This window comes from Camelus ferus, chromosome 6 (assembly GCF_009834535.1).
Source record: "Camelus ferus isolate YT-003-E chromosome 6, BCGSAC_Cfer_1.0, whole genome shotgun sequence".
Taxonomy (NCBI): Eukaryota; Metazoa; Chordata; class Mammalia; order Artiodactyla; family Camelidae; genus Camelus; species Camelus ferus.
In genome coordinates this window covers 31,009,042-31,130,870 of record NC_045701.1, presented here as the reverse complement: position 1 = coordinate 31,130,870, position 121,829 = coordinate 31,009,042, and the positions used below count along the sequence as shown (strand labels likewise).

The 121,829-nt window shown below is 40.5% G+C and overlaps 1 protein-coding gene and 15 gene segments (V, D, J or C); all 16 read right to left on the bottom strand.

Moving 5' to 3' along the window:
* Positions 1-1,186: 1,186 nt before the first annotated feature.
* LOC102507598 lies at positions 1,187-2,063 on the bottom strand. The segment is given in 2 exon segments: positions 1,187-1,650; positions 1,855-2,063. Coding segments are annotated over 2 exon segments (513 nt in total).
* A 7,633-nt stretch (positions 2,064-9,696) lies between these two features.
* On the bottom strand, positions 9,697-10,590 carry LOC102517569. The segment is given in 2 exon segments: positions 9,697-10,119; positions 10,302-10,590. Coding segments are annotated over 2 exon segments (525 nt in total).
* A 3,368-nt stretch (positions 10,591-13,958) lies between these two features.
* Positions 13,959-15,739, bottom strand: LOC102503649. The segment is given in 2 exon segments: positions 13,959-15,128; positions 15,244-15,739. Coding segments are annotated over 2 exon segments (375 nt in total).
* Positions 15,740-21,252: 5,513 nt separating this feature from the next.
* On the bottom strand, positions 21,253-22,250 carry LOC102524592. The segment is given in 2 exon segments: positions 21,253-21,689; positions 22,150-22,250. Coding segments are annotated over 2 exon segments (417 nt in total).
* A 1,140-nt stretch (positions 22,251-23,390) lies between these two features.
* Positions 23,391-30,314, bottom strand: LOC102524071. The segment is given in 3 exon segments: positions 23,391-23,423; positions 29,599-29,943; positions 30,076-30,314. Coding segments are annotated over 3 exon segments (405 nt in total).
* Positions 30,315-34,452: 4,138 nt separating this feature from the next.
* Positions 34,453-35,816, bottom strand: LOC102523813. The segment is given in 3 exon segments: positions 34,453-34,590; positions 35,249-35,547; positions 35,680-35,816. Coding segments are annotated over 3 exon segments (483 nt in total).
* Positions 35,817-51,083: 15,267 nt separating this feature from the next.
* On the bottom strand, positions 51,084-55,142 carry LOC102523307. The segment is given in 3 exon segments: positions 51,084-51,741; positions 51,870-52,040; positions 55,001-55,142. Coding segments are annotated over 3 exon segments (663 nt in total).
* A 1,050-nt stretch (positions 55,143-56,192) lies between these two features.
* Positions 56,193-56,802, bottom strand: LOC102523057. The segment is given in 2 exon segments: positions 56,193-56,552; positions 56,751-56,802. Coding segments are annotated over 2 exon segments (411 nt in total).
* An 8,223-nt stretch (positions 56,803-65,025) lies between these two features.
* LOC102521551 lies at positions 65,026-66,760 on the bottom strand. The segment is given in 2 exon segments: positions 65,026-66,537; positions 66,660-66,760. Coding segments are annotated over 2 exon segments (381 nt in total).
* Positions 66,761-70,367: 3,607 nt separating this feature from the next.
* Positions 70,368-71,190, bottom strand: LOC102522540. The segment is given in 2 exon segments: positions 70,368-70,848; positions 71,020-71,190. Coding segments are annotated over 2 exon segments (514 nt in total).
* Positions 71,191-75,887: 4,697 nt separating this feature from the next.
* Positions 75,888-78,806, bottom strand: LOC102522285. The segment is given in 2 exon segments: positions 75,888-76,650; positions 76,799-78,806. Coding segments are annotated over 2 exon segments (503 nt in total).
* Positions 78,807-87,506: 8,700 nt separating this feature from the next.
* LOC102521791 lies at positions 87,507-89,222 on the bottom strand. The segment is given in 2 exon segments: positions 87,507-89,018; positions 89,141-89,222. Coding segments are annotated over 2 exon segments (381 nt in total).
* A 4,360-nt stretch (positions 89,223-93,582) lies between these two features.
* On the bottom strand, positions 93,583-94,574 carry LOC116664179. The segment is given in 2 exon segments: positions 93,583-94,175; positions 94,337-94,574. Coding segments are annotated over 2 exon segments (552 nt in total).
* A 9,291-nt stretch (positions 94,575-103,865) lies between these two features.
* Positions 103,866-105,215, bottom strand: LOC116664434 (mothers against decapentaplegic homolog 9-like). The gene is made up of 2 exons (XM_032482884.1): positions 105,125-105,215; positions 103,866-104,271 (listed from the first exon to the last, which is right to left on the bottom strand). Exons 1-2 carry the CDS (start codon positions 105,213-105,215, stop codon positions 103,880-103,882), a joined length of 483 nt encoding a protein of 160 aa, XP_032338775.1. The 3' UTR covers positions 103,866-103,879.
* A 738-nt stretch (positions 105,216-105,953) lies between these two features.
* On the bottom strand, positions 105,954-113,090 carry LOC102515622. The segment is given in 3 exon segments: positions 105,954-106,288; positions 112,438-112,748; positions 112,920-113,090. Coding segments are annotated over 3 exon segments (695 nt in total).
* Positions 113,091-116,428: 3,338 nt separating this feature from the next.
* On the bottom strand, positions 116,429-117,904 carry LOC102515375. The segment is given in 2 exon segments: positions 116,429-117,464; positions 117,633-117,904. Coding segments are annotated over 2 exon segments (441 nt in total).
* Between the last annotated feature and the right edge of the window lie 3,925 nt (positions 117,905-121,829).

The window sequence follows — 121,829 nt, the reverse complement described above, 5'->3', positions numbered from 1 at the left end:
GTATTTATGTACACATTAACCACTATAAACTCTCATCTCCCATTTGTCTGCGTGTAATAAGATGTGCTAACATACATCAGGCTTTTATCTCATTACATCTCAGGAGTTAAGAAAAAGCTTTCCATGGGAGAGTGTGACCTCTTTGCAGGAGATGGTTAGCTTGTTTTTAGTTGAATGAGGAATACGTGCATCATATTAGCAGGAAGCATAGTTGTGCTGCTGTCTTTATTTGAAAGTAGTGCTGTTAAAAAAAGGTACAGAATGATGCCCGGTTAACAAGGAGGCTACTGTAGTAGCTTTGTTCTATCTCAATGTAACTATCTGGAAATATATTTCCCAGAATTTGCTTCCCTGTATTGTCCTGGGTTAGGACTTGGCCATGAAAGAGGCTTGTGCAAGATTTAGAAGGTACTTGTCGTGAAGCAGCCATATTTTCATGTCTTGCTGGCTGGGGCAGGGCGCCAGGCACTGTGGTAGCTCACACATGTTGCTGCTGGTGGGTTAGCCCAGCTTGTTGACTCACAACTCCTCCACCTCCCACCAAATCTCCTCCTCATCTTCTCTTTCTCTTGGGACCAAGTGTGCGTGTAGCATGATGGCAAATGACACCCACTGCTCCTGAGGGACACCCACTGCTGTGAGACGAAAGGAGGTGAGAGACAGACAGCTTTAGCGTTCCACTTGTCTTCACTGGTCCTCGTGCGTCCTTACAAGTCACAGCTTGTCCATGCGTTTGTCCCCATCCAACTTTCCTTCACAGATGTCACTCCAGTTAACTTACAGTGAATTCAGGCTCAACACCAGATGCAAAGATAACAGCTTTATGTGGACTCCTCCACCTGCTCTAGCAACTGCCTGGGTTCTTAATTCTTATAGCGAATCCTTCATTCTATGTGGTTCCACTTCTCTACTTGTGCCCTCACTAACACAAAGCTTAAGAGGAAGGGATTAAGGAAGTGACTTTCATGATGATTCTAGTTTACCACACCCAGGGTTGTGATAGGAACATCTTTAAGTGAAGTTGCTGCTTTAAATTATTATGAGGCAAGTTTTTTAACTTTAGACAACTTTACACATACGCTACATGATTGCTTTGAAATCGAACATTCAAGACTGAGAATGTATTAGTAGAAAGTCCCTCTGGACACCTGTTCTCAAGTGACGTAAAAGGAGCTTTTATTTAGAATTAAGTCTTCTGATCCGGACCCCAGACCACACACTCACAGGGCTGCCGTGTCTTGTCTGGGGGCTGCAGGTGTGCATCTCGGCTTGGCTCCTGCAGCAGGGAGCTCTCTCTTACTGCGCTCTGGGGTTTTTGTTCAGCTTGTCCTATTACTTCAAGCACTGTGCTTCCATTGAAAGCACAGAAGTACTTTGCAGAATCTTCCAGCTGTAAGTTTGAGATGGTGAGGCTGAGGGCTTTTTCTGCTTTCCTGAAGTTTACAGAGTAGCGGCCACTCTTTGCATTCCCGCGATTATACTCTTGACGAATAAGGAAAGTCATCTCTCCACTGGGAGGCTGCTTGTACCAAAAAATATAGTATTCGCTATAATAACTTGTTTCATACCGACAGTTCAGGGTGGCTGTTTCCCCTACGTGAGAGGATACTGCTGGCTGGTCTTGAGTAACTGTCTGGGCCACTGTTGATCCTGTGGGAAAAATCGGAAAACAGAGCTGAAGTAGTGAGTAGAATAATGTAGGAATGAGACTAATTTAGGTCCCAAAGAAAAGCCAAATTGAATCATAATATGCTTGCTTTTCTCCAATCTTCCTTTGCTCCCCAAGTCCCTGTGAGGTACCACGTGAAATCCTTTCACCCTGAACATTCCCACCGATGTTTGGACCATCCTTACCCGAGAAGATGAGGGCCAGGAAGACCCCAAGCAGGCTGGAGAGCGGCATGAGGCATGGGCTCCGCTGCACAGATGTGTTTAGTTCTGCCTGAGCCGAGATTTCTGTGTCTTTGACTCCCTGTCAGCACATGTACATAGTACCTGGGGTACGATGTGACTCCCCCGAACAGGAAGGAGGGTGTGTGCTGTTCATAGACCACGTGGTCTGTGCGCACAGATGGGAATAACGTGGCTCACCACAAACCTTCGTTTGTCTACTGGTCTTTCCCTGGTCATTAAGTTCGGCAGTACCTGAAAAGGGGCATGGGAAAAGCAGTTTGTATTAAAGGTTCGAGCTGAGGGGAACTGAAGATTAAACAAGTTGACGTACATGGATCATTTTTCAGCAGAATAATTTTCCCAGCCTGTTTGAAGTAGAATTTAGTCTAGCCTCTGAACTCTTCTTGTAAACTACTTCCTGGCCATTTATTTAGCTTACACTTACTTTTCTCCATCCAGAATCTAATGACTCTTTTTAAAAACTCACAGACCTTTGCCATCGTGGTGAAAGGCATCTTATCCCCAATAATTAACATATCTCTTCCTTCCTTTCTTGGTTCTAGTGCTCTACTTAGGTTTTTCAATAAATAAAGTTTCTTTAACATCAAGTGACAAAAAAATGGTCCTTCTGACTTTCAGAATCTATTCAGTTGCTTGGGTTTTGTAAAGTTATAAGAAGAATAAAATTGTGTTTCTTTTGAAATCTGACACTGAGTCTTATTTATCAGATTTTGAAGCATGTCAGGCTTTTAAGTCCTGTTCTCCTCCACAAGCAGAGCTTTACTTACTAGATCATGTGTCCAAGAATTATCCTAAAGTCACATTTTTCTATCCCATTGCTGTAAAGTGTTCAGTCTCACTTGTTAGTGACTGGTAAGTTTTCTCTTTGTGAAATAAAGTCAAGAAGCATGTCAGATCTTTCTGTGACCCAGTGCTATAACACACTCCTGCAGAATGTGGTATCTACAGTCTGCAAACACTTAGTGTGTGTGAACACCCCAGAGCTGGTGACTAAATTTTTTATGTTACATGTCATGTAGAATGTAGCTGTCAATCTTCCAGGTGGTTTCATTGTTTCAATGGATAGATTAATATAAAGGACCAAAGGCAAACAAACAACTAGAAGAGAAAGTACAGACAGAGTGTCTAAAAAACTGCCTGTTCTTTGCTTTTAAGGTCAAAATAAATCGTGAATGTTGGAAGAGAGTTTGTATTTAGTTGAGACGTCTCCTCTTCTGGCCCATTTCATCTCTGAGTCCTGACATGCAGCTGATGCCCTGGTGTGAAATTATTTGTAACCAAGCAGAGGAGACCAGGAATGCCCTCAACAGCCTGGGGAGCAGCGTGATGTTCTATGTGTAACACATATATTTATAGGTAATAATTATACATGTATTATATATATATATGTGCTGGAAAATTGATATTGATAAAATATTATTAAAATAATCCTGCTCTGATGTGTCACTTTTTATATACACTCTTTTTGATTTATAGTTTTATGAAATTTTATCACATGTATGGGTTCTGGTAACCACCATTAATATGATACAGAACTGTTCCATCATCCTAAAGAACCTCCCTTTTCACACACTCCCCACCCCTGCAACCCCTGCAAACTCCTGGAAACAACTGATTGCTTTCTTGCCTCCACATTTTTTCCTTTTGAGAATGTTGTATGGGTAACATCATACATTATGTATGGAATCATAATAATACAATGAATGTAATCACACTCTATGTAGCCTCCTGAGTGTGACTTTTTCACTCAGCACAACACCCTTGGGATCCACCTAGTTTATTGCACGTGGCAATAGTCTGTTCCTTTTAGTCACTACAGACTTGTGATTCTTCAACTTATGATTATGGTCAGAAAGCCATATGCATTCTGTAGACAGCATACTTTGATTCTGAATTTTGATCTTTTCCAAGCTAGCGACATGCAGTGTGATATTCTCTGCTGGTGCTGGGCAGGGACACCAAGCTGAATGCCCAGCCAGCCCCGGGATTGCCAGGGTAAAACAATCCATGGTACACTTAGAACCATTCTGTACCCACTCAACCTTTCTGTTCTTCACTTTCAGTACAGTGCCCAATAAATTACACGAGATTTTCAACACTTTAGTATAAAATAGACCTTATGTTAGTTGATTTTTCTCAGTAGGATAATGTAAATGTTACGCACAGTTAAAGGAGGCCAGGCTAGGCTAAACTGTGATGTTGCCTAAGTTTGTGTATAAAATGCATTTTTGACTTACGATATTTTCAACTTACAATGGTTTATTGGGATCTAACTCCATCATAAGTTGAGGAAGATCTACAAGTAATATGTCATTGTATGGATGCTCTAAATTATATTTATCTGTTTATCTAATGCAAAATATTTGGGTGGCTTCCAGTCTGGGGCCATCACAAATATAGCTACCATGAATACTCATGTACAGATCTCTGTGTGATCAGAAGTTTTTCATTCTTCTCATATAAATGCCCAGAAGTGTAATTGCTGGGCCGTAAGGTAAGTGAATGTTTAACTTAATGTGAAACTGTTGAACTGTTTTCCAGAATGACTGGACCACTCACCCACCAGCAATGTATGAGTGATTCAATTTCCTGCATCCTTGCCAGAACTTGGCATTGTCAGTATGTTTTATTTTAGCCATTCTGATAGATGTGGAGTGGCTGGCTGTGGCTTTGATTTGCATTCCTTTAATGGGTAATGATGTTGAAATCTTGTTTATACAACTTAGTTATAGGCTTATTTCCCTATCACATATCTTCTTTGGTGAAGAGTCTGTGTGAGTCTTCTGTTCATTTTATACCTGGCTTGTTTGTTTCTTCCTGCTGAGTTTAGAGAATTCATTGTATTCTGAATACCAGACCTTTGATAAACATGTTTTACAAATATTTCCTGCCAATCTGTAGTTTGTCTTTTTCACTCTCTTAATAATGTCTTTCACAGGGCAAACATTTTTAATTTTGATGAAATCTAATTTATTTATTTTTTTAATGGAGTATGCGTTTGGTACCATGTCAAAAGCCATTTTGTCTAGCACTAAGTCTTAAAATTTTTCTTAGGCTTTTTCCTAAAAGATTTATAGTTTTACATTTTATACTTGGATGCATGATCCATTTTGAGACTGTCCTCAAATTTTCTAACAAGTGTTAGATTTAGGTCAAATTTCAGTTATTTGCGTATGAATATCCACTTGTTGCAGCATCATTTGCTGATCTGACTACCTTTCCTTCATTGAATTGTCTTTCCACCTTGTCAAAAAATCAGTTTTCCTCACTTGTGTGGGTCTGCTTCTGTATTCCTATTCAGTGGAATAAAATTGTTAATAATATTCTTTCATTATCCTTTTAGCATTACAGCATTGGTATGTGGTTTTCTTTTTCATTCCTCCTATTTCTATTTTGTAATTCCTCTCTTTTTTTCCATTGATAACTCCGTTGATAATTCTAGCCAGGAGTATATCAATGTTATTCATCATTTTAAAACAATTAACTCTGTATTTCATGATTATCTCTACAGTATGCTTTAGGGTTCACCAATTTGAATTTTTAATTTTTTTCTTTCTTTTAGATTATGTTGGGTTTAATTTGCCCTTCTTTTTCTATCTTCTTTTGTTGAAAGATTAGATAATTTTTGTGCAACCTTTTTTCTTTGATAATAATATAAGTATTTAAAAGATAAAGTTGCTTTTATCTACTATTTTAGCTGTGTCTCGTTTATACTTATTTGTGTGTGTTTTCACTATATCTTCTTTCTAAATATTTTCTAATAGCTGTAATCGCTTCTTTAATTAATGGATTATTTTAAAACTTCGTGTCTAAATTCCAAGTATTTGGGAGTTTCTAGAGAGACTATTTTGAAATTGATTTTCTAAATCAATTTCACTTATGGTCAAGGTAGAAATTCCACATAACTTTAGTTTTTTAAAGTGTACTAAGACTGTTTTATGGACTAACAGAGTGTGTGTGTGTGTGTGTGTGTGTGTGTGTGTGTGTGTGTGTGTGTGAATATTTCATCTACACATCAGGATGTGGCTGAAGCCCCGGCTACAGGTTTGGGTACAGGCTGCAGGGGCCTGGGGAGCTCTGTGCACTTGCTGCACAGAAGTTGGTGGCTGAGTCTCTGGGCTGGGAGTCCTTGATGTGCAATGAGAAGTGTTTAGCACTTTTATTGGAGGAAACTGTGAATCTTGCATCTTCCTTTTTATTCCCAGCTGAAGTTTTGGCTATCAAGGATTCAGGGCCTTGACCAGGGTACTGCCGGTACCATGGGAAGTAGTCAAATGCATCATTCTCATAAGTACAGTTCAGAATTGAAACTGCTCCTTCGTGGACTGCCACGGGCTGAGGGCTCTGTTTCACCTGCTGTTGCTCACTTTTTCCATTCTGTTGTCCACTCACTCCTGAATAAAAAGAAAAAAGTCATTAGGTCCACAAATTCATATTTCTGTCTTAAAGTTTCTACCTGCATGAATTTGTCCACACGCCCATTTTCTCATTCCTGCAAATTTATGACATAGCCTAGAGTTTCTCTTCCATAACTCACAGCTTACTTGAAGCCACAGAATTAAAAATAATGCTCCCAGAAGCTTGTCCATTTTTCCTGGCACCAAAGCCCAGTGACAGCGCAGATGGACCTCTGGTCCTCTCAGCCAGCGAGGAAGCTGACTTTAACTTCATACGTTTTAATTTTTTTCAACGGGCTTCACCCTCTCACAAGTGCTTTCACTTAGAACTATTTGTCTCAAAGCAAGCATTTCCTTATTTTGCTCTTACTTAGAAATGTTGAAAATTACATTCATTGGGAATCAGAAATCCCATCCTTACACATGGATAAAGATCAGTTTCAAATTTCCCTCCTCCATTCCTCAGCTTCTGTTCCTATACATCTCTTAGAATATTAAAATAATATAGCAGAACAGCTTGAAGTCTTCATAGGAGTAACACTATTTTACAACGGGGTAAAAACAGAATCCCACAAAGTCACAAGATCAGCATGCAGAGGGGCCTTTCTCTTTTATTATAAATGCTAATTACAGTTCACTGAGGACACACAAGGAGCACAATATACCATTATAAGCTAAGGCCATGGATCAGAAAAGAGAGAATATATAGTTCTCTTCCCTCAGGAACTTAAATTTTATTGCAGTCTTTCAGATGTGTCCAGATTTTATTCCACCCTAAGAAATGACAAAATATAATTAAATCACTTTCAATTTCTTTATACTTTTTTCTAAAATATATATACCAAGCAAAGGAAATATTTCTAATAATATACATGGAGAAAAGAAATTAAGAAGTACTAGAATTATCTGTTCTGGAAGAGTTTTTATATTCAACTGGATAGGAGAAGATTGAAAAATTCTGCTGACTTCAGAAGATATGGGGCCATGAAGAAATTCAAGAATACAACATTTTTGGTAGATCTTAGGAACACATTCAGGAATATAACATTTTGGTAGTTCTTATTCTGAGTTTGAACAAACATTTAACATTTTCTTCACACTTCATCCTCACAGGCAAGATACAAAACTGTGAGGAATCAGTTTGGCTTTTGATGTTAACACAACAGAATATGGAGGTAGAAATTGAGGATAACTCCAAAGCAGCCCTACAAATAGCATTGATGTGCATTATAAAGAATAGAAGTTTAAAGAAATACGGAGCTCATTTTCTCTCCTATGTACAGAGAGAACTTGCTGTTTCTGTATTTGATGTCATCTCAAATCCTACTAAAGTAAAACATCATCATGTTCCAACAGGAGACACTGGTCAGAGCGCCCACTCCTCAGACTACATGATTGATAGATGTAAATTGAAGCAAAATAGGAGATAGTAATTTGTTAGATTTTCGAAGAATAACCTCTGGCTACTTGCTCAATATTTTACATCTGTGTGTGGGACAAACAGTCTTCTCCGAAGCGGCATTGCCCCTTGGTGGCCATAGAGAGAAGTTCCATTGAAACATCATACACAGCTTCTTAAAACTTCATGTTCATCACCATGCGTGAATCAGAGCAAAGGAATAAGTGACTGAGTCTTCTTGCACCAATCATTTCCTTAGACAGAAGATTAGCCCTTGTTGAGAAATTGGCCCCCAGGCAGAATCACTGCACAGGGCCATCTTTCTTCCCGTAACATCAACATCAGCTCAAAAGAGCCCTTCACACTGAAGAGAACATGAATCTAAACAGTTACTAAATTAGACAGTTTTTGTCCCTTTCTGTCAACAATTGAAATAGTTATCTTTTTATTTTTAGCCAACATGATGGGTCATAGTGATCTCATTGTGGTAGTAATTTGAATTTCCCTGATGGCTAATGATGTAGAACAGGGGCTTGCAAACTTTTACCATAATGGGTAGAACAGTAAATATTTTTGGCTTTGCAGGCCATTCAGTCTGTGTTGTGACTACTAGACTCTGCCGTTTGCAGCATGAAAGAAGCCATTGATAATACATTTTAAAAATGGGAATTGCTATGTTCCAACAAAATTTTATTTACAGAAATAGGTTCCTGGATGGATTTGGCTCATGGGACATATTTTGCTGATTCTTGATGTAGAGTATATATCTTTTATAAAGATTCTGATTAAGTATTTTGCTCATTTTTAAACTGGGTAACATGTCTTTTACTGAGACTTTTAAAATGATGTGTTCTTGATGCAATGAGCATTCTCATTGCCATGTGCACAAAATCACCCTAAAATAATTCATAACTAGCTTGAAAAAGCTGACTTTGAAACCCGTGACTTAGAGGAGTACCGAGCAGTAACATCACTGTTCTGACAGGAATGAGCTGCAAAGTGAAATTCATTTTCCAATCATCATAAAGGATGATGTAATAAGCTGTGATATCATGTCAACTACTTTTGCTGATGTTAAGTTTCAAATAAAAACAGACGTCCTTGATGCTAGGTGTGTTCTGAGTGTAGAAGAAAAACAATTTTTTTTAAATGTTATCCATCTCTTGGCTGTTGTACATAGTATTGTTATCAACAGTGGGTGCATGTATGTTTTGAATTAGTTTTCTCTGGATATATGCCCAGGAGTGGGATTGCTGGATCATATGGGAACTCTTCAGTTTTTTTAAGGAATCCATACTGTTTTCCATATTGGCTATTTATAGTATGCAAGATATGGAAGCAACCCAAATGTCCATCAACAGATGACTGGGTAAAGAATCAGTGGTATATTTATACAATGGAATATTACTCTGCCATAAAAAAGACTAAAATAATGCCAATTTCAGCAACATGGATGGACTTGGAGATTGTCATTCTAAGTGAAGTCAGCCAGGAAAAGAAAGAAAAATACCATATGATATCACTCACATGCAGTATCTAAAAAAAAAAGAAAGAAGGGACACTATGAACTCATGTATCAAATAGAAACAGACTTGCAGACTTAGTAAACAATCTTATGGTTACCAGGAAAAGGGAGTGGGAGGGGATAAATTTGGGAGTTTGAGATTTACAAATGTTAACCACTACATATAAACATAGATTTTAAAAAAGTTTCTGTCAGTACATGTATATAAACTAAAAAAAGTGCAGTATATTGTATATATGCATGTACATGTAATATAATGTATATGTGCAGTCAAACGTTAATAACTGTACCTAATAAAACTGAAAAAGGACAATAGTTTCTTTTGTATAGCACAGGGAACTATGTTCAACATCTTGTAACAACCTTTAATGGAAGATAATATGAAAAAAAATATGTGTGTATGTGCATGACTGGGATACTGTGCTGTACACCACAGATAGACACACTGTAACTGACTGGACTTCAACAACAAAAAAAACTCTGTCAATATAGGTGAGGACTAACAAGCCCTACAAATGAGTGTGGGGCCTCACAGTGACACTGGCTGGAGGGGGCTGAGCCCGCTGAGGGTTTGTGTTCAGGCTGCAGGTGCCCGGGGAGCACTGTGCTCACAGCACAGAAGTAAGTCGCCGAGTCTGTGGTCTGGGAAGAGGAAATGTTCAAGGAGCTGCGGCGTTCTTTAGCGACTGTTGTGGCACTGAATCTTCCATCGTGCTTCGTCCCTGAAGCAACGGAAAACAGGTGGATGAGGCGGCCCCCAGGGTTCTGACGATACCAGTGCAGACTGGACACAGTGGTGGAAAACTTGCACCACAGCGTGGAGGTGGCTCCCTCCTGGAGACTCAGCACTGGAGGACTCTGCTCCACATCCTCCCCTGTCACACCTGATGAGAAACAGAGAAACAGTCACACGTGAGGGTTACTAACTCCTACAAAATCCTCAAAGTGCCCCCAGGGATGATATGTCTAGAAGGTCTGCAAGACTTGTCAGCTCCCATCCCTGCCCCCTCAACTATACTGCAGCTGCTCAATCCTGCAGATTCCCTGTGGGGCAGCCCCAACTCACAGCAAACCTGGGCAAACAGAAGCCCCAGCACAGCGCCCACCAGCCTCTTCATGACACCTCGCCTTCTTGCTGGGATGTTTTCAGCATATGATACATATCTCCACTCCTGGGTGGTGAGTGTCATGACTTGTTCTGGAACTGTTCCTGCTCCTGCAACCAGTCAGCTCACCCAGTGAAGCCTGCTCAGGGGACACTCTGTGACAGGAAGCCCCACCCTCTCAAGTCAAGTGAACTGAGAAAGGGCTGGAAAGGGGTAGATAGAGAGTGAGGGGGAAAGGGTGACTTTCAATGGTTTGGACACAATGTTGAACCTGGGAAATGAAATTTCAGATTTGCCCTTGAGATAAAAAAAAAGATTTGATAATAAAAGTGAAAAAATCAGCGAAGTCTAATATCTAGTCTTTGAAATTTTCCTTCTTTTGTTTTGTTTATATGAGTCTCTGTTTGATCCAGGAGTCTCGTCTGACAGATACTTATAAAAATAATGACATAGACACAGATAAAAACAATGACAATAAAGATATATCCTTTACAATCATAAAATTCTAGTGCTTGAATCAGAGAATAAAACAGAGCTATGAATTAAAAAGAGTATTCAGCAGGAAGCAGATGTCTTCTTATGTGCTGGTAAGGACTTAGTTTTTCCTCACACACAATTATTCTCCCCTCTTTACTATTACTAGCTCTCAATTGTGCTTCAAAATTTCTAAGCCTTTTGTTGAAAAGCAAAATTCAACTGAGTAAATATGAAGATGTAACTGATTTATTAGGCAATTGATTAATCGGGCAGCTTCCCATCCCATCCAGCAGCTAAAAGGGTGCTCTGAGGGGCTACAAGGTGGAAGGTTTTTACAGGAAGGATGCTGAAAGGGATCTGTTAGAAAAAGAAAAGAAAGGATTGTTTTTAGGCCTTCTTTTGGGGGAGGGTGAAGGTTTTGTCATGCAGATGGCTCCTCTTCCTCTGGAGGATGGAGAGCTCCCATGGGACATACTACCTCTCTAGTGTCAACCGGAAAATTTCTACTGATTGATTAAGATTACATTTCTGGGGAAAGGTGACACTGCATTTGGGTGAGATGTTAAGTCTAGGTTTGGTATCATGGGCTTTTAGCACAACTGACACCATTTTGAGTCTGCGGCTTTCATTTTAACACTTTCAACAACTATTCTCAACTAGATGCCCTAGGGTAGGCCCTCGGTTTAAGAAAAGCTTACAGTGCCTCCTAGAGGCTAAAACCTTAAGAAAGGAATATATCTGTTATGAAACCAAACTGGAGTTCGCTCACCCAGTGGGTAGCAAATCCAATCTACTGACAGGGGATTGTGGTGAAAGAAAGTGCAGCATTTATTTGCGGCATGGAAGCCAAGGAGGATGGGCAGCTCATGCTTAAAACCCGAAACTCCCTGACGGCTTTCAGGGAAGGGTTTTTCAAGGCAAAATTTGGAGCAAAGTGGAAAAGCTGTGGCCTTTCTTCTGACTGGCTGATGGTGAGGTAGCAGGGAGATGTTTCAGGAATCTTAATCATCAGCCTTCTGAGTCCAGCCAGCCTGGGGTCTGGCTGCTAGTGGTCAGCATGCAGTCACCACCCTCCACGTGGGTGGGGGCCTCAGTTTGTGCAGAATAACTCATGGATTTGTGTCAGATTTTTGCGTATATCCCTTGATGAGAGACTAGGACTCTGTTTTATTGCTGAACTATTGCTTCTTGACTGCTTTCCCTTTGTTTCTGTGTTCCCTCACTTCCCTACTTAACAACTGCTTCAGTATTTTTGGAACTCAGGAAAGGCCTAGCAGATTACAGCCTTTTTTTTTTTAATAAAAAAGAAATCATATTTATACTTCAATTAAAAAAAATAGAAACTAGGGACTTGGAGGGGCTTTTGTACCCAGAGTGGTCCTGCAGGGTCCTGCTCGGTCTCACTTCTCACTCAGCAAATATCCGCAGCTCAGCCCGGCTGTCTTTCTAGGAAGGCACCTGTGAATTAATGTGACGCTATAGAAGTACCTACAAGGATGGAGAGTACCGCAGGTAGGACCGTGGGTCCCCACAGTGCCTTTTTATGAAAATAAATTATTTTACACAATAGAATTTCATGTAGTGATATAAAAATAATCCATTTAATTCTTACTTATGAACTTATAAAAATGAGCCCTCCAATGTGATTCAGCCAGTTTAGCCATATATTTAAGTATGTCTACGACCTAAGAAAATGCAAAAATGAATTAGAATTGTACCCTGCCAAGGGCTTCTGATATAGTGGGGGAGACAAATATCTCTGTAAATGGAATAAAGGCTTAGAGGATGGCAGAGTAAAAGAAAGCCATAAATACTACATGAACATCAAGGCTGTAACAATTACTTCCGGACTGTATTACAGGAGACCGCTCAGTGGATGACAGCCTATGATATGCCTTCTGTTGAAGTGACAACACTGGATAGTAGCAAAGTGAGAATGGGTGATCTTTGAAAGGTGCTTGTTTATTTTATTTGGGGATTGGGGGGTAATTAGGTTTACTTACTTATTATTAATGTATTTATTTTAGAAAAGGTGCTGGGATTGAACCCAGGACCTTGTGCATGCCAAGCATGTGCTCTTCCACTTGAGCTATACCCTCCCCGCTTGTTCATTTTAAATACGAGGAACAGGGAAGACGAGCAAGTATGTGGACAGGGCCACCCATCACACACACACACACACACACACACACACACACACACACACACACACACACAAGTGTGCTAAAGAACACGGGGTATCTCTGTCACTTAGTCTGGGCACAATCTGTAACCTTAAACAACTACTAACACCATTCAGGTCCAAAGAAAATGCTTATCCACGTACCAAAACGGTTGTCCTTGAAACTGCATTTGCATATCTGAAACTTTGTGGATTGTGCTGTTGCTGACATAGAAGGCCAACTCTTATTTGGAATTTGGGTGAATTTTAGGGAAGAGAAAACAAAAATTAATTATCCAACCTAACTGTTCCTCTCAGATGTCACGGATGCAATGGATTCTTTCATAATGAAAGTGTTTCCCAGGAGTCCTGAGGATCCATTATTTAAATTCTCTGTGTTCTTGTCTGTGGTTCTGAAGGATGCTCATAAGTCAGCACAGTATTCACAGCAGTGGCTCGTGTTGCTGGGACGCTCTGCTGTATTAAGCATTATTACTTTTAAATTATATATATTTACTCTAAACTGAACCTACCTGAAGAGTGATATTTGCTTTAACAGTTAGAAGGGCATTGAAACTAGAGTTTTAAATGGCTTAATTTGTATTAAAAGTCTGTAACTTTAAAATAAATTTTAAATAAAATTTCAGTTTTAAGTATATTTAAAAATCTGTTTATTACTATTGTTATTTGTATCTTGTTTTTGGCTTTAGTAGATTATTTTAAAGGAAAAATAAGTTTTTGAAGACATATGAAAATAATTTTAGCTTGTGCCCTTGTCTCAGACTCTATATACAATAATGATTCTCTGTAGAATGATTTGGATGTCAAAGCGATGGAGAATGAGGGCCTGTATATTTCACTGAAGTAAGAAGTGAACTAATCTGCAGACACGGAAGCTCAGAAGGACAGTTCAAGAATGTTGCAAATGTTTAGTGAAGAGACTGTGAGAGATAGTGCAGACAAATAAGTAAAGATGACTGAGAAATCACTAATTATTACAGAGCCCCCTGTGAGTATTAAAGAATTGAATTAAAAGGGAGAAAAAGGATAGAGGTAGCCTGGCTGAGTCTGATAAAGAAAGGATGGGACACTCAGAACCACCAATCCCCATATTCCACGTGGAACTTTGGGGTGACATTGTATTTAACTTAGAATGATTGTTACCCAGGACCACTGGGTAAAGAATTTTTTCCATCATACTCTATTGTCTTGGAGAGGTCCTCTCATATACATCCTTAAATGCCAGCTCTAATTAAGTGCATCAGCCCCAAATGCTTTAATCAAAGAGCTGAAGTCTTTTAAGGAAAGAAGCCTATCTGAATGCCTGTAAAATAGACTGGAGATAACACAGTTAGAAATAAACAACTGTCCTGGGTTTTCTGATAGCTTGTGAAACGAGAGTAATGCTGTAAATCAAATTCTCTGACTTGCCTTATATCAACTCACATGGCCCACCTCAAGCCATCTCAGTCCATCACTATTTCAAACAATGTGGGAGAAAGTAGCTCCTTCTAGCTTGTTGAAGATCAGACAGCCTCATTCCCTCTGGAATCCTGACTCTAGAGGATAAAAATTCCAAACTTCAGAAAACTTCCCTTTGCAAAATGGAAAAAAAAAAAAAAGAAAGAAAGAAAAGAAAAAGGGAAAAAAGGGAAGAAAAAAGAAGAGATAAGGAAAGATGAAAATGAAAAGAATCTGAGATGCCCATAGGAACAAAACACTTCCCGGATTCTGTATTCTCTGTGTTGTTTGCCCTCACAGAATATGCTCAGGCTGAGCCCCTGAGTCTTTTAGGCTACAATGTCACAGGAGGTTTGTGTTCAGCTCCTCCCTGCAGACTCAGGCACTGTGTCACTCAGAGCACAGAAGTACTCTGCTGAGTCGCTCCAATGGGCTGACGTTTTCTTCAGGTGGAAGGAGCTTTCATTCCTCCTAAATTCAGCCTCAAAACCTTTGATGCCTGAAACAAGGCCATTTCCAGACGTGTACTTCAGGAGAAGCTGGAGTCCTTGGTTGGGGTACTGCACGTACCAGAAGAGAGTCGGTTGATAAGAGGATGAGTAGTTGCACCTCAGCTCCAGACGGGCTCCTTCAGGGACAGTGATGCCGTGCCTGTCAGGCTGGGTCACTGACTGAGCTGCGGCTCCTCCTGAAACATCAATGCTGTATCAATGAACTCAGCTAAAACAGAAAGTCTCTATTCAAAGTCAGGACAGAACAATGTTCCATGTGTGGACAAGGGACTAAAATGGTATAGTACTCACCCAGGAACAGGAGCACCTCCAGCATCAAGGTGAACACCAAGATCATGGTGGAGCAGTGAAGAGGCAGTGAACTCCTTTCTGGCAGATTCTCCACAAACAAAAGTCTGATGACTGGTGGACTCGAACCCAAGTTGCTCTGAGTTTGAGAAATGACAGGGGATTTAGATTTCCTCTTCTTATGGACTCTACAGTGAGTGTTAGGAAGAGAGGCCGACTTAACAGTACTCCCTGCCCCTGGAGTCTAAAACGCTTTACCCGTCACTGTGCAAGAAATGTTGTTAGAACATCTCTTTAAACTGTAGGGAAGGAAGCTTTTTATGAGCTTGTTCTGATCTTTTTCAGAAAAGCCATTTCCAATTTAGGCAGCAGCACCCTCCAGGGGCCAAACAGAGAGTTAAGGAGAAGTTCACAATGTTTGTGACCTTCCCCATCTCCTCCCTGCCCTTCTGTGGTTGAATTCCAAAGCATTATGGTTATGTACAGAAGAGAATATATGTTTTTTAGGCCCTGAAACCCATTCAATTGGGCTTTTTAAAACAGCACAGAATTTTGAATAAAAATTGAATACAAAATAATTTTTAGAATGAGAAATAAAATTACAACTAATTACATTTTTCAATTTCCAGATTTAACTAGAAGCCAAAAGGAAATAACCCAATATTTTTCAACTGCTAAAAGAGAAGAGCCATCAATCCAGAGTGATGTACATATAAAATTACCCTGCAGGAATAAAGGGAAAATTGAGACATTGTCAGATGAAGGAAAACTAAGAACATTTGTCACCAGTAGACCTATCCTAAAAGGATGCTTAAAGGACGTTCTCTAAACAGAAAAAAAGTGATAAAGGAAGGAATCTTGAAACAACGGGAAAGGAAGAAAGAACATAATCAGCAAAAATATGGGTAAATTCAGTAGAGTTTTCTCTTCCTCTTGAGTTTTCTAAATTATGTTTGATTGATCAAATCAAAATCATAACCCTATCTAATGAGGTTCTAAACACACATGGGGGAAATACTAAAGAAATTTATGTTATGAATAGGGGAGAATAAGTGGGTCTAAAGGGAAGCGGTGTTTTTATGTTTCATTCAAATTGGTGAAATGATATTACTAAGAGAATATTATGTATATATAATGGAATAACTAGAGCAACCATTTTTTAAACAATATAATAAGACGCATCTAAAACACCAGAGATAAATTGAAATATAACTCTAAAAAATGTCAAATAACTCGCAGGATGTCAGAAGAAAAAATCTCAGGGAACAAAAAACAGTGGGAACAAAAAAAAATCAAATAAAATGGAAGATTAAGCCCTAAAATATCAATGACATTAAATGCAAATTATCTACATACACAAACTAGAGATGGATCTGTATACATCAATAAAATAACAAGTTAGACAAAAAGTGCATTTAAAAATGTGACCCAACTACAGCTGAATACAAGAAACTCATTTCAAATAAGACACAGTCATCTTGAAAGGAAAAGGATGGGAAAAGATAGATCATGCAACCACTAATCAAAGGAAAGCAGTAATGGCTATATTATATCAGGTAAAGTAGATAGATTTCTGAAAGAAGGAAATGACCAGAGACAGAGAGGAGCATTATATACTGATGAGAAGATAAATTACCAAGAAGACATAACAATGCTAAATGTGTATGCACCAGCTAACGGAGCTGAAAATAAGCTCAAAAATATTGATAGAACTAAAAAGAAAAACAGACAAATCTAGAGAGAGTTATAGTTGGACACTCCCATACCCCGCTCTCCACAACTGGTGGAGCAAATCCCCGGAAAATCAGCAAGGGTATCACCACCAAGCATGGTCCATTTTGAGTTAATCTTTATTATGCATATTTAAGAGATTTTTTTAAAAGAGGAAATGCCATTATCTGTGCCTTAAGCTTTTCCTGCTTGCTGTGATCAAGTAACAAGCTCAAAGCAACACTTCCCATAGAAGAGTGAAAAATCCTTTTATCCATTGAGCCTGAAAATTTCCCTCTCATACTGATTATAATTTCTCTACCTACAAAGTAAAGTTAAAAATATAGCACCCAAACCAAACCCTTCTCAACTCATCAGCCTCTGGAATCCTCTGTCGTGAATTACAGGGCAATGTTTTCTAGTATAGATTTGGAAAATGGTTACATCTATCTTACAGTCAAAGATAACTTTAATCTTTTCTGATGTTCACAGCATTAAACTTTAAAATTCTCCGAGAAAAATGCCTATCCATCTGTAAGTCATCAAACTGAACCAAAAGTGAGATTTTCCTTCCTTGTCTGTAACTTCTTTACTATAATTGAGCATGTGTTTCTTAAAGAAGAGAATATTCTCTACAAATTGTCCCAAGAATGAAAATCCCCTCATCTTGTTACTACTTTTTGCTGAAATTACATGATTCCATCTAACTTTTATTCACAGTCACCATCCCAAGGTCAAATTGCTCATTTCCCCCAAGATGAAGTGACTCTCCTTCCCACTGGCCCCAGGGCAGAGCCCTGACTGTGTGCTCATAGGAGGATTCTGAAAGGGCCAATGTTACAACTGGGGATAAAACTGTCTAACAGTTTTCTTAAGGATAGAGAATTCAGGAGCTTACAAGTGCCCTTGATTGAAGTAATTCACTCTTTGGAACCAGAATCAGAAAATTAGAAAAACAAGCACATTGGGTTTTTCTGTCTTAGGGTTTAAGATTCCCAGTAGTAGGAAGTATCCACCCCAAGCCCAGGTCACTAGACATGAAAGAAAAAAATATACAAGGAGTCAGAGCAAGTCATGGGAATGGTAAAGGTAAAGGACAAAAGAGAGTTTCACTCCATCTGACTGGATCACGGACAACATCTAGTGTGTGGAGAGCATCTACTGTACAAAGGCCACGTCCTTTGTGCCCCAGACATGAGGATGGAAAGGAAAAGTATTAGGGCTCAAAGAGAACTAAGTTAGCTGTGAGTTTGTTTCAGCCTGTACCACTGCCTGCCGCTCCATCCACTACCATCCTTAGCTTTACAGGGCTCCTATCTCTAGCCACAGGAAGTAAATATTTAAGGCTGAAATTCTAAGATAAAAGCTCTAGAAGTGAAAACAGAAAAGCAACAATCCAGCGGGGGATGTCATCACCAGCTGAAATCTAGAAGAATCGGCATGCGCCAATAGAAGAATTCCAAGTCCACAAGAAAATGAGTTATATACCTTCCTACAGACTCAAGTAATAAATGACTGTCAATGCCAGTAAGAGGGAGATCATCTAAATTGCAAACCCGGAAATAGTGGCATATGAGGAAAATCTGTACCAACAGGAAGGGGAATGATGGCACATACAAACAGAAGGCATGTTCTCATGGTGATGAGACATGGCCAGACGCAAGAATAACTGATCCATAATTATCTAGCAGCATGCAAAGGGTAGAAGCTCTGTATGTGTTGATGGTATGTATCAATTAATTAATTCTTCTTTGATCCACAAATATTTAATGTGCAACCACTCTGTGCCACGGACTGTGTAATATGCAGTGCAAACCTGCTTCCTGGCCCTATGGCGCTCGCAGTGATAGGCACAACAGGAATTTTTAAGTCTATACGTAAGTATTGATATCAGTGTAGGTATGTGAAAACATATTAATTGCAAAAAACATTAATTGCAACAGTCCCTTTTGTCTTGGATTTTGGAGAGAGATTTCAATACATGAGAACACGTGAAGAGAGACCACAAACAAACATGTTTGGAGATGCTTGCAAAACATACACGAAGCCCTTTTTTTTGTTTTCCTTAGCCTATTATCCATAGTGACGATACATGAGAAAACTGATGATTCACTGAGGAGTCAGAGAGAATAGGAGTGAAGCTGTCGTGGTGTATCTTTTTCAATCTTCCTCAAGCTAAGTTAGGGAAGATTCAAAAGATTGGCTCAAAGAGTTTGAAACGAGTCCCTGGAGTCCGAAGAACCATTAAGGCAGATACGTAAATAAACTGTGATATATTCACGCAACAATGAGAATAAACCAACTAAACTGCACAAAACTTGTATGAATCTTAGAAACATAATACTGAGAAGAAACTGTATCAAGAAAAAAATCCAAACTATATTATCCTATTTGTACAGTGTTCAAAAATGGACAAAGCCAATCTATCCATGGGATTGTGGTTTCCCTGGAAGGATGGCAGTGACCAGGAGGAGACACACGGGGGCTTCCCGAGAACAAGGCTACAAACAAGACAGAGAGGCAGAGTCAGTCTGCCTCTGGGAGGTCCTAAATCTTCCAACGAAGCTTCCTAAAGCCCCTTTCTCAACAGCAGCACAGACTGGGGTGCAGCAGGGCAAACATCACGGCAGCAGCACAGGCTGCAGCAGGAAGCCATTTAGGCTTGTGATCGTTCAGGTTTTATACCTTTGCTGATCGCGTCCCTAGAGATCCTGCATTAGTTAATTCCCATTTCCAATCAGGTATATCCCGGGTCCATAAATTCTGGGGTTTTTTTAATTTTTAGTTTTTATTGAAGTATAGTCAGTTTACAATGTTGTGTCTATTTTTGGTGTACCGCATAATGCTTCAGTCATTCATGTACCCACATATATTCCTTTTCATATTCTTTGTCACTACAGGTTACTACAAGATGTGGAATACAGTTCCCCCAAATCCTGGTTTATTTGCAAAGAATAATCTAGAAATACCCTGTGTGCCCTGCTAAGGTCATTCTGGATAAGAACTTAGTACAGAATAACCCCGAAAAATTCCTCTTTATCTTTCAAGTATAAATGTAATTACTATGTCCACAAAGACGTCAGCTCAGGTGACCTCAAAGGAGGCACAAAGCAAGTTATGGGCACACAATGCTCTCCTTCCCAATGGCATTTATTTACTTATAGGCAAAATATTCTAAAGATGATAATAGAAGAATTAGAGATATGAGATGATCAAGAAATTTTAAAATAGCTGTTGTGGTGAGACATGTCAGTGATGAAGGAAACAGGATGTGATTTGGGGGATGTTAGGGATCAAGTAGCGATTAGGGACCATGACTTCACACTGGCGCCAGTTTGCGCCACCTTAGGCCACCTTCTCCAAAATGCCTTAGAAGCATCTTCGTGCTTCAGAAGTACAAATAGATTGAAGTAAACATTAAACAAGATGGATAATTGAATATTTTAGGTCCTGTGTTTTTAATTTTTTTGCTGAATGTTGGGAATCCTCTTTTGAGTCTCTCTCACCAATACAGTTTCCTGCGCCACACTCTAGGACACATTTTTCTTGTTTCAATTCTTTCATCTACATCCTTGTAAACTGCTTATATCCATTTTCTTCATTAAAAGTTGTCTCTGGAAGACTTGAGTTACGTTCTTCCAATATGTGTGTTTTACAAAATTTAACTGTTTAACTAGTTAATTTCCTGATGACTTGGCTACATAATTCTGTTGTTTCTCTCTCTCTCTCTATTTCTCTCTCTCTCACTCTCGCACACACACACACTCATGCTTTCTTTTCTGGAAAATTGTCCTGTATTGGGATCATTGTTATTTGTACAGTAGGGGCAGAAAATCCTTATACAAGGAGGACTGTCTTCCTTTTTGGAATTCCAGATGGAGACAAATCCACTAGGGTAACTCCCACCTAATATTATCCAACAGCAGCACAGAGACATTGCTGTTTTAGATGTTATGTGACAGCTATTCTGCACGTATTTGGTGCAAAATTGTCTGAAACTGAGGCCATCTGGAGTCATTAGAAGCTAAAGTGTAAGTAAAGGCCTTCATATAAGTAAATATGCATCAGTATTTGTGCAGTGAACCTAAAAGTCTAACAGTTCAGGTGTATATTTGGCCAAATAGTACTGAATTTAAAAATATGTAATCACCATAAAAAAGTTTAAAAAATACTTTGCCAAATGATCTACTTCAAGATAAAGAAGTGAAACTAAAGATGCTTGAGATGAATGACACTATGTATCAGAGAGAGATTCCCTGAGCTACACAGATCGCATTTCCCTTAGCATGAATTTTCCACTTCTAACCCCCCTTCCCCCAATGGCACAGCCTCTGCCCTCTTCTGTCCACGGTGCGATTCTCAACCAGGTGTTCATAGCTGGGGGATCACGTTGAGACCTGAGGTTTCCGTGGGGCTCCCACAGGCATCCACATCACTGTGGTCGTTCAGAGCACAGAAATACACCGCTGAGTCCCCGAGCTCCAAGGCTGTGATGGTGAGGCTGATGGAACTGGCCGATTTCTGGAAGTTCAAAAAATATCGACCCTCTGTTGTATTTCGCTCATTGTAAGACTCCTGATGAATGAGGAAAAGCATTTCCCCGCTTGCTGCTTGTTTGTACCAGAGTAAATAATAACTGTAACCTTTAGCTTCATATACACAGTCCAAGGTGGCCGCCTCCTCCTCCGGCCTAGAAATTGCTGGCTGGTCTTGAGTTACCTTCTGGGCTTTGACAGATCCTGGAGGGGAAAAAAATTTATATATACATATACATGATTGCATACATACATATATATATATATAGAGAGAGAGAGAGAGAGAGAGAGAGAGAGAGAGAGACTACAGGGTGCAATATTTGAAAGCAAGATTTTTCTAGTGCAAACTTACTATTGATTGCTGTTAGACGTGTGCAGCTGGACAAATGTCAATCAGGAGAGTTGCTTTGATAACATTAAGCACAAAGACAAAGGGAAAAAATACATATATATATATAGAGAGAGAGAGAAAGAATTCGGTTGATTCTCCTGGTGGTACCCAGCAGACTGTATGGAGCAGATGTAGGACTAAGAGTTCTGAATCCACCACCAATCCCACTACTCAGCTCTCCTAGACCCCACCAGAAATAGTGAGCTGCCCTGCGCCCAGCGTGGGAGCCGAGAGGAGCCTGAGACTGCCCGCGGCCATCCTTACCAGCCTTACCAAGGCAGACGGACGCTATGACAACTCTCAGCAGCCCAGGGAACCGCATGTTGGAAGCTCTTCCTCTGAGGGAAATGGGTTGTGTTCTCTCTCAAATTCAGGTCTAAATGCCTGGCCTGTGTCTGACAGGGTGCGTGCCCAGTCACTGAGCTGTGAGATGCTTTGCACCGGAACAGGAAATGAAACTTGCTGGTCTCCGGTTGCCTGTGTCATGGCGTAGCGTGTTGACATGGTTGATTATTCTAACCTACCTCTTTAGACTTATTGTAATTAGATTGACAACAGATATGTCAGAGCTGCAATCTACCTTTTGCCATATGCAGCCAGGGGATCTAAGGTGGACTTAAAGTTACATGACACATAAAATTTATTATGATTATGGTGACTTTTGAGATCAAATGGTCACCCATGATTTTCTATGCTTTTTTTTTTTTGATCTGCAGCCAAAATCTACAATGATTTAAGCTCACAAATTTATTATCTTCCAGGCAGGAAGATAAAACTGTTCACTCTCAATCATCGTAACTTTTCTTCCTACATTCCAAGGCATTGGTTTCTGGGGAGACTTACACCGGATAAAAAGGTCTGTGTCTGCTTAATACTATCAAAGCAACTTTGCTGATTGACAACATTTGTCTGGCTGCACATGTCTAACAGCAGTCAACAGTAAGTCTGCTAGAAAAATCTTGCTTTCAAATATTGCACCCTATAGTCAAAATGAATATAATATCGCCAGACCCTGCATTCTTACTCCCTTATATCAAAATTGTAGCCATTAGAAAATTGCAAATGCCTCTTCAGCCCACTGCGGCAGCTCTGGCGCAAAGGCTCTCACTGAGAGCAGCAGCTCAACAGCTGTAGGTCTCAGCCACATGGAGGTGGGTGTCTGATGTGCTTGGCAGCCATGTGCTGATTTCCGATTGTGATTCAGCTTATGCACCTTTTAATCATCTGTTTCTTTTTGCTTCCATAGGTTAAAATATGAAGGATTTCTAACATCCATTTTACATTCTGAGAAAATACAATGTATTTAAATTCAATCTGGAGAAGACAGGAGGCTTTCCAGCTGAGCACACGCACTTCTGGGGATCAGAGCTTAGGTCCCCTCTAACACTGAAATCCAACCTAACCAATCTGAGAGAAATCCCCCACCTCCTAGGTTTCTAGGACTTAGAACTGAGCTTCGTTCATTTTCCTGAAAACCTCTAAATAAACTCAAAACTACCCATGGGAGAATGTACCTCTTCCTCCCAAGGCCACTCACTGCCGCCCACCTGCGCCTCTGGGTTTGTGCTCAGCTCCCCCTGCAGCCCCTCTCACTGTGTCGCTCAGAGCACAGTAGTACACGGCCGAGTCTGACGTCTGCACGGACGGTTTCTGCAGGTGGAAGGTCCTGTTACTCTTAACAAGAGTGGCCTGAAAACCCTGATGCTCGGGCCTCGGGTTTGCAGTTGAGCCCTTCAGGAGGAGCTGAGGAGCTTTGTTGACATACTGCACATACCAGAAAAGATAGAGATTTGAACCAGCGGTCTGATAGATGCAGTTCAGGAACACAGACGCCTCCTCTGGGAGAGTGACTGGGACTTCAGTCTGGGTCACTGAGTCTCCACTGGTTCCCCCTAAAGGAGAATCACCTTGTTATGTTAGAAATGCACAGGAGGAGAGTTTCCTGCCAGAGAGGAAAACTAAAAGCAAGGATTAACGTTTAAGATGAAATGTTACTTACTGAATAGTAAGAAGATGAGAAGAACAGGGTGAGGGGCAGAAAGCATGTTGGCAGAAGAAAATGATCCTTGCTCCCCGGAATACAGCAAATCTAACAGGTTTAGTCTCCAGCTGGATGGTATAGAAACTTCTCACTCAGAAACCAAGAGCCCCTCTCTGCACAGCAAGTCATGTGTCTTGTGGCCGCAGAGGCAGGCAAGTCAAACCAGCGCCTGAAGGCAAACAGGAACCGCGGCTGAAGGAAGCCCGCCCTCTGGTGGTCCTCCGACAAATTGCACACAGCCAGGTCTGATCTGATCTCCTCCTCCTTACAATAGCTTAAGAAATGATAAAGGGGAATGAGACAGGACTCAAAGCTAAGAACCCTAAATAAAAGTATGCTTGGGGAAATATCCAGTTATTACTTCCAACATTTAGATGTGGCACAGATATCTATAGCTTCCCCAGCAATCCCCGACACAACTTCTAGTGGAATAGTCTGGGGACTCTTCCTTGCATGTGTCTCCGTGGATCCCATGGGTCAGAGAATGGTCCCTCTGCCTAGAAAGTCCTCGCTATTGTTTTCGTCCTTCACCTGAATTAGCTCTGTTCATCCTGCAAGACTCAGTCCACGTGTCGTGGAGGAAACACGACCTCCTGCAGTTCTCAAGTAATCTGTGGTTGGATGATCAGGATCTTCCCTCCATCATGGACTGATGATATATTTGTACAATACAATGAAGATTAATTACTATGAATTCTTTATCACTGATAAAGACAGAGTTCACCTTCCAACGAGAAAACTGGACAAAATGAATTAAACCATTTTTGGACGTTGGACTTCACAGAAAAGCACAGGAAAAAAGGGAAAACAGACGAGGTGAGCTCTGACATCGCGCGCTTTGCTTCGCAGAAGCAGGTTCTAGGCGCCAGTGCAGGAGGGATTCACCAAAAGGAGCCGAGCTGAAGCACTGCTGCATTGAGACAGGCAGTGTCTGGGGATCCTGAAGCACCTGGAATGTGTGGACCAGGGGACCAGGGAGGAGGGGTGTGTACAGAGAGAGAGATAGTGAGGGGGGGTCACTTTGAATCCTGGGCTGAGTGCTAATCTGCAGCACAAGAGAGGACACTCACTGAGCGCAGTAAACGTCCCTGACGGGGGCTCCTCGGGGCTCCCTGGACCACACTTGGGTGACAGCAGCCTTACACATTTAGCCTCAGGAGGGACGGGTGAACTTGCTTAGGTAACTTGGTTCATGAAACATCATCTTTTAGCTTCTTGTCACATCCTTGTTTTAATCCGACTGAGTGTTTTCTTTTAGAAAGTCAGCTTTAGGTGCTTAATAGTATGAGCCAGGCTCTCTCACTCCAGGGGCCTGTGTGTGCCAAGGCTCTGCCTCCCGCTTATTTGGCTCATTAGGGAGTTCAGGAGCCTCAGGGGAAAGCACTGTTTGCTCAGTGTCAGTGAGCTTGTTTGTCTACTTTCCTGTGTAATTAACTGTGCTAGTGAAATAAAAAAAACAGAAGATTTAACAAGAGTCATTTTTCATAGCTTATTTCTCTAGGATTGGATTTACTTTATGCAAAGCATGATTATATGATAGTAAGAAGTCCAAACACTGCTCCCTGCTCACAGAAGCCATTTTAAGGCTTGGGGACGCTGTTGGGGCCGACAGCTGTGACGCCCCCCTGCAGAGGCTCTCAGGGCAGTGCTGTCAATCTAGTAACAAAGGCTGTGACTAAGTCAGTTGAACACAAGAATCATATTCTTCAAAGGATAGATATTCACCTACAAAGACTTCTCACCAGGTAAGAACTTTATTTTAGCTCTTACTCAAATGAGGGTCTTGAGCAGAGTTACCATGCTGACAAGGCTCCCTGGCTCAGCAGATCGCCCAGCTGCTCTCACACTGCTGTGCAAGCTCAGGAATCCCTAAGCGCAAGCGTTCGTTCTTGAAATGTACAGAGTTACCCACGGGGTGTGCTGCTCTGTCAGTAACACATGAAGCAGGACAGGACACGAGGCCTATCTCAAACTGCCTTCAGCTGAGTGAGGAGCCGGTGAGTAAAACAAGTCCTCGCTCCTGCCCACGCTCCCCCTCGTCAGGGCCCGGGCCTGCGGACTGAGGGGCCAGATGGGGAACAGAGAACGGATGCATTTATCACCAGGCGAATAAATCCTGCTCGCGTGCATTACTTGTTTCCAGTGTTCAGATTTACTGTGGTCCTTCCAACTCCCTCTCCTTTTCTTAGGCCTGTTTAGTAAGATGTTTAACCCCTAATGCTCAGTGTCCAAAACCAAGCATGTGAGAGCCCAGAATGTGAGCTGAGAGGGGGGCGTCTTCTCTTAGGCGTCAGACACAAGGCTCGCTAGGTGACGATGGTGACCACATTCTCCAGGATTGTTAAAACTATTAAACTATTCTAACCAATAAAATCTGCATTTTAATAGTTGTGCCTATAAATTATGAAATGACAATAATCCAGTGTCTCAGCTACATGTCCTACAACCAGCAGGAAAACAGATGTCTCCTCTCTCTGCTGTGCCCCACGCTGTGCTCCCAGAAAGTACGGTCCCAAGAGGTGAAGACAGGAGTTGAGCTGCAGAGATGCAGAGAGGACACTCTGCGTGGGCAGGACTTGAGCGGAGATGAGAGACGCACCACATCCTTGCTAATGAGAAGAGGGGCGTTTAGATGCCTCCTGCTTTGAGGATGGCTGACCCTTTCCCCTAGTTTTTTGGAGCCGGTGAAAAAGCTAACCCCATTCCCAAGACAGATGGCATTTAAACTGGATACAGCATGAGAATCTCGTCTTCTCCAATAATCACTTCACCTCAGGGAGAATTAATGCCTCAGTCAGTCATACTTCAGATGTATTGGAAAAATGTTTACATACCCTTTACATAAGAGGAGAGAGAATCCTCCATAACCTAGAGAGGTTTAGCAACTTGAAACTTAGCTGTTAGTGGTATGTCTGTTCCGGCGGAAAAGGCCATTCCTTCGTCGGCTTTTACCTTGACAAGTGGAATTTTGCTGAATGTTTATTTCAACAGTGTGCAAGGCTGAAACCAAATCAGTTTGAAGGCTGCTGTGAACACTGATCAATTCTTAGAGCATTTCCTCTTTGGTCTGTCAGCAAATGTGGAAACTACAGCTTAAATTATCTAGTCAGGGGGATTATCGTGGCCCTGCCTGGGCCCCGAGAAGAGCATTTTATGTTGACCATCAGTCACCTGCTCTTCTCTGTCGGGGCCTGGGGCTTGTCTGGGCAGGGGCTCTGTGAATGGGGACATTGAGCACAGGGCATCTGGACCCGTGGGGTCACCTTCAAACAATGTCCAGATGTCCCTGTCTCTTCAGTGAACCTTGGTTCTCTTCTTGAAAAACACATCAAAGATTATGTTATGTTATGTTATGTTATGTTATAAAAACAGGACATGACTGAAAATCTGATGTAGGTCCTGGAACGACTCTGCTTTTTATGCTAATAATGCTCATCATGGACTGAGCCCCTGCTGTGTCAGATGCAACGCCATGTACCTGTGCTAAAATTGTATTTTATTTATGTAAAACACATGTGTGTGTTTACATACAATTTAATTTTATAATAACTTGAAATATGTAGAGATGTAAATGATTTTCTTTAATTCTTACCCCCATGAGGTCAGTTTTACTATGACCATTTTACACACCAAGAAACTGAGGCACAGATCAGATAAAGAATGCTTCAAAAGTCGTGCTGCAGTGGACATGACGGGATTGGAATCTAGCTAATCTCAACTGTTCATTTTATTAAATGTGATTTCAAGTATATACAAAAGTGTGCAGGACAGAACAGTGAAGCCCAGGGACCTATGGCTCAGTGGTGTCCGTTATGAATTCACGGCCAGCCTTGTATCATGCACCCCCCACCACATTTACTCATGCTGAAGTTTTTAACTCCCAAGAAGCATAATGTTTTGTGTTTGGTTATTTTAGGGAATATCTCTAAGTTTTTATTTTTTTAAAAAAACAGCTATCAGCACACTTTAAATTAATAATAATTCCTTAAAGTCCAGTATCCAACACGTGTTCAAATGTCAATTCCTTGAGTTTCATTAAATCACCTCCACCGAAGGGCCACATACTGTGAATGACTGATAAGCTAATTAAGCCTCTTCTTGTCTACGGGCTCCTCATTCCCATTTATTCCTTGCTCTTATAGTTGAAAAATATCAGTTTGTCCTGGAGAGTTTTCCACACTGTGGACGTGGTTCATTGGATATTTCTGACGCGTTTACTATGTCCCCGTCCTTTGTGCCTCCTGTAATTGGCAGCTGCATGTAGAGAGCGGTGCCTTCCTCCATCGGGTAAACCAGAGACAAAGCTGGTCCCACTTCTTGAGGAAGTTGTTTGATTGAGTTGCGATTTCGAGTCCAGCTCATCTGTCTCTCTCTGCTTGGAAATGCTGAGGATGAAGGAGTCACAGAAGAACGATGGTGTGAGCGCAGGGGCTTCCACCCCACCTCAGAGGAGAGCACAGATCTGACACTGAACTGTTCACTCCCGAGGACATCTGACTCTGATGGAAATTTTACTTTTTATTAAAGAAAAAGACTCTTTTATCATGAAATAAAGTGGCCTGATTTTTAAGGATGACATGTCAAGGGCACTAGGCTGCTGAACCTGAATCATATTGTCTGGAGAAGGTGGGGATGAGGGCACACACAGCAGAGGATGTCGGTGGTGGACAGGATGCACTCAGGGCAGAGAAAAGGCAACTGATACGTGCAGTGAAGTGAAGCAGGATGGCGGTGGGCTGAGCTCATTTGTATCCCACGTAACGTGTACCTGATATCTACTTGCATTCCTTCTTTAAAAGAATACAGTTGTTTGGGTCCAGATTATAAATGTGTCATCTAAGTGATTCAGGAACCAGAAGAGTTCTTTGAGGGAGCAGTAGATTTTTATTTATTTATCTCTATTTCTAATTTTAAGTTGCAGAACTTTGCTGTATTTGATTTAAGTTAAACTCCACCCGAGGACACTGGAAGAACTTTGCAGCAGAGGTACCTTGTGCAAGGGCAGAGGCTCTGAGTTGTGGGGTAAGAGGGTGACTAATTCGGGGGAGCCCCTAAAGAGGAAGAATTGTGAAGAAGCAGCAGGGCTGCAGCTGGTGGCCCCGGTCCGCTGCCCCACCCACAGGGGCTGGAAGAGCCCTCACCTGTCCTGCTGGTGGTGACTATTTCGTATCCCCAGCCCCCTCCCCAGAGGCTCCCTTTGCTGCAGCTTCTGGGTATCCGCCTGTCCGTATTTGATGGGCTGGCAGCCTGACTTGGATTGTCTGCAGTAAAACTCAGCAAGACACACAATCCTGCTCTGAGTTGCATAAACAAGGGACTAGTCTCAAGATCACACATGCGTCCATGAACAATGCACCCGGGGAAGTTTCTTTAACAGGTTGTGAAATGTTTCAGCATCTACCAACTGAACTGCCGATCCGAGTTAGTGACACGTCACAGGAATCCTATGCCGTCTCTGGGCAAGAGGGTGGGCTGAAAGCAGGCATTTCTAGAAAAGATCGTGTAGGTTTCTTTTTCCAGTTTTCCTCCCCAAGTTCCTCTCTGTAGAGCAATCCCAGCTTTCCAAGATTCTTGGCTCTGAGCATCACAGCTGGCAGGATACTGAGGGTGCCTCCAGCACACAGAACAATGGAGAGAGAAAATAGCAGCCACTCCCAGGCCCGCCCACAGCCAGACCCCACCTGCGCCTCTGGGTTTGTGCTCAGCTCCCCCTGCAGCCCCTCTCACTGTGTCGCTCAGAGCACAGTAGTACACGGCCGAGTCTGACGTCTGCACGGACGGTTTCTGCAGGTGGAAGGTCCTGTTACTCTTAACAAGAGTTGCCTGAAAACCTTGATGCTCGGGCCTCGGGTTTGCAGCGGAGCCCTTCAGGAGGAGCTGAGGAGCTTTGTTGACATACTGCACATACCAGAAAAGGTAGGCATCTGAATAAGTGCTCTGGTAAGTGCAGTTCAGGATCAAAAGTGCCTCCTCTGGGAGAGTGACTGGGACTTCAGTCTGGGTCACTGAGTCTCCACTGGTTCCCCCTAAAAGAGAATCACCTTGTTATGTTAGAAATGCACAGAAGGAGGGTTTTCTGCCAGAGAAGTAAACTAAAAGTTAACTATGATTATAAGAATATGAAAAATCATTAACATTTACAGTAAAATGTTACTTACTGTATAATAAGAAGATCAGAAGAATTGGGTGAGTGGCAGAAAGCATGTTGGCAGAGGAAAATTGTCCTTGCTCCCCGGAATACAGCAAATCTAACAGCTCTAGTCTCCAACTGGATGTTATAGAAACTCCTCACTCAGAAAGTGAGAGCCCCTCTCTGCACAGCGAGTCATCTGTCTTGTGGCCTCAGAGGCAGGCAAGTCGAACCAGCGCCTGAAGGCAAACATGAACCACGTCTGAAGGAAGCCCGCCCTCTGGTGGTCCTCCGACAAACTGCACCACAGCAGGTCTGATCTCCTCCTAACAGCTGGAGAGATGATAACGGGGAATCAGCCAGGACCCTAAGAATAGAGCCCTAGACAATGCTTCGGGCAATACTCAATTATTTCAATTATTTTCTACACGGTGCAGGTATCTATAGCTTCCCAAATAATCTCAGGCACAACTTCAAGTGGAATAGTCTGGGGTCTCTTCCTTGCATATTTCTCCACGGTTCCCCATGGTCAGGGAAGTCTCCCTCTGCCTAGGAATTCCTCGGTACTCTGTTCTCATCCTTTACCTGAATTAGTTCTACTCATCTCCCAGGTCCCAATCAACATGTCATGGAGGAAACGGGATCTACTGCAGTTCTCAAATACTCTCTGGTTAAATGATATGGGCTTTGTCCCCCAACATCAAGGAGTGATACATTTGTAAGATACAATAATAATAAATTACTCTGACTTACATTTCACTGACACAGAGCTGAGCTTCCAACGAGAAAACTGGACAAAATCAATGAAACCATTTTTGGACACTGGACTTCACAGAAAAGCACAGAGATAAGGAAAACAGATGAGGTGAGTCGTGACATTGCTCCGCTTTCTCCATGGAAGCAGTTTCTAGGCACCAGTGCAGGAGGGACTTACCAAAAAGAGCCCAGCCATCTCCCTGTGGGATTGACACAGAGTACAGTTTGGGGATCCCGAAGCACCTCGAATGTGTGGACCAGGGGACCAGGGAGGAGGGATGTGTACAGAGAGAGAGATAATTGCAGGGGGGTCATTCTGAATCTCTGGCTGAGTGCTGATCTGCAGCATAAGTAGAGACCACTCACTGAGTTCAGTAAACCTCCCTGACAGGGGCTCCTCGGGGCTCCCTGGACCACACTTGGGTGACAGCAGGCTTACACGTTTCGCCTTAGGAGGGACAGGTGACCTTGCTTACGTAACTTGGTTCATGAAACACCATCTTTTAACTTCTTGTCACATCCTTGTTTTAATCCAACTGAGTATTTTCTTTTAGAAAGTCAGGTTTAGGTGCTTAATAGTATTAGCCAGGCGCCCTTCACTCGAGGGGCGTGTGTGTGCGTGATCAGTCTCCTATTTTTTTGTTTATTAGAGAATTCAGGAAGCTCGAGGGAAAGCACTGGTTACTCATTGCCTGTCAGCATGTTTGTCTAGTTGCCAGTGAAATTATTTATGCTAGAGAAACAAAACCCGCAGAAGATTTAACAGGGTCATCTTCATAGCCTGTTAATTCTCCAAGATTGTGTTTAGTTCATGCAAATTGTGATTGTATTACGGAAGTCCAAACACTGTACCCTGCTCACAGAAACTATTTTAAGGCACGGGGACGCTGTTGGGGCCGACAGCTGTGACGCTCCCCTGCAGAGGCTCTCAGGGCAGTGCTGTGAATCTAGTAACATTGGCTCTAAGTCAGTTGAACACAAGAATCATATTTTTCAAAGGATAGATATTCACCTACAAAGACTTCTCACCAGGTAAGAACTTTATTTTAGCTCTTACTCAAATTAGGGTCTTGAGCAGAGTTATCAGGCTGACAAGACTCCCTGGCTCAGCAGATCGCCCAGCTGCTCTCACACTGCTGTGCAAGTTCAGGAATCCCTAAGCGCAAGCGTTTGTTCTGGAAACGTACAGAGTTACCCACGGTGTGTGATCCTCTGTCAATAACACATAAAGGAAAACAAGATGTGATTCTTATCTCAAATTCCTTTCAGTCGTGTGAGGAGCAGGTAAATAAAACAAATTCTCCTGCCTGCATGTAGCAGTCAGGGCCCAGGCACGTGGAATGAGGGTCACGTTAGAAAAGGAGAACTGATGGATATCACTGGGCGAATAAAACCTCCTCGAATGTCTTATTTCCAGTGTTTATGTTTCTTGTTCTTCCATCTCCCTCTCCCCTTCTTAGGCCTTTTTATCAAGATGTTTAACCCCGAATGCTCAGGTGTCCAAAACCCAGTGTATAGGAGTTCAGAAGGCAGCCTTTACTTTCAGATTGGGTGTACAGACAATGCGTTGTTAGGTAAGGATGGTGACTACGTTCTTCAGAACTATTGTAACCATTAAATTGCTACAACTATTAAAATCTGCATTTTAACAGTTGTGCCTATAAATGATGAAATGACAATGATCTGGTGTCTCAGCTACATCTCCTACAACCAGCAGGAAAACAGATGTCTCTTCTCGCTGCTGTGCCCCACATTGTGCTTCCAGAAGGCATGGTCCCAAGAGGTGTAGACAAGAGTCGAGCCTTCAGAGATGCAGAGAGGATACTCTGTGATGGGCAGGACTTTAGCAGAGACACAGATCAGTGACCAAAAAGGCACCACAACCTTGCTAATGAGAAGACGAATGTTGAGATGCTTCCTGCTTTGAGAATGAGTGACACTCTCCCCTAGTTTCTTGGAGTAGGTGAAAAGCTTCCCCCACTCCAAGGCAGCTTGCATTTAAACTGAATATGAAATGAGAATATTCTCCTCACGAATAATTATCTCACCCATGGGAAATTAATTCCTCAACCAATCATATTTCAGATAGATCGAAAAGTGCTTAGATACCCTTCAAACAGGTTAGTAGCCTCCACTTAAGTGCAACATACACTCAGCACATGGAAGGTACTGTTCTGTGTAGCTGGACAGGAGAGAAAAAAAGCAGAGGGAAGGGCACAAGGATAAACTCATCAGCAAAATGGTTGTTGTTAACGAATGATTTCATATCATGCCTCTTGAGTCACAAAACTGCCAAGGATATGCCAAGGCATCAACGGTAGGGAAAAATACACTTATGTGTGTACACAAATTAGCTGTGGGTGTCTGTAAGCAACACCAAATTCAGAAAATTCTACTTAGTGCCTAAATACAAGAATTCTTGTCAAAAGTCAATATATGTAATTTTGAAATATCCCCTCCTCTTCCAGACAGCATCTATTAATTATTGGTGGAAATTGGGGTAAGGAAAACCCTAAAAATATATACTTTTGGAACCAAAGAATTATTAAAAGCAAGAGAAATCCTATTAAAAATACCAGCATGTACACCAGAGACTGACACATTGTAACTGACTATACGTCAAAAACAAAAAAAAAACCAAAACTCAAGTTTCTGGGCACTGGGAAACAGTCAGATTTCTAAGGAGCGCCAACCTTGGAATTACATCAGTTACTAATATAAGGCATTGACCACTCAAGTGTCTAAGACAGGAATTTAGTACCATAACTTGAACAAAAATTCCCCAAAGTTGAGGAAGTTAACTGAGCTAGCTATTTATCTGGATTATCAAAATCAAACTAAAATATTTACCATTTACAGAAAAAATAAAATAAAAATTTCTCAGAAGCATAAAAGAAATAATACCAGCAGACTTCAATCTCCGCTGGTGTCTGTTCTTCGATCATAGTCAGTAAACTCCGCATCCGTCAGTGCTGGGGAGCCGGGTCTCACTGCCCTAGTTACCAGTCCATGAGAACACACATTTCCAGTAAGACCAGGTCCATCAAGATTTTAAAGGTTACTGCTCTTAGTAAATCAGTCTGTTTAAGGCAAAGGTGGAGACAGCCCTGCTTTCTTTTTATCCTCACTCTCAGCTTTGACTTGAAAACCCTAGAAGATCTTGAAGCCACTAAAATCCATCCTGCTAACACTAGAGTTAAGGCTTTTTAAATAGTGAGAAACGTGCCCCTAGGTTTTGTTTTGGCACAAATTATTCACGTGCCTAGAAACTTCCACATTGTATTGACATCACACCTGTATTGACTAATTGTGTAAGAAGAATTTGTTTTAATTAACTTATACTAGAGCAGAACAGAAAGTGCTGAGTCCTGCGCTCTCAGTGAGCAGACATACTTGCCACATCAAGGTTTTGTTGGTTTCTTTTTTTTTTTTTTTTTTTTTGTATTTGAAAAATATGGTCATGTCTCTGTTTTGTGCTTGTTTGGTGTGGAGAAACTGGGGACTTTTTACATTTGGGTTCCCAGTGAACAAGAGTCCAAGTGGCCTCCTCCTTTTATAAACAGACAGCTGAATGTTTCCTTGGTCACTGAATCGGACCCACTTCAGAAGGCTCCCTGGCATAAATGCCATGATAAAAATAATACGCAGGTTACACAGTCAGGGCCAGGTGCAGGGTCCAGGCTTTCTCATAGCCCAGATCCTCCAGTCCAGAATTGGGATCATTATTTAGTGTCTGTAAAGAGCTGCTGTGACGACGGGAAGATGGTGGACACGTGTCAGCCCCGTGCTAGCAAGACACACCGCGTGCGCAGTGCTTGCTGCTGAGGCTGCTCTGACCCGCAGCGCCCCTGACAGAACAAACAGCTTGTCAGGACGCTCCTCTCACTGAACCGACTTAGGCAGCTGCATTTCTGGAGCAACCACGAGGGAAGGAAAAGTCAAGGGAAGAGAGAATAAAGTCACTGAAATTGGAGTGTCTGAAGGTGAAACTCAGCAAGACCCACAATCCTGCTCTGAGTGGTGTAAACAAGAGACTAGCCTCCAGTTACACATTTGTGCATGAACAATGTGCCCTGGGAACTTCCATTAACAGGTTGTGAAATATTTCAGCAAGAACAACTGAACTGTCATTGATCAGAGTTAGCGAAACCTCCCCGGAGCTATGTGCCTTCCCGGGGAAAGAGGGTGGGCTGAAAACACGTATTCCTGGAGAAGAGCTCTTAGGTTCCTGTTTCCACTGTTCTTCCCCCAGTTCCTCTCTGTAGAGCAATCCCAGCCTTCCAAGGTTCTTGCCTCTGAGCATCACAGCTGGCAGGACACTGAGGGTGCCTCCAGCACACAGAACAATGGAGAGAGAAAATAGCAGCCCCTCCCAGGCCCGCCCACAGCCAGACCCCACCTGCGCCTCTGGGATTGTGCTCAGCTCCCCCTGCAGCCCCTCTCACTGTGTCTCTCAGAGCACAGTAGTACACGGCCGAGTCTGACATCTGCACGGACGGTTTCTGCAGGTGGAAGGTCCTGTTACTCTTAACAAGAGTGGCCTGAAAACCCTGATGCTCAGGCCTCGGGTTTGCAGTTGAGCCCTTCAGGAGGAGCTGAGGAGCTTTGTTGACATACTGCACATACCAGAAAAGGTAGGGATCTGAATCAGTGGTCTGGTAAGTGCAGTTCAGCATCAAAAGCTCCCGCTCTGAGAGAGTGACTGGGACTTCAGTCTGGGTCACTGAGTCTCCACTGGTTCCCCCTAAAAGAGAATCACCTTGTTATGTTAGAAATGCACAGGAGGAGGGTTTTGAGGCAGACAAGAAAACTAAAAGTTAACTAGGATTATAGGAAAATAAAAAATCATTAACATTTACGGTAAGGTGTTACTTACTATATAATAAGAAGATCACAAGAAGTAGGTGAGAGACAGAAAGCATGTTGTAAGCGGAAAATGATCCTTGCTCCCTGGAATACAGCAAATCTAACAGCTCTAGTCTCCAACTGGATGTTACAGAAACTCCTCACTCAGGAACCCTTTCTGCACAGCAAGTCCTGTGTCTTGTGGCTGCAGAGGCAGGCAAGTCAAACCAGCGCCTGAATGCAAACATGAACCACGGCTGAAGGAAGCCCGCCCCCCGGAGGTCCTCCAACAAATTGCACCACAGCCAGGTCTGACCTCCTCCTGATAATAGCTGGAGATGATAAAGGGTAATGAGACAGGAGCCTGAGAAGAGAGCCCTAAACACAGGTATGCTTGGGGCATAGTCAATTATTACTTCCAAAATTCTGCATGGTACCTCTATAGCTTCCCAAGTAATCTCAGGCACAACTTCAAATGGAACAGTCTGGGGACTCTTCCTTGCATATGTTTCCATAGATTTCATGGGTCAGAGAAGGCTCTCTCTGCCTAGAAAGTGTGCCCTATTCTGCTCTAGTCCTTTACCTGAATTAGCTCTAACCATCCCCCAGGACTCAATCAATATGTCACAAACATCATCTAACATATTTTTCAAATAATCTCTAGTTGAATGTTCAGGGTTCCCCACCCCTCATAATCATGGACTGACGCATTGGTAAAATACAGTTTAAAAAAAAACTATGACTTTTTTTTCTCTAATAAAGACAGAGTTCATCCTGCAAGTAGAAAATTGGACAAGTTAAATGAAATCAGTTTTGGACATTGGATAACAGAGATAAGGATAAAAATAAGGGAAATAGGTGATGTGAGCCCTGACATTGCCCAGTCACCTTCACCAAAGCAGGTTCTAGGCACCAGTGCAGGAGGGATTTATCAAAAAGAGCCCAGCCATCTCCCTGTGGGATTGACACAGAGTACAGTTGGGGGATCCTGAAGCACCTCGAATGTGTGGACCAGGGGACCAGGGAGGAGGGATGTGTACAGAAAGAGAGATAATGGCAGGGGGTCACTTTGAATCCTGGGCTGAGTGCTAATCTGCAACACAAGAGAGGACACTCACTGAGCTCAGTAAACCTCCCTGACAGGGGCTCCTTAGGGCTCCCTGGACCACACTTGGGTGACAGCAGTCTTACATGTTTAGCCTTAGGAGGGAGAGGTGACCTTACTTAGGTATTGGTTCAAGAACACCAGCATTTTTAGAATTGAAATATTGTCAATTACTTTGTGTCAATTTCTGGTGTACAGCACAATGTCCCAGTCATGCATATACATACATACATTCATTTTCTTATTATTTTTCATTAAAGATTATTATAACATATTGAGTTTTTTTTTTCTTAACTTCTTGTCACATCTTTGTTTTAATCCAACTGAGTCTTTTCTTTCAGAAAGTCAGGGTTAGAAGCTTAATAACATTAACCAACCTCTCTTCACTCCAGAGGCACATGTAAGATATTGATTTGTCTCCTGTTTATGTGTTTGATTAGGGGATTCAGGCATTTCAATGGAAAGCACTGTTTGCTCAGTGTCTGCCAGTTTGTTTGTCTGGTTTCCTGTATAATCATTTGTGCTCGTGAAACAAAACCAACAGAAGGTTTAACAGGGACATTTTCATAGCTTGTTATTTCTCTAGGACTGGGTTTACTTTATGCAAAGTATGATTGTATTATTTTAAGAAGTCAGAACATTGTTCTCGCCTGTCAGCTAATATGAAAAATACAGCTTAAATTATCTAGTCAGGGGGATTATCGTGGCCCTGCCTGGGCCCCGAGAAGAGCATTTTATGTTGACCATCAGTCACCTGCTCTTCTCTGTCGGGGCCTGGGGCTTGTCTGGGCAGGGGCTCTGTGAATGGGGACATTGACCACAAGACATCTGGACCCGCAGGGTGACCTTCAAGCAATGACCAGATGTCCCTGTCTCTTCAGTGAACCTTGGTTCTCTTCTTGAAAAACTAGTAAAGGGGCAGCTTGTGTTATAAAAAGAGGACATGATCGAAAATCTGATGTAGGTTCTGGAAGCAACTCTGTCTTTTTCTATTAATAATGGTTATCATGGATTGACTCCCTGCTGTGTCAAGATGTAATGCTCAATACTTGTGTTAAATTTTTATTTAATTTATATGTAAAAACACCTGTGTGTTTACATATAATTTGTTTATAATAATTTAAAATATGTAGAGATGTAAATCATTTTCTTTTGTTTTATTCATACCTCCACGAGTTAGGTCCTATTATGACCACTGTGCACACCAGGAAGCTGAGGCACAGACAGTCAGAGATGCTTCCAAAGTCCCGCTGCAGCGCAGAAGACAGGGTGGAATCTAGCCAATTTCAACTGTTCACTTTTATTAAAGATAATTTCAAGTGTCTACAAAAAGTGTACAGGACAGAACAGTGAAGCCCCAGGAACTCACTGTCCAGTTGCAGTAATTAGTAATTCATGTTGGATTGTATCATTTATACCCAACCTATACTTCCTCATCACACATTTTTAAAAATCCCAGCTAGCATATTATTTTCTCATTGGTTATTTTAGGGTATATCTCTAAGTGTTCATTTTTCAAAACACAGCTATCATCACACTCAAATGTAATATGAATTCCTTGATATTATCCAGTATCCAACATATTCAAGTGTCAATTATCATTTATACCCAACCTACACTTCCTCATCACACATTTTTAAAAATCCCAGCTAGCATATTATTTTCTCATTGGTTATTTTAGGGTATATCTCTAAGTGTTCATTTTTCAAAACACAGCTATCATCATACTCAAATGTAATATGAATTCCTTGATATTATCCAGTATCCAACATATTCAAATGTCAATTATCTTCATTTATTTGATTCAAATCCACCTACAGGCCACATACTGTGAATGACTGATAAGCTACTTAAGCCTCTTCATGTCTATGGGCCCCTCACTCCCATTTATTCATTGTGCTTATAGTTGAAAAATAATCAGTTTTGTCCTGTAGAGTTTTCCACACTATGGACTCGGCTCATTGCATATTTCTGATGAGTTTGCTGAGTTCCCTGTCCTTTGTACCTCCTGTAATTGGTGGCTGCATCTACAGAGCAGTGCCTTCTTATATGGGGTAAACCAGAGACAAAACTGATGCTACTTCTTCAGGAAGTTGTTTGATTGAGTTGCAATTTTGAGTGCAGCTAATCTTGTCTCTCCATTTGGAAATGCTGAGGATGATGGAGTCACAGAAGAACGATGGTGTGAACCGAGGGGCTTCCACCCCACCTCAGAGGAGAGCACAGATTTGACACTGACTCTTCACCTCCAAGGACATCTGACTCTGAGGGGAAGTTTCGCTTTTCATCAAAAAAGGGACTCTTTTACTATGAAATCAAGTGGAATGGCTTTTAAAGATGACATGTCAGGGCACTAGGCTGCTGAACCTGAATCACATTGTCTGGAAGAAGGTGGGAATGAGGGCAAACACAGCAGAGGATGTAGGTGGTGGACAGGAGGCACTGAGGACAGAGAAAAGGCAACTGATACATGTAGTGAAGTGAAGCAGGATGGGGGGAAGTTCGTACCTAATGTTTACTTTCATTCCTTCTTTAGGATACATTCCTTCTTTTAAAAAAATACAGTTGTTCGCATCCATATTAGAAGCTGTGTAACCTAAGTGACTCAGGAACCTGGAGTGAGCCGTAGCTTTTTATTTATGTATCTCTCTTTTAAAGTTTTTAGAACTTTGCTGTAGTTTATTTAAGTCAAACTCTACCCGGCAATACTTTGGAAGAACTTTGCAGCAGAGATACCATGCACAAGACCAAGACTGTCTGTCGTGGAGTATGAGGCTCACTAATTTGGGGGAGCCCCTAAAGAGGAAGAATTGTGAAGAAGCAGCAGGGCTGGAGCTGGTGGCCTCGGTCCATTGCCTTACTCACAGGGGCTGGAATAGCCCTCACCTGTCCTGCTGGTGGTGACAAGTTCGTGTCCCCAGCCCCCTACCCAGAAGCTCCCTTTACCACAGCTTCTGTGTATCTGCCTGTCCATGTTTGCTGAGCTTGCAGCCTGCCTCAGATGGGGCTCAGGGAATAAGCTGCAGTCTTTGGTGAGCTTTCTCGACCCTCTCCTTGGGAGAGGGCTTGATTTTATAACAACAGTTTCTTTTACATCCCTGGAATGGAGACCCAGTATCACTTAGGGTTTGCAAATTAAAAAAAAAAAAAAAGGAGCTTGGACAACCACAATCATTTTCACTCTGTTCTTGGCACCCATGACCTTTGCTTTTGCAACCCTGCTCCAGATAGAACTCTCTCACACTGAAAGGATCTCCCCAGTCACAATGCTGTTGGTTTCTCTAGGGCCACACGAATCACCTTCGTTTTACAAGGATGCTGGGCATCCCTCTGACTAGAACATCTGACTCTCAGCCTTCCTTAGAGCTTGACAGGAGGAGCTGTGCCCTCCGGAGGGTCAGCCAGCTACTCAGAGTTCAGTTCTCCCTCGTGCTTGCCAGTGGGCACCTTCTACATGTGCTGATTCTGTCAGGCCAAGTAGAGGAAGTGTGTGATGTCTTGAGAAAAAAACATCAAATTCAAGTAAAAACCATTTTACTTATGAGTTTGTCCTTGTTCTCCCCTCCCTCCTCCTTTCCTCTGTCCTCCTCCTTCCTCTCCAGCTCTCCAGCTCCATAGAACAGTGACTTCAATGTGTTGAGTGTGTGTGATGTCCAACATCCCTCTGCTCTCTTCCTGATCCCTGGGGCTTCTTGCTATTACTGTTACATTGTCATACAATTGGTCCGTGAACTATGTGCCCTGGGAACTTTCATTAACAGGTTGTGGAATATTTCAGCACATACCAAACCAGCTGTCACTGACAGTTAGTGTCACCTCCCAGGAATTCTGTGCCATCTGGGGGAAACAGGCTGGAGTGAAACAGGCATTTTTGGAGAAGAGCTCTTAGATTCCTCCTTATACTCTTCCTTCCCCAATTCCTCTCTGTAGAGCAATCCAGGCTTTCCAAGGTTCTTGGCTCTGAGCGTCACAGCTGGCAGGACAGAGGATGCCTGCAGCACACAGAACACTGGAGAGAGAAAATAACAGCCCCTCCCAGGGCCGCCCACAGCCAGATCCCACCTGCGCCTCTGGGTTTGTGCTCAGCTCCCCCTGCAGCCCCTCTCACTGTGTCTCTCAGAGCACAGTAGTACACGGCCGAGTCTGACGTCTGCACAGACGGTTTCTGCAGGTGGAAGGTCCTGCTACTCTTAACAAGAGTGGCCTGAAAACCTCCACGGACCACCTTCTGATTTTCTGATGAGCTTTTCAGGAGGAGCTCAGGCTCTTTGTTTAGATACTGGACATACCAGAAAAGGAAAGCTGAATAGCTAGTCTCGTAAGTGCAATTCAGAGTCAGAAATGCTCCCTCGGGGAGGATAACAGGGTCTTCTGTCTGGGTCACCGTGTCTCCACTGGTCCCTCCTTTAAAAAAAAAAAATTAAAGACTATGTTATATTGACTATGTCTTCACTGGTCCTTCCTAACAACAACAACAACAACAACAACAACAACAACAACAACAACAACAAAACAAAAGACTGTGTTATACTGGCAATGCAAGAGGGGAAGTCTCCAGCTTGATGGGTGTTAGACATCATCCTAAAACCAACGAATAGAACATCTTAGAAATTTTAAATAAATGCTACTCACTCAGTATCAGCAAGATCACAAGTCCTGAGCAGGAAGCAGAGAGCATGGCTTACAGTGAAGCAGCGGAAGGTTCACTAAAGCTGGGAGAACTATTCCACTAGTTTCTTGATCCTTTGGTGGAATCTTCTAGAAAATCTTGGCTCATGTGTTAAGTAAGACAAACTGCTCTACAAGATCATGCCACAGGCTGTGAAAAAGAGAGCTGTGCTCAGAGAGGGAAATTGATTTCGTGTCAAAGCACCAAGGAAAGGGAGAGCGCCCTCTTGTGGTTTCCCCTCTGTCCCTGCAGCCTGCTTTACCTCTGAATTTGATACTTACCCTGGAGTGGAGCTTAAGCTGAGTTCATAAAAGGGAAATAGGTATCTGCTGTGATGGGTAGAGTTCCGGGAAGTAAGCACCAAACAGCTTCTGTAAACTTCACAGTGGTGACTGATGCTGAAACAGCAGGTCATTCCTCTGGCTCTAAGATGCAAGGCAACGTGGTTTCCTTAAAGCTCTCCAGCCCCAGCATCTGAGGTCTGTTTACAGAGGGTATTAGGCTAATTTTAGGCATCTTAGGGTGTAGAGCGAGTGAAAAAAGAGTGTAATCTGAGATCTCTTCCTGTCACATTCCCTCACCTGTTCCCTGGAGCCAGGGCATGAGCCCCTCTGCTTAGAATGTTCTCCCTCTGCCCCTGCCTTTGCCTAGGCAACTTCTGTTTATTCTTTAAGAGCCAGTGTACTTGCCGCGTCCACGTGAAACTGCTCATCCGGTTCTTCAGGCTGAGTTGGTGCCCCTCTCTTTTCCCACCATACTCTGTGTACATATCTCTCTCTGTCATTTCTACATCATATCAGCATCATTTGTGTGCTGTTTTCCAGACTAGGCTTGGTGCTCCTGAAATCAGGAAGTAATCTTGTTAGTCTCAGCAGCCAGTTTCTCAAAATACACAGAATCCTGGTTCATAGCAGATGCTTAAAAATATCTGAAGAAAATGAACCAATGAAAGTGTGGGTGTGTATGGTGGGTACCATTATCTTTTTATGAAGTGTAACCTCTGTGTAAACAAATGTCTTAAGCCCCTGGTATATAGCCAGCTTCTTCAAGGGGCGTATCTAGGGTCTGAATAACAGGGAACTCGGTATTTCTCAAAACTAAGTAAGGTAGAGACCTTCATACAAGGGACCCCTCTCACATTGACTATTTTAAAAATATTATCGAGCCTTAATATATACAAAACTGAAGTCAAGTACAAATTTCTTAGGTTCACAGGTCTTACTCAATTGTCTAACCAAACAAAAAAAATGCAAGCAAAACATAAAATCAATAAAAATCAAATTAAAACATTAATGGGAGGCATGATCTTTTTCTGAAACTAAAGAAACTGGTGTGGACTCATTAGAAGAAGGATATCAGTGAGTGTAATCCAATAATTCATTTGATCGAAATGATTTGGAGCTTAACCTACAATTGTCTGGTTAGTGATTTCTAGTATTTTTACTTCCATTAAAAATATCTTTTTATATAACTGTATTACTTAATAAAGCACCGAAAATCAGTACTGAAAACAAATATTATGCATTTACTACTACTCTCACATCCACTGAATGACGTTGATACATTTGAACAATGAATGTTAGTAACACATCCCTTCCAACGGAAGCCCGGAGTACCGTGGTGGCGTAGAGCTTTGGAAAGCTGGTCTGCCTGTAGTACCACGAGCCTTATCATGAGCAAAATCTTCTGAACAGTTTTATCCCCTTAAATGACAGTGATGCTCTTATTTGTAAAGTGCTGTTATTCCTTTTGTCTTTAATTTGAAAAAAGTGACAGAGAACACAAAAGCATCAAAACCAAGGGCAGTACTCTAAGTTGGCCGTACAGATGATGAGAAATATGCCTTTGTTCATTTATTTTGTTGTCACCAAACAAAAAAACTACGCATCTTAAAATTCTCATGTAATTCCTACACCCCAGGAGTTGGCAAACTTTGTTCTGTAGAGGGTCCAATAGTAAATAGTTCAGGTTTTGAAGTCATGTAGTGTCCGTTTCAACTACTCAACTATGCTGTTATAGCACAAAGCATCCACTCAATGCATAAATAAATGAACAGGATTGTTTTCCAATAAAACTTTATTTACAAACACAGGTGGCAAGTGGCTTTGCCCTGTGGGCTGTGCTTTGCCAATCCCTGTTATGCCCCCAAGAATTTATCCATAAACCTCCACAGACTTCTTTTTTTCCACTAAATACTATCATAGCTTCTTGAGGAGGCTTAAATAGAGTATGTTACTAGATAGAAAGGAAGAAGGAAAGTGGATGATCCTAATGCCTAAGATACTTTGATGCTGAGCGTTCAGTGGTGAGAACAGATATGGACCCTGCCATTAAGGAGCTCACGGAGTAGCAGTGAAAATAGATGTCAATCAAATAATCAAAGAAATAAGAGATAAACTGAACATTTGAAAAGGCGGAGGTCTATGATTCTAAAATGCCCACTGAGCTTCGTTCAGCTACTGAGTCTTGGACAGATATACAAGAATGAGTAATAAGACATTTACTGTTTTTCCCTCTTTTGAAGGGGGGGAGAATTTTAGGAAAAGGAAAAGAGTAGAAAATCACCTAAAATTGCTTTGAAGGGGTCATATAGGAAGAAAAAGGTGTTTTTAAGAAACTTAAATAATACCAGCATTATTGAAAAGAGAGAGAGGCAGTGACAAAGAGAGAGAGCGATTAGGAGAACCTTATGAAAAGAGGTTGGAGAGGTAGCAAGACCTTAAATTATACAAGGTTTGTAGCCACATGATGAAGTTTTTCTTTCTTGTAAGAGCAAATGGGCATGCAGGTAATTAACATGGTCAAATTTGCACTCTGATAAGATTACTCTTGCTACAGTACAAAGGACAACACTACAGAGTGATGGGGAGTGTCGAGTGTTCTGGGGAGCAAGGGATTAGGATGGAGTTTTAATTAGGATTGTGGAGGAGAACTGGGTTGTGGGGGTTGTGACATCTTTCATAAGACTTCTAGGAGGCAAACTCAACAGGACTGGAAGGTAGAGTGGATATAGTGTTTCAAAAATGAATATCTATGAATAGAATTACTGTATGATCCAACCATCCCACTGCTGGGCATATATCCAGAGAAAATTCTAATTTAAAAAAGATACATGCACCCCAATGTTCATAGCAGCACTATTTAGAATGGCCAAGATGTAAAAGCAACATCCATTGACAGATGACTGGATAAAGAAGAAGTGGTATATTATGGAATATTACTCAGCTGTAAAAAAAAGAATGAAATAATGCCATTTGCAACAACACGGATGGACCTAGAGATTATCATACTAAGTGAAATAAGTCAGACAGAGAAAGACAAATATCATATGCTATCACTTTTATGTGAAATCTAAAAATGATACAAATGAGCTTTATTTACAAAACAGAAACAGACTCACAAACACAGAGAACAAACTTATGGTTACCAGGGAGTAAAGGGAGTGGGAAGGGGTAAATTGGGAATTCAAAATTTGCACCTGTTAGGGAGTGATGGAAATGTTAGCTATCTTGACTGTGGTGGTGAGTTCATAGGTGTATACATCTATCAAAATTCATCAAATTGTACGTCTCCAATATGTGTAGTTTACTGTATAGGAACCACACCACAGTACAGGTGTTTAAAAAAAAAGAAGAAGTGGTTGGATGGAGTTTCTGGAAATGACTGACTCAGCCACTCCCTCGTAACCATATGCCCCTTAACTTTCTCTTTCTTACTTCCTGGAAGGTGTATAAAGTGGAAGGATCTGCAAAGGGCAAGACCAAAAGTGACACTTTAAGGACAAGAGACAGTGAGCTAATAAGACACTTGATTCCTCATAACATGTTGAGGCCAACATACCAACCCTGGACTTCATATAACACATACGATAGAGCTTCTATATGTGAGAGGAAAGTAAACTCCACCTTGTTAAAAACATTATTTGAGTTTTTTGTAACATGAAATCAAACCAATCTCTAAGTGATACAGATGTTTATTAAAAATACAGTCCATCATTGCATCAGAGTCTGACTGATAAGCTGGAATAGATTCTAATAACCCAGATCGTCAAGGTGCTCCAGGTGATTCTGATACAGGTGATGGTGGTGGTTTAAGGTCTGGCATTTGGGAACCACAGTTCTTTCCATCCTCTCCTTTCCTTCCCCCATCTTTGTCACCAAGCATCGCATAAGTACAAATGCCCTAGCTGTCTCCACAAATACATTTTCAGTAGCATCGAAACAGTATCACAAAAACTATTCTTACCAGGAGCAAGAATAAATGGATGGGAAACTCTTATGCTTTTGATACTAGAAGTACCCACTTTGAAGAAAACATTTCAGGATTTGCTAGTAGAGCACATACAATTCTCACTTACATGAGGGAAAACTCAAGACTCTCTGATAAATTCCTGTTTCATTAACAGAGAACCTGAGGCTTGGAAATCACACAGCTAGTGAAGGGCAGAGTCCGATTCAGGTCTTTTGTCTGTTATCACACAGTGTTTCCACTCCTCTGATTTAAAATGAAAGATTCAGTTGAAAGAGTAAGAGCCTTTTTAATTCTAACACAGGGTGAAACTGATGCTTCTTATACAAGGCAGAGAAATGCAAATGTCAGGCCCTCAAAGCCCCCGCAGGTCTTGAGGGAGCTGCACAAACCACAGAGGGAACCCTCAAATAGAAGTCCTTCCTCATCCTCCATGAGTGACCTGGTGACGTCAGAGTTTGAATGGTTTGCAGCTCATCAGTCAAATCATCCATTTAAAGTGAGGACACCGAGGCTACTGCCCTGACGATGTGCCTAAGGTCACACAGGCAGGATCGGCAGAGCCGAACCCGGCACTTCAGTCCCCTGCTCTAAATCTCACGCCCTTTACCCCAGTCCAGCCCAGCCTAAGGTGCTGCCAAAATCGCCCATTATTTGAGACAGCCTCCCTTTCATGTTGCCAGCTGCCTGCAGACTCTCCTTTGTGCGGAGACATAGCCACCAACTGTACACGCTGCTGGGGCTTCTGAGAGACAGGGTTGTGTTGGGGCTGCAGATGCCTACTGAGCCCTGCGCACCTGTCGCACAGAGGTAAGTGGCAGTGTCCGCAGCCTGGGACGCTGTGATGAGCAGGGAGCTGCTTCTGACGGAGGTGCAGAGCGTGGCTCGTAGTCTTCCACTCGGTTTCTCTTTCTCGTTTGAACGTGTTAAAATCAGATGGGTAAAGCCTCTCCTTGGATCCTGCCTGTACCAGTGTGAGCTGGATAGAGCAGTGCTGTAACTACAGTGCAGGATGGCATTTTCACCCTCCTGGACGATCAGGGCCGGAAGGTTCTGTTCTCCTTGCTGGCTGCTCACCCTTGGGCAGAAGCACAGAGCAGAGACCAGGAGTCAGTCACTGCATTTTTCACTCTCTAGTGTTTGCATTTCCTTCCATAACTAAGGGGTACATTTCTCACTTGACAAGAAGATTTTTGCCTCTCAGTCTCGTGGGCTCTGAACTGTGGTCACCTTCTCCCCATCACCAAGAGCCCCAACTGGCCGGTTGAAGCCACAGAATCACCAGAGACACTGTCAGGAATTTCTCCATTCTTCTTCCTTATCAGCATCACAGAAGACTCAGCTCTGGGGCCTAAAATGAAGCCAGCTTCCTCAGTCTAGCTCTTTTCTCTGGGTGTATTTGTCCAGCCCTTCTAGATCCCAGAGTCTCAGGTTTCCCACCTGGCCAATCAGAGGAAGCTCAAGCCTTTGCTTTCATTACACGCAGGTTGATTTCAAACCGAGTCTGAGAAGCGAGATGCACTGCCACCTAGTGGTGGGAACATCAGCTGCCTAATCGAATCCGCTGTGGAAAGGCAGGATGTTCAGAGCTGACTCGGAAGACATCACAAAGCTATTTTATTCTCTGCCTTATTGAACTCCAATTCCAGACTAGAGTAAGAGCAGATACAGCTTAATTCAGGTAAAAACTCAAGTAAGAACGCCGAAGCCCAGTATTTACAGAATACCTCTGAGAAGCACTGTCAGGTTTCTTACAGTCACTTCTGACACTGTATCTATGAGCCGCATTTTTTCCCCTCTGATTTGCCTAATGCTGGAGTGACATTGTGTATAAGTCAAGGGTCTTATTGGTGAGCAACAGAAACTGACTCTGGCTGAATTAAGAAAAAAAGGAATACGTTAATTAATACTGGGTCTGCCTCAGAGTCTCTAACAGGGTCAGAGAACTAGAGTCAAGAGCAATTGAGTCAGTCTGCCAAGCAGCTAGGGAAGAGTCAACACTGATCCTTCTCAAGCTATTCTTTAAAAGTGCAAAGGAAGGAACGCTTCAGTGCGGTCCGCTTTGCCACTCTGCTCTGTGATCCAGCAAATCCAACAATGATACTTAAGTTTCCACGGCAAATAGGATGGAGACTTTGGGAAATGCCACTAGGAAAATCCAGCATAGTCCTCTATTATTTGGAGGAATGCATGCCATTTTCTTTAAATAACTATTCTCCTTTTGAGAAATAGCTTCTGACTTGTTAGTTGACCCAGGTAAAGGCTTAACAGCTAACATAGGAAAAAGCAGGGGACCATGCAGCCGGAACTTCCATCACGAACCAAGTGTTGTCCACACACCTGCGATGTCAGTCGTGCCCAGCAACAATCAATCATCGGGTGGAAACAGGATGTAAGAGACTGGGCTCAGGCAGGCCCAGAAGGTCCAGGAGAGCTGTGCCAGTAAGTACCTCAGATTCCTTAACACCAATCTTTCTAGTATTGTCTACTCTCCCTTAACCATGCCTGTGGTCTCCTGGGGAGTTCCTTATGATCAGTTAACCAAGGAATAAAAAAGCCCGGCCTATTTTTCACATGGATTTGCACGTTATATTGGTACCACACACAAACCTAGTGCTATCGCCCCACTGAAGGACGAAGGTGGAGGAAAGTCCCTCCAAATCCTCAGGGGGCACAGTTTGGTTTTCCGTGTTACCTGGACTGAGAGACGCCAGAAGTACTGTTCCACAGTGAGTCCAGGGCTGCTGCCGGTGATTCCACTGGATGGTAAGAGCCGTGGAAGGGACAGGATTAGAAGCCTAGTGACAAGGAAATCTAGGGATGACGTTTCTGGATGGGCCTCTCAGAGTGGGCGCAGACCATCACGATACGTATGCTCAGTGTGAAAGCTGACCAAGAGAAAATGGCTATAGTGGAAGCTCCTAATAATGGACAGAATGATGCCTTCTGTGGATGTGTCAGCATCTTCCCCCAGCCGCCCCGACACTTGTCAATGATCCCATGAACAAAGTGGCCTTGTCAGCGGGAATGGAAGTTGTGCATGAGCTCAAAAGCATTGATTTCCCCTTACCAAGTTTGACCTCACTATGCCACAGCTCAGTGCCTAAGCTGTCAACCAGAGATTAATGCCGAGCCCCTGATATGGTATCTTTCCCCAGAGAGACCGCCCAGACACCTGGTGACAGACAGGCCGATTGCATTCGACATCGTTCATGACGGAGATGGCTGAAACTTTCTCTCACTGGGCTAGACACATACAGTTGCACATGGATTTGTCCCCCTTGATTATTATGCTCTGCCAGCATCATCCTCATAAGCTCACAGAATGCCTACCCTCACCAAGATATTCCCCACAGCATTTCTTCTAAGGAAGAAACTCTTTCCACAGGAAAAGACTGCAGCACTGGGCACATGCACATGGAATTATTTTTCTTACCACACACCCTATCACCCAGAAGCCTCCAGCCTCTTTAAACGTACAATGGCTCATTGATTAAGTCATAGCACCAGCTGGGAAAACCAGTCTGTGAAAAGATGAGATTCTGTCTTACAAGATGCAGTGTGTGCTTCACAGCAGGGACTATTACATGGCGTTTTCTCCCCCAATGACCAGAATGCATGAGTCCAGGCATCAAGGAAGTGGCCCTGGGTGTGGGTCATCTCACTATTGTTACCAGTAACCCACTAGCAGGAGTTTTGTTTCCAGTGCTTGTAACTCCGAGCTGTGCTGGTCTGGAGGTCCTCTTCTCTACAATGAGGAATGCTTTCACCAGGGGACACAACAACGGTTTCATTGAGTTGGGAGATGAGACTGCCATGTCACCATTTGGGTTGTGTATGTCTTACAACCGAAAAAAGAAAACCAGGTTACACTACTGGCTGGAGTGACTGACAGCAATTACCAAGGAGGAACTGGGTTGCTGCTACATAACACGGACAAAGAAGATTATGTCTGGAACCCAGGAGGTCTTGTAGGGGAGCTCTTGGCACTTCCAGGCCCGATACTGAAGGTTAATGAAAATTACAACAACAAACGAAAAGGCAAGATTACTGAGTACTCAGATCCTTTGAGAATGAAGACTTGAGTCACATCAGTAGGTAAGTAACCCAAACCACTGAGGTTATGGCTGAGGGCAGGGAAAATATAAAACATGTCATAAAAAAGAAGCTATTTATGTCAATTGCAGCATCACAACTAAATCCAGAATCAAGGAAAGCAGTAGCTTTCTGTGTTTTCCTTTTGCTCGTTATATGTGTTCCCTTGTATGCACTGCCATTTTCTTCTTCTTTTTCTCACCATAAGTATTTTATATACAAATTGTCAGAGATTACCTTTACAATTTAGTCTGTATATAACAGTATTTTTGGTGGAATTTCCTCTGAGTTTTAGAAATGATCAGTACAACCAGTGATCCATACTGACTGCATTTTGGAGAGAGGATGAGAACTTCTTCACTTGTTTAAAGGACGGCTTTAGCTTGTTAGATAGACATATAAAGTCCTTTCACTGTTGTTTCGAAGTTCACATGTGTGTGGGGGTGTGTCTGCAACAGATCAGTAAGCAGAAGGATGGGGTGTGCCAGTCATCAAATTTATTGCCTTTCATTCTGAGTCACACCAGTAGGTACATGACCCAAGTATTTGGAGGGTTATTCTGGGCATGGACCTTGTAGATACTTCTCCGCTGCCAGCCGGCACGGTGGTAAGCTCTGTCAGCAGAGGCGACAGGGAGGACGCTGCAGGAAGACGCAGCTTCGCTTCCAGGTCCTGGCGTGCTTCCCATTTCTTGTCCCTGCAGTGCGTGGCCAGCCCGCGGAACACCGGTGATGCTCACCTCTAGCAACGTTCAGTGACAGCCCCCCAGGTGGTCTCCCGGCACGTTGCATGAGCACCCAGGCAAGCTGAGCAGCACTCCTTTGCCGGCTTCCTGTCAGTTGTGTGGGACCCCTAGGAGGTGTTCTCCTGCTCGCCAGCCTTTTCCTCTGGCAGCTCAGCAAGCTTCCCCGTCCAGCAGGCGACAGCCACACACTTCACAGTGAGGCCTGAGTCACCGCCTCGGTAGGAGAAAGGGACACGTATCACAGTGCGTCGCTTTCCTCCAAACTCCGGCTTAACCCTAGCGATAAGAGCGGCCCCCTGCAGATTGCTATTCCTATGTTCCTCAGAGTTCTTTTTACCCGTTAGTAATTAATGTCTTGTTATTAGCTGATAATTCTTTAAACTTTCCCTGTTCAAATTTCTGTGTTTTTCCTTCTGATTGGACCCTGACTTGGATAGAATGAGTCCATGATGTGCATGAGAGGAAAGGCATTAGCTGCAGAAGGGTCAGTAACCATATGTCAGGAAGCAGTGTCCTATACTTAAGGAGCTGAGCTTCAGTACGTGGCGATGAACACACGTCGGGGGGGGGGGGGGAGACAAGCCGGAGACGTGGGACTGCGCCACTTCAAACCTGGGGGGTTTCTCTGGGACAAGAAAAAAAAATGTTATGCTGTCTTATAGTTTCATTTCAAAAGTATTTTTCCCTGTAGTAATATATAGAATAAATACACTTACTATTTTAAAAATTAATTTGGGCAGAGTAGGTAATGACAATTTTCTTGAACAAATTTTTCAGGTTAATCTACAGCCAACTTCGGCAACTGATGGTGTTGTACCTGAGAGGCAAACTCAGTGTCAGTCTCTAGGGAAAGAGGGCCCCCGTGTGGCCAAAGAGGGAACTTAGAAATATTTTCTCTGAATCACAAGGGGTTTGTGTTCGGCTTCCTTTGTAAAACCAGTTACTGTGTCACTCACAGCACAATAATACATGGCTGAGTCTTCCTCTTGAGCTGATGGTTTCTTCAGATGGAAGGATGCCTCACGCGTGTTGAGGTCAGCCGTGAAACCTTTGACGCTCTCTTTTGAGATGTGTTTCAGGAGTAACTGGAGGCTTTGTTTGGGGTACTGGACATACCAGAAAAGCGCAGGACTCCCGGAATATGAGTAGTTGCACTTCACCTGCACGGGGGCCCTTGCAAAGACAGAGACGTGGTCCTCAGGCTGGGTCACTGACTGGGCTCCAGCTCCTCCTGAAACATCAATGCTGCGTAAGTAAAAACAGTGCAGGCTTGGCTAGGAAGAAAAGGGGTCCCTATTCAGATTACAATTAGGACACGCCACTTTTGTGAAAGTGGAAAGGGAATGCGGTGTTACTTACTCAGGGCAAAACCCATCTCAAGCACTGGGATGAGCAGCAGGAGCATGGCTGAGCGCTGGAAACGCTGCAGGCTACGGAGCAGGTGAGACAGAGCCGAGGTCACTGAGACTTCGGAGCTGCAGGAGGCGTGGGGAGGTTGGGCTGCACAAGTCCCTTGCTTTAATAAGGTTCAAGAACTGTTAGAGCCTTCCTCTTAATGAGTTTGGATTCTTTCTAGCTTCTTATTCTCGTCACAGTCTGCTATTTACAGACATCAATAGGACGCATCAGCCGGCTGCGGGAGGAGGGGCTCAGTGGATGGCGATGATCTAAAACAGAAACAAATGTCTCATTTGTGCAACGTCGCCCTCTGGAGGCCAGAGGCAGAACCAGCGATCCGTGGGAGCTGAGTCCTTTTCGTTTCTGAAACATGAGCATCAAAATCAGCAGAATGTATTCCTTCCTTCCCCGATCTGTGATGATGTCATCTTCTGCAGTAGGCTGTATTAATACTAAAATGAATAAGGGGTTATGTAAAAATAGAAGAGTAATTTACTTCCCTGAGAAATTAGTCACAGAAAACAATATTCTAGACTTTGGAATTTCCTTGAGAGACTTTTATTTTTTTAAACCGTTCATCAGACAGAAAGGATAAGATCAATGGCCTCAGATGAGCTGAGCTTCATATGGCCTCGTGCTACGGGATGTGCGCAGCAGAGAGGGGATAGAGATTATCTCCTTACTTGGTGCTAACAGGGAAAAACTAAATTAGATCAGAGACTTAAAATCAGCCTAGAACACGTGACATCAGTTATTTAGTCAATGCAACGTAATAAAAGCAACAGTTTTCTTTGTCCAGCAGGAAGTGTGAAGAAGACTCGTTTTCAGGAGAACAACTTTGATATTTGCTAAAGCTATGAGAAAATAACTTAGGCAGCACATAAGTGGAGACAGTGAAAGTCCTGTTCCAACTGCCAATCGTCAGAATAGACTGATAAATTATGCCACATTAAGGGGACCTTACACTAAGAAGAATGTCAGCAGAGAAGCATCTGCAGAGAAATCCGAGCAAAATTATGAAGGCAAGGAAAATATGGCATATAAAGAAGTGATTCTGGAAAGAATTGAGAAAAAGAAAAGTAAAGCTCTGTGAACTCAGCAGAGCCGGCAGGAGTGCACCCAGCAAACCGGAAGTGAGAGGAGCTCCTGCAGGGGACGGGGGACGCGGGGGCAGAGTGACAGTGACAATCCATGTGGCCACGCAAGCCGCACCCCGTGCAGGTGGGAGATGGCCTGTCAGACACGGGAAATGCACTCTGCGGTCTAAAAGTACGATGACACTCTCAAGGGAAAAGACTTTCCTACTCAGCTTCCTTTAGCACAGAGACTACTGAAACCCAAAATTGAAGCAACTAAGAAGAGAAATCTCAGGTGAGGTGAGGATCTGGCCAACTGGGGTCCTTTTCAAAAGATCAGAACAATGCCCTCCTTTCTGAGTACTCTGTTGCCTTGTAGCAGCTTGAAACTGCTTCGCCCTTGGGCTTCTGATTTACTTCTTGACCCTGCTGATAGATTTTCTTTCACATTTTAGAGCAAATCATATAGTCAGTTTGAAATTTTAAATGTTGCCGGGTGTGCTTCTGATTCAAAACATCTGATTACATTATGTAATGGAATAGAGGTGCTAATTATCGCCACAATGACAATCCTGAAGGTATCAAATTAACATGGTGTACACCTTAAACTTATACAATGTTATATGTTAAATATATTTGAATAAAAAACACACTGTGCACAAAAAAAAAAAAATCTGATCAAGCATATGTACCTCCTCCCTTCTCTCCAAACTTCCCACTGAGATCAAACTTACAAGTATAAACAGGATGAACCTAAATCCATAAAGTAAAAACAATAAAAAGATGAAAGATACCAACCATTCCCATCAGATAGAAAGCAAACGTGAGCATCCTGACGAGTGAGGACAGAGAGGGAGAAAGCACAGCCCGGAATGAGCTATGAAAGGATTTCGTTGGAAACGCGGAAGGAAACTTACTCCTTAGGACCCTGTAGAGGTTCTGGACTGAGAAAGAGACTAGGTGTGAGGGAGGGCAGGGGGGACAGAACACAGGGAGAAACTGAAGGTGGGATATGACGGGGGACAGCTACACCAGTCCCCCTCTGCGCTCTCCATCCTGCTGCTGCGCTTACGTGGGGGAAGCATGGTGGGGCAGCCTCCACCCGGGCACGTAGCCTCCACTGAGGTTGAAGTGAGACACCTGGGATGCTGGAGCTTTCCCTGTGAGCAGCTGACAAAGTGAAGCTGTGTTCAAACTGATATGAGGTGTAGGGGAATGGGAGGAGCAACTTAATAACCAGCTCCCTGTTCATTCATCCTTATAAGAAGCCTGCCAATTAACATGGTGAGTCCACAGTGCCCAGCTGCTGGCCAGGCATTCCATTCAGGAAGAAAACTTGTGGAGGACATGGGCACAATGACATAAGGGGTCCATCCTGCTACCAGTCCGTCATTCTTAAATATAAACCAAGAACAAAGTAATATTAGTCATTTATTAGTATAGATGGTATCTCTTTCCATACATGGAAGCCCGGGGCCATCAACTATGAATCATCAGAGTCATTTATAGATGGACTGAAAGTGATGGCAGAATGTCATGCTCTATGGTCCAGTGTGGGAATGTAGCATTTTGAGACTGACCAAAGGAACAAAGGGCATAGTATACTGGCTCCTTGGTTACTACTCTCAAAAAACTTTGAGTGTTGGCTTTGAGTAATAATTCTTTATATATAATTTTTTTCTGTTAAGTGCTTTACCCTACATTATTTGAGTTCTTCCAGATTGGTAACACTGACTTTATAAACATCATTAAATGGAGAAAAAATTAAAATTTTAAATACAGTAATGATAATGCCTGTCATTTATTGAACACAGACCATGTGACAAGGGAGGTCCATGTGAGCAGGAGACACTGCTGTTTGGTGCCCAGCCTAGAGCCCCTTTCCAGGCAGTGCACCCAGTCCCCAGCTGCAGCGAGTACTGGCAACTCTAGGCTCACCGTTGCCCTCTTCCCCAGAAAACTGATCGATGCTAATAAAAGTCCCCATTCTCTGCTAGGGTGTGTCCCTGTTCCAACGGCAGCCTTGTCCTGGAGCACAAAAGTCAGCTGCCTGGCCCCCACGACTCAAGATGGCAGGGGTCACTTCTGTGGTGCAGCTCACGTCCACATCGCCCCATGAGGTCAGGCTGGACCAGGAGCCCAGCAGGGCCACATCCATTCTTAGTCTTTTCCTTTTCATCTCAACCTGCTTTTCTCAAAAAATGATGACCACAGGGAGCCCCAAACTAGGACTTACTTTTAAGGAACTCAACCTAAGACTGCATGCTACCTCATTTAATCCTAAACCAATCCTGAAATATGTATAACAGTGCAGCCTAAAATCAAATGTCTCATTAATAGCATGAAGATACTCAAGACAGCACCACAAACCAGGCTCTTCCCAGTGCGTCATGGCTGCCAGAAGGCGCGCGAGAAAAGTGGAACTAGAATTTTAGTATCTTGATTCCAGCAAAACTTCATTCTCTTTCTCACTGCCTTTCAAATATTTTTCTACGATTTGGAAATATTTTTGTAGTCATAAGTCTGTAGAATGAGAATCTGAGGCAAATTCTGATTAGATTGCATCCTTTTAGTCAGTGACTATGTGAACAAAAATGAATAAAAATCTTAATTCTTCTCTTATGGTAGCTCACAGAGAAAAAAAATGTGACAATGGATATATATATATATGTTCCTGTGTAACTGAAAAATTGTGCTCTACGCTGGAATTTGATGCGACATTGTAAAATTACTATAAATCAATAAAAAATGTTTAAAAAAAACCTTAATTCCTCCTTTCCAAGCTTTCCCACTCTTTGGGTGACATAAACAATGTCACGTCTAACAGACCATATTTCAGCCTTACCATGAACGTGACGTTTAGTTTTTTCCCCTGCAATTCAGTTTTGTATCTATTATGAGGCCATATTCCATCAGGCCACAAACTTTTTCCTGGACTCAGAGTTATCATATTAAAGTATTTGGTCACATATAAAAGCATCACAAAACCAATCCCACTGAGTAAAATTGTGGTATAAAACTAGAACACAAAGAGAAGACCGGAAAATATTTCAAATTGTCATTTGGACCAATATTGTGTCTTTAACTTCCCTTCAGGGCCCATTCTTTTCGGAACTATGAGAATACTTCCCTAGTCAATTTAACCTCCCAAACTGACTCTTAGTTCCCATTTGCACTGAGGAAACAGAGAGAACTTCTCTGCCTGCAGCCTAAGCTCTGTATCGGGCACTGCCGGGCCCCAGCAGGTTTGCGCACAGGCCGCAGGTGCCGGGGGAGCGCTGTGCGCTCTCTGCACAGAGGTAGGCGGCTGAGTCGCTGGGCTGAGAGTCTCTGATGAGCAGGGAGACATAGCGGCTGCTTTTATTGACCTGCGCTGTATATCTTCCTTCTTGTTTGTCATTATTGGGGTAAAAGGTCATCAACCACTCAGGGACCTCTCCCCTGAATACTGTCTGTACCACATGAAGTTCTGAGAATTACTGTACACTATAAGAGCAGGTGAGAGAGGCGGTGGCTCCCTCTGGAACATTCAGGCTCTGCGCCGCTCCCTTCTGTCGGCTCCTCATCCCTGTGCAAAGAGACAGCGAATGGCCAGTCAGAGAAGACTATTTAATCTCCAGAATCTAAGTTATCTTTCCACAGGCCTCCCACCTCTACCCTCCCTTATTTAAGGGAAAAAACACTCATGCTTTCTATCCACGGGCCTAAAAAGCTCAGGACTGCAAACACCGAGCTTTATGTTCCCGTAGAAACGCCCCAGACTCACAGGTCAGCTGAAGCCACAGGGTCACTAGGAAACCTGTTGAGGATTTCAGCATTCTCTCCTCTTCTGGTCACCGAGGATTCAAATTTTAGACCCTTAAAAAAATGAGTCCAACTCAGACATTTCTAATTCTTCTGCTTTCAGAAATCATAAAAAGCATCTGTTCTACCAATGGGAACATCCCTCCTGCGACACCACCAAGCCCCTCCTCTCATCTCTCTTTCTCTCTCTCTCTCTCACACACACACATGAACACACACAGGAACACACATACAGGGTCCCTGAGAAGACACTGCCATCTTGTGGACTCAAGACAGTGATCAAAGAAATATTCAAACATAGACCCTTATGATGAACTGATGAAAGTAAAAAGTCTGCCACTTTAGTTAAATTGAAAATTTGAGAAGCACCTTGTCCAAGTCAGTGTGTGTGGGGACAGGGTGATGTGTGTGTGCATATGTTTTACATCAAACGTCAATCGCTTGTCTGAGCTAAAGCAGTTATACCTAATGACCACGTTCCCACACTGAAAACTTAGTAGAAGTCTGGATGAAGCTCTTAAGGTTGTGGTTTTTTGCCTTTTGGTGCCTTGTGATTCCTTTTTGATGGCCAGGCACGATGTGCTGAGGGGAAGGAACTGCTGGAATAAGCCTTTAGTAACGTGGAGGTGAGGTGTGGGGACGGCAAGTGATCCACGGTCCTGAGATCAGGTCTCAATCTTTCACTGAGCCTCTGCCTCTGGACTGAGAACTTCACACGTGTTTATCTGCTTTTTTCTCTCAGCATGGGAGGGACAGGAGGGCTAGAACTGGCTGGAGTTGGGTGTTTTGCTTCCCTGGGGTCAGTTAGGCTCCAGTAAGAACCCCAGCAGGCTGGGTTGTGGTTACCTAGCATCCTCCCTGGGGAAGGCCGCGTTAAGGGCTCTGTTCTGGTGCATTTCAGTATAGCTCCCCCTCCATCCTACATCGTCCAGAAGCTTTAGGGGTTTTTCTCTAATGTTTACTGTGGACTCCTGGTTGGACTCCTGGAGGTCAATCTCACAGTGCTGTGTTTCCCTCTGTGGTTGCTTTTCACTCTCAGGCTTGTCCACACTGAGCCTCCAGCGATTCACCAGTACAGTCCGGGTTGTCCTGCTCCAGCACCAGCTCCTGCTGCATTTCCTGCTCTGAGTCTCTGCTCTGATCAGCTGCAGCCCTCTGGGTTCGCTGTCTGTCTCTCCAGTCTTAGGGGCAGCAGTTTGACCTTTGCCCTCCCCTCTCCGGATCCAAGGAGAGTTGTTGATTTTTTAATCTGCTCTGTTTTTTACTTGTTGCTAAGACAGGAGGTGATTTCAAAGTTGCTTACATGCAGAATGAGAAACCAGAAGTCCCCAAGGTTTTCTTTTTAAGTAATCTTTATTTTGACTTTATAAGCAGAGACTGTAAACTATAGAAAATTAGTAATAGAGACAAGGAAAGATACAAAAAAGATATCACATTTCTGCCACCCGGACCTGAACATTTTTAATTCCTTAGTATATATCCTTCCTGTTTTTCTCAATTGATAGATGCCTTTCAGATAAATATTTATCTCACCTAATTCTCAAACCATATTTAAATTTCTCTCATTGTTCCAAAAAGGAGCATCACACTGATTTGTGTAACCTAGGACTATACACAGCAAGTAGGCATTCTGTCCCTGAAGCCTTCCTTCCTAGAATACTAATATTTGAAGAAACTGGGACAGCAGTCCAGCTGCCTCAGAGGGACTGTGCCTGCCAGGATCATGCTGGCATTACAGTCTGAGCAGTGATGTGCTCCAAAGGAGCAGCTGTGTAAAGCAATATAAACAGTTGGCGCAGCATCTGAACGCTGCCTTGATGTGGAATGTGGATATATTGATAAGGCAGATCTCTCTCCACAGAACATTCTCTGAGACTTGAATAGCCATTAAATGAGGACTAAATATCTATCTAGATGGAAGGAATCTTATCAAATATTGTCATCAGCCTCATCAACATTTTGCTTGTCCACTTAGTTATTCTACTGGTAGCTGGACCCCTCACAGACCTCTATCTCTCCCTTTCAACCAACATTATCATCTACTTCAGCGGCAAGTAGCAACATGATGGCTTTACCCTTGGGAACAGCCGAGTGGAGCAGTTAACTTTCTGTGCTGAGTGAGGACCCTCCATGCTAATAGACAATCTAGGCTCAATTTCAAACTTCAATCATGTCTGAGAGAGAAGTAGTAGCTCACTTGCGAAATCACAGACGACATTTAAAAACTGCTCCTGCTTCACCTCCCGGGCCTCCTCGACATCCTCCAGGCGCAGGTTTGGGTACTGGCTGCCAGTGCGGAGGAGCGCGCTGCGCCCACCACGCAGACGTGGACAGCTGGCTCGCTGAGCTGGGCAGCTGTGATGTGCAGGGAGCTGTACTTGGCAGTTGGATTCAGAGTCGCTGTGTACCTTCCATTCGACTTCTTGCTGTCACTGTCACTGAAAGTCATGATTATCAGGGAAACAAGAGCTCTCTCGCTGTCCTGTTTGTACCACCTTAAGTTGTTAAAGGGACTCACTGTATAATTGCACTTGAAATGTGCAAGTTCTCTTCCTCCAGGACAGTCAGAGATGGAGGACTCTGTTCCACTTGGTTTTGGCCGCTCAACCCTGATCAAAAAGCAAAATGAGGTCTGAGTGTGCGATTTCCCCACTCTTAATGCCTTCTATTTTGCATCCCTTCCTCCTGGCCGCAGTGAATCCCAAGAGAATCCTAAAATGGCCCCATGTTCTTGGCTCCTCCTACCCCAGTGCAATATGTCTTTGCTGAAAACCCTAAGGAAATGTTCCCTGGGCTTCCTGTGTCCACCTGGCTAATCCTCTTCACTAATTTACAATAAAAATAAAGCCACAAAGCCACCAGGGAGGTCCTCAGATGCTTCGCCATTCCTCTTCTGCTCAGGGCTGTCCCCTAAACTGACTTGTCTATTAAACATCTTTTATTTTTTTACATAAACAAAGGTACTCTCGGGGTGTACGCTCAGCCAGTCAGAGACCGCATACCTAGTCAGTCAAAGGCCAGGTCTTGCTACCCTTGCGCAATCCTGTCTCTAGGCAGAGCCAATGCCAACACTGCCACCTTGGGGTCAGAGCTTACAGTTGCTTAAAAGTGATGAGACTTCTTGCTAGGTTTCCTCCTCACTATTGTAACGTGGTTCAGAATAGAAGCCCCGTATGTCTCCGTGAGCACTGTGGTTTGGCGCATAAACGTGTTCGAAGACCTCAGGCTGAATTCTGCCTGTGTTGGATAGGCGCTCTCTCAGCTGAAAACAGATATAATAACACTTACCTGACAATTTTTGAAAGGCATAAAAGACATGGTGCAAACCATGAGCAAGAAGGCAGGGTAGGAACCTGAGCTCTCTTTGCTACACAGATGCTGCTCTGACAATGATATTAGCACCAAAATACCGTGAAGAGAAGTTTGGAATCCAGCGGAAAGTAAACGCACCGGAGGAAGCACAAACTGCGAGCAGTCACGTGTATACAGGGAAGAAGGGCAACTTCACTGCACTCGCATCTGTCCTTTGGCCAAATCAGGTCAGCTCAGTGCCAAGAAGGTAGCCTGTGCCCATGGTTTCCCCCAGGGGGAGGGGAGTGAGACTGGGGCGTGAGCATGCCCTCCTGTCCTCTCAGGGCAGCCTCTGGGCGGCGGTTTTCCATCTTACCTCACACTGAGCGCTGGATGACAGGCAGAGAGCCACCCCTCAGGGCAGGAAGAAACAAAGGGAATCGGAGGACATGCCCTTTACAGCCAAGGCAGCTGTGTGGGCTTGGAAGAGCAGAACTGAGGTTTTCCTTCACAAGGAGAGAAGAAAGCAAATGCAGAGCAGGGCAAGGAGCTGGCCTTGTTCCCAGCACCTCAGAGTGCCCTCTGTAGAGCTGCTTTCTATCTCCCTGCACTCAGTGCTCAAGAACCAGCAGAGCCTGGTCCCTTGGGACAGTAAGGAACAAAGGAAGGGAGGGCATTCTATAACTAGCACTGCCGTGCAAAACTGAGAATAGATACTAAACTGATTTTTACCTCCATAAGGAAAGGAATGAAGTGAAGGGGGCCTTATACCCAATAATCCAAAGTACATTCCATGGAGCCTGTTTCTACCTCCCTTCATACTTAGCACTGACTGATTGGCAGAGCTTAGTCCCTGGGATATGGGGAAAAGCTCTGCAAGATGGGGAAGAGCACAGAACTAAGGTATTTCCTCCAAAAGAAAGGGCAGGAAACAAAAGGGTCTTCATCCAGCCTTACAGAGCACTGCCAGAGGGACTGGCCTGTATCTTGCCTCATATTCAGCCCTACTGACCTATAAAGATTTCTTCTAGTAAAAACCAAACCATAAATACTTGGAGAGATGCCCACGTCTTCAAATGCTCAGACAGTAAAACCAATCTACAAGTGCAAAAAGAATAAAGAAAACAGGATACAATCAAAAACATAAGTCTCCAGCAACCAATTGAAAGAAATGGAAATCTGTGAATTACCTTACAAAGAATTCAAAATAACCATGTTAAAGAAGCTCAGTGAGTTACTAAAGAACACAGACAACTAAACAAAATCATGAACAAGACAATACATGAACAAAGTGAGTTCAGCAAAGACATAGAAGCATAGAAAGGAACCAGACAGAAATACTGAAGCTGAAGAATACACTGCAGAACTGAAAAATTCCTTAGAGGGATTAAAATGAGACTTGATCAAGCAGAAGAAAGAATAAGTGAATGTGAAGAAAAGTCAGTAGTCAGAGGAACAAAAGAAAAAAATAACAACAAAAAAAGAGTGAAGAAAACCTAAAAGACTTATGGGACTTGATAATGTCATAAGAGACATCTATGAACAATTATATGCCAACAAATTGGATAACCTGGAAGAAACAGACAAATTCTTAGAAACATAAAATCCACCAAGGTTGAATCATAAAGAAATCAATCATTTGAGCAGATCAATAACAAGTAGGGAGAGTGGTTCAGTAATCAGAAACCTCCAGAAAAGAAGAACCCAAGACCAGATGGCTTCAGTGATGAATTCCAGTGAATATGTAAAGACGAATTAACACCAATTTTTTTTAACTTGTCCCAAAAATTGAAGAGAAGGGAACACTTCCAAACTCATTTTAAGACACCAGCATTATCCTGATACTAAAACCAAACAAAGACACCATAAGAAAAGAAAATCACAGAACAACAACTCTGGTGAATATAAATGCAAAAATCGTTAACAAAATAATGTTCAAACAGAATTCCAAAGCATATTAAAGGCATCATACACCATGCTCAAGCCGGATTTATCCCTGGGAGGCAAGGATGGTTCAAAATACACAAGTCAATAAATGTATGTGACACTACATTAATAAAATGAAGGGTAAAAATCATACGATCATAAGCAAAAAATGGAAAAAGATACATCATACAAACACCAAAAACAGCTGGTATAGTAAACCCACGAAAACAAACTATGCATTCAGAATGACTATTAAAGATAAAGAAAGTGTGATGGTCAATTTTATGTTTCCCCTTTTCTAAGCTTGATACCCAGATATTTGGCCAAATATCAGTTTAGGAGGTGCTATGAGGTGTTTTTCAGATGATATTAACATTTAGATCAGTAGGCTTTGAATAAAGCAGATTGCTCTCCATAATGTGAGTGGGCTCCATCCAGTCAGTTGAAGATCTCTCTTAACAGAAAAATATTAAGGTCCTGGAGGTAGAAGGAATTTTGCCTCCAGACTGCCTTTGGACGTGAACTACAAGATGAACTCTTCTCCAAGTTTCCAGCCTGCCTGCCTGCCTGCTCTGCAGAATTTGGACTTGCCAGTCCCCACAATCACATGAGCCATTTCCTAAAATCTCTGTCTCTCTGTCTCTGTCTGTCTTTACATCAAACCCCCCGACCACCAAACACACACATCCTATTGATGCTATTTCTGTTTCTCTGGAGAACCCTGACTAATACAGAGCATTTTTAAAAACTCATTAAGAAATTTCATATCTCAAAAAATCAGTCTCAACTTTGTATGTACCAAAAAAAACCTAATATGGATTGACTGTTTGTAGGCTTTACATACTTTCTTGAACAATTGTTATATTTCACAGTAAAATAATTTTTAAGTGTTAATGGCTCAAAGAAATAGTTGATCCCTCAGAGACTCTTACATCAGGGAAGGATGGAAACAGAATTAGTCCAGCAAACTCAAGAAAGAAAGAGTTGAGAGAAAAGGAGAGGAGAGAGGGAGAGGCAGTGGGAGAGGAAGAGGGAGAAAGAGAGAACCTTAGAGAACAGAACTGTCCATACCCATTCTGCTTAAATCGGGGGCATGGTGAAATATAGTCAGTGTCAACAACACTCTCAAAAGTAGCGATGATAAGGGAGGGGATAGCTCAGTGGTAGAGTGTGTTCTTAGCATGCATGAGGTCCTGGGTTCAACCCCTGGTACCTCCATTAAGAATAAATAAATAAACCTAATTACCTCCCCCTCAAAAAAGAGAAAAGAATGTTTTAAAAAAGAGTAGCAATGATAGTTACCATGGATTTTTACAAAATTCATCAAAAGCTATGGGGTAACAGAAAAAAATTCAAAAATTTCCTCCAAAGCAATGGCAGGATCCAAAACAGTGGGGCAGCAGCAGATTTCAAGGTCTTTCAAGTAGATGGTTTGTGGACTTTTTAATGCTGGAGAGGTTGTGGAGAAAAGGGAACTCTCCTACACTGTTGGTGGGAATGTAGTTTGCTGCAGCCATTATGGAAAACAGTATGGAGATTCCTCAAAAAACTAAAAATAGACTTACCATATGATCCAGCAATCCCACTCCTGGGCATATATCCAGAGGGAACTCTAATTCAAAAAGATACACACACCCCAATATTCATAGCAGCACTATATACAATAGTCAAGACATGGAAACAACCTAAATGTCCATCAACAGATGACTGGATAAGAAGTTGTGGTATATTTATACAATGGAATACTTCTCAGCTATAAAAAAAGAATAAAATAATGCCATTTCCAGCAACATGGATGCTCCTGGAGAATGTCATTTTAAGTGAAGTAAGCCAGAAAGAGAAAGAAAAATACCATGTGATATCACTCATATGTGGAATCTAAAAAAAAAAAACAAGGAAAAAAAAAAAAGAAAGAAGGGAAAAAGAGGACACTAATGAACTCATCTACAAAACAGAAGGACTCACAAATGTAATAAACATTCTTATGGTTACTGAGAGAAAGGGAGTGGGAAGGGATAAATTTCAGAGTTTGACATATGCAAATGTTAACTACTATATATAAAGATAGATTTTTTTAAAAAAGAAGATTTCCCCTGTAAAGTTCAGGGAACTATATTCAATATCTTGTAATAACCTTTAGTGAAAAAGAATATGAAAACAAACAAACAAATCAAGTAGATGGGACTCTTCCGGATGCTAAACCCATGTCTTCACTATTGAAATCTTCCTCTTCAAGAAGAGCAGAGATGATATAAAGTTGTCCTTGCTTCCCAGTGTTGGTTGTCTACCTACTATCCTTGTGTGGACCAATTGTGAGCCTGCTGTCAGCGGTTTTTTGGGGGTCCTCTCAATCCAAACCAACTGACAGAGCTGGGAACACAGGCAGATAGTTTCCATTGTCGGAGGTGACGCCTCACTACACATCTTGTGAAGCAATGGGGCAGATTTCTCTCTCCCTCCTTCTCCAATGGCTTCTCTTCCATCCACATCATTTTCTCTGTATTTATTTCTAGCACAAGCTTGGGGCTGATGGGATATATGCTCTTTACATATCCAGTAAGCTAGTGGCATAAAGTACTATGAACAATGAAGTACAAATTTTGAAAAGAGTGCCTAGGTTGGAAATCATAATAAGCAACTATGAAAAAGATACAAAAAAGACAAACATAACATTTAAAATCAATGAAGAAAAAGGGGTCTTTCAAGATGTTGAGCCCGGGTAACTGCCTGAAAATAAACAAAACAAACGAAGAAAAATTAAGGAAAATAGAAAGCCTTAAACCTCAACCTCGCTTCATAAACACACGCGCGCACACACACACACACACACACATTTAGATTAAAGATTTAAAGACAAAATTAGCCTGAGAGAAACTAAAGAAAATGAGATAAAATTTTATCATTTTAGAGTGCTATGGATTTTTAAGCGTGAAATATAACTCAGAATCCATAAAAGAAAATTTTCATAAATTTACTACATGCTATTTTTAAAATTCTACATAGCAAACAAACAAGGCCATAAACAAAGTCAAAAACAGAATATTAAATTTTTTAAAAGGACACATATGACAGCCTTATGACAACTTTCTTAACACAGGATGTTTTTTAAAATCTATATTTAAATGACTAACACAGTAGGAAATGGGCAGATATATGAATGAACAATTTATACAAAAAAACTTTTAAATGAAATGAAGCTCCATCTCATTCATAATTTTTTAAATTATTAAAAAATGAAAAAGCCTAGCTGATAAGCAAAAGTCCAAAACCTTAGTAATACACAAGGTTTGGGAAAAATACTCTGCTTAATCACCACTATTGGTGGTAAAACTTCTCTAGAAGAAAATTTAGTTGAATCATATAGACTACTATGAGTATGTTACATTCTAGAATGTTATTTTATTTCCATGAAGTAAATAGCTAATTATTATATTTTTAGTTTTTAATTGTTTTGGCTTTCTTACTTTTTTTGTGCAGTTGCTCAGTGCATCAGTGACTAATGCTGGGTGGAGTCAGGAAGTGATCATCGCTTGTTCTACAGACACTGGTAGAGGAGCCTGCTGCTTACATATTTTCAGTCCTATTTTCAGCCTCCAATCCCTAAATGCCCTCAAAGCACCTTTTTCAATTTTATGCTGTGCCTAGCTTCTGATTTCCTAGAAAATAAACCAAGATAAATGTCCCTTTCCTCTCATTTTTCTAGCTCAGTTACTGTGAGGTTCTGTTCCTTCTCCTTTCTTCTCGTCCCTTCTTTTTCTATTAGGAACCACGGTTTTTGGAGCCTGTAGCTCTCCTCTCACTTCTCCTCCTATTACATGACACAGATGCCACCTTCTCTGGCACACTTTGGCTCTACAGAAGTATAATAAGACTACAGCAGTACCACCAGGGTGGCCCAGAACAACCTGGAAACGGGCTGGACTTCGACTACAAGGGTGAGCAAGGGACACTTCATGCTTATGTGGCTTTCACTTGAAACTACTTTGGTCCTGGATAAGGAACCACTCATGTCAGATATACTCAATTTCACTTATGACGAGTTGGGTAATGGAGAGGTTACTTCCTCTTCTTACGCTCTAGCCAGTGGTGTGATCTTTGTGTCAACCGGAGACTGAGGGACAAACCACCACAGACTGTGCTGGGAACAGAGAGGATCAAACACTCAGAGGCACTCAGCACCCAGGCCCCGGCTGCTGCTCAGGGTTTGTGCTCAGCTCCCCCTGCAGCTCCTGTCACTGTGTCACCCAGAGCACAGTAGTACACAGCCGAGTCTGCCCCTCGGACTGAGGCTTTCTCCAAGTGGAAGGAAGATTGTTCTCTGTGGTACGTGGCTTCAAAACCTTTGTTGTGTCCCTTCTCCTTGTCCCTCGAGGCTTTCAGGAGGAGCTGTGGACCTTCTCCGGGGTACTGGACATACCAGAAAAGAGTGGGGTATGTCGTGGTTGAATAATTGCAGTTCATAGTCAGGGCAGCTGATTCTGGAAGGGTCACTGGGCCTTCTGTCTGCGTCACTGAGTCTCCACGGGTTCGTCCTGGGCAAAAATAAAATAGTTCATGTCCCCTTGGGCATAAAGCTCTCAGATAAAATTATGGTTAAAGATTTTCCTGATGAAGCAGAAGAAACAATACACATTTTTAGAGGCATTTTACTCACCAAGCATTAAGAGTACCACAGTCACTAAGCCTGGAGAAGAGTTCATCTCTACAGTGTCAGCCTGAATAACGTGCTTGACAACTACCCTGAAGAAATGTTGAGTTCACAGTGAAGGTTTAGATAAAGGGAAGCCTGCATTTCACACAGGAAGTGTGTTTGTCTTAGGAAACTGCTCTCCCTGGTGGACGGGGGCAGAAATGGGATGCATGTTTCCTCATCTCCTGGAACTCACAATTATGTTCTCATCCCTGTCTTTATTTATGAGGCACATGTCAGTCTTCAGGTGACACTTGGAAACCTGATCAACAACTGTTGTAACCTCTCAGGTCTGTTTTGTTCTTAGAACAATACGTGACATGGAAGTTCTTTAACAGAGCATCTCAGCGTATTTCTGTAGCTGAGAAGATACCAGTTTTCTTAAGCACTTTAATATAGCAACTTATATTCTCACGTATTAATTGTGCCCTAGCCTGTAATCCACTGAATGTCAAAAAACGGTCTGAGGTTGATTACAGAGGAAGTAATAAGAAGCCAAGTCATTACTGAGTGATTTTGTTTTTCAGCATTGTACCCCAATTTATGGAACAGTAGTGACTGACATTTATTGCATGCTCAGTAAATATTTGCTATACTGAACAAAAATAATGAAGGAGGGGTCTTTCACTGAGGACTCACTACTACTTGAAATAAAATATTTTCTCAGTCCTAAAATAATATCATTTGTAAGACATGTATCTTTTAATAAAAAGCTTTTTATGGGAAAAAAAGTCACACTATCTTATCAATAGTCAAATTATCCTGAATTTCAGAATCATTAAAATGTGAAAACAAAAGAAATATCATAATTGAAGTTTTAAAATCCGTATAGAATGATCTGATTTACTAGTTTGTATGTTTTATATGATATAAATGGAATCATATGTTCTCTTTTGTCTAGCTTTTTTCACGCAGCATAATTATTTTAAGATTCTTTCATGTTTATAACTATCAATGGATCATTCCTTTGTGTTTCTGAGTAGTTTTCCATTACATAGATATAAAAAAATTCATTTATCTATTCACCTGTTGACAGTCATTTCAGATAGTTCCAGTTTGGGGTTGTTACAAATAAAGCTAACATTTGTAGGATTCAGTTTTTTTTGTAAGGATAACATTTGTGTACCCAATTTTTAAAATAGACATATGCTTTCATTTCTCTTGGGTCAATATCTGGAAGTGGAATGGCGAAGGCATAAGGTAGTTGTATATTTGACTTTTTCAAACATAATTATTTGCTCTAGTATCTTTTTGTAGATTTCCTTGAATTTTTCTACTCAGACAGTAAGGCTATCTGTGAATAAAGATAAGTTCAGTTCTTCCTTTCCAAACTGTATGCCTTTTGTTTCATTCTCTTGCCTTATTGCACTGGCTAGAGTCCCTAGCAAAATATTAGATACAAGTGGTGAGAGTCAAACTTCTCCTAGTCCTAAAATTAGGGGGAAAACATTCATTCATTCACCATCAAGTGTGACATTTGATAGAGTTTTTTGTAGAGGTTCTTTATTAAATTGAGAAAATTCCCTTCAATTTCTAAATCATTGAGAATTTCGAATCAAGAATGAATGCTTTCTCTGGACCTGTTAAGATTACCCTCATTAACTAATCATCTGTTTCTGTCAATCTCTGTAGCTACATTATTGGTAAATTGTCACAATAAAATATTAAATCATATATCACTCTCATGTTTTATATAATAATGAAACAAAGCTCACAGGTGTCTAGGAAGTTCTTGGCAGAACTAAATTTTTGAACACAAATATCTCTGATACCAAAACCTGGTCCCTGTTTTGTCTATTATGGATTATTTTCAGAGTAAATTTGAGGGAGACCAGAGGGCAGAAATATTACTTCTTCTTGATCCTTTGGAATACTTTTGGAATAACAGGAATACAGCCTGTTAACAGGTTCTTTATTTACGCAAACTAAACTAATAAATACGATTAAAGAATTGCAGATTTGGCTCTTTCACCAAAAGAAGAAAGAAACTTTATGAAGCATGCCCAAATACAGTTCAGGAGCTGACCACTAGGCAGTGCCTTCACCATTCCTTTTAGACCAATTATTAGGTATCTGAGGAGCAATGCTCTACAGCAAGGGTGACAGACTCTTCTAGGCGTAAGTGAACCACCAAGGGACTGCAGCTTAGTGATCACTCACTCTCTCTATTCCCTGAAACTGGCTTGTGATGAAATCTAGAGCATCATTGTTCAAGTTAGCCAGTAGAAATGTTTCTCAAAAATTTAAAAATAGAACTGTCATATGATCCAGCAATTCCACTTCTAATTACATACTGAAAAAAATTTGAAAGAATTGGGATATACATCCCCCAAATATTGAGATATTTTTATATCCATGTTTCCACCAAAAAGTGGAAGCAACCCAAATATCCATCAACAGATAAATGAGTAGACAAAATGTGGTATGTACATACACTGGAATATTATTCAATCTTAAAAAGGAAAGAAATTCTAACATATGCTACCTCTGGATGAAACTTGAGTACATTATGCTAAATAAGTCATAAAATGACCAATATTGCATGATTGCACTTATCCTGGCTGTCTGAAGTAGGCAAACTCATAGAAAGAGAAAGGAGAACAGTAATGGTCAAAGGCTGGAGGGACAGAAGAATGGGGAGTTACTGTTTAATGAATACAAATTTTCAGTATTTCAAGATGAAAAAGAGCTATAGAGATGGATGTGGTGCTGGTTGAACAACCATGTAAATGTACTTAATATCACTGGACTGTACACTTAAAATGGTTCATATGGGAAAAAGTCTGTTAAAATGGTTAAATATTTCTAAAAGTCTTAAGGTGCTCCTTTTAAGATTTCTACTCTACACAACTTCCAAACACAAGTATAAGAGGCTGTTACAAGATCACTTATAAATCATCCATTACTATTCAAATTTTCAGGCACTGAGAAAATGGGGTTCCAGGTAGAAGGAAGAAATTGGAAAGAAGGAGTATTTGGGATTGTAGAACATTGACTGAACAAAGAGGTCCTGGACGTGTGCAAAATCAGCCACCTAATGGCAAAAAATGCTTTTGGAGGAGTGTGCATTGAAGGGCAGGAGCAGAGAAAGAAGAGAATTCATATTCTGCTCCTTCACAATGTCCCTCTAAGAGCCACTAATTATTGATCATTTTCTGGGTAAGACTGGTGAGAGGCAGGTAAACCTATGTTATGAAAATTGAACTCTTCCATGCTCGAGGTGTTAATAAGATGGAATGAGTATTAGCACAAAGTTGGTGACACAGTAGGCACCTTAGAAAGTAAATGAGTACCATTAACTCAGCTAATAAAGTAAAATAAACAAATTCATTCAACAGAGTAAGACAGCATGATACTCAAAAAGAGGAAAGCCACACAGAGATTTCATGATCTTCCTCACTCAGAACAATGCCTGTAATATAATATACTATATAGTCAATAAATATTTATTGAACAAATTGATCTGGAAATCCAACAATTCACACATTTTTTACTAATTTTTGAGTCAGATTATTTCTAAATTTCCTCAGTCAGTTCTTCTAGCTCAGTCTAATCACCAAATAGCAAAGATTTTATGTGGCTGTTCTTTGTCTTCAGTAAATAACTTAAATCCACATTTTCAGGGTTCAGGATGTATTTTATGAATGATAGCTCTGGATACAGTCTGTGAATCTAGAGAAATATTTTCTTAGAATGCGTGTCCTCCCTCTAACCCCACACCTGTGCTGCCACAGCCCTCGCCACTTCCTGTCTGTGATGGCAATACCCTGCCCTGGCCCCTACAGCAGGTGGATGCATCAAGCAGAGCCCTGGGTTTTGGTACACCTCCCTCCAACACGCCTCTCACTGTGGTCTCAGTCAGTGCACAGAAATACACCTGCAGAGTCCTCCAGCTGTGAGGCTGAGATGACGAGTTTGATGGATTTGCTTGCCTTCTGGAAATTCAATGAGTAGTGACCTTCTGTGGCATTTTGCTGGTTGTAAGAGTCCTGACGAATTAGGAAAGTGATCGCCCCACTGCTGGGCTGCTTGTACCAGGATAAACTATAAGTTGGATCACTGGTGTCGTATGTGCAGTCCAGGGTCACAGCCTCCTTCTCCTGCACTAGCATTGGTGGTTGCTCTTGAGTTACCGTCTGGGCAATGCTGGATCCTGAAGGAAAAAAAAAACAAACATAGAATCAGAAGTTTAGGAATAAGCAGTGTGGAACAAAGAAATCCTATTTTACACCCTACTACCCCTTCCTTCCCAAGGTACCCATAAGACTGCTACCCTCAGTCTTCAGGTCATAGAGGAGGCACAGTCCCCTGGGACCATCCCTACCTAGCCAGCATGAAGCCATGGCCACCTTCAGAAGGCTGGAGAGAAACATGTTTCAGGTCTTCCACCAGGTGGAAAACGTCTTCTTCAATTTCAGGGCTGTGCAAGGTGAGGCGAGCCCGACAGGATGAGGGGAGACTCACTGGTCTATGTGCTGCTGCTGCCTCAGAACAGGAAGCAGGGGTTTGCTGCTGTAGCAAGTTGATGTGGGTGACGTCAAACTCCTCTATGGACTACGTGAGAGTCTCCCTCAACCCGAACTTCCTTTTTTGACAGGAATTACATCTGAAAATAAACACAAGTTAAATTTTATATTAAAAGGGAGATTGGTGATTCCATCAACTGCTATGTTCAGTCATTGCATCTGTGATGGAGCTTATTTTAAACTACAAGTGACGAATTATGGAAACAACGTAAAAGGTAAAGACCGCCCAGCCTCACACCTCCGTACGATGCTCTTTCACCTAAGGTGGAAATAAATCACTGAATAATAAGAAGGCAAAGCTGTTTGGACTAATTACTGAAGTTTTTCCAACCTACATATTGACACAGCAATCAATATAATTCCTCACTAACAGTGTCTGCTCACTGACCTCCATTGAGACCAAGTAGCAAGAGGAAAGGTAATCTCCCTTTGCAGAGACCAGAGTGAAGCCCAAGGGTTCTTGTCACAACAGAGGTCCCATTCTCTTCTCCATTTTGTTTTCAGTTTTGAGGGGGAGGTAATTAGGTTGTTGTTTTTTTTAATGGAGGTACTGAGGATTGAAGCCAGGACCTCGTGCATGCTAAGCACACACTCTACCACTGAGCTATACCCTCCCTGATTCCATTTAGTTTCGATAGCCCAGCTCTGTTCAGAAAGGCCAAAAGAGATGCCAGAGTTTGGCCAATAGGATATCAAACCTCGATTTGTTTTTTTCCCATTAACTAATCGGGGACTCTAAAAGAGCCACAAGAAGCCTCTATATTCTATACGCCCAGCTCCGCGGGGAATATATCATAGGCGACCTCATATATCTCCATAGAACAGCTGATCATAAGATCACCACTGATTGTAATAAACTTTTCTTTTTGTATGAATATAAATGGAAAATCACGCCTAGGGATATTACCAAACAATATGGCAAACAACAAAGACCCGTTGCCTATCACGGCCTCCCTCTTAATGTGGTTAAACAAAACTTATCCTCCTGTCTCAACGTCAGTCCAGCCTCAGCTAAATTGGTTGAAGCATCTTCAGATCTTGCTCTGGAATGTCTGTTAAATCAGACAGTACCACACACAGTCCACATTGTTCTCCAATCTAAAATACCCAACATTCATCTATAAATTGGTTAACTAATTATAAAATATTCATTTCTCCTCATAGTATTCAACTTTGTTACACTTCTCAGTTAAGGGACCTCATGACTGTATTTCTGTTACTCAAAATCCTTCCATGTTTGGAACAGATCTTTTGGACACTCTCATACCAAATTCTAAATTAATATGTTTTAAAATAATCTTATCTTAAAAATTGAAGAAAAACAATGCCAGGCTACTTATACAATAACTACTCTAAACTCCCTTTAAAACTAGTCATTAGCAGAAGCAAAATTAACTCAAGTAGCTGACTTTGTGGATCTCTCTTCGGCATATTAAATTATAAAAAATAAACAACGGTGGTAGTTATAGGTTTTTAACACAATTCACAGTTCGAAATACCATGGAGACGATGAAGTTTTTTAACCATCTTAACATTTTCTTAACCTTCTAGTGTATCTCATGTATGCTTATTAAAAATGGACTCCAAATACATGAGTTATATGATGTCTTCATGCTGCTCAAAGAAATTTTTGTCATCAAGTCAAAATCTCACAGCATAAAATACTCTTTAGAAGCTAGGAAAAAATGATGGAGAAGATGATTATGCTAAATATCCCTTTCTGACTTACGTCCTTATGCAAGAACCTCTTCTAGAGTATAAAGATAAATCCATGGAGAAATTCAATAATTCCATCTTAAATGCACAAAATGTGGCCACAATTTTGTAAAGAATCATTAGGACTGATTGACTTGTTTGATCCATGAGGACACAATATACCAAAGCCAGGACATTGCCTGATGAAGCCTCATCTCCCATGAACTGTTCCCAAAACCCTCCAGAGAAACGGCATCACAGTAGAGACGTAGTGGCTGCAACATTCGACACACACTGGTGGGGAACATTCTAGGATGGCAAAGAATGGGGCCAGTTCATGCCTTTTTTAGAATCAATAAAATCCCATAAAAATCTGTAAAGATGGTATATGAACTGGAATGTCATCTCTAGGAAACATGTTGTGTATTTTGAAAAGGATTTAAACAATTGCAATTTCCCCATGGGTTATGAGTATGTACTAGCTGTAGTATTTTTACTGTTTTACGTGGGCTGAAGCACTCTTTTGCCAGAAAACCTCAACACTCACTATAGTTAAAAATCAACTCGATACAGTTTACTACCTGTGCCTTTCAACATATGTCTGTATAGGGGAGCAAGTTTCTTTGGAACTAGTTACATGAAATTTTGCTTTCACTTAATGACTTCACTATTCTTATCATCCCTCTGTCTTCTGAAAAAGTGGACAGAACAAATGCAATGTTAGAACTGAAATGAACTACCCCAGGGGACGCGTGACAAGGGTGTTCCTCTAACCCTCTTCAGTGTGTCCAGTCTCAGACAGGGTGCTGGAACTTCTGTCATCCCTCCCCACAAAGAGCACAGCTCAGCGCTAAGAGAAACCTAGGCCTGTGATTTCCTCATAAGGGAAAGTGAGAGACTGAATGAGTGCTTGCTGTCCAGCTCTGAGGGAGGCTGCCAAACAGACCTGCCCCTTTCTGGCCGCATCCAGAACACTGAGGATGCTGCCCAGCTGGGAGTGGGGAGCACCTGGGAGAACAGCAGCCAGGGCTCCAGGAGGGCATTAAAGGGACAAGGGTCCTACTACCAGGGCACAGACTCCATCAGGACCTGCCCGCCAGCCTCTGGGGACGCCTTGCCTGCCAACCACCAAAAGTGTCCCAAGGCCACGGCCAGGGCCCAGCACCTCACCCGTGCACCACCCGCGCCCTGGCCCCTCCCAGTGCGCGAAGCGGGGCAGCGAGAGCGAGCCTTCGCAGACGGCCAGCGAGCATGCGCAGAAGGCGGCCCCGCTCTGCGGGCTTGGAGAAACCACCCAAGTTTGAGAAGTCAGCACTTTTTATGGAAAGCAAGCAAAAGGGAGGCTGTGGGCACCCAGACAGGTTTTGCAGGATCAAGAGAAGGCGATGTAGTCTGTAGTCAATTGTCCAGAGACAGTAGGAAACAGGAACACCAACCGTGGTGAAGGTTTAAAGCGTGAAGGTGTCTGAATCAGAGCTGATGATGACTGACTCTGCACACCGCACAGAGCTTTGCTTTTTTTTTTTTTAACTTCCTTTGAAAAACTTCTCACCCAAGTACCGCAAAGCAGTAAAGCCTATAATAATTGCACCCTCGCTCTCTTCTGACTTCGTTTAAGAAGAATAAACCAATAAAATATAAACCTTCTCTCTCCATCTTCCCTCTCACGCCATTGTCAGTCTTACAGGAAATAAGCCAACCAAGAGTCGGCTCTCTTACTGGACAGGAGCTAGTGAGAGCAGGGAGGGAAATAAGCCGGTTGCGGTACTGGGCTACAATTTTACTACAAAATGTATTCAACCTGATTTAATCTGATGATTCCCCTGTGAGAACAAGCCTGTTAGCGCATAACTAACAATTACAATTCAACCAGGAAGAATCATCTCACCCTTACCCATTATATACCCCGTCTTGGGAACAATAGGAGGGGTCTTGAAAATAGCCTATTCTTGACCCCAGGTGGGAGAATTAGGGAATCATTATTTACATAAATTCTTTCATTCCATTGATTTATGTGCAACACTAAAAAAGTAAATAGCTTTCTTAAAGAGAAGGTTGTGGTGAGTAATGTTTAATCTAGTCAAAGCATGAAGATGAGGCGGGGAGATGTGTAGCAAGCTATCCCTAAATTAGCCACTAGTCCAAACGTTTTTAGGCAATCCATTAATAATAGTAAGGGACTCTTAAATACACATAAAAATTTCTCCATAAACCCCAGAAAGAAAGATTCAGTCATAATGGTAATAAAACATTACAAGTCAAGGAATAAATCTGGTTATCTTAAAATAACAGAGCTTTACCAACAAAGACATTTATAAATGGAAAGAAATGATATGTTCTTGAATAATCAAATTACCAAATGTACTTATTAAGAGGTTTTATTCTTTGCAAATCAATGTATAACTTAATTCTATTACAGATCTAAAATAATAATTATGCACAATAAATAGCAGAATTCACCTTCCCTTCTTTCTTTAAGAAACGTCTACTGATGATCAGCTGTGTGGAAAGTTGGTGCTACACACTGCACACGCAGTAATGAACAAAACACACAACTCTGTCTTCCAAATTCTGTGAGCGAGTAAATCTTAACAGATATTTATATACTTTTTAAAGAGAATGGATTTGTGAGTTTAACCTATAGCTCACATTCTCAAATCACTTCCAATTCTAATTTCCCTGAAACACACAAAAAATACACACCTTAACTAGACCCTAAATGTGTCACTGTGTCATATTTTCTCAGCAAGAAAGTTGTCAAAGTACATTAAAAGGGTTGTCAAGTTTTGCCACAAATTTAGAGGAACAAAATTAATATAAAACTATAATTTACTAAAAGCTCTTGCAGACTTATTAAAAAGCAGATGTGTGAGAAGATGATGGAGTGGGAAATGCTCAATTCAGGATATAATATTAAATGAAAAATCATGATCTTAATTATAATAAGAACTTATAAAAAGAAGGGGCTGGATATTAGCAATATTATCTGATTATAAAATTAGCAATTTCATATTATTTGTATTTAACATATTTTCCTATATTTGGTATGCAATGTTGCATAGTCAGAAAAATAATCAATGCTCTTTACAAAACACAGTATTTAAAAGTCCATTCATAATAAAGATTGTGATATTGATACCAGGGCGTTATTAATACAAGAGGAGTCTGAATAGCAAATGTAAAGTCAACTTTTACAATTTCAAAATAAAACATTATTAACTCCCTTCACGAGTATGGTAAGCAACACTCATACAAAATGTTTAACACTTTCTGGGTCATCTTGAACCTAATCTTTTTATTCGATGCTTTTCATGCTTAATTCATTGGTTTCCACTTGCAAGAACACAATATAACAAACGCTACACTTGAAGGACTGTGCAAAGGAAGGGGGCTGCCCGAGTAGCAGGTTTGAGTACAGGTAGCAGGTGCCTGGGAAGCAATGTGTACTTGCTGCACAGAAGTAGACAGCTGCGTCTCCAGCCTGGTGGCTGTGATGTGCAGGGAGAGATGTTTGGCCGTCTTATTCAATAAAACAGTGAGTCCTTGGTCTTCCTCTTTGACCTTATTTGAACGAATGCTTATAAGGAACCGGAGACCTTTGCCAGGTTCTTGCTTATACCAAGGGAAGTATTCTGAGCGACTGTCTGTGTAAGTGCAGGTGATAACAGAGCTGTTTCCCTCCTGGACACTCAGGCTGGGAGGACTCTGCTCCACATTCTCTCCTCGGCTCACACCTGTGCAGAAAGAAGTCAGAGAAAGGAGAAGGTTTGCCAGGTTACCAGAATTTACTTTTCCTTCTCTACAGTAACCAGAGGAAACCAGAATAAGGCCATTCTAAAGAATGTCCCCTAATATCCTGTTTCCCATAAGCCCTTGACTCACAGTCCAGCTGCAGCCACAAGAACATGATTAAAGCTCTGATGGGTGTCTTCATTGTTCTTCCCATTTGGGATCAATTGCAAACTGCAAACTCCAGCCAGGAAAGCTACTTCTATTACCAAGTGATCCCTTCTTTTCTCTAACAACCAGTGGTTTCTCACATTGTCTACCCAGCCAATAAGAAAAAGGCTCTGCTTCTGCCCTAAGCCTATTCATTCAGAATTCACTGAAATGAACCCTGCACATGTTCTGCATCAGCCGGGGTGCACCGCCATCTGGTGGTCACAACTCTAACTACAGAACTTTCTGGTTAAATGTTTTCTTGCCCTGTGCCTGTAAGGGACTAGATGCATAAAAGCAGCAATAGATCAAACAAATTACCTCTTAGATTGGAGAGCAAATGCACATTAATAGTGCAGAGATCAGGATTTATATCTGCACACTACTGAGTCGTTGTTCCTAAGCTGAACAGAGGTAGATGCTGTTGTTGGTTACTCAACAATGGACCTGGGATACACGTTTGAAATCAGAAACACACCATAATTCATTCTCTAAAAAAAGGAGACTATAAAGCTTCCCTTTTAAGCCAGTACACCATCCTCATTTATCTGTAGTGAAGGAAAACTCTCTCTAAAGAGAATATGTAAACCAAAGATCACAGAAGGAAAGAGAAGATCATTTGATATTTCAAATGTCTGTTATATCAGCCTCTGCTCTTCTAAGCTGGTCTTGCCCAAGAACTTGCTATTGCAAAGGAATTGACAGTACCGGCAGTCAAAATGTGGAATCTTCTCTCCGTTAAGATAACTATGACAAAAATAAAAGGATCAAACCTCAATAGTAAAGGAGAAGAGGGAGAATTTCCATGAATTATTAATATTTCAACCACAGAAAACAGTTTGATCTTATAGATTGGGTTGATTCACAATGAGAAATCTCACATGCTTTACGAAATCTATTTGGATGCTATGTCTTATGTTGTGAAGGACTGAAGGACTGGGTAGAAATTCTGTGAAAACATCAGGTTGTAGATTCAGAAATGGCAAGCACATGTACGCTTATTCTTGAGGTGATTTCATTCTCTCATATCAAAATGTATTTCCTAAAATGCAACCACTGACTCATATCCTTAGTGGAATTTGTTCTATAACATATGGCAATGTCCAGTCTGCCGCATCTTCCTGCTTCCTTGGCTATTGCAGGCTCAGATTCCATACTCTGTCATTTTTCTTTCAAAGTCCACTATAATATTCTTCTCCTAAGACATTAATAAAGTCCTCCAGTTGTGTGAGTTTCCAGAATTATCTTCCTCTGCAGAAAACAAAAAAACAAATACACAAATAAACAAAAGAAAACCTTCCCCATTCACTTGTATTTCTAGGAATGTTCTCATTACTTCTGTGAGAATAAGTCTAGGAAAGCCTAAATATTGCCTGTGTCTGCTAAGGAAATAGCCTGCACGTGTTCCTGTCTGGTGTCCTGCTGCCCCATGGATCTCCTCCGCCCACACACATGGTACATCCACTTATGGGACTTCACTTATAACACACAAGTACAAAGAAAACATTTTTAAGACTTTCCAGATAGCAATACCATAGCGTTAAACCAAGGGAAGGGTTCTTTTTGAGAGTGAGGCTTTAGCAACTTCATAGCTCCTGTGCCCAGAAAGCTGGTCCTGCTCCCAGCTTCCTGGAGTCCACTCTTCAGTCTTCATCTTAATTATCAGGGTCCTGTCCTTCCTATCACCGTCCTTTAACACAAATGCAGGGCTGGTTGGAATTCAGTCTGCACTGTACTTGTTCCTCATGCCAGTTTAAACTCCAGGTTTGGTGGTCAGAAGTCTAGTCCCTGGCTACAGTAGATAAGGGTTTCTTTTAAGGTAGTCCTGGAAGCTTTCTGCTCTTTTTCCCCAAACCGTGAATGATGTTTTAGAGTCATGGGAAATAGATTTGTTCAAAACTTCAAGGTGAGCAATGGGTTTTAAAGGAACAGAATACAAATCCATGAGCTCTTCCCTACAAGAGCTATTTAGATATGACAAAATTGATATTTTTGTCAGTGGATGTATGTAAACACATTGAACAAATGGATCAATTAAAATCATTTGAATTTTGTGATTCTGAAGAGTCTCCTATATCAGGAAGCTCAGAGTATAAGCTCTCATGTCACCCCAGCTTCACTAATTTAGTAATAATGTGAGCTTGGGGAAGCCACTTACGCTCTGCAATCCTCACGTTATTCATGCATCAAAGGAGAGAAGGTACTTACTTACAGGGTCTTCTCAGGACTGAGATTGATCATGTATGTAACAAGCCTGATGGTCAAAAATTATTTTATTGTGTTTGTTTTTCCTGGGCATGAAAAAGCTGAATATAAACTTTAAAAAACATTATACATGCTCTCTTCCCTTTTCCTTGAAGGAGAGCCACGTGCAGTTAAAAGAAAATCTGAGTCAGATCTTTGTATTTGTTGACCACCATATATTTTTTCAAGCCTTTTCCATCAGAACAACTTATGTGTAATTTATATTTTACACGCCTAGAGCACTGGATTGTTTTAACAGGACATAGAATATTGGCATCTTTGTCAGTTGCGACAACAGCTCCATATTAGAGCTTTATACCCGCAAAGGGACTTCCCGGAAGAAAAAGGGCAGGAACAAAAACAAAAAAGCAAGGGAAATGAGAGACCTAAAGGATCTAATTTTAGGAAGGAAAAAGTGCTGGATTATGAATCCGAAGGCCCCAAAGGGGTGCAGAAGCTACTGAGGGGGCACATGCCCACCCACGGAGGGGCGGTGCTGCAGCCCAGCTGCAGTTTGGGCACAGGCTGCAGACCTCCTGGGAGCACTGTGCCTCTGCTGCGCAGAGGTAGGTGGCTGAGTCTTCCAGTTGGGAGGCTGTGATGTGAAGGGAACTATACCGTTCCTTTGAATTCAGTGTGGAGTTCAGCCTTCCGTTCTGCTTCATCTCCGAAGCTATATAAAACAGACTGATGAGGCCGCCCCCAGGATTCTGTCGGAACCACTACACACCGTTCACCGCAGCAGAAAAATTGCACCTCAGAGTAGAGCTGGTCCCCTCCTGGAGGCTCAGAGCTGAAGGACTCTGCTCCACATTCACCCCTCTAACCCCTGCTTGGAAAGAGAAAAACAAACATATACAATGTCACTGAGGAGTCATTGATGCAGTTTCCAGATCCGGCAAAACATCCCAGGAAACACCCATGAAGATGTAGCTCTGAGTCAGCTCTCCTTCCCCGCTTCCCACTGTCAGCTGTGCAACACTCTCCAGTCCCTGCCACTGGGATGACCCCAACTCACAGCTAATCTGGAGCCACAGAAGCCCCAGCAGGGATCCCCGGTGTCTCTTCATGGCTCCTTGCCCAGCTGCTGTGTGCCTTTGCCCCTGCTCTGGAGGGTGTAGAGTTTTGGGTCCCTAGAAATTTTCTTACAGTGTGTTCCACCAGAATCACTGAGAACCAATCTCATCTGAGCTCTGACATTTGCTTAACAGGAAACCCCACCCACAGCAACTCAGTGAGAATGCACAATAACCTCTCCAAACTGTAGCTGCAGACAGTGCACAGAGTTAGGAGCAATATTTCCAATGTGTGAAGTTGTAAGTGTTTTTTCTTAAAACAATACATGCAAGAGAAGTGTGTAAGACAGCATGTGAGGAAGAGTAGATGACATTTCAAGAAGAATCATGTCTTGAAGGGTTATGTAGAACCTTGAGGAGCCATAGGGAAGAGTGACCCCATTTCTCAAATTGCATAGTTTGGCAGAGATTTTGATAATTCAATTATATGAAAATTCTGATCAAAGAAAACTATCTGATACATGCACTGTTAATTGCAGAAGTCAATACAATTTCTTGAAGTTAGGAGAGTTCTAGAAACCAAAAAATACAGTCACTGTTTGCACAGAAATGATTCCAAAAGGAATTTAGTTGGTGAAAAATAGGATATGTGTATGATGTCCACTCTGACTTACTTCCCAGCCCTCCTCTCCTACTGTTCAGTTCTTGGCATCCCTGCTGACTCACACAGCTCATTCTGATCTGGTTAGAATTTTTCTGGCCACATTTTTCTGGTCAAATTCAATATTGTCTTCCTCCTTTCCTTCTATTTTTTTCTTCCTTATTTTTTCTTCTTTGTATTCTTGTTCTTTCTAGTCTCAGGGAAATACATGAAAAGGTAGGCTGTCTGGGGTATTGGAATAATTTCTGGGTCAGTGTTTGGGGGATTTAGTTATAAAAATTTAAAAAGTGAAAACAGGGAGTGGAGAGGTTTTCTGTTGTGCTTCCGTGCTCACAATGCTCTGTAATATCCGTGTTCCTCTACCTCTGCTCAGAGGAACATCCTCACAGTGATTTATGGAGGTATGGGCTCCAGATTTCTGACGTTTGTGTGGAATGGCAGAGCTGAAACCCGAGATGAACTTTACACAGACGCTGTTCCCCTCACCCCACCTTTGCTATCTGTAACTTGCCTGCTCCCTGGCTCTCTGGTCTCCTCTCTTAACTGTTCAACCTTCTGGGACCATCAGGAAAAGTCTTCATTTCTTTTTTTTTTTTTAACATTTTTTATTGATTTATAATCATTTTACAATGTTGTGTCAAATTCCAGTGTTCAGCACAGTTTTTCAGTCATTCATGGACATATACACACTCATTGTCACATTTTTTTCTCTGTGAGTTATCATAACATTTTGTGTATATTTCCCTGTGCTATACAGTATAATCTTTTTTTAACATTTTTTATTGATTTATAATCATTTTACAATGTTGTATCAAATTCCAGTGTTCAGCACAATTTTTCAGTCATACATGGACATATACACACTCAATGTCACATTTTTTTCTCTGTTAGTTACCATAACGTTTTGTGTATATTTCCCTGTGCTATACAGTGTAATCTTGTTTATCTATTCTACAATTTTGAAATCCCAGTCTATCCCTTCCCACCCTCCACCCCCCTGGTAACCACAAGTCTGTATTCTCTGTCTATGAGTCTATTTCTGTCCTGTATTTATGCTTTGTTTTTGTTTGTTTGTTTGTTTGTTTTTGTTTTTGTTTTTTAGATTCCACATATGAGCGATCTCATACTGGTATTTTTCTTTCTTTTTCTGGCTTACTTCACTTAGAATGACACTCCCCAGGAGCATCCATGTTGCTGCAAAGTGGCATTATGTTGGTTTTTATGGCTGAGTAGTATTCCATTGTATAAATATACCACCTCTTCTTTATCCAGTCACCTGTTGATGGACATTTAGGCTGTTTCCATGTTTTGGCTATTGTAAATAGTGCTGCTATGAACATTGGGGTGCAGGTGTCATCCTGAAGTAGGGTTCCTTCTGGATACAAGCCCAGGAGTGGGATTCCTGGGTCATATGGTAAGTCTATTCCTAGTCTTTTGAGGAATCTCCACACTGTTTTCCATAGTGGCTGCACCAAACTGCATTCCCACCAGCAGTGTAGGAGGGTTCCCCTTTCTCCACAGCCTCTCCAGCATTTGTCATTTGTGGATTTTTGAATGACGGCCATTCTGACTGGTGTGAGGTGATACCTCATTGTAGTTTTGATTTGCATTTCTCTGATAATTAGTGATAGCAGCATGTAAAACAATGAAGCTAGAACACTCCCTTACACCATATACAAAAATCAACTCAAAATGGATCAAAGCCTTAAATATAAGATGAGATACAATAAACCTCCTAGAGGAAAACATAGGCAAAACATTATCTGACATACATTTCAAAAATCTTCTCCTAGAAGAAATAAAAGCAAGAATAAACAAATGGGACCTAATGAAACTTACAAGCTTCTGCACAGCAAAGGAAACCAGAAGTAAAACAAGAAGACAACCTACGGAATGGGAGAAAATTTTTGCAAATGAAACCGACAAAGGCTTGATCTCCAGAATATATAAGCAGCTCATATGACTCAATGAGAAAAAAAATAAACAACCCAATCCAAAAATGGGCAGAAGACCTAAACAAGCAATTCTCCAAGGAAGACATACAAATGATCAAAAGCACATGAAAAATGTTCATTTCTTGTAAAGCCTACAGTGCCCCCTGGTGGATGGAAACCATCAACAAAGTCCCCTTCAGACCAATTTACTCAGCAGTCACTTGTCCCCAGCCCCGATCACTCCATGCTTCCTGATGAAGGAAATGAAGATGGTCAGAAAACTAAGTAACTGCCTAGATTGAATGAATATTAAAAATAAACCAAATCCTATTTTTAAAATGTTGTTTCATGGAAGTTAATACCCTAGAATAATTCGATAAATCTCATTTCGTGCTATTTATTTTACTTCAGTTCAAAATAAATCAATAATATTTATTGAAATTGTGGTGTAAATAAGGTAATTTACCAGGTCTCAAGAATAGATCAAAGAGGATAACATGCTAGTTTTTAGTCTACTGGGGAAGACAAATATATATTATATATGTATATATATATATATATAAAATGTAACTATAATAGAGTCAAAGCATAGGATCCTAAACAGAATGAAAAGTAAATGCTTTATGATCCCAAAGGAGAGAGAAATACTTACACATGGGATCGTTGAATAAAATCTTATGAACAAGGTAGTTTTTTTCTCCTTCCTTCTTTTTTGAAGAGAAGAACAGAAAAGAGTATGCATGAACTCTTAGGATGGCTTTTTATTACTTTTAATTAACTTTAAGAATAGGAAGAATTCATGAATATATGAATGATTAAAAGTAATAAAACATTGTAGAGATTAAACTCCCCTCTGACTACCACTGGCTATTCTGATCCTTTCATCACTTATTTCCCTAGTTCTCTCCTCATCATGATCAATTTGAAGTCGATGCTTCCAGGTGGTTTTCTATAGATTTGAATAAACAAAAAAAATGTAGCATTTTATTTTTATTTCATTATGATACAAATATACATTTTGGGCAAACCTTTCTGTAACTTGTTTTGTAAATTCAATAATAAATCTTGTAGGTCTTTTTATACCATATGCCCTTCTGATCCAGTATGTCCCACATATGGTTATACTACCATTTATACATCCATTCTTCTGTTGATAAACAGCTAAGCTGTTGGGGTTTTTAATCTATGAAATGCAACACTACAATAACCCATTCTGAGCCTTCCTCTTTATTCACAAGTGCACATGTTTCTCTAGGAGCAGAGACTAGGAAGAAATAAAGGAATGAGCAATGAAGTTAGTGGGGGAAAATCACTCCAAACAGAAGGACAATCAGGGACAAAGGGTCTGAGGAAGAATGGAGTGAATTCACATTCTGAGGACTTTGTTGAATGATTTTCTTTCTTATTATTTTTCTTAACATGCTGTGGAACTCTGGTTTATCAACTCATTTGGTAAATTCTCTCAGACATTATTGTCTGCATTCATAGCTGGCATGTAGTGTGCATTAATCAGCCACTGTGGTAATTTTAAATATAATCAAGCAAAAAGAGAAAAAGTACACCCAAGGAAGAGTTGTATATGCAAGAGGGAAAAATTAAAATTAGGCATAGAAAAAGTACACATATGTGTACATAATTTCAAGACATTTGTCATAAGAACAGGAACTTTATATTTTCTAAATCAATAGAGAAACAATAGAAAATTTTATCAACGCAACAGAAGACAGACCAGAAAAGTAAAGAAAACACAAGCATGTGGAGCAAAACCAAATATTAGAAATTAGTACAAGTATATCAGTAATCAAAACATATATCAGTAGGGACTATGTGATTGAGTCAGAATAAAACATCCTGCTACATACAGCTTAAGAGACTAACCTAAGAGAAAACAACCAAGAAAGCTGAGCATCTTCCCAGGAAAGATGGGATGTTCCTGATGCCCCTGAGTGCAAAGACTAAAGCCCCCTCTCTCACCTATGAAACCCACCACACCCCCAAAAATGTCAAATCTCCTGAAGGGACAATCTAAGTCCAGGAGAACACCAAGAAGTGAACTAAGCTAATGCCTATAAAGGTGAGATCTAAAAAATAAGAATGAAAAAAAGGGAGAGGTTAAAAATTAATGTTCAGACAAGAGAAAACAGAAAAAAAAAAAAGGAAAACTGATAGAGATGAAACAGCTAGAATAAAGTAAGATTTACAGAAAATGATAAAACTAAAACTAAGGAAATTTCACACTTTGCTGTAGCAGAGGATAAAGAAGCCAAGGGTTAATAACAGCATTTACATTTTTATCAGTGGTCCCTCAAATCTCCATTCTTTTACAATTTAGAATATTTTATGAACTGCTTATGAATGCACATTTCTAATTCCTCTAAAAACATTAAAATAATGTGGGAAGCCCTCACCATCTAAATTGTATATAAACATTCTGTGCACAAGAAATTAGTGAAAAGTTATATCAAAGAAGGATCAACTGTCTTATTAATGAACTTCACATTTATTTACTAAGAGTGTCAATTTTAATATTCTATTAAATGAAATATATTAGAAAAAACAATCTGGAGTCAGACCCATACACATAAAACATCCTAAACATTTTAACAATCTATCTTTTATATCCATTGTTTCCTAAATAAAACTCTACTTTTGTATTCAATAGTCCCCTAGGAATTGTGTATGGAGGTCTAATTATGCTTACAAAAGATCCCCAATAAACAACCTAATTTACCCTCGTCAGGAACTAGGCAAAGAACAAAGTAAATTCAAAAAGAAGGAAATAACAAAGATTAGAGCAGAAAACAGCAAAACAATGGAGAAAATCAACAAAATCTGTTGAAAAGAAAACACAGAAGGAAAGCCTTGGTATTGATTTTAGCAGTGATCACGGACATGACACCAAAATCACAGGGAACGAAAGCAAAAACTAACAAGTGAGACTATATCAAGCTACAAAGTTTCTGCACAGCAAAGGAAATGATCAACAGCCTGAAAGCAACCTATGGAATGTAAGACAATGTTTGCAAACCACATATATGATAAGGGGTTAACATCCAAAATATATAAGGACTTCCTACAAAGTAGTAGTAGTAAAAAAAAAAAAACAAGACAAAACTAATAAACTGATTTTAAAAATGGGCTAAAGATTAGAATAAACATTTCTCCAAAGAAGACATACAAATGGCCAACAAGTATGTGGGAAAATGCTCAGTGTCACTAATGAGGGACATGCAAATCAAAGCCACAACGAGACATCACCTCACGGTCATGAAATCATATGAAAATGGAGCATTGCATTAAATATTTTAATTCTTAAAATGTTGGTACTGGCCGTAACAAAGATGGCAGAAAAAAGCACATACTTTAAATATGTGTAATTTCTACTTCTTTTTAATGATTATTCTCAATGTATCACCAGTACATTTACAATACATTTTAGTATCATCCATGTTTTATACCTCAAAAGATTTTTGGTGGCTATTACCAAAAACACAAAAGACAAAAAGTGTTGTCAAGCATGTGGAGAGATCAAAACCTTTGCACACTGTTAGTGGGAATGCTAAATACTATAGCTGCTGTGGAAAACAGTATACAGGTTCTTCAAATCATTTAAAATAGAACTACCATGTGTTCTAGTAATCTCACTCCTGGATATTTATCCAAAGAATTGAAATCAGGATCTCAAAGAGATCATTAACACTCTTATACTTACTATAGCACTGTTCACAATAGCCAAGATGTGGAAACAACTTAAATATCCAACAACATGGCTCAAGAAAATGAGGTATTTAAAATAGTTAAATTCACAGAATCAAAGAGTAGAATGGAGGTTTCCATGGGTTGTGGGGAGTGGGTAATAAAGGGTTACTAATTAACAGGCACTGACTCATTTAAGCAAGACGAAAGCTCTAGAGATCTGCTATGCAACACTGTACCTATAGCCAACAATATTGTTGTTAGGAGGGTGTATCTCATGTCAAGTGTTCTTTACACAATACAGCAAAACTGTATTTTTAAAAATGAGGTATCTCTGCACCCCCAGTAGAATGGCCAAAATCCAAAACACTAACAACAGCAAATGCTGGCGTCAAAAGTGCAGAATTAGCCCAAGTAAAACCAGTGAATCACCAAAGCGATAGTTAATAAAAGGTTATTGCACACACACCGAAAAGTTCTTGAACCGGGACACTCAAACCAAAACATGGAATGTGGCTCCGGGGTATATTGTTATAAAGCAGCTTCTATAAACAGGATACAGTGACAGCTTATTCTTCAAAGTGGTTCTAATATTAGAATTTTCTTAAATGATACAGAATTGATCAGTGCTTACCTCATATCAAGCTTGGGAAATACTTCAAGTTTTGCTTATGATGTCTGCTCAGGGGATTTTCGAGGCTGCTCTGTTTGTTTTTTATTTTAACACTGGCAAGGATGTGAAGCAACAGAAAATCTCATTTGTGGCTGATGGGAATGCAAAATGGTACATGTGTAGCACTCTCTTACCCAACTAAATACACTCTTACCATAAGATCTAGAGGTTATAATCCTTGGTCTTTACATAACTAACTAAGTTGAAAACTTATGTCTACACAAAAGCATGCACACAAATATTTATAGCAACTTTATTCATATTTGCTAAAACTTGGAAGCAGCTAAAGGATAAACAGTGACACATCCAAACAATGGAATATTATTTGGTACTAAAAAGAAATGAGCTATCAAGCCATGAAAAGACATGGAAGAACCCTAAATGTATATTTTTAAGTGAACAAAACAATTCTGAAAAGACTGTATGCTGTATGATTCCAACTATATAACATTCCGGAGAAAGACAAACTATTAAGACAGTAAAAAGATCAATGATTGCAAAGGGTTACAGGGAGAAAGAGAAAAATTTTAAACATTTTTAAGAAGAGAAAGGCTAACTGACAGTAGAAATCAAAAAACTTAGTCATACATAAGGTCTGAGAGAATTTTTTATGTGCTGTTTGTTCTCAATTCATCGAAGACAGCTTCCACTTTTTGCTGGGTTTAGAAAGTGATCATTGCTTGTTAGAAAGAGTTGTGAGAACACAGGTGCTCTTAAATTATAAATGATCTCACTCGGTCCTCCTATTTCAGCGCCCTCCTTCAGTGCCCGTAACACACGCACATGCACCCCTGAGGGCAACATCACCTTTCTCAATTATTCAAAAATAATTGGTGCTTGTTTCCTTCAAACTTTCACAAGTGTCAGCACACACTGCGACGCTTCTCACACTAGGCTTAGGTTCCATCTTCATCTAGTCTGTAAGGCAAGTTGTCATTCTTCCTCAAACTTCGCACCCACTGACATTTGGTTGACATCACTGTCTGCCGTTGTCTCCTTTTCTGTTCTCTTTGTGTTTGCAGGTTATGAACTTTCCGATTTCTTTACTACCTTTCTAATAGAGTTTCAGAGGGATAAAGAGATAAATGTGAATACAAATCCCTTTCCTCTCTTTGGTTAAATATGAGATTCTTTTCCTCCTCTTTTCTTCTCTCCATTTCTCTATTAGAACCACAGTTTTTGGAGGCTATACTCACTGAGCACCACCCCTCTCGGACCCTGTCAGGGAGACGTTATGCAGATGACACCTTCTCTGGCACAACCTGGCTCTGTATAAGAATTATGAGACACAGCAGGACACCAGGGTGACATGGAACAACGTGTGGGAGCAGGACTTCGCAAGGATGTGCAAAGGACTGCTTCACTGTTTATGTGGTTCTATCTTGAAATTAAGTTGGCCCTGGATAGGGACTATTGGTGTCAGACTGTTTAGAATTTCACTTATGAAGAGTTGGGCAAGGGGGAGGGTTACTTCCTCTTCTTACGCTCTAGCCAGTGGTGTGATCTTTGTGTCAACCAGAGACGGAGGGACAAACCACCACAGACTGTGCTGGGACCAGAGAAGATCAAACAGAGACACCCAGCACCCAGGCCCTGGCTGCTGCTCAGAGTTTGTGCTCAGCTCCCCCTGTAGCTCCTGTCACTGTGTCACCCAGAGCACAGTAGTACACGGCCGAGTCTGCCCCTCGGACTGAGGCTTTCTCCAAGTGGAAGGAAGTTTGTTCTCTGTGGTACGTGGCTTCAAAACCTTTCTTGAGTACCTTCTCCTTGTCCCTCGAGGCTTTCAGGAGGAGCTGTGGACCTTCTCCGGGGTACTGGACGTACCAGAAAAGAGTGGGGTACCCCGCAGCTGAATAATTGCAGTTCATAGTCAGGGCAGCTGATTCTGGAAGGGTCACTGGGCCTTCCGTCTGAGTCACTGAGTCTCCACAGGTTCGTCCTGGGCAAGAATAAAATAGTTCATGTCCCCTTGGATATGAAGCTCTGGGATAAAATTATAGTTAAAGATTTTCCCGATGAAACAGAAGAAAGAATACACATTTTTACAGGCATTTTACTTACCGAGCATTAAGAGTACCACAGTCACTAAGCCTGGAGAAGAGTTCATCTCTACAGTGTCACCTGAATAATGTGCTTGACTCTTACCGTGAAGCAATGTTGAGGTCACAGCTGAAGGGCTAAAGGGAAGCCTGCATTTCACACAGGAAGTGTGTTTGTGTTAGGAAGCTGCTCCCCCTGGCGGACGGGGACAGACATGGGATGCATGTTTCCTAGTCTCCTCCCCTTCCTTGTCAGAGATATGCTCTCATCCATGGCTTCAGGTGACACTTGGAAACCAGATCAACAACTGTTGTAAACTCTCAGGTCTGTTTTGTCCTTAGGACACTATTCGATGTGGAAGTTCTTCAACAGACTGTCCCAAGGTACTTCTGTAGCTGAGAAAATATCAGTTTTCCTAAGCATTTTAATACAGTCATTTACATTCTCATGTATTCATTGTGGACCAGCCTGTAATCCACTGAGTTTCAAGTAAGCACTTCAAGTTGAATAAAGATAAAGTAATAAGAAGTCACATCATTTTTAGTGAATCTGCATTATATCCCAATATATATAACAGTAGTGACCAACATTTATCACATGCTCACTAAATATTTGTTTTATTAAACAAAAATAATTGTCTTTGATTGAGAAATCACTACTACTTGAAATGCAGTACTTTCTCTGTCCTAAAATATTATCAACTGTAAGGATGCTATCTTTTTAACAAAAGCTTTCCAAATGAGAATCACATCATCTTATTAATAGTCAAATAATCCTGAATTTCAGAATCATTTAAATGTGAAGGCAAAATATACATTGTAATTGAAGTTATCAAATCCCTATACAATGATCTGAGATTGATATCTTATTCTCCCACTATTTCCTTGACTCCAACATAAATTGGTTGGCCCATGTGAATGAGACAAGTACTAATCTTACACTTTTAGTGGATATCTGCTTTCAAGGATGCTTCTGTACAGTGCAGCTGCCAAATTGTGTTGCCAAACTTTAATCAAATGGTTTTCACCCATGGTGTTGGAAGCCCTGGAGATATGGATTTGCATCAAAAGCCTGGAGCATGAGCTAGGACTCTCTTCTTTCCCAGTTTTTCCAATTGTTAAAGACACATCAGCTGATAGTCACACAACAGCTGATGATAGACTCGATGTGTGAGTGATTTAAAATTACAGATTCTTTGCTCCCACCACTAACTTCATGAATCGTATTTTCCAGGATTGAGATCCACGAATTTATAATTTCTGAAAGTTCCCCAGGAGGTTCCCAAGCAAGCCCAATGTCAGTTTACAAAATTTCATTTGCGATCACTGTCTTAGATCAATGTGATTGCAGCAAGAAAGATCTAGGATCAGAATGGAAAAGTGTCCGCATGACTATACAAATTTAAAAAAAAAACAATTTTTTCTATGAAGTATCAGCAGCAAAAACAAGCACTTCTTTAGCTCCTTTTTTATGACCATTCATTTTGTAAAACAGAAACCTCTGAGCGCTATCAAGATGAAGTTCTGGAGAAGGATGCATCTTCTGTAAAGCCTGTAACCATGGATCCTTAGACACATTGATGGAAGCTTAGCTCCATCTCTGACCTGGAGTTCACTCTCCACAGATTCACATCAAGGAGCTTCATGAGTCCAGAGTCAACATGGGAATAGTTTCCCAGATGCTGACCTAAGAAATTCAGGCTCTGATACTGTTTGGGTGCATATATCCCTTCCTTTCTCCTCCCACCAACCAAATCACATTGTCAGAACTTGCATCAAAAATATGCTAGAAAAGAATTCTGGAAAAGCAGCTACAAACTTCTATTCTGATTTGGGAGGGGAGCAAAATAGGTTGGGATGATGCTGAGTTAAACATAAGTGTATAGATGAAGAAAATTTTTATCTATACTTTTTAAAAAACACAGTTTAAGGCAAATGAGAACATAGAGGAGAAATATTTTTCATTTGGGGTCATAAAAGAAGACTTGTACAACATTGAGAGAAGGTTATTTGCTATATGTGGATTTGTAATGCCCTTATTAATCCATAATTTTCATAAAAATAAACTGCACCTACTTAAACAATTTTATAAGATTTGACATATGTATATGGAAAACAGTACAGAGGCGCCTCAAAAGACTAAAAATAGACTTACCATATGATCCAGCAATCCTACTCCTGGGCATAAATTTCCAGAAGGAACTTTAATTCAAAAAGATACATGCACCTCAATGTTCATAGCAGTACTATTTACAATAGCCAAGACATGGAAACAACCGAAATGTGCATTGACAGATGACTGGATAAACAAGTTGTGGTATATTTATACAATGGAATACTACTCAGCCATAAAAAGAGTAAAATAATGCCATTTACAATAACATGGATGGACCTGGAGATTGTCACTCTAAGTGAAGTAGGCCAGAAAGAAAAAGAAAAATACCGTGTGATATCACTTATATAAGGAATCTAAAAAACAAACAAACAAATTTATTTACAAAACAGAAACAGACTCACAGACATAGAAAACAAATTTATAGTTACCAGTGGAAAGAGGATGAGAAGGATAAATTGGAAGTTTGAGATTTGCAGATACATGTGTGTGTGTGTGTATATATATATATATGTATATAGTATATATATATATGTATATATATATATATATAAAACAGATAAACAAGTTCATACAGTATAGCACAGGGAATTATATTCAATATCTTGTAGTAACTTACAGTGAAAAAGAATATGAAAACAAATATATGTACTTTGATATATGACTGAAGCATTATGCTGTACACCAGAAATTGAGACAACATTGCAAACTGACTATACTTCAATAAAAATATATTAAAAAAAAAAGAAAAAAGAAAAAGAAAAGGAAAACCAAATGCAATTCAGGAGCTGACCACTAAGCGGTGCCTTGGCCACTCCTTTCAGACCAATTATTTAGTCACCTGAGGAGCAATGCACTTTAGGGAGGGTGACAAAATCTTTTAAGTTTTCATAAACCACTAGAACACTAAGACTTCATTCATGGCTATTGATAACTCTATTTCACTCTTCCTTGAAACTGGCTTGTGATAAGGCAGTCTAGAGCATAGTTTTATAGATAACCAGTATAAATGTTTCTCAAAAAATTTAAAATAGTATTTCCATGTGATACAGCAATTCTACTTCTGATTATATACTACCCCAAATTGAAAGAATTTGAATACATAACTCACATATTGAGACCTTTATATATCCATGTTCCCACCAAAAGGTGGAAGCAACCCAAATACCCAGCAACAGATAATGGATAGACAAAATGTGATGTGTATATACACTGAAATATTACTCAACCTTAAAAAGGTTAAAAAAAAAAAAAAACTCTAACAAATGGATGAAACTTGAACACATTATGCTAAATGAAATAAGTCACAAAATGACCAATATTGTATAATTTGACTTATACGAGGTACTTCTTTGAGGCATCTAAAGTAGTCAAAAGCATACAAAGAGAAAGTAGAACAGCAGTGGCCAGGGGCTGGAGGGACCGGGGATGGGGAGTTACTGTTTAATGAGTGTAAATTTTCACTCTTTCAGAATGAGAAGAGTTCTAGAGATGGATGGTGATGCTTGTTGAACAACCATGTAAATGTACTTAGTATCACTGGGTTGAATACTTAAAAATTGTGAATATAGTAAAAAAAAAAAAAGTATGTTAAAATGATATAATTTTTTTTAATGAAAAACAATTTTAAGGGCCAGTTTTAAGTAGGAATCCTTTCAGGGTTTCTACCTCACACATCTGCTTCCAAATGCAAATATAAAAGTTTCTTACGATACAAGATCACTTATCAACCATCCATTACTATTTAAATTTTAAGACACTAAGAAAATGGGGTTAGAGGTAGAAAGAGCAAACTGGAGAGGAGTATTTGGGATTGTCGAACATTGATGGAACAAAGAGGGTTGGAGGTGCGCAAAATGTGCCACGTGATGACAAAAAACGCTTTTGGAGGAGTGGTGCAGTGTGCAGAACACAGAAAGAATATTCATAGTCTGTTCCTGCACAATGCCTTCTAAGAGTCACAAACTATTGATCATTTTGTGGATAAGACTGGTGGGAGGCCAGTAAACCTACATTATGAAAATTGAACTCTTCCATCCTAGAGGTGTTAAGAAGATGGAATGAGTATCAACGCAATGTTTGCACCTTAGAAAGTAAATGAGAGTACATTAACTTAACTAATAAACCTAGAGTATACTCATCCATTAAATGGTGTAAGACAGCATGATACGCAAAGAGAAGAAAACCACACAGAGATTTCACATCCTTCTTTATTTGAAACAATGCCTATAATATACATTCAAAAAATATTTATTGAACAAATTGATCTGAAAATCCAACAATTCACGTATATTTTGACTAATTTTTGAGTCAGATGTTTCTGAATTTCCTCAGTCAATTCTTCTAGCTCAATCTAATCACCAAATAGTAAAGATTTTATGTGGCTGTTCTTTGTCTTCAATAGACAATGTAAATCCAGATTATCAGGTTTACAAATGTTTTTAATGGACACTGTCTATGAACTTAGAGAAATATTTTCTTAGAATCAGTGTTTTCCCTCTAACCCCACACCCGTGCTGCCACAGCCCTCGCCACTTCCTGTCTGTGATGGCAATATCCCTGCCCTGGTCCCTACAGCAGGTGGATGCATCAAGCAGAGCCCTGGGTTTTGGTACACCTCCCTCCAACACGTCTCGCACTGTGGTCTCACTCAGTGCACAGAAATACACTGCAGAGTCCTCCAGCTGTGAGGCTGAGATGACGAGTTTGATGGATTTGCTTGCTTTCTGGAAATTCAATGAGTAGTGACCTTCTGTGGCATTTTGCTGGTTGTAAGAGTCCTGACGAATTAGGAAAGTCATCGCCCCACTGCTGGGCTGCTTGTACCAGGATAAACTATAAGTTGGATTACTGGTGTCATATGTACGGTCCAGGGTCACAGCCTCCTTCTCCTGCACTAGCATTGGTGGTTGGTCTTGAGTTACCTTCTGGGCAATACTGCATCCTGAGAAAATAAACACAGAATCAGAAGTTAGGAAAAAGCAGTGTGGAACAAAGAAATCCTATTTTACACCCTACTACCCCTTCCTTCCCAAGGTACCCATAAGACTGCTACCCTCAGTCTTCAGGTCATAGAGGAGGCACAGTCCCCTGGACCATCCCTACCTAGCCAGCATGAAGCCATGGCCACCTTCAAAAGGCTGGAGAGAAACATGTTTCAGGTCTTCCACCAGGTGGAAAACGTCTTCTTCAATTTGAGGGCTGTGCAAGGTGAGGCGAGCCCGACAGGATGAGGAAAGAATCACTGGTCTATGTGCTGCTGCTGCCCCAGAACAGGAAGCAGGGGTTTGCTGCTGTAGCAAGTTGATGTGGGTGACGTCAAAAATCTCTATGGACTACATGAGAGTCTCCCTCAACCCGAACTTCCTTGTGCATTAAGCAACTCTTCAACTGATAGCAATTACCTCTGAAAATAAATATGAGTTAAATTTGATACTGAAAGCGAGACTGATGATTCCACCAATGCTGTGTTCAGTGATTGCATCTGTGAAGGAACTGAGTGGGTGGCATTTATTTAAACGAATTACATGTACTGCATTACAGAAACAGAATTAGACGTAATAACCATGTATGCTTATCCCTATGTCTGCTGTTCTTCCATCTAAGATAGAAATAAATCACTTTATGATAAGAAAGCAAAGTTGTTTGGTCTAATCACTAGAGCTCTTTTATTCTGCCTATTGTTACAGCAATGCTTCTCCTCCTATCAATATTTGTTCATTTGCCTATCTTGGGGCCAAAAGCTGAAAAATTGAATCACTCTCTGCTGAAGAATTTAGACTGAGGCTTCTCACATTCAGTCCTGTCACAGAGGTCCCTTCCCTCCTCTGTTAGTTTTGACGGACCACCTCTGTTCACCTTAGTTTGGTCATTAGGTTATCAAACCTTTGAATTTGTATTTTTCCTATTACCTAAGTTGGGACCATGAATGAGCCACAGCGCATCTCTATATTCTGGAAGCCCAGCTCCAAAGGGAATATATTGTAGGTGACCTCATACACCTCTGTAAGACAGGTGTTCATAAGATCACCACGGATGGTAATGAAGCTTTCTTTGTGTTTGAATATAAAAGGACACCTATGTCGAGGGATATTATTCAACCCCATGGCAAACAATAAAGAGGCATTGCCTATCACAGCCTATCCCTTGATATGGTAGCCAAAGCGTATCATCCTTGTCTCAAAGTAATTACACTTTCAGCTAAGTTGGTTGAAGCGTATTCAGATCTCGCACTGGAATCTCCATTAAATCTGATGGTACCACATGCAGAACAACGTGTTCTCTAATTTAAAAACACCCAACATTTTTCTACCAGTTGGTTGACTAAATATGAAATACTATCAGTATCTGTTCATATTATTTACCTCTCTTAAACTTCTCAATTAAGGGATCTCATGATTGTATTTCTGCCATTCAAAATGTCTCCATGTCCAGAACAATTTTTTTCAACTGTCTTATATCAAATTCTGAATTTATGTATTTTTCAATGTTTGAAGGAGTTAGGAATAGGAGAGTGTGTACTATTAAAAGGATAGCAGAAAGGAGTTTGGGGGAGAAATGAAATTTCTGTAGCATGATCATGTGATGGTTACATGATCTATATAATGTATTAAATTTCAAAATAAAGAGAATTGTACACCAAAAAAAGTCAATTTTTCTATATAATTACTTAGTAATAAAAATTTAAAGTACTGAGTTCAAAATGCCCAAATAGGAATATTCCGCCTTCCTTGCATCCACAAAAGCACCGATATCCACAATACACACACTAAATACCCGCACTAAAGGGAGTGCTTTGAGGCCAGGAGTCCAGCAGAAGTTCCAGCACACTGTCTGAGACTGGACACACTGAAGAGGGTTAGAGGAACAATTTTACTTTACCCTTGTCACCCCTCCCCAAGAAAAACCTTCTAGGCCTGTGATTTTTTCATAAGGGAGAGTGAGAGCCTGTGAATGAGCACTTGCTGTCCAGCTCTGAGGGAGGCTGCCAAACAGACCTGCCCCTTTCTGGCCGCATCCAGAACACTGAGGATGCTGCCCAGCTGGGAGTGGGGAGCACCTGGGAGAACAGCAGCCAGGGCTCCAGGAGGGCATTAAAGGGACAAGGGTCCTACTACCAGGGCACAGACTCCATCAGGACCTGCCCGCCAGCCTCTGGGGACGCCTTGCCTGCCAACCACCAAAAGTGTCCCAAGGCCACGGCCAGGGCCCAGCACCTCACCCGTGCACCACCCGCGCCCTGGCCCCTCCCAGTGCGCGAAGCGGGGCAGCAAGAGCGAGCCTTCGCAGACGGCCAGCGAGCATGCGCAGAAGGCGGCCCCACTCCGGGCTTGGAGAAACCACCCAAGTTTGAGAAGTCAGCACTTTTTATGGAAAGCAAGCAAAAGGGAGGTTGTGGGCACCCAGACAGGTTTTGCGGGATCAAGAGAAGGTGAAGTAGTCTGCAGTCAATTGTCCAGGGACAGTAGGAAACAGGAACACCAACCGTGGTGAAGGTTTAAAGCGTGAAGGTGTCTGAATCAGAGCTGATGATGACTGACTCTGCACACCGCACAGAGCTTTGCTTTTTTTTTTTTTTTTTTAACTTCATTTGAAAAACTTCTCACCCAAGTACCGCAAAGCAGTAAAGCCTATAGTAACTGCACGCTCACTCTCTTCTGACTTGGTTTAAGAAAAATAAAGCAATAAAATATAAACCATGCTTCCCTCTCACTCCATTGTCAGTCCTGGAAGAAATGGACCCACCAAGAGTCTCCTGCTCCTACTGGACACGAGCTAATGAGCACAGTGAGGGGAATAATCAAGTCGGTTTAGGTGCTGGGCTACAATACTGACCTTTCCTCTTCAGATGTTTAAACCCAATTTAATCTGATGATCTTCCCCAAAGAAAATAAACACCAGTTTGTTAATAAACAACAACCATAATTCAGCCAAGAAACATCATTCTTACCATACCCATCGGTAATTGTATTCATTCTCAGGAAGACTGTAAGGGAGCTTGAGAATAGCCTGTCTTTAACCAGGAGTGGGAGAATTTGGGAATTAATTATTTATGAAAATTCTTTCAGTCCATTGATTTATGTGTGACACTAAAAAATAATACTTTAAAAGAAAAGGCTGTGGTTAGCAAAGTTTAGTCCCATCAAAGCATGAAGATAGGTGGGGAGCTTGGTAGCCAGCTATCTCTAAATTAGCCATTAGTCCAAATGCCTTTGTGCAATCTAACAGTAATGATAAGCAGCTGATAAATACATACAAAAATTTTCTCAAATACCCCAGAAAGTATGCAATCATAAAGGTAACAAAAAATTACAAGTCTAGGAATAAATATAATTATTTTGAAACAATAGAGTGTTACCCAGAAAGATATATATGAATGGAAAAAAAAAGTATGTTGTTAATCAAAGTACAAAATATACACTTTAAGGAGTTTTGTTCTTCACAAATTAATTTAGAATTTATTTCAATCACAAAACTTAAATTAGAACAGGAATAAATAGCAGATTCACCTTTTCTTCTTTCTTTAACAAACATTTACCAATAATCCACTATGTGAAGAAGTTTGTGCTCGGTACTACAGATAGGGCAGTGATGAAACACACAACTCTTGTCTTCTAAATTCTATGCCAGAGTAAATGTGAATAGAGTTTTACAGAATTTTATAAAGAGAATAGGTCTGTGAAATTTATATGGAGCTCACATTCTCAAATCACTTCCTGTCCTAATTTCCTTTAAATGCTCAAAAAATATATACCACAACTGGGCACTAAAGGAAAATGCATGTCACATTTTCCCCAACAAGACAGTGGTCAGAGCACATAAAAATGGCTGTCAAATTTTACCACAGGAAGAAAATTATTATAAAGGTGTAATTTATTAAAATTTCTTGCAGAGCTCTTGAAAAACAGGTGTTTTAGAAGTCTTGATGAAATGAGAAATGCTCAGTTCAAGATAAAATATTAAGTGATAATCATGATACTCACTGTCATAGAATTTATAAAGATTTAACTGAATAGTAGGAGTATTATTTAATTACACATGTGTCATATCATATTTATTATCACATCTTTTACATTTGGCATGTAGTGTTGTATAATGAGAAAAATAATCAATCCTGTTTCAAAACAAAGTATTTAAAAACCCATTTATATTAAGGACTATGATATTGATACCAGGGGGTTATTTATAAAAGAGGAGTCTGAAAAGCAAATGTAAAGTCAATTTTACAATTTCAAAATAAAATATTACTAACTCCCTTCAAGAATACAGTTAGCAACAGTCATCCAACAAAATGTTTAACATCTTCTGTGTCATCTTGAACCTAATCTTCTGATTCTACATTTTTCATGTCTAATACATCAGTGCCCACTTGCAGGCACACAATATGACAATATATCCACTAGAAGGTCTGTGCAAAGGAAGGGGCTGCCCGAGTAGCAGGTTTGAGTACAGGTAGCAGGTGCCTGGGGAGCAATGTGTACTTGCTGCACAGAAGTAGACAGCTGCGTCTCCAGCCTGGGTGGCTGTGATGTGCAGGGAGAGATGTTTGGCCGTCTTATTCAATAAAACAGTGAGTCCTTGGTCTTCCTCTTTGACCTTGTTTGAACGAATGCTTATAAGGAACCGGAGACCTTTGCCAGGTTCTTGCTTATACCAAGGGAAGAAATCTGAATTACTGTCTGTGTAAGTGCAGGTGATAACAGAGCTGTTTCCCTCCTGGACACTCAGGCTGGGAGGACTCTGCTTCACATTCTCTCCTTGGCTCACACCTGTGCAGAAAGAAGAAGTCAGAGAAAGGAGGATTGCCAGATTACTATGTCCCCAAATTTACTTTTCCTTCTCTACAGTAACCAGAGGAAACCTGTCTAAAGCCAGTCCTGGCTTCTAAAGAATGTCCACTAATATCTTCTGTTTCCCATAAGCCCTCAACTCACAGTCCAGCTGCAGCCACAAGAACATGATTAAAGCTCCAATGGGTGTCTTCATTGTTCTTCCCATTTGGGATCAATTGCAAACTGCCAACTCCAGCCAGGAGAGCTACTTCTATTACCAAGTGATCCCTTCTTTTCTCTAACAACCAGAGGTTTCTCACATTGTCTACTCAGCCAATAAGAAAAAGGCTCTGCTTCTACTCTAAGCCTGTTCATTCAGAATCCACTGAAATGAACCCTGCACGTGCTCTGCATCAGCAGAGGTGCACCGCTATCTGGTGGTCACATGTCTAACTACGGAACTTTCGGGTTAAATGTTTTCTTACCCTGTGTCTGTAAGGGATTCATATGCACAAAAACAGCAATAGATGAAACAAATTGTGTCTTAGATTGGAGAGTAAATGCACATTAATAGTGCAGAGATCAGGATTTATATCTGCACACTACTGAGTCGTTCGTAAGTTGGAGAGAGGTAGATCCTGTTGCTGTCTATTCAATGATGGACCCAGGGTACAGGTTTGAAATCAGGAAAGCACCATGATTCACTCTCTCAGAGAAGATATAAAAATCTTTTCAGCCAAGTCTAACATCCTCATTTGTCTGTTGTGAGGGAAAACTCTTTCTAAAAGGAACGTGTAAGCCAAAGAGCAGGAGAGAGAAAATCAGTTGATATTTCAAATGTCTGTTAACTCAGACTCTGCTCCTCTAGGCTGGTCTTGCCCGTGAACCTGCTGTTACCAGAGAATGGACAGCACTGGCAGTCAAAATGTGGAATCCTCCCTCAGTTGACTGTGATAAGAATAAAAGGTCAAACCTCAATGATAAGGGAGCAGGATGATAACTTCTGTGTATTATTAATATTTCAACCGTAGAAAGCAGTTTGATCTATAGATTGGGTTGATTCACAATGAGAAATCTGACATGCTTTAAGAAATCTATTTGGATGCTATGCCCTGTTCTACAAAGGACTGAAAGAAAGAATAGAAAACTGAGAAATTCTGAGAAAACATCAGGTTGCAGATTCAGAAGTGGCAACCACATGTAAGCTTATTCTTGAGGTGGTTTCATTTTCTCATATTTAAATGGATGTTATGTCCTAAAATGCAATTATGACTCCTATCCTTAGTGGAACCTGTGCTGTCACATGTGCCAGTCTCCTGTCATGTATTCCTGCTTCCCTGGCCATTCATTGCTAGCTCCGATTTCATGCTCTATCGTAGTGACTATAGATAACAATACAGTACATTTCACTTGAAAGTTGCTAAGAGAGCAGATCTTAAATCTTCTCACCATAATAAAATAAAACAAAGACCTTGATTATTATGTGAAGTGAAGGATTTGTTCACTAAACTCATCATGGTAATAATTTCACAATATATACATATATTAAATCATTACATAGTACACTTTAAACTCACACAATGTTATATGTCAGTCATAGCTCAGTGAAACTGGTGGGAAAAAAGAAAAAGACAACAGTTTTTTAAATGGATGGCATATCCTAAATGTGATGAATGACTCACCCTTAGTGGAATTCCCTCTACAGTATGAGCCAACTGTCCTGGCATGGCTCTGCTTCCTTGGCCATCTCTGGCTCAGATTTCATACTGCATCATTTTTCTTCCAAACTTCACTATGATGTCCTTTCTCTAAGGCACTGATAAAGTTGTGCAATTGTATAAGTTTCCAGAATTATCTTCCTCTGCTATCCACTTTAATTTCTTAGAATTTTCTGATTACCTCTATAAGAATAAATCTATGGAAGCCTAAATATTGCCTGTGTCTGCTAGGGAGTTAATACAAATAGAAGACTGAGCCCAAAGAGCTAAGCATAAGGAATAGTCCCTGGGAAGCTGAGAATACCTCGTTTCCAGAGGTGGAAGCCCCTTTCCTGTGATTTGTGCTCACTGGTCCTCGGGATTATGAAGAATAAACCAAATCTCTGTCCCACGTCTCACACCCTTAAAGATTTAAAGAGCTACGGTGAGGATATCTACTCAATACATTAAATATTTATCCAAGTGTTCAGACTGATTGGACCACAGCTTTCTCGAACTCCTATAACGTAAGAATAAAAAAAAACTAATGAAGATAAAAAATTAGACTAGACTAAGGACTAGAATAGACATTTCTCCAAAGAAGACATACAAATGGGCAACAGGTGGGCCAAAAAAATGTTCCACACCACTTATCATCAGATAAAAGCAAATCAAAGCCACAGTATGATATTAGTATTTGTCTTTCTCTGCCTGACTTATATCACTAAGCATAATATTCTCTAGTTCCATTCACATTGCTGCAAATGGCAACATTTCATCCTTTTTATGGCTGATTAATATTCCATTGTGTATATATACTACATTTTCTTTGTCCTTTCATCTGTTAATGGCCGCTTGGGTTGCTTCCATATCTTGGATATTGTAAATAATGCTGCCATGAATGTTGGGGTGCATGTATCTGTTCAAATTAGTGAAAAGGCACATTCTTTAAACACCTTATTTAAAGAACAGAACACATTTTCTAGTTCCATTTTAGTGATGATTATTCTTAATGTATTTGCCACTGCATTTATAATAAATTATTTCATCTGTTTTATGCATCAAAAAAAAATTTTGATAGCTATTATCAAAAACACAAAAGACAACAAGTGTTCCCAAAAAGGTATAGCTGCTATGGAAAAGACTTATAGAGGTTCTTCCAAAAACTAAAAGTAAGACTACCATATGATCCAGTAACCCAATTTCTGTGTATTTATCCAAAAGAATTGAAATCAGGATCTTGAAGGGATTTTAGCTCTTCTGTGTTTACTGTAGCACTGCTCATAATAGCCAAGATAGGGAAACAACTTAAATTTCCAATAGCAGATGAATGGATAAAGAAAATGTGGTACAACAGAGTACTATTCAGCCTTTAAAAACTCTGCAGTATGCAACAATATGGATGACCCTTGAGGTCATTATGCTAACTGAAATAAGCCAGTCACAGAAAGACAAATACTATTTGATTCCATTTAAATGAGGTATCTAAAATAATTTAATTCATAGAATCAGAGAGTGGAATAAAGATTTCCATGGGCTGGGGGAAAGGGATAATGGAAAGTCACTAATTAACAATCAAGATGAAAGCTCTAGAAATTTGCTGTACAACATTGTACCTATAGCTAGCAATAATGTACTGTACACATAGAATTTTCTTAAGAAGGCATACCTCATGTTAAGTGTTCTTTACACAATACAATAAAATTAAATTTAAAAATGATGTGCAGCTGTGTAATGGCCAAAATCCAAAACACTCACAACACCAAATGCTTGTGTCAAAAGTTCAGCAGTAGCCCAAGTAAAAGCACTGAATCCCCAAAGTAGTAATTAATAAAATGTTATTGTGCACACACCAAAAAGGTTTTGAACGTGGATGCTCAACCAAAACATGGAATGCGGCTCAGAAGAATATTGTTATAAAGCAGCTTATATAATGAGGAGACATTATTATTGTTTATTCTTCACAGTGACTGATTCTAACATTAGAATTTTTGTAATGACAGGAAATTGATCAGTGTTTACCTCATTTCAAGCTTGGGAAATAGTTTGTTTTACTTATGATTCCTAGAGGCATTAGCAAGAAATCACTCAGGTCAAGTAGGTCTTGCAAAATAAGCTAAATCAACCTTTGTTTGCATGACTAAACTGGTTGTGTCTACTCAGAGAATTTTCAAAGCTAGTCTCTGGCTTTTATTTTAATACTGGCAAGGATGTGAAGCAACAGAAATTCTCATTTGTGGCTTATGGGAATGCAAAATGGCACAACTACTTTGGAACATATGTGTAGCAGTTTCTTACCCAGCTAAACATACTCTTGCCATAAGATCTGGCAATTATAACTCTTGGTGTTTACCCAAATAAGTTGAAAGCTATGTCTACACAAAAATGTGAGCATGGATATTTATAGCAGCTTCATTTATAATTGCCAAAATGTGGAAGCTATCAAGATGTCCTTCAGTAGATGAAAAGATAAACTGTGAGATACATACAGACAATGGAATATTATTCAGTGCTAAAAAGAAATAGGCTATCAAGCCATCAAAATACATGGAGGAACCTTAAATGCATATTTCCGAATGAAACAAACCAGTCTGAAAAGGTTTCATACCATATGGTTCCAACTATATGACATTCTGGAAAAAATCAAAGTATGGAGACAGTAAAAAGATCAGTGGTAGCTAGGGGTTAGTGGCATGGAGGGAAAATTTTTTTTACAAAATAAAAGAAAGCCTAGCTGGTGAGCCAAAACTTAAAAGCTTAGAAAAATACAAGGGTTGCGGGAAAAATTTTTGCACGTTCTTCTAAATTCATAAAACGCTAACGTTCATTTTTCTGCTGGGTTTAGAAAGTGATCAATGTTATAAATGCTTATGAAAATCATGGATGTCACTTATACATTTTTTCACACTGTCCTCCTCTTTTAATCACCCCTTAGTACCCTCAGCAGACACACACACACACACACACACACACACACACGCAAACACACACATGCACCTGCGAGGGCAACATCATCTTCCTCAATTATTCAAAAATAATTTGTGCTTCTTTTTCTTAAACTTTTTCATAGAAGTTCAGCAAACATGAGGCTTCTCACTCTTCTTTTAGTGGATGGACATATTTTTATACTAAAGATAAATGGGAGTGCTGATTCCATGAGGGCAGAGACCTCTGAGTAATCACTGCTGTATCCCAACGCCTAGAATGGCGCCTGGTTCGGCACAAGTCAGGAAGCAGGTATTCCTCACCTTGACAAAACTCATCCGGATAGTGCACGTCTTAGTCAGCTCATAGACGACTTCAAATCCGTGGTGGACGGACTGAGCGAGCAGCTGAGCAAACAGCTGGTTGTTGAAGATCTTGAGGCTGCAGCCGCTGGGGATCTTGCAGACAGTGGCCGGGTGGAAGCCGTGCTGGTAGTTGCAGTTCCGGCTCTGTGCAAAGATGCTGCTGTCACTCACGCACTCGGCATAGACCTCGCCCCCGACGTAGTATAAATGCACGCCTACGAGGCAGAAACAGTCCTCAAACGCCAGCCCCGCATTTAGCTTAGATGTATCATCATGTCCTTCTCACCCAGCTCTGTAACCTCAAGAGATGTGACTGTCACCCGTGAGGTTAATTTTAATATCACTGATCATAGACTAGTAAAATGCGTGCACCAAAGGCAAAAAAAAAAAACCTTCCTTCTTTAACAGTCTGCCGTGTAAGCTATGATTTCTCCTTATGTTTCGCACCCTCTGAAATTTGGTTGACATCACTGTCTGCTGTTCTCTCCTTTTCTGTTCTCTTTGTGTTTGCAGGTTTATGCCCTTTTGGATTTCTTTACTATCTTTTTAATAGAGTTTCAAAGAGATAAAGAGAAAAATCTCTATTGTTAATCTACCACGTTTATCCAAATATCTGAGAAAAAATTTATTGTATACCCTTTTGTATCGCTTAAAGTATATTTGACATGCATTCACATTTATAGAGAGTTTAAAATGGAATTTATATTTTAAACCATTTTAACAAAATTAAAACAAGGATGTATAACTAATACATAAGGAAATACATTAATATTATGATCATAGTTCATTCACTAAATCTACAAATACAATCTCTGAAAAAAGTAAAAGAAAATTTTCTTGGAGATGGAGGGATGGAGGAAAGAAAATATTTTCAAAGGATCAGACATTTCAAAGCCAATAAATCTTTTAGTCATTCTAATCATCATAGCCATTGCAGAATCAGAGAATATGCATGTCCTTCATTCCTATGCTCAAAACCTTTCTTCCAAGCAACAAAAGGACTCTTAGTAAGCCAATAAACATATATGATTAGATAAGCTTGCACCAGTATTTGCAAAGACCAGCAGTATATTTGCTGTGCAATGCAGAGACTGACTTTTACATTATTCTTTTCAACACAATGTCTTCTCTTACTTCCATACATTCTCTGTCCCATGAGTTTTCTCCCTCTGTGAGAGGTTGCAAAACAGACATTAGAGAAATCTATAGGCTTTCCCTCAGCCATGGTCACTCATTTATTTTGTTATGAAAAAAAATTCTGTTCAAGACCATTTTTTGCACCATATTTCATGAGCACTGAAAACTATCTCACTTGAGTTCTTATTGTTAGCAAGGCCATCGAGCTAACTAACTGGCTAGGAATAAGATAAGGGGCACTGTTCATGATGTAGATGGGAATCATCACCTCAGTTATGTTTTGGGTCCTTGTCCTTCATGTTGAATACAAGATGGTGTCTACCATCTGACTGGCCAAAGAAAAAAACTAGAATTAAAGTCCCTTTCCTCTCTATAAGATTCTGTTTCTTCTTCTTCCTTTTATTCCCTTCTGCATTAATGAAGAACCTGGTTTGGGGCGCTGTATTACTCCTATCACCATTCCTCCCCCATTCCGACAAGAATACATGATGCAGATGCCACCTTCTCTTCCAGGGAGGCCCAGAGCAAGCTGTGGAGGTTGGACTTGGACTGCAAGGATGAGCAAGGGACCACTCCCTGTTTATGTGGCTTTCATTTAAAACTACTTTGGTCCTGGATGAGGACCCACTGGTGTCAGCTAGTATCCAATTTCACTTATGACGAGTTGGGAAAGGGGGAGGGTTACTTCCTCTTCTTACGCTCTAGCCAGTGGTGTGATCTTTGTGTCAACCGGAGACTGAGGGACAAACCACCACAGACTGTGCTGGAACCACAGAGGATCAAACAGTCAGAGACACTCTGCATCCAAGCTGAGTTTGGCTGCTTCTCAGAGTTTGTGCTCAGCTCCCCCTGCAGCTCCTGTCACTGTGTCAGTCAGAGCACAGTAGTACACGGCCGAGTCTGCCCCTCGGACTGAGGCTTTCTCCAAGTGGAAGGAAGTTTGTTCTCTGTGGTGCGTGGCTTCAAAACCTTTCTTGAGTACCTTCTCCTTGTCCCTCGAGGCTTTCAGGAGGAGCTGTGGACCTTCTCCAGAGTATTGGACATACCAGAAAAGAGTGGGGTACGTCGTGGTTGAATAACTGCAGTTGATAGTCAGGGCAGCTGTTTCTGAAAGGGTCACTGGGCCTTCTGTCTGCATCACTGAGTCTCCATGGGTTCGTCCTGGACAAGAATAAAACAGTTCATGTCTCCTTGGGCATAAAGCTCTCCGATAAAATTATGGTTAAAGATTTTCCTGATGAAACAGAAGAAAGAATACACATTTTTAGAGGCTTTATACTTACCAAGCATTAAGAGTACCACAGTCACTAAGCCTGGAGAAGAGTTCATCTCTACAGTGTCACCTGAATAACGTGCTTGACAGCTACTATGAAGCAATGTTGAGGTCACAGCGAAGGGCTAAAGGGAAGCCTGCATTTCACACAGGAAGTGTGTTTGTGTTAGGATACTGCTCCCCCTGGTGGACGAGGACAGAAATGGGATGCATGTTTCCTAGTCTCCTCCCCTTGGCAGAGATATGTTCTCATCCCTGACTTTATTTATGAGGCACGTGTCAGTCCTCAGGTGACACTTGGAACCCTGATCAATAACTGCCGTAACTTCTCAGATCTGTTTTGTTCTTAGGACGCTCCTAACATCACTGCTGAATAACTATTATTTGAAATGCAATGGTTCCTCATTTCTAAATTATATCAAGTGCAAGGAATACTACACTTTTAATGAAAGATTTTTAGGAGAAAAAGTCACACTAACTTATTTGTAGTCATATATTCCTGCATACAGACATCATTAAAAAATAAAATTATGAATCCTAGCAAGAAAAAAAGCATACTTGAAATTACTGAATTTTTACAGAATGATCTGAGATGAATATATTATTCTCCCACAATTTCAGTGACACAAGATAAGGTGACTGGCCCATGTGAAACAAACAAGTACTAATCTGACACTCTCAGTGGATGTCTAACCTCAGGGATGCTTTCTATTACCATCCATCTGCCAACATTTTGTTGCCAAACTTTAACCAAATAATTTTCCACCCACTGGGTAGCTTAACCTTGAAGATGTCATTCTGCATCAAAAGCATGGAGCATGAGATAGGACTGTCTTCTTTCCCAGCTTTTCGATTGTTAAAGACACATCAGCAGATATTCACACATCAGCTAATAGTAGAATCAGTGTGTGAGTGATTTAAAATTACAGAGTCTAGGCTCCTACCACTAACTTTATAAATCATATTTTCTAGTATTGGTGAATTTGTAATTTTTGAAATCTCCCAGATGGTTTTGTTGCAGCCAGTCTAATACCAGCCTACAAGATTTCATTTGTAATCACTGCTCTATACCAAGATGGTCATCAAAGATCAGCGAGAAAGCTCTGGGATCAGCATGGAAAAACATTGCCATGATTATACCTATTTGTAATTGGTCTTTTTCTATGAAGTACCAGCAGCAAAAACAAGCATTTCTTTAGCTCCCTTTTTATGATCAGTTCATTTTATAAAACAAAACAAAATCCTGAGAGCTATAGGATGAAGCTCTGGAGAAGGATGTATCTTCTGTAAAGACTGTAACCATCAATCCTTTGACACATGGATGGAAGCTTAGCTGTGTCTCTGTGCTGGAGTTCACTCTCCACAGATTCACATCAAGGAGCTTCATGAGTCCAAAATCAACATGGGAATAGTTTCCCAGGTGCAGATTTAAGTAATAAAATCAGGCTCAGATACTGTTTGGGTTCTTCCCTTCTCCTCCACCATCTGAATCCCATTGTCAGAACCTGCCTCAAAACTAAGCTAGAAATGAGTTCTGGAAAAACAGCAAAAACTTCCATTTTCACATACTAAGAAGAAAGCAAAAATAGGTTGGGATAATGCTGAGTTGAAAATAATGTATCACACATGAGTGCATAAAGTTGTTATCTATACTTTTATTTAAAAAAAAACATAGTTTTAGGCCAATGAAAACATAAAGGAGAAGTATTTTGCATTTTTGGTGACACGAGAAGACTTACACATTACTGAATGAGGATATTTGTTAAATTTGGATTTTTAATGGCTTCATTGATATATAATTGCATAATAATAAGGTGTACCTATTTAAAGTATACAATTTTATAAGATTTGACCTACATATATACTTGTGAAGCCATCATCACAATCAAGCTGATGAACATATGCATCACCCCCAAATTTTCCTCATATCCCATTGTAATCCTCCTCTAAACGTTCTCCTCACTGCCCATCTCCGTTTCCAGGCAGCACTACTGTCATTATCAATTAATTTGCATACTTTATAAGTTCCTATAAATGGAGATATATGAACTTTTTGTTAGCTTCTTTTACTCAACACAATTATTTTGTGATTCTTCCAAGATTTTAAGTGTGAGTGGTTCATTTCTTTGTGTTGCTGAGTAGTATTCCATTACATAGATATAAAACAGTATGCTTATGTATTCATCTATTGATGAACATTTTGGATTTTGGTTAGTCCCAGTTTGGGGCTGTTACAAATAAAGCTGCTATGAACTTTTGTGTATAAGATTTGTATAGACATATGCTTTCATTTCTCTTCGGTCAATATCTGGAAATAGAATGCCTTGATCATAGGTAGATGTGTATTTGAATTTATTTAACTTTCTTGTTTTTTTCCTAGTAGCTTCTTTGTAGAGTCCCTTGATTTTCTACTCAGATAATTATGCTGTCTGAGAATAAAGATAGGTTCACTTCTGCTTTCCAAACTGTATGTCTTTTTTTTTTCTCTCTTATCTTAATGCACTGGCTACAATTCCTAGTACAATATTAAATACAAGCGGTGGAAGCCAAAACTCTTCTTTTATTTTTGAAGTTAGGAGGAAAGCATTTAGTGTTTTACCATCAAATATGACATCTCATGTAGGTTTTTCATAGAGGCCCTTTATTAAGTTGAGGAAATTCCCTTCAATTTCTAATTCACTGATAATTTCTAATCAGGAATGAATGATGGATTTTGTCAAATGCTTTTTCTGGACATATTGAGGTTTACCCTTATTAATTATCTGCTACTTGGCAATGTCCTGTAGCTCCATCTTTGATAAATCATCACAACAAAATATTAAATAAGATATCACCCTCCTGTTTTACAGATAATTAAATAAAGTTTAAAAATGTTTAGTAAGTAGGTGGCAACACGAATAATTTTGAACACAAATCTTTATGATAGCAAAACCCACATTCCCTGTTTTTAACACTATAGATTGTTTTCAGAGAAAACTTGGAAGGAAAGACAAAGAGTAGCAAAATTACTTCTTCTCAAACCCTTGATGTATTTTAAGACATCATATTAACAGGTTCCATATTCATCCAAATCAATATATAGGGAAAATAATTAAATAATTGCAGATTTGGCAGTTTCACCAAAAGAGAAGACGGTATTATCAAGGGTGCTCAAGCTGCAACTCAAGAGCTGACCACCAGGTAGCGAAATGGCCGTTCTTTTCAGATCAGTATTAGGCGCCTGACTTGAGCAATGCACTGTAGCAAGAGTGGCAAACTCTTCTAGATTTCTTTCAATCACAAGGACGCTGGAACTTAATTCACACCAGTGATCATTCTCTCTCTCCATTCCTTATAACCTGCTTATAATAAAGATATCTAAAATACAGTGGCTTGAATTTACCGGTGTGAATGTTGCTTATATATGGGATTATAGCTCGGTCCTTCCTATATGACTACATTATTTAAACCTAATCAGTCAGTTATGAAGCTTTATTTCACAAGATTATGAGACATTTATAGACAGAAGGGAGAATAATATTCAGATGCATTCCAGGGATCTGAATAGTCTATACATCCACTAAATCTGAGCCAGACCATTTGAACCATAGTTACTGGTCCAGAACTTTCCAGAGTAAAACTTGGAGCACCTCACAATAAAAGACAAAGGCAGTAAATGGAAGCCAAGACTTCAGTATAAATATTGTTTAAAAAAATTATCATTTTTTCCTTATTCAGCAATAGAAATAATGTAAATGCAATAAGCAAGTTAAAGAAGAGGAAAAAATTCTATGTCTATAATTTTAGTCAAAGAAAGGGAGAGAATCCAAATATTTGTAAGAGCTGCCAAAATCAGATAAGTTTGCACAAATACGTACTGAACAGGTACAGTGAATCATCCCAGATCCAAAAGAAATCATTCCACATCCAATCCATCAAGCCAGCCTTGAGAACACCTTCAAGACTTTTAAGATTTGTTAATATAAAGAATTATTAATAGACTTCCAAGTATTAAAACAATTCTTTAATTGCTGAAATATATATTTCATGTTCTGTGCATATATTTGTCCCTCCTATTTTTCAGATTATTCTAATATTCTAGTTTTTTTAATAACAAATTATGGTTTTATCATTGATTTTATTATTTTCCTCTGATCAGTCAATTTCTGCTTTAAATTTAATTCCTTAACTCTAATTTTTTTCACCTTGTTTGTTGTTCATTGTCTAGCTTCTTGAGTTGCATGCCAAAGTTATATAGTTTAATATATCTTTTTTTTGTATTTGAATAACCATTAAAAATAAATGTACAAAAAGAAGTTCAACTAAATATGTATATACAGATGAACATGTAGGAATACATAGAGAGAAATTTATTTGAAGATAAAGGTTAAAAATGTTGAAATTCAGTGAAAAACATTAAAAGTCCTTTATAACTCGATAAAAATAACATTCTCCTGAAATAAAAAAATTTTGTAAAACAGATATTTTAAATATTGATATAATCATTAAATGCAATTCCAACTTTATTTTCAATTTGTTTTCTTCTGTTGTTTCTTTTAAGGGAGGTACATTGAACATGAGTAAAATGGGACAGAATTTATAACATTTATGTTGGAAAATAAATGTGTAAAAATTACCCCTCAAAAGTCTTGAAAAACAGTAATAGTGAGGATTTACCTTCACAGGTAATAAAATTTTCTATAAAGCTGTCTACTCTGGTAGGCATAAAATGAGACAGCAAGATCAATGCAAAAAAAGTCTTTGGAAACATAATGAAAAGAGGAATTTAATACATTTCACAGAAGGTGATTCATAATAGGAGGAAAAAAAGGTCTTATTTATATACAAATTAAAAGGTTTGTGTCTCTGTTGTGGAGAACTCCCACATATCCCTCTAAGACCCAATAATTATTGATCATTTTATGGATACAACTGATGGGGAACTCCAGGATAGAAATGGAGCTCTTTGAAGCCAGAGGTGTTAATGAGATGGAATGAGATCTTAGCACAAAGTTTGTCACATAGTAGACACCTCAGAAAGTAAACGAGTTCCCTTGACTCACAGCAAATAGACCTAAATTAAATTAATTCAGAAATAGCATAAAACAACATGGTATATTAAAAGAGGAAACATACAGAGAGGGCCTTCACTATTGAAAACAAGGCCTGTAATGTAAGTGAAGGAAACCAGAACGTGTCACCCCGAAAAATGCCTCTTTGATATAAAAACTATTTTGAGTAAATGTACAAAAGGACCCTCTTTTTCTCCCTAAAGGCAGTAAATAAATTCTTATCTTTGTGGGGAGAGATTTTTTTTATCAGCCCAGTGTTGGCATCAAGGAATTTGTCTATTTAAGAGCCATAAGGATTACCAGACCCTAACTGGACTATTACTAGCCGATTATCCTCTCAATTCTTAACAAATGTATTATTTCTTTGTCAAAAGATATAAAAGCTTCCTACTCTGGGCACTTCGCCAAATATTCATTCTCTTGTGAAGACTCCCATGTACATACAAAAATTTAATAAAATCTGTATATTTTTCTCCTATTAATCTGTCTTAGGTTGAGTCAATACTTAGGCCCAGCCAGGAACTCAAGTAGGGTAGAGGAGACTTTCTCCTCCACCACATAATATACACTCAATAAATATTTATTAAACAAATTTATCTGAAAATGCAACATATTACGTATATTTTTTACTGATTTATTTTTTTGTCATATGTTTCTGAATTTCCATTGCTCAATCTAATCACCAAATGGCAAAGATTTTATGTAGCTGTTCTTTCTTTCCAGTCATGGTCAAAAATTCTGTATGTCTACTTTCAAGCCAACGATTCAGGAATAAGAGTGTTTTTCACAAATGATAACTCTGGACATGGTCTATGAACAAAGATAAATATTTTCTTAGAATGCGTGTCCTCCCTCTAACCCCACACCTGTGCTGCCACAGCCCTCGCCACTTCCTGTCTGTGATGGCAATACCCTGCCCTGGCCCCTACAGCAGGTGGATGCATCAAGCAGAGCCCTGGGTTTTGGTACACCTCCCTCCAACACACCTCTCACTGTGGTCTCACTCAGTGCACAGAAATACACTGCAGAGTCCTCCAGCTGTGAGGCTGAGATGACGAGTTTGATGGATTTGCTTGCCTTCTGGAAATTCAATGAGTAGCGACCTTCTGTGGCGTTTTGCTGGTTGTAAGAGTCCTGACTAATTAGGAAAGTGATCGCCCCACTGCTGGGCTGCTTGTACCAGGATAAACTATAAGTTGGATCACGATGTCGTATGTGCAGTCCAGGGTCACAGCCTCCTTCTCCTGCACTAGCATTGGTGGTTGCTCTTGAGTTACCGTCTGGGCAATGCTGGATCCTGAAGGAAAAAAAAACCAAACATAGAATCAGAAGTTTAGGAATAAGCAGTGTGGAACAAAGAAATCCTATTTTACACCCTACTACCCCTTCCTTCCCAAGGTACCCATAAGACTGCTACCCTCAGTCTTCAGGTCATAGAGGAGGCACAGTCCCCTGGGACCATCCCTACCTAGCCAGCATGAAGCCATGGCCACCTTCAGAAGGCTGGAGAGAAGCATGTTTCAGGTCTTCCACTAGATGGAAAATGTCTTCTTCAATTTCAGGGCTGTGCAAGGTGAGGCGAGCCCGACAGGATGAGGGGAGACTCACTGGTCTATGTGCTGCTGCTGCCTCAGAACAGGAAGCAGGGGTTTGCTGCTGTAGCAAGTTGATGTGGGTGACGTCAAACTTCTCTATGGACTACATGAGAGTCTCCCTCAACCCGAACTTCTTTTGCATTAAGAAACTCTTCAACTGATGGCAATTACCTCTGAAAATAAACACAAGTTAAATTTGATACTGAAAGCGAGACTGATGATTCCACTAATGCTGTGTTCAGTCATTGCATCTGCAAAGGAACTGTGAGGGTGGCAGTTGTTTAAAAATACTACATGTAACAGATTATGGAAACAGCATATGATGTAAAATGTATCCTCAGATGTATATATTCTGATCTTTCCCCTAAAATAGAAATACATCACTTTATGATAAGAAAACAAAGCTGTTTGGATCAATCACTGTAGACCTTGTGTTCTCCCTATTGTTGTAGCAACATTTCTCCTCACTATCAATGTTTGTTCATTTGCCTATCTTGGGGCCAAAAGCTGAAAAACTGAATCACTCTTTGCTGAAGAATTTAGACTGAGGCTGCTCACAGTCAGTCCTGTCACAGAGACCCCCTTCTCTTCTCTGTTAGTTTTGACAGCCCAGCTCTGTTCGTAAAAGCCAGATTAGATACCTGGGTTTGGTCATTAGGTTATCAAATCTTTGAATTATATTTGTCCAATTAACTCAACTGGGACTATACATAAGCTACTATATTCTGTATGCCCATTTCTAAAGAGAATGTGTCATAGGCTACCCCATACACCTACATAGAACTGCTAACCATAAGACTGTTGATTACAATAAAATTTTTTTTGTGCATGCATATTAAAAGTAAGCCATGCCCTAGGCATGTGACTCAACAACATGGAAAGCAACAAAGACCATTGCCTATCATTCCTCTCTCTTGATACAGTAATCAAAGCTGGTCATTCTTGTCTCAAAATAACTGTAGCCGCAGCTAAGTTGGTTGATAACATCTTCAGATCTTGCCCTGGAATCTCCGTTAAATCTGATGGTACCACATACAGTACAAACAGTTATCCTCTCTAAGTTACACATTAACTCTATAAAAACACCAGATATTTTTCTATGAGTTGACTGAGTAAATATAAATTATTATTAATTTCTCCTCATATTGTTCAACTGTCACACAGTTCTCAATCAAAAGACTGTCACGATTGTACTTCTGTCATTCAAGAAAAGTTCACATCTAGAACAGATCTTTTGGACACTGTCATACCAAGTTCTGCATTAAAAATATTTTTTTCAAACTGAATATTTTATCAACAGGGTAGTTATCTTTGTAACGTGTGCACACACACTCGCACACTCAGAATGATCTGCCTGGGGGAAAAAAGGCTAAGTATGCCTAAGGAGAAAATGAAAAATGAAAAAAATTTCTGGTGGGTTTTCATTATTGTAGGTGATTCTGTCCACATCACTTAGAAAGCTATTGCCTAATCTGTCCAAGGAAGCAGAGTTTGAGAGGGGAAGAAAAATACCTTGGGAAAAATTCAACAGCGTGGAGCTCAGGGGAGCTCTCAATATGAGAAAGCTGACATAGTGTGGACTTTAAAAGGCTTTAATGTCTTATCTTTAAAACTGAAAGTTCAATTTAAAAATTTAAAGGGACAACATCAGGCTGTTTATGCAATAACTACTCCAGACTCCTTTATAAAATTCACTTCCTTGACTGAGGCATAAGTAATTCAAGTAGCTGACCTTGTGGATCTCTCTTGGGCATGCCTGTTTACAAATACACACACACACACACACACACACACACATATATATTCGGTGTTAGTAAATATGATTTTAACATATCTCACAGCTTCAAATACTATTGGAGACAGTGAAATTGTTTATCTAACTTTTCTTGGTCCTCTCCTATCTCATGTATCCCTATTTAAAATAGACACAAAATACACAAATTATTTGATGTCATTTTGCCCCTCAAGGAAAGTTTTGTCATAAAGACAAAGTATCACAGTGTAAAAGGCGCTGTAGAGGCTAGGAAAGCATGATTGAGCAGATCATCGTGCTGAAGATAACTTTCTGACTAATCTTCATGCAAGTACTTGCTGTAGAACATAAAGACGTCGGAAAAGCTCAGTAATTCTCTCCTGTACCCAGAATACTGGGCCCTGACTTTGTAAGGAATCAGTAGGAATGATCGATTTGTTTGATCCACGAGAACAAGATACAACAGAACCAGGACAACTGCCTGGTGGAGCCAAATGATCTCCCATGAACACTAGACAAAATCCTATGGAGACAAGGCATCACAGCAGAGACATATTGGCTGTGACACTCAACAAACACTGTGGGGAAACTTTTCTAGGACGGCGGAGAATAGGGTCAGCTCATGCCTCCCTCGGAGCCAGAAAGTCCCATAAAACCCGTAAAGGGGGGGATATAAACTGAAATACTGTCCCAAGGAAATATTTGCATGTTTCCAAAAGGATTTTAAACAGTTGCATTTTCTCCATGGTTTATGTATTTTGTAATAGTATTTTGATTTTCTATGTGAGTTGAAGCACTATTCTGACAAAACCAAGCACTCATGATACTTAAAAATCAACTTGATATGGTGTTTAATTATGTGGCCTAAATGCAATCACAAGTATACTTTTAAGAGGAGAGTAGAGGGAGATTTGACAACAGAAGAAGAGATGCCCGTGAAATCACAGAGGCAGAGACAAGAGAGACGTGGTCACAAGCCAAGAAAGGCTGGCAGCTACCAGAGCTGGAAGAGACAAGAAACAGTTCCTCCCCTAGAGCTTCTGGAGCAGGTAGAGTCCTGCTGACTCCCTGGTATCAGCTTCATGACAACAATTTCAGCTCTGGCCTCTAGAACCATGACAGAAATTTCTTCTGTTGCTTTAAGCCACCAGACTGACGATAACATTTCCAGAGGTATTAGGAAACAAACCATGGTGATGATTTAAAGCCTGAGTGTCTGAATCTGGGGTAACAATGTACTGGCTGTGCACACTCTGGCTGTGTTTACTTACATTCTCACCTGTGTACAGTAAAGCAGTTACGCCCATAGGAATTGTACCTTCTCTCTCTTCTAACTTGGCTTAAGAGGAATTAAACAATAAAATACAAGCCATGCTTCCCTCTCCACTCCATTATTAGTCTTAGAGGAAATGTATAACTGAATCACTATGCTGCACACCAGAAACTAACACAACATTGTAAACCGACTACACTTCAATTTTTTAAAAATCAGTTATAGAGGACCAGCCAAGACTCCCTCTGCTTCTACTGAAAAGGAGCTGGTGATCACGGTGAAGGAAATAGTCAAAGTTGGTCAAATTAAACACCTAGAAATAAATTTAATAATCTTGAAACATGGAGCTTTATTGAGAAGGACATTGATACACAGAGAGAAACACTATGTTCTTTAATAAACAAATATAGACTTTCAGGAGTTCATTCTTTATAAGCCAATTTATAACCTTAATGTTATCAGAAACTTAAATAATATTTTATATGAAAAGCAGAATTCATCTTTAAGAAAATCTCTCATGGAGCTATTAAAAAACAGGTTTTAGAGAAGAAGATGAAATTGGAAATGTTCATTCCAAGATATAATATCAAGTGAAAAAAATAGGATTTAATAACTAGAATTTATGAAGAGAATAAATCAAATATTAGCAGTAAATTATCTAAGCGCAGAATTATGAATTTCACATTTTCATATTTTACATATTTTCTAAATTTAGCATATAATGCTTTATAGTAAGCAAAAAAATAACATGCAATTTTTAAAGATAAGAGTTAAAAGCTCATCCATAATAGGAATGTGATATTTTAATTAAGGATTTTTTTATATGTGAAGAGTCTGAATACCAGATGTAAATTCTTCTTTAAAACTGGAATTTCAAAATAAAACGTCACTAACTCCCTCCAAGAATTCAGTATGCAACGCATATTTAACAGTTTCTGGAACCTAATCTTCCTATTATATGCTTTTCATGTCTAATTCACTGATTTCCACTTGCAAACAGATGATACAACAAATGCTACGCTTGAAGGTCCGTGCCAAAGGAAGGAGGCTGCCTGAGTAGCAGGTTTGAGTACAGGTAGCAGGTGCCTGGGAAGCAATGTGTACTTGCTGCACAGAAGTAGACAGCTGCGTCTCCAGCCTGGGTGGCTGTGATGTGCAGGGAGAGATGTTTGGCCGTCTTATTCAATAAAACAGTGAGTCCTTGGTCTTCCTCTTTGACCTTATTTGAACGAATGCTTATAAGGAACCGGAGACCTTTGCCAGGTTCTTGCTTATACCAAGGGAAGTAGCTTGAGGCACTGTCTGTGTAAGTGCAGGTGATAACAGAGCTGTTTCCCTCCTGGACACTCAGGCTGGGAGGACTCTGCTCCACATTCTCTCCTCTGCTCACACCTGTGCAGAAAGAAGAAGTCAGAGAAAGGAGAAGGGTTACCAGATTATTATGCCCCCAAATTTACTTTTCCCTTTCTACAGTAACCAGAGGAAACCTGTCTAAAGCCAGTCCTGGCTTCTAAAGAATGTCCACTAATATCTTCTGTTTCCCATAAGCCCTCAACTCACAGTCCAGCTGCAGCCACAAGAACATGATTAAAGCTCCGATGGGTGTCTTCATTGTTCTTCCCATTTGGGATCAATTGCAAACTGCCAACTCCAGCCAGGAGAGCTACTTCTATTACCAAGTGATCCCTTCTTTTCTCTAACAACCAGAGGTTTCTCACATTGTCTACCCAGCCAATAAGAAAAAGGCTCTGCTTCTGCCCTAAGCCTATTCATTCAGAATCCACTGAAATGAACCCTGCACGTGCTCTGCATCAGCATAGGTGCACCGCCATCTGGTGGTCACATGTCTAACTCCTGAAACCTCTGGTTAAATATTTTCTTAGCCTGTGTGTATAAGGGACTCAGATACATAAAAGCAGCAATAAATGAAACAAATTATGTCTTAGATTGTAGAGTAAATGCACGTTGATAGTGCAGAGATCGGGATTTATATCTCTGCACACTACTGAGTCGTTGTTCATAAGCTGGAGAGAGGTAGATGCTGTTGCTGTTTATTCAGTGACGGAGCCGGTATGCAGGTTTGAAATCAGGAAAGCACCATGATTCATTCTCTTAAACAAAGATGTAAAATCTTCCTTTTCAGCCAAATCTAAAATCTTCATTTGTCTGCTGTGGACAAAGATCAGATCAGGAGCCAAAGATCAGAGTCGGAGAGAGAAGACCAGTTGATATTTCAAATGCCTATTATCTCAGCCTCTGCTCTTCTCAGATGGTCTTGCCTATGAATTTGCTGTTACCAGAGAACTGACAGTACCAGCAGTCAGATTGTGGAAACCTTCTTCAGGAAAGATGATTGTGGTATGAAGTAAAGGAGCAAACATCAATGATAAAGAAACAGAGGGAAATGTTCTGTATTTAGGAAACAGCGTGACCTATAGAATGGATTGGTGCACAAGAAGAAATCTGACATGCTCCAAGAAATATATTCCTATTGCTATGTGGATTACATACTACTAAGTATTGTAAGAAAGAGTAGACATTCTCAGAAAATGTAGGCTGCAGATTCAAAAAATGTAACCATATGTAAACTTTTTACAGGTGCTTTTATTTTCTGATATCAAAAGAGATGGCATATCTTAAATGCAAGACTGACTCATGTCCTTGGTGGAATTCCCTCAATCGTGCAAGGCATGGATTTCTGCTACCTTGGCTATTACTGGATCAGCTTCCATGCTCTATCATTTTTCTCCCAAACTCCACTACAGTGTTTTTTCCTCAAGACATTAATAAAGTTCCTCCATTCTGTAAATTTCCAGAATTATCTCCCTCTGCCAAAAAAAAAAAAAATCCTTTCTCATCTACTTTAATAATTTGATATTTTCCAATTACCTCTGTAAGAAAAAAATCTAGGGAAGCCTAAATATTGTCTGTGTCTGCTAGAGGGATAGCAGAAATAGGTAAATGAGCCTCAAGAACTGCTCATGAGAAGGGATCCCTGGGAAATTAAGAGCATCTCATTTTCAGAAGTGAAAGGCCCTCTCCTGTGATTTGTACTCATTACTTTATGGAGTAAGTGAGAATGAAAGTAATCCCTTATAATCCCTCATCCACACTTCATACCCTTAGAGATTTAAGGACAGCTAAGATAAAAAATAATTAGAAATCAACATACAAATTTGTATGTAAATATAAAATGTGCATTTTTACATATATAAACCTTTTCTACCAAGGATCTTCCTCTGTTATCTCCTCCATCCTGTGTAGGATAGAATTCAAATAATTATGGAGAAAATTTCCCTCTTCTGAGAGACGGAGACTTTTTTTTTAAGACCTGCCCACAAGAGATCTGGTTTTATTGCATTTCACTTTTTGAACTTTGGAGATACTACTTTTATTTATTTTACTTTTTTTTTTTAAAACAAATTGATGGTTTGTGTCAACCCTGCATCAAGCAAGTTTATTGGTGCCATTTTTCCAACAGCATTTGTTCACTTCATGACTCTGTCACATTTTGGTAATTCTCACAATATTTTAATTTTTTTCATTATTATCATGATCATTGTTATGGTGATCTGTGATCAGTGATTTTTTGTTTGTTTGTTTTGTTTTATTTTATCAAAGTATAGCCAGTTTACAATGTTGTGTCAATTTCCAGTGTTACAGCATAATGTTTCAGTCATACATATACATACATATGTTCCTTTTCATATTCTTTTTCATTATAGTTTACTACAAGATATTGAATATAGTTCCCTGTGCTATAGAGTATAAACTTATTGTTTATCTATTTTATATGTAATAATTAGTACCTGCAAATCTCGAACTCCCAATTTATCCCTTCCCACCCCCTTTCCCTCCTGGTAACCATACATTTTTTTCTATGTTTGTGAGTTTGTTTCTGTTTTGTAGATAAGCTCGTTTATGTCATTTTTTAAAGATTCCACATATAAGTGATATTATGCGGTATTATTCTTGCACTTTCTGGCTTACATCACTTGGTATGATGATCTCCTATTCCATCTATGTTGCTGCAAATGACATTATTTTATTCTTTTTATGACTGAGTAGTATTCCATTGTAGATATATACCACAACTTCTTTACCCTGTCATCTGCAAGAGACAGAGATTTAGGTCAGTGTTTACCCTTTCAAGTTATGGTATCCAGAACTGAATGTTATAGTTTGAATATGCTCTGTTCAGCACAAGGTTCCATATATTAACTTCAGCACAAGTATAATCCATCCCCTGGGCAAAATTCGCTGCTCCACAAATATTTTATTGAAGGTTACGTGACTCATCATAAAAAGGCATTGATTTGGGAAGGCTTTTCCTAGTACCTTCACGAACTGTGAGCTGCATAAAATAATGTTCCCCTTAGTCTCCAAATACAGTGATCATTTTTTATAACAACGTATTAGTGATGCTCTATATTTTGCTATCTTATTGTTTTTTACTGTTATCTTAGATTTGGCTTCCATTTTGTAAAATGCAGTTGGATTAAAAGATTTCCAAAGAGTTCTTCTTTTATACTATTTAACAAAGTAGATATTTATTGAGGGGTGGTTATGCAGCACAATGTAGACTGGTGTGAGAGTGGGGAGAAATTAACTGCATCATGGAACCCAGGACCATTTTCACATCCTCATGCAATCTTGGAGGGCTGAGGTTGCCACTAACCAACCCTGGGTCCTCTTTAGAAGCAGAGACAAGGTCCTGGGGGTCAGATTGCATCTGGGTTTTCATTTCTCCTATAAGATCAATGCTGGATCAAGGGGAGATAAATTCATAGTAAAATGGAATAAAATGGGACTCTACTTACTGAATATACAGATCACTACAGGCAGAGAAATGGGAGTGAACTTCATCTCTGAGCCATAGGTAAGCAGAGCACTCCTTTCCAGAGACTTACTTCCTATATTTGTATGTAGAACATATCATAAATTTCCTATAAGAAAAAGAAACTCAGCAGCTTGTGAAACCTGGAGGAAGTAGATGAGGTTACTCACAGGTAAAGCAAAAAATACTTTCTCAAATGTCCTGATTGCCCCGTGGCTTCTAGCTCCCTTCTTCCAAGTTGAACTTGGGTGCTCAAAATTCCCATACAGGAATGGCTATAGAATTTGTGCAGCCCCTTACTTAAAAAGCAGAAAAAAGTGATATTATGTAATAAAACATAAAATTCTTTTTTAAAAATATTTTCTTATGTTATAATAAATAACAACATAAAATTACAAATTGGAAAAAAGTATTTTTGGATCATAATTTTACATAATTTCAATAACTAATAATACTTCATTGGTGTCATATCTTGACAATAATAAGATTTTTCTGGCTTGCCTTTCTGCAAATTAATCTATTAGGATATCAAAAATTATACTTTTATGGCACAAAAACAGACACGTAGATCAATGGAGCAAGATAGAAAGCCCAGACATAAAGCCACATACAATTAATCTACAACAAAGGAGGCAAGAATATACAATGAAGAAAGGACAGTCTCTTCAATAAGTGGTGCTGGGAAAACTGGACAGTTAAATGCAAACAAATGAAATTAGAACATTCACTAACGCCATATACAAAAATAAACTCAAAATGGATTAAAGACCTAAATGTAAGACTGGATACTATAAAACTCCTAGAGGAAAACATAGGCAGGACATTCTTTGACATAAATCACAGCAATATTTTTTTTAGTCTATCTCCTAGAATAATGGAAACAAGAGCAAAATTTTTAAAAATGGGACCTAAAAGCTTTT

What these genes read in the sequence shown, in the direction of transcription:
- LOC116664434 (XM_032482884.1), bottom strand. Translation starts at nt 105,215, where the DNA reads ATGGCTGAGGGAAAGCCTATAGATTTCTCTAATGTCTGTTTTGCAACC. An exon ending in GGGACAGAGAATGTATGGAA is followed by an intron (nt 104,272 to 105,124) that starts GTAAGAGAAGAC and finishes GAGCTGGGTGAG; the next exon opens with AAGGACATGATGATACATCT.